The sequence below is a fragment of the Periplaneta americana genome, chromosome 5 (genome assembly GCF_040183065.1).
Source record: "Periplaneta americana isolate PAMFEO1 chromosome 5, P.americana_PAMFEO1_priV1, whole genome shotgun sequence".
Classification (NCBI taxonomy): Eukaryota; Metazoa; Arthropoda; class Insecta; order Blattodea; family Blattidae; genus Periplaneta; species Periplaneta americana.
Window position 1 is genome coordinate 96332894 of NC_091121.1, and position 144179 is coordinate 96477072.

Genomic DNA, 144179 nt, shown 5'->3' on the forward strand with positions numbered 1-144179 from the left:
TAGTTTTCACTGCAATCAGGACTACTGGCATTCACATTTGAGTTATCATCAGATGATATAGGTTTTGCTTCTTTTTATGAAATTAGATAATGAAGTTCCTCCCTGGCGCTTATCACTCATATTAGTAATTGTTTCGCAATACAGTCACTACACACAGAAAAGCACACTCAATTGTCTACTAATATTTTTAATTATTCCACAATATAGTCATTGGACACAGACACAATCAGTGTCACACTTATGACTGTCTGGCACAACTGTGGAGTGTTTAAATGAACAAATTTAACTGAAAGAGTAATTTTTCATTGTTGCTCATTCTTGTTATTGTTGATTGTTGTGTTAAAAGAAAATGTACATTTTTATCCGTGCAAAATTAAAATAAGAAGATTTTAAATTTATAGTTTTTTTTTTTCTGAGAAGGTAACTGACTCAGTTTCTGTATTACCCCATCCCCGGGGCAGCCCCTGAAAGAAACCCTAACAATGGTGTTAAATAACCTCTCACGCAAATAATGCAGTTGGAACACGTGGACCATTGACTCTATCATCCTGCGCCGCCAACGTCATCCTTAATCATTTCATTTTCCAACTTCAACAACAACAAATCAAACTTCCACGTTCTTTGCACATTTAGGTACATGCTAGGCCTACCTAGTTTTAGATTTTCTGTGGTAGAGAGATGTTGATACTAAGAAGCTCGTGGCAATAAAGCTAGACACCCACTAAAAGCAAAGCACGGCAGGAGTAGATGCGGGAGAAAATTTTATCTTCTGAAAAATATAATATTAACAAATGGAGGCACATCCATTATAATCAAAAGATGCCAAAGCATACCAAGTGCTTTTTTCAGAGAAGTCTTGGGACTTCTGGAGATGCGGGCCTTGCATTTTCTTGCAGCCTCCACCCTTTATCATAGTGGGTGGACGAGTTAAAGAGCAAGGAGTAGCAATATTTTATTAGGAACACTCAATACATCTTCAAGAGATAGTTCAGGTAGCTAGTCACGTGTTAATCCATAAATTATCAGTGTATTGTCTTCACAGAAGAATGTTTGCTGTTGAAGATTAGGGCTGTATATGAAAGAAAATGTATGTTGAGCTACTCGTATTTGAAAGTATCTATTAGTTATTTAGAGGATAAATATATAAGTGAAAAGAGAAAGACGAAGAGAAGAAACCAAAGGTGAAAAAAGTAAGAAAATTAACTAAAAATGAATATTAGAGATATTGAGAGCAAAATACCAAGTGCTGGTGAGATGGCAATGAAAAAGAGTGAGAATACTGACAACAGAATACTTAGTGCTGTGGAAGTAATGATGAAAGAAAGTCAGAAAAAGTAAGTACAAACAAGTCGAGAGTGAAAAAAGTGACAGAATAAGCACAGAGACTGTGACAAGGAGAGAAGAAAGTTAGTGGAGTGAGATGGATATGGAAACTAAGAACTAAAGTAGATAAGATATAATAGTAGGCAAGGAAGAAATGATAGTGGATAAGTGATGAAATATAAAGATGTACGAGGGAATAAAAATCAATAAAAATTGGTAAAAGCTTAGGATGGAAAATGTAATAAAAGTGGTTGCTAAGAGTAATAGGGACGATAGGAAAATTAGTATATTTATAGATACTGAATAGAAATGATATAAAGTAGTAGGCAAATTATAATAAAGTAGAAAGTATAAGTTAGAATAGCATTAGAACAAAGATTAGAGAGTAGAGCATAGATAAGGTTTAGAGGTTAGGTACGAGTATAGAATCTGAGATGATAGTAGGGGTCAAAGTTGAGAAACTAAGGGAAGAGGATATAAGAGTAATAGGAGAAATAAAAATGAAATGTTAAAATGATAGTAATGTAAATGTAAATGAATGTTGTGATGGCACCATATACAGAAACATGAGGGCCATCACTACATGTAGATAGATGTACCGGTAACAGCTGTTGACAAATATTCATATTCTATTAGTTACTTATTTATTTCAGAGTTTTGTTCCCAAGGGCAAGTCTTTGACTGTACACTCTGCATTCTCTAACCTTCCCTATTTTCCACTGTCCTCTTAATCTCCATATATGACCCATGTAATTCAATGTTGTCAATCATCTGATATCTTCTTCTGCCCAGAACTCTTCTTCCGTCCACCATTCCTTCCACTGCATTCTTCAGTATGCAGTTTCTTCTTAGCCAGTGATTTAGGCCCCAGTCAATTTCTTTCTCTCATCCTGATCAGTTTCAGTATTATTCTTTCTTCATCTACTCTTTCTATTTCTGTCCATTTCATACACTCCATGCTTCTCAATATCCACATTTCAAATGTTTCCAGTCGTTTCCCTTCACTTCGTCGTAATGTCCATGTTTCTGTCCCATACAATATCACAGAAAGCACTTCACTAGTTTCTTCCTTAGATCTTTTTCCAGAGCTCCGCAGAAGACGCTCCTTTTAATTACATATTTATTTTTAAAATAAACAATTTGTGAGTTATACAAATTCAAATTTCAAGCTCTATTAGTATAATGTCAGATAATCAGATTCAAGAGCTTACTAAACGTTTCTAGACACATTTTAAAATAATAATAATAATAATAAATAAATGTATTTATTTTAGTGGTGTTAAGGCCATCTGGCTTTCTCTTCCAGGCCACCAGAAATATGCATACTGGTAGGCCTACATACAGTGAAAAAACAAATTAACAACGTTCATTCAAACAAAACAAGAACATTTACAATGACACAAATTCATCTCCAAATTTCCAAAAATAAAAGGTGAGAATCTGTCTCAACCCAAAACGTCCCTGGATACCCAAGGAAGAATGCAGTTGTAATTTTTAGACTGTTTATGGGCCACAACTGCTCGGCCAAGCATCTCCACAGGATTGAAATATCTCCTTCACCACTTATGTGATCTTCAAGAGGAAATGGATCAAAATCATCTTCAACACTGCCCAGCCACTATCAACTTGGCGTCCTTGAGTGAATTAATAATTTCATTGTCAGAAATTCAGCATTAGCAAACAGCAACAAAATAACAGAAAACAAAAAAGCTAATGCAAAACATTAAACATTTTTAATTTGTATACTCTTAAACAAAGCTTAAGATCTATATTAATATTATTAATCTAAATAACTAAACGAGAAATGGCAATTAATAATGTAAACAAGAAATATAATAATAAATGATTAGACTAAGGCTGTAATCGAAACATTTAGCAATTTATTACTAATAAATTTCGTTAGATAAAAAGCGCATTTCTAACTTAATTTTGAATTTCGATAGCATCTGGCAATCCCTGATGTACTGATACTGTATATAAGGATGAATATAATGACGTTTTGTGATGAGGGATAGAAAGAAATGCTCGATTCTGATTCCGTACTGTTGTGAGAAAATGAAAATGTGCTGCTAGGTAAGCAGGAGTAAAGGTATGAAAGAGTTTAAATAGCAGTGTCAGTGAATGCGTGATTCTTCGTTTTTCAGGCGAATTCATGATAGAAACTCCAGGGATGGTGTTGCATGATCAAATTTGCGCGTGTTGCAGATGAATCTTATACACATATTATGAGCATGCTGCAATCTCTCAGCTACGTTATGGGTTACATTTGTCAGCAAGGAATCGCAATAATCAAAATGGGGCATCACAAGCGTCTGAAATAAGAATCTTTTTAGGGTAAATGGTAGAAATTTCCTCATGTAGTTTAGAGAATGGAGAAACGAGAATATTTTCTTACTTACTGTGTATGTTACCTGACTATTCGGATTTAGGTCATTGTCCATAAAGAAACCAAGATTCTTAATGGTTTCAGAATATTCTATTGATTTGATTGCTTTATGTGTGGTAGGTTATCGCAGTTAAGTGTTCCAAGCAGACGTTGATGTCCCATTACAATAGACTGAGATTTTTCTGGGTTTAACTTTAATCTAAACTTATGAGTCCACATGGAGATAGAGTTCAAATCGTCATTCATTCTATTTATTACGTCATTCATTTCGTAGGGGTGGAAGTGGATGTAAATCTGTAAGTCGTCAGCATACATGTGATATTTAAAGTACGAGTATTTCTTAAATTTCTTTCCGTCTCTCAAGAAGTCTAAAAAAGGTTATACCAAAAACAGCTGTCTTGGTGTTGATCTCATGAACCCACGTTCTAACCCTTCGTCTTTCCTCCTCTTTCTTTTGGATCCATAGCACTGATAGAAACATTTCATCCTTAGACTCACTGAACATGTTTATTTATTATACTCTAATTTTACAGAGAACCCTATTTTACCTGAGATAGGTATGTTAGGGTTATAAATACATAATAATAATAATAATAATAATAATAATAATAATAATAATAATAATAATAATAATCACCGTATATGATATTGATTAATGAAGTCTCCTATTGAATTAATCTTATGTTTCAATTATGAAATTAATACAATTTTACAAATCTATAAATTCAGCAAATCTCTACAAAGTTTTATAATTTATACACATGAATGAATGAAAGGCAATGAGATGAAATTAAATACTAAAATACAATCTTATATTTCAATTCACAAGTTTCATGAAATGTATTCTATATTATAACCTAAGCAAATAACTAATCCTAATATTCACTAGAATGTAGTTTAAATTTCTATGGGTTGAAATCTCGAAATCTCTGAAGACGTTAACATACACAGATTTCCGTTAAACAATGTTGTTACAAGCAATTTCTAAATTTTATACAACACATTTATCGTGAATCTATTTTAAATTATTATCCTAATTTATTTCTATCAACTGTTAATTTAAATATTTTTAGCAAAATATATAAAAACTATAGAAAGAAAATAGTAATAATTCAGTGGATAGGGTAAACTAGGGTCTGTTGGACAGTTGGTCCAACATGCCCGACTGTCCAACAGACCCTAGTTTACTCTATATACAAATTTTATCATGTGTTCAGATCACAACTTTTGTGAATGTAATTTACATATCTCATAAAATCTTGATAACAGCATTTATTTCGGAACACTTGTATTGGTGGGGAGTACTTGGTGTCGCACCTGTCTAATCGACAAACTAGTTCAAGACGTTGCAGTTCAAATTTGGGACGCTCGAATAACAAATGTTGGACTGTTTGCAGGGAGTCATCACATGCACAAATATTTCCACCTTCTGTTTCAATCTTGAACCTTTGGAAATAGCTACCAAACTTGCCATGTCCAGATAAGTACTGAGTAAGAACAAAGTTTGGTTGCATTAACTTAGAATTTACTCTATCGTAAATCATAGGGAAGTACAATTCCCTAGTTAAAGCTCCCTTTGTGCGGCGAACCCAGTAATCATTCCATTCATTAATTACACGTTCTTTTAAACGCTTCTTCACATAAGACATAGGGCATTTTGTGTACATATATTCCAGATCCGAAGCGGCAGCCTGTTTCGCCAACACATCAGCACGCTTGTTTCCAGTTGTTCCAGCGTGTCCACGAACCCATCATACACAGACATGCGTTGTATTCCTGATGTTATTTCTTATTTCAATTGTGAGGGGATCCAGGATATATTTATTGTCTACTGCATGGATTGCTGCCTAAGAGTCACCGTAGATGCGAGCACTGTGATCATGTTCTGCGCACCATTTCACCGCTTCCTTGATAGCGTAGAGTTCCGCCTGAAAAACTGTGTTGGTGGGAGATAGACGGATAAGTTCTGTATGCACTTCTATGCCCTCACAATAGATGACAAATGCACAGCCAACGCATTCGTTAATTCTTGATCCATCTGTGTAAATTTCATACGTATGCATATCGCTACAGTTGTGAGATTGATAGCAGTCGTGCTGTAGTCCCGGATGTCCTGTGGCCAGAAAATGTGATGTGTATTGTGGATCAAAGGATAATTCTTTAAATTTTGTCTTCCGATTCCGTTTTATGTCGCTTATTCCTGCTTTGTAGAGTCCGATCAAGTGAAGTGGCTCTATACCAGCAATGACTACCGCTGCATCTGTTGATATTGTGCGGTATACTCTGCAGATTCGTAGAGCATATTCTCTTTAGATCTTTAAGAGTCTATTCTGGGCATATTTCTTATGCAGAACTTCCTGGAATACTGATACACAATAAAGAATTAATGGTTCTACTGCTCCTCGGTATATTATTTTGAGAATGTCGGAATTAAGCTCCACGTGGGTCTGGTGGCAGTAGACAAACCTCGAAGAAGCATGCTTGCTTTTGTTGCCACATACTCGAGATGCGGTCTAAATGTCAGCTTTTTGTCAAAGATGACTCCTAGGTAGTTCATTGTGTCGACGAATGGAATATTTTCTCCTTCCATTAAGAGTGGAGGTGCGGGTGCTAACTTATGTCTTCTAGTGGTTAGCATTGCTTTACTCTTAGTTGGATTAAAATTCAGTTTGTTTTCTGCTCCCCATTTGGAGATTGTTTTTAAGGCAGTGTCTGCTGCGGTTATAAGACTGTTTATACATTTAGATTTGACAAGCAGTAGGGCATCGTCTGCAAATGCAATGATGTCACAGTTCTGAGGTAGTTGCAGCTGAAGTAATTCGTCATAAAGTATGACCCATAGACCTGGACTACAAACTGAGCCCTACAGACATCCTTTTGTCAACATTTTTGTGATTGTTGCATCAGATATGGTTAAGTGAGCTTTGCAGTCTTTCAAGAAATTCTGGACAAGTACCGGTATATATAGATTTTTGGGGCATCTTTTCTCCTTGAGTCGGTGTAGTATTTTAGGCCACTAAGCATGATTGAAAGTTCCTGACACATCTAGTGAAACCAGTAAGCCTATCATTTTATCCAATTCACAGTAAGAGATACTGCATATTCAGCCGACTTTGTGGTTTAAAGCCAAACTGTTTACTACTAAGACAATTCGTGTTATATAGATTATACCGTGGTGGGAATATAATGGTGAAGCAGTGCGCAGTCTCGCCCGTTCTCCTACTACGTGATGATGTCACGCGGGAAGCATTGGAGACTCTCTCGCAGCTTGCTAGCTTAGCTTAGCTCAGCTCAGCTCCGTAAGGTTTTGGAAGTGGGGTAGGTTAATTGATTATGAATACCAAGAAGCTGTATTAACTAATCCCTTCCCTACTAACGTCTTGTCAGGAACGTGATGCGCTCCCAAAGCATAGCCGTCTAGACATGACGTCTTTGTGACCCTGCGACTTTTATCGACAGTTTTCATTCAAGCTATTTAGAGGGTTGTTGTATGTTGTAAAACGATCTTTCGTGAAGAAGAGGAGTTATTTTCCTCTAAATATACGCGAAAGGTTTTCCAGAATTCTGTTTGAATAAAAGTGCATTGAAGTTCTGTCCTGCATTCCAAGTGGAATGAACAAAGTTTAAGAAAGGGAGTCAGAATCGAGGTCTTGTAAGAGTTATTGGTAGTAAAGTGACATGACAGAAAAAGTCTGTCTACGAAGCACAACATTCACATGGTCAACATAAAGGAAAAAAGGGTAACAATGAAGAGGAATAAACAGTGGTGAAACTGAAGGGCGTAATAGAGTACAAGAACGTTATGTTGTGGGTTGACTGTCAGGTCAGCGTCAGAATGAAGTCTTATATCCCTTCTCCATTATGGGAAAATACGTAAAAAAAACTACAGAAATGTTTCTTCAATATAATGTTTATGGTACTTCTCAGCTTTTCAATGTCTACGTAATTGCATGTAAGACCGTGAAGGGAAACAAACCCAGGAAGGAAAGGGTCTATACAAATCTTCGAATAGACCTGGAAGCAGGCATTTTATAGAGGGTTACCCTTGCCTCTGCAGTGTTAGTGAAAGGGGAGGGGATGCTGGAGTTACGACGACAATATTACAAGCAAACTGTTGGGCTTATTCCCCCCCCCGTCATATACCTACCACCCACAGAAAAAGAAGCCAGCGAGAACCTGCAAAGTTTGTAAATCTCACAAGAAAGAAGCGAAACAACGTGGGAGTGCAAACAATGTTTTGTACTGGAGTCTTTCGAAGCTTAACATACTGTTCAAATTGTTACCAAATTATGAGTACAATATCACAATTTGTAGTAAAAGACCCATGTTTATTGCAAACGACCTCCACCTGCCTTTAAATGCCACTTACCGCACACCACCAATTCACTGTCTGCGCATGGAGATTTAAATAGAGATTCCAGGCAATAAACCCGTCCTTTTAAATCTTACTGCATGAACTTAAAGGTAGCAACAAGCAAACTTTAGAAAAGAGTCAATAATGAACATTTGTTAAAGGCAGGTGTCGAATTAATTACGTTCATTCTGGTGTACTGCTTTCGTTAGAAATCTTAAGTTCATGGACTTAACTCGGTTTGATCCATTCAGGGTGATGGACAGAATACGTTCTGAATCAGACCTTCGATTTCAGGCTGGCTTTAAAGAGGCTAAAAATGTGAATTGCAACAAATGTCAAGTGTAGCATGATGAAGTGTCCCTAAAAGAAGGCAAATTCGGAAGAAACGCATTTTCGATAAAATGTGGACTTAATGCGTTTTGATTGCGAGCTCCTCAAATACGTTCAATAAAGTTTCATCGTCAACAGTTTTACATTACTTAAAAAAACACACACATCAGTTTTTCATTCCAGTGATTCTGCAGATTTCTTTTAGTAAAATGCTCCTGCTCACAATTTTAATATCTGAATACTTTTTACACAAATTAAGTCCACAATTTCCACATCTGACATTAATTTTCGTAATGTGAACGGATTTCTTGTTAGCAGCTAGTACTTGAAATAGACCTTGATTCACCCTCACCAACCACTTCTGTATTATCTTCCTCACTACCACTTTCTTTCTTCAACTCCGCCTGTAAATCAATTTCCAATAGCACTATAATATCACTTTCACCCAAAACATTAACCCTTTAGTACTCGCCTAGTAGAAAGTTACATAAACACTCGCGTCGGCTCAATTTGACCCATTGACACAAACTAAGGTGTGGACGTGGATTCATGGCAAAATTATGGGGTAAATAAAATGTTTAAACTGAAGTAAATGAATATGTTTATTCTGAACTATACATTATTTATATTGAACATAATAAAATACAATGAAATTTGTAAATCTCAACTTTAAAAAAGTGAAAATTATCTAAATACAATGAAATTTGTAAATCTCAACTAAAGAAAAGTGAAAACATGACTTTGAAATCTTATAACCATACTGTTTCTTTACGAGGTGTGATTGAAAAATTTTAAGGTTAGGTTCATAATAATGGTACCTAAAGACTACTGCAGTCCTCTTCTGGAGGAATACACAAACTCCTACTATTATCCTAGATTTGGAAACATTCTTGAAAAATATTGACTGGGTTTGTAATAAAAAATCACTGTACCTAAAGGCTACTGCAGTGAATGCCCTTCAAAGGGGTTCATTCTGAATTATTACATTGATTCCTAAGATGTCACCGCAAACCAATAAACACTGCTGGCTTCAGTCTTAAAACTTTTCAATCAGACATTGTAAAACAAAACAGTGCTTCATTTCTTGGCTTATTCTCCACATATTGTGCAAACAACTTTGCAGTGAATTTTGCATACATGTCCCAAACAAGCAGCACGTTGTGTTGAATGCTTATTATCATTTGTGCTAGGGCAGATATGATATCTCTTCCTTTTCTGAGATGCTGGTCCACTTCTTGTTTCTTGATTTTGTTGTTCTTTCGGTGGCACTTCAACGCCTCTCTCCGTTAGGAATATTTTTATTCTTGCCATGAGACTGCGTGATACATGAGGATTACTCATTCTCCTGACAACGTTTTCCATAAGAATTTCTTTAGCCAGGTTCTTCAGAAATATTCTTCTTTGTACCTTCTCTCTGGTATTCATCTTATAATAAACAACATATGAGTTGAGTGCTGAAACATTTATGAAATGGAAGGACACTCCAGCGGCCACCTTATTGTTCTATGTCCAACACAATAGTTGCTACACAATTGGTCGCATGAATCAACTTCAGCCTTGGTACAGTTATAAAACGTCCAATTTCTGGCTTTTTGGAGGAACCTGTGTCTTCATCTATGACATCGTCAAGCTCAGAAAGTTCCCCCACAGATTCACCATCGTCATTACATTAGTGCATTACTGAGAATCGTATTCAACTCCCTTGCAATTTCTTTGTCTGTTACTAGTAATTTCCTCGACTTCGACTTCTCTGCAATTTCTTCGTCTATTACTACTTTCTTTGACATTCTTTGAAAATATTAAAAAGAGCTGCATATACAGCTGAAATGAACGCGGAAAATGTGAAGAATATAATATAAAGCTTACATAAAATAATACTTACGCATACTTAAAGAAATCCCCTCAGTTATTCACAAAATCTTCCTGTCTTTTAGAAGAACGCACACACTCGCGTCAGGTCAAATCACATATAAACAGCTGTTGGGGCTAAATGATAAAGTCAACAATGACTACAGCCAGACCGTTTCAAAGATTTCAACAATAGAAGAAATTACACACCACCGGCACTCTTCATATTACCTTCCAGCAAAGAAAACAGAGGAAAGAAGAAACACTCGGGTCATATAGACCCGACGCGAGTACTTAAGGGTTACGGCTGCTATTATCCACAAAACAACTCATGTCTATGTTCTGTATCCCTGAATACAATTAGATTTGAATAAACACCAATAAAGAAAGAACAAATTTACCAACTCAAGTTTCTACACTGCAAGTAAATGGTAAAGTGGAGGATTGAAACAGTAAACGACTTTAACGGTATTACAAACAGTTACAACAATGGACAAAAATTACAGAATTCAAACTAGAAAATGTTTAAAAGTGTAGGTCATATGAAATGCCAAGGGTGGGTAAAATCTGTCCACTAACAAATACTTTAAATTATTAATCTGCTATATTTGAAATCTAAAACAGAACACATGTGTGTATACTTTATCATGTTAGAGACAAATAGAGTAAAGGTGAAAGCTGTCAGATTTCATTAATTCAAAAAAAATTTAGAAAATAAAAAGGGTGAGCAATTTTTTCCCAACCGTGATAATGCTAGGGTTAAGCGAGAAAATAATTATTTTATGCCCATTTATTGACGCCTTTTTTGCTCCTCTATTGACATTCGAGACAATTGAATCCTTCCATTTACTGAAGCCTTTTCTGTCTGGAAGTTATTAAAAGATACCACAGCTTTAACATTTTATGAGACATGTAATTAAGTCCTTTTAGCTTAGAAAGTTTTGAAGAACTATGAGAAAATTATTCCCTTCTGCGGAGCAACTCATATGTGAAAAATTTTAACAATATGATACACAGGAACATACCAGTTAATAGTTATTATAATTATATAATTGCTGTAATTACTCACGTTTCGTTATTTAGGTCTAATGCACTATCCTCTGATACATGTTCGTCTGAATTGGTTTTGGAAGTGGCCTCAACAGTACATGAACTATTGGCAATGATGTCATGAATTTCTTTTCTCCTTCTCCGTTTTTCACATCTGTCCAATCTCAGATGATCTGTTGATTTTCGTTTCAAGCAAGACTGCGCCAGAGCTTTTGTGGGTACAGCATCTACTTTCAGATTACGACTGTTTTTTGGTTCATAATTTAGGAGTTTCTGCTTTCGTAACTTGACTCCTCAAAATGAAGTGAACATATTCGAGCTGAAACAACATTAAGTCTTAAGATTTCTACCCCCTTTCTTTTCCCTCAAAGCAATCTATGGAATAAGTCAAACAATAAGTTTAACATTAAAATATATTTTGCAAATGAGTTGCGAAGCAAATAAAATTTAATAACATGCGAGAAAACTCATCGTGCTGTAAATTGACTTCATTCTCCCTTCTACAAGCATGCAACCATTGTCTTGCCAAGTCTTCATTCTTCGGAAACCTATAATATTTTACGTCAGTTCCTTTTGTTTTTCGATTGTAACTCAAACAACCAGTTACTGCACATCCAGGCATACTAATAGCATGTGTCACATTAATGGCATTACTGATACAAGAATAACATTCAATATAATATATATAAACAAAGAATTAACACCGTGCACGTACACACAACAGCTGTTTGTTTTGTTCCTCGAGCACTGCGGCGCGAATTAGAGCGCCGCTGCTGCTTCCCAAGTGACGACATGCGCAGTAGAAAACGAGTTTGAGTCAACCGTCTGCTACACCATTATATTCCCACCACGGATTATACATTATTCTGTCCATTAAAAGCTTCTCCAGGATTTTACCGAGAACTGGCAATAGGCTAATAGGCCTAAAATTGTTTGCACTTTGTTTGTACAGCTTGGTTTACGTATAACTTTAACTACTGCTGTCTTCCAACAGTCCGGAAAAGTTTCTAATTGTAGGCACTTGTTGTAAATGTTCACAAGGAGAGTCGGATTTGTATCATGCAAATGTTTCACTATGTTAGCAGAGATTGCATCCATTCCCAGTGCTTTCTTGTCGTTGAGTGCTAAGATAGTACGTTCCACTTCCTTCTCGTGAAATAATACATCATCTGCAGTATTTGGAGCAGCAGTGATATTTTGTCTTATGATATGTTGAGTGGGATTATCGACTGTGTCTGAAGGGAAGAAGATTTCTCCTAACGCAGTAGTGGTTTCAGCAGCACTTTTTGTATAGCCTTGATCGGTCTGTACGGTGTGAAGTGTTTTATTAAGATTTTCGGGATTTCTACATAGTTTATAAATATTAGACCAGAGATTTTGAGCTGTCTGTGTTGTACAAAAAGCTGTTTACTTTAGCTTCATATATGGCTTTTCTGTACTGAGCTTTAGTACTTTTGTACATGTCCTCGTATGATTGCCTTTAGAACTGACACTGTCTAAGGAAAGGGAGGGAGACGTCATTCAAAACTGTGTCTTACCGCGTCTTTCCACATCGACTGGGTGAACAGTTGAGCACTCTCAGTGTCGCAATTTGCAATACTGTACCGGTACCTTACTATTGGTACTTCTTGCCTCTAGCAGGTGTCCAACTTAATATATTTAGTTTATGTGCTTTTCCTTGACTCATCCAGTTATGTCGAAAAAGCAATCATTGAAGTAGGCCTATATGGTATATCGGTACTGGTAGTAGATCAACCATGATGCCAACTTTACTACAAATGTAAAGATTTTTATATTTTGTCTAGCCTGCACTAAATGTGTTTAGTTCAAAAATGTTCAAATAACAAGGCTTAATTGTTTATTTTCCTTATCCCCTTTCTATTTCATATGATTTCTCTAATTTATTGCAGATAAGATATTAGAAAAATTACCATTTGGAGCAGTACAAGAACATGGCATTCTCATATAGATATGCTAGATCTAGCATTTTCATATCTAGAAAAGTAAAAATAAACAGACAGTTTTTCAACCTTCTTCTAACGAAGATGATAAGAGTCAAAGAGAATTTTGTCAGGATCTTTATAATGATTTTAAAGCTGTTAATATTCCTTGGAGGAAGCTAGACAACGAAGTCCTGAGGGCATTCTAATAGAAATACATGAACAGAAAGATCTCTGTTTAGTCGATTGTGTATAAAAACTACCTGGACCTGACATATCATGTGGGACGTTTCATAACTGTTCTTTTAATTAATCTATAATTGTGAGATAATATTAAAGTGAATCTATACTTTTCAATTAATAAAAAATGTGTAACTGAAATGCATTTTCAGCTTTTGTCATGAATTTCGCACAAATTTCACTTTAAATACCAGTAAGCATGGTTAAGTTTGTGTTTTAGGTTATTCAGAAGATAAGAGAAGATACAGAAAACTTTTCATTCTGGACATCTGTGCATGAGATCACAGATAGCTGTGGGAGAATGCTGGCAAATATGGTGATCGAAAATCTTGACACTGATGAAGTTGGGACACCACATTTACGAGTAGTTTAAAGTCCTTTTATAAAGGCACTCTACCATTGCTCGAGGGACAGAATGAATAAGTACCGATAGGCAATTTAAGACACACATTCTGAATTTCTTAAAATTATCTTTGGTAACTGCAGTGCCTGCTGAATGAAAGAAAGCAATAATGTTCAGTCCCATTCTTAAAAAAGACAAATCTATATCTGAATATAGACCCATTTCACTTACTAGTAACATTGAATTGGTTATTTGAAAAAGGCCATATATCCAATTTTTCCGAAATTGGTTTTATTTTAGCTATAAATGTGTTCTTTGAACAGAGCTGCTCATTTGTTGTGAAAGAACCATTTCTCAAAGCTTTCTATATGCAGCAGAATGGGTATAAATTTGTTTGTTTGTAGTTTGAAAGAGCCATATCTCCGGATTTATGCCTTTTCGAAGTACATATGTAGGATTTTCCCGGAATGCAATGTTTTATTCCAATGTGTGTTGCTGTTTGTTGTATTTCTGAGCTCCCAAAGATTCAACGTTGAGTGTTTCAGAAGAGAGTAAGATTAATTTTTCAAGTAATAAAATAAAGAAAGGTGTCTGATCTTTATACATAAAAGTTCAGTTATGTGGGAGCTAAAATTGAAGGTGAAAGTTACATAAATTATGCTATAAATGCTGTTAATGCAATAAAAAGTGGACTACAATGCAATATCCCAACTACAAAGGAAATACACTTATTTTCTGATGGTTGTGGTGGCCAAAATCATAACCACAGTATACCAGTTTTGTAAATGTAATAAAATTAATCATTATTTTCCAGTGAGGCGACATTCATTTTTGTCCCGCGATTGGAGAATTGGTGATTCAAAGAGTCTTATTAGGAGACAAGACCAGATCTGTATACCTGAAGAATACTGTGACTTGATCTGTTCTTCTACATGAACAATTTAAAATCATAAACATATAGATTGAAGATGTGTTACACTACAATTCATGGTGGTCAAAATATAACAAAAATAATTCACTTTCTGTTCAATCATAAACAAAAATACAAAAATATATGAAAATATCATTCCAGATTTCAAAATATTTCCATTCCGAAAATTGTGTAAGTAAGCCTGATACTGTGAACCTCATAGATGAACTTGTAAAATGTGTGAAAATCTGTTTATAATGCTCCATTACTACCAGGTACATGTGTATATTATAGTGAAATTTTCATCAATATTAAAAAAATGGATGTCATAAAAGAACTGCTACAATACTATTCATCTTCATTTTGAGAATCAGCAATAGAGTTTTCTGCAGCTGTCCTCTCGACTAGAGGCTTTAGGAAACATAAGCTATTGTATGTGTGCATATGAATTTTTCTCTGATAAGTTTGTTTAATGTTCTGTGTAGCCTTGTACAACCATTACTGGTACTTTGCACAGAAATTTTATTCTTCTAAGTATATTAATATTAAGAAGATAAGAAGTAATTAGAATAATAGTAGGTGCCAAATCTAGGGAATCATGTAGAACTATTTTAAAAAACTAGAAATAATGCCTGTGGCTTGTCAGTACAATTTTTCATTAATAATCTTTCTCGTATGTAATCGTGAAAACTTTGTAACTAATTCAACAGTTCATAGCATAAATACGCGTCAAAAAAATTACTTTCATACTCCATCAGCAAGTCTATTGTGCTGTCAAAAAGGAGTACATTATATGGCAGTAAAAATTTTAAATAGCCTCGCTAGGGATATAAAAGGTGAAACTCACAACATAAGATTATTTAGGGCCAAATTAAAGAAGTACAGTACCTAATTTCTTACGCCTTCTATTCTGTAAGTGAATTCATAACATTCAACAATGCTTCATGAAATTGATACTAAAACTTTTTTATGTATTAGTAGACTATATTGTAAACCTCTTCTGTATATATTTCAACTAGACTGTGACTATAAATTATTAAGACTTTATAGTAGTATTAAGTTTTTTGACTTGTTCCATATTCTAGCTGTGAAGCAATGTACAAATACCATGAAATGTTAATAAATTTAATATAATACAAAGGTCAAAATGTTACATAACCAAAATTTCACTTCTATTACAGTTTACATTAAATGACATAACTTATTTATTTCGTAAATTTGTTCAGGTAAATGGAGTTCAGGTGTGACTATATAACATGTTAAGATTAATTTCAGGTTTTGGGGGTTATTCGCACTTTAGTAAGGAAAAGTACCAGTATTCTCCAAATTGAGTTAGGTAGAAACAATATACATCTTGATTACACAACTTTTAACACTATATCACTTCGGAAAACGTATTATTTGTCTTTCTTGTGTTAAATTTTATATTACCTTGTTAACATGTTTCATTCAGCCTGCTGTCGACCATCTTCAGAACTGGTTGTTGCTGGTCTTGGCGCCTTTTCTTTGTGTTTCCTGTGGGGGTGTGTTTGTGTAGCCAGCAACAACCAGTTCTGAAGATGGCCGATAGCAGGCTGAAACATGTTAACAAGGTAATATAAAATTTAACACAAGAAAGACAAATAATACATAGAAACAATAACTGCATATGCATTAATATTTAGTCTTAAGCTCGGTTCCCACATTGCTTGTTTCCTTGCTGGCCAGCAAGCTTGGTGCTATGATGGGTAGGCTAAGCCACTGGCTCCCATGTTTGTTGCCATTTTGGTTACCAGTACTTTCATATGCAGCTGGCTCTTTTCACTGTTCGAATTGGAAAATCATCTGCTGCTTCATCTGTTGCCAACACTCATGATGAGAAAGAAACTAAATCGTGAGTGGAAAACAACTAAAGTAGGTACTGTAGTACATTAACAATAGTAATGTAATAAAGTAATTACCGGTACACCAGAAGTGTAAAACAGCTGAAGTCCGATATTTAATTGCCATCTCTTAGAAACTAAAGAATACAGAAAGAAAAAGATCTAGTTGGAAAACAACGACTAATGTAATGTATGACTAATGTAATATTGAAATAATAGAGGTACCGGTAATATACCTAAAGGCATGTGCCCATTATGTAGACAAAGAGAAGATGACATTCATATTGTTCTTGAATGTCATCATACAAAAGAAATAGCCTACGGATGAAATTTATAAATGAAAAGTTCCTACGAATGAATAAGGAAATAGCTATAAGAAAACTTATGAATATAGCAATAATAACACAAAGTTACAAAAGCAATTAAGACTTAGGTCTATATCTATTTTTGGCTAAAAAAAATTAGAATGGAAAGAATAAATGAAATAGCTAGAATTGAATGGAAAAAAAGTAATAATTAGACAAATATGTTTTATACACTTGTTTTTGTGTTATAGATGTAGAATTATGCATGGAAGAAAGTATCAAGTGTTGCAGTATGGAGAAATTGGAGAAAAGCCAGCATCTCTTAATAATGAACAAATACCGGTACACTAAAACTAAATACCGAAGAAAATTGCTAAAATAAAAAATAAAAGGAAGGAATTATTGAATGAAATTAAAGTTACTGAGTTAACAAGTAAATTCAATTTTGGCAGGTATGCATTTTTTAGACTCATCTATAACAACATTTTTGACTTAGTTAGAAACTACTTAGCTAAATGTAATCTTCATCTTACTATGTTTGGTGACGTATACACGTCCGTTGATGTGACATATTAATGAATTTAAATACAATTATAGTCACAATCATGCCATGGTATGAAAGAAAAATTTCACAACCTCGAGCAGGAATCGAACCTGCGACTTCCTATTCCAAGCCTTTGGCGCGAGACGAACTCGATAGCTCAGTGGTAGAGTGCCTGACCGGAGAACAGGAAGTCGCAGGTTCGATTCCCGCTCGAGGTTGTCAAATTTTTCTTTCATACCATGGCATGATTGTGACTATAATAGTACCGGTATTTAAATTCATTACTTAGCTAAATTCTTCATTTCTAAATTTAATAGTTTTGAAGGTACGACAAAAAAATACTATGAAATAAAATTAAGAAATGAAGTCTTACCAATGAGAGAGAGAGCTTATACGAACTATACAAGTATTTCTGTACGGAAAGAGGAATGGAAGATACTAGAATAAGGGAAGATTTATATATGCTAGCAGCACATTGCAGATTAAAATGTGAAGTACAACTTACGCAAGTGAACAAATACTAATTGTAACAACATACTAAACTGTATTGAGTCTTGCACAAAACTAGACGCAAGTTCAAGATAAAACAAAAACATCTTATATTAAATATTTAAATTGTATAAATTGTATTAAAAAAATGGCATATCTATGTGTAAAATTATAAAGTGTGTATATAAGGTTTTAAATGATTATATGTATTTGCTTTTTTCTGTGAACTATAATATTATAATAAATATCATGTATCATGACTAATGTAATATCCTATCTGAGATCTTACATATTAAGAAACTTATGGTTATGTGAACAACTTGTAAGTAATTTGTAAATACTGTGCAAATAAATATTATTTTCACGGTGCTGAACATTCCTTTCTCTTCTATAATACAGTTCAACAATTTGTAAGAAAACGTAATAATCATACTAATTTCCATAGATATCTGAATTTGATGAAAAGTTTGAACTTCATTTTTAGGTAAGTATAGAAGTTTCATGTTATATTTTAGTAAACATAAATGCAGTGATAAATTTACTTAAGAATTTACTACCCCGTAGAAAGGTAATTAAACTATTTTTTTAATGTAACTGAATAGTAATTGAAGAGTGTGATCCCAAAACTTTCTCAGTCCAATTAACTATTTTTATGATTTATACATATATATATAATTATATGATTATGTTTGAGACCTCTAAGCTTGTTTTCTTCCAAAATAACGCCAGTCCCTGTCTAAAAGTTTGTGTTATTGTGCGTGTCACTTGAAAATTCGACCAGTGGATAAAAAAACTAGTCCAGTCCTTTCATAAAAATGGACTTAACGCGTTTTGGTACCACACTCTTCAATTCTACTTAATGTGATCGAAGATATTCCAGATGCAATTGAGTCTAATAAAGTGATCATACCATCTCTCCTTCACCTTAGCAAGGCTTTCAACTCTGTAAATTCTGACTGGTCAAAGACATTAATTACAGAACTAAGTATAGGTCATCAGGAGATAATAAATTCAGAATAAAAAATACCGATAAAAGTAATTAAATACAATGAACGTCCATGTCAAACTATACTTTCAACTGACACTACATCACATAAATCGGCACATAAAGTCCTAAAAATAGTTGCTGTGTTGGTTTAAGTGGCTATAGTTAATTCAATGTCATGAAATTCCTGTTTGTTGTCCTAACTCCTAGCTTAACATAGGCCTATACATCTACTTGGGTACTGAAAATCTCTCACCTTTCGTTCCATTGTACGTTATAATTTCCATGTGCCTCGACTTAATAGCAAGCAGTGTTGCTTCTTCTTGATTTTACGCTTCAAGTATGTATATATTATAATGGTCTAATAAATTTGGAGGAAACAATGCTTTAAAATAGAATGATGTGTAACATTCCTACATCGCTCTGCAATGTAGAGGTACACATGCATAGTACTTTCAAGAGCAGAAGTGGCAAGTTTTTAATAACCCACAGATCCCTTGTATCCATCTGATAGACGCTATAATATAATATAATTTGTTATTGTAAATGGTAAGGGAAGCGATTCTAAAACATCATTAGAAGGGAGACATGTATAATAAACAAAAGCTTTAACATAGAACCAAGAATATATAGCTCATTCATGCATAGTATTCTGCCCAAGGGCAGGTCTTTCACTGCAAACTCAGCATTCTCCAGTCTTTCTTATTTTCTGCCTTCCTCTTAGTCTCTGCCATATATATCTTAATGTCGTCTATCATCTGATATCTTCTTCTGCCCCAAACTCTTCTCCCGTTCACCATTCCTTCGAGTGCATCTTTCAGTAGGCAGTTTTTTTTTCAACCAGTGACCCAGCCATTTCCTTTTCCTCTTCCCGATCAGTTTCAGCATCATTCTTTCTTCACCCACTTTTTCCAACACAGGGCATAATAATTTTTGCAATGGAAATTACTTCTATAACAACTTGTTTTGTCCATTTTGAATCTTGCATACATTACTTTTAACACTTGAATATAAGTAATTGATTAACTAGTGGACTTACTCGTGTTAATTAATAATAAGAAAGACAAAACAAAAACTTAACAAACACAAAAACACGCAAAACACAACACAAACACAAGAACACAAGAAATACATCACACTAACATATGATAACAAAAGCACATATAAGATCGCATCTTCATTCAGAAAGCAGAAATACAACATAGCATACAGAACAGAAAACACACTACAAAGACATCTCAACACACAAAAAACACAAACAAATAAATACGACCACACAGGTGTATACAAACTCACATGTAATAGTTGCGACAAGTTCTACATTGGACAGACAGGCAGATCATTCCAAACACGCTACAAAGAACACATTAAAGCAATAACCAGAGGACACAATACATCTACATACGCCGATCACATAACCAATGCTAACCATACATACAATAACATAAATGCGGACATGGAAATCCTACACATACAACCCAAGAACCAAAAACTCAACACACTAGAACAATACGAAATATACTGTACAAACACACTAAAACACACCCCGATCAAATTCTCAACACACAGATCAATTTCAATACACACACGCTATTTGACTCCACTATTCAACACCTTTCAACAATCAAACGCATCCACATAACAGGCAGAGAAGTTCGAGATGACGCCGAGATCTAGTAGGCTCTGAAGATGGTGTGATGATGCACCGAAACAGCTGTAAGCCGCACAGACTTACATAATTAACACGAGTAAGTCCACTAGTTAATCAATAACTTGTTTTGATAAACGGCATTGTCTTAGGAATTAATTATTACTTAGCAAAGAAAAGGATGTATTACAACTTTCAGTTCATATACTTTCTGGAAATTTTAGATACAAAACTTCTGTGCCAAAGAGCTGTATTATTTTATTATAAAACTACAATAAGTTAGAACATTGGCAGGCAAAATGTGTGTTGCAACACAAAACAAACTCTGTGATCGACGTGAAGTCAGGCTACCCATTAAGCGAAAAACAAAACCAACCGTAGTTACCAGTGCATTTCTTGCTCTCCCCACATTGTCATTTTGTTGTCATGCAGACTGCATCAATTGCTCCTTACATTTTGCCCTCCTCTGAGTTAGAATATTCTCTTTACTGTAGGCCTATAATGTATTCAAGCTGTTCTATGATTCATCATCTGTCTAACGAATGTGAAGTATTACGACACTAAACAATTAAAATAATTGCTTTGACAATCTTTCAATATTTTACATTAGTCAAGATGTCAAGATATAATGAAATTAGGTGAGAGTCTACAAATGAAGATCTCGCCAGAAAAAGGATGTAACATCAGATTCTTCAAATATGTGACGTAGATGGAAAAAGTAATTTTAAAACATTTATTTATAAAAATAAAGTATTGCGTTAAATGGCTGAATAAACTTAGTAAATATAGGGCTAATGAAGTATGCCCCTGAAATTATTTTTCTTTCTCCTGAAATATAAATTACAGTTTTGCTTGTTACTTCCTTGTTCAGGGGAGGTCTTCAAATATGCGATGTCACCGCTGTGCTGTGCCTTGAAGAATCATGTCCTAAGCACACTTATGGAGTTCTTGTTGGAATACAGTAAAGGTCCATTAACAATGAATAGTAAACGCAAACACGACCTTGCGGTAGGTTATTTATTATAAAGTTTCATTCACAATGAAAGCGTTACATAACATTAACACGAGGAGTGGCTAGCCACGAACGAGGACACAAACGTCATAGTAGTTTAGTCACCATTCACAATGGAAACCTGACGTTACCATTAAGGCCGTGAAATACAGTATAGCCATACATAAACAGATGACTGCAAACAATCAATGACGTTACAGCAAACGAAAAGTTTGGAGTTGCAAGCTTCTGCGTTATGGTTCACTTCTAATGTTAACATTTATGAAATCATTGTGAATAGTTTACATTAAATAACCTGACCGCAAGAAGTGGCGTTTACTTTTCATTGTGAATCGACCTTGATACACTAAACGGTCAGAAGAAGAAACTCCAAAGAAATGCGATTACTGAAGTTATTATGAGCATACGAAGAGATAGGACAGTGGTCGGCATTAGAGTTCTGCATTTCATTAAGAACGGCCGACCGAGAGTCATTGATGTACGTTCAGTCGGTCGCTCACTCTGGCTGCTGCGTATCTTGACTTCGCTGAAAGCAAACCACCCCAAGCATCACGGTCGACTTTCAGTCAGAAGAGTATCATAAACTGAAAACTGTCTTCGATCGATGTGTTTGCACTATACGCTATGGAAATGTTAAACTACCTGATGCCCTATACCTAATTAGTGAACCTAGAAGGTGTACAGGCTAGCAGATTGAATAAAAAATTACAATAAAATATTTAAATGACAATAAATTAGATAAATCAATAAAATAAATACAATTTTAACAAACAATGTTATCTATAAGAATATAGATATAAAGTATAAGCAGCATTAAAAAAATACATTTAAAAAAATTGTTCGTGTTTATCCTCTAATAGAACGGAATAGTTAACTTACAATATTTTGTAACAGTATTGTATTCGTATTGTCACAGGACAAAGGTAATTACGTACATTAAAGAAACCAAGGAAGAAATTCTAGGTAAGATTGAACGAAAATTATTTAAAACCAAATGGCGAGTTTTCCATTGATTCTTTTAATTTTGGAATAACATCAGCACGAATTTTGTTTTTTTTTAAGTAGGTTATTTTATGACGCTTTATCAACATCTTAGGTTATTTAGCGTCTGAATGAGATGAAGGTGATCATGCCGGTGAAATGAGTCCGGGGTCTAGCACCCAAAGTTACCCAGCATTTGCTCATATTGGGTTGAGAGAAAACCCCGGAAAAAACCTCAACCTGGTAGGCTAACTTGTTCCGACCTCGAATTTTGTTTGTTCCATCCTTGATATTTCATGATATGGTCGTTGAATGTTGAATAGTAGAACCTGCACTCACCTTACCGTAAGTAGCTCCAACATCAATCATTGTATGCGATTACGCATCTCTTAACATACGTTATTGCAAAAATGTTAAGCAAAGTGAACATGTAGATTTGGTTTATTTTGATTAAATACTGTGACTGAAATAGATTATGTCTGCTGTTGAAGACGTTTAAGACGCACCACATAATCTCTGTTCTTTTCATGCAATCGCATATTTACTGAGCTACATTAAACATTTTCATTACCTAATAATATAATGAGTTCGACAAGATAGATGCTGAATAACTTTATTGATAATATAAAACATTTTTACATTTAAATAATTGTGTTATTTAAAAACTATGTTTCCTTGTTTAAATGTTTAAATACTTTCCGCTTTTTGTGCTATCTGAAATAAAAACAAATGATAACCTTCTTAGGTAGGCTGTTTTAAGTATCAGGCATTAAAAGGTGATTTAATTGTAGTGCAACAACCTCGAGCGCTCGCGAGTCGCGACCGACTGAGTAAAAGTTTCAACCGATCGGCTATAAATTCTCGATTGCATGCGCTCGTGCGCATCATTTCCTGGCTACTTTCTTCACAACTGAAGACTCAACGGCGAACACGGTTGGCCATTTCCAAGAGAATACAGAAGTCTAGTCGGCATTTTATAGAGGGACATCATTTTGTTTTTACTAACATTTCTGATATTAACCTGGCTATATCTTTGGATTAACGGTCGAGAATCGGAAACACTGTTACCCCCCTTCCATGACCAGAGTTTGATGACACTACTGTAAAACACAAACAAATCACTTTACTAGGTAGGAGGGAGCTATTACGATTTTGAATTTGATCATTTTCGTTAGAATTTTATTTAATCAAAATACAGTACAGTATTAACAATGTGTTTTTACTCATTAACTGAACTATCCAGGCGGACGTATTCATTATGCAATGTATAGTACCCTGTTCACAGCACATTAGCATGCAATATGGAGAGAGCATTTAAATTTTAAAATAATCAAAATTTGGATATTTTAAACAATTGTTAAAAATGATGGACGTTCATTTCGATACAGGCTTCAGTTATTTTGTGCATATTATCGAAAACGTTTTTAAGTATAGCTTCTGAAATATAATGTAGTTTTTCTTGAATATAATTCTTTAATTCTTATAGCCTATTGTTGTAGGATGTTTAGGAAACACAACTGTTTTGCAATAACCCCAAAAGAATAATACAAAGTACTCAAAATCAGTCGACATGGTGGGCCATAATCCTGCGCTTGTTGAAGTAATTCTGTACCTACTCTATAACAGAGTACCTTACGTACTGTAAATTTAATCTTCACTTCTGCTCGATCCGCACAGATAAATTTACTCAGACATGCTATCTACTGCCTGTCCAAGTGGTTATGTCGCAGGGTCGTAAAAGGGGGGGAAATCAAGTGGAAGTTACTTATTTAACGAGGAAATTTATTTAAATAATTTAAACATTTTATAATATTACATAAACGTCCAATTCCTAAAGCAAATGCGTTCAGAAAAGAGCTAAGACAGCCAGTCACTAGCCTCTACAGAGGGGCCAGCAGAAACGGTTGTGGGAAACCAGGAAGCGACGTAATCAAACGGACACAGTACCTTTGCAAAAATATAATTAAATAATGAATCCACTTTATTCACTGGAAAATACGACCATATTTCTGGAACGTACTATACTCACTCACTCAGTACTGTATTCTGAGACTGTAAGACGACTTTGAATGCATAGCCTACGCGGTATTGGTTCTGTGTGGAGGACGGGTGCAAGTTTATTAGTAGAAGGGGTGGGGAGGGAAGTACATTAAAAAATTCAGGTACAATAAAAATTGAAGTAAAAATAAAATGATGTCCCTGTACATTCAGCCGTTATACAGTGATCGCAGCAAACCTACTTAGCTCATTCACCTCGTATGTTTAACATTGCCGGTAGGGTTGAGACGTCACATTTTACGTACTCGTATTTGTACTAAATGTACTACATTGACCCCTACGTTGGCTAAGTAGTCAGATCTTCGGCATATCACGCAGCGGCCCGGGTTTGAGTCCCGGTCAGGTTTGGGATTTTTCATTGAAAAAAATTCAGTGACACTTGTTACGGACAAAGTAGCAGTTGGGCTTTTTTCTCGGTGTTCTCCCGTTTTTTCCTATATTAGGACCTACATAAATCCGTCACTATTTCTCCAGTTCGTCATCATTCCATAGCATTCCCCAATCGCAGACTCGCAACGCACGAAGGGGGCTGCCTGCTCGAAACCTGGGTACGCAACGAACCTTAGTGTAGTTAGCCGATATGGGTTTGGGAGTGCGCCTAGTTTGAGGATTAGAGCAATAGAGCGTAACAGATTGCAGTGTTATATAAGTCATATGCCCCCCCCCTCGCGTGAATTCCATTCCAATGCAGATGCAGTCTACTACATTTGCCGACCGCTGAGATAAGACATGTTAATAACGGTCAAACATCCAGATTCGGATCCACGGTCGTGGCTCCACACAGTAGCTACATTATATCATGGTATCGTTCATAAAAACAACAGTAAGTATTGGCCCAGATTCATATAATTACGCTATAATATGTCGGGCGCTTTCTCCTGCATTCTGCAGCCATCCATGCGACCCAGAAAGCGCAGCATAGGTATTGGCATTTCACAGATATAGCAGGAGCTGTTTAGTTTATTTCGACAGATATTGTGGCAATATTTCTAAAAAAGAAGACATAGTTGGTACTTACTAGGTTTTATTAGCTGCAACCAGATAATGATAGTTGTACACCGTGTTCCGCTTATAAGTATAATAAAAGAAATAGTTATAATTTCATAACAATGCATGCAAATGGGTTAAGATTGGTACCATTGTAAAGAGGAAATTGGGAAGTTTTAATCCATTGTTGTTACTTATTTTTAGAAGACTCACGCATGCGCAGATCATTAAATAAGAGAATTTGTATCGTATCTTTAGTCAGTCAGCATGTGGACGCCACAGCAGAAAGCCTTTTGTGTGCTGTCATAACTCGAGTCTGTTTCTCAGATGAGGCAACCTTCCACGTCAGTGGAAAAGTAAACCGACACAATTGTCGCATCTGGGGGTCGGAAAATCCAAGTGTCGTAATTGAACACCAACGGGATTCCCCTAAATGGAATGTTTGGTGTGGGATCATGCGTGACAGAATCATTGGTCCCTATTTCTTTGCTGAAAAGACAGTCACTGCAAACACGTACCTGGATATGTTGCAACTGTATGCTGTGCCACAACTCCCAGATGGAGCAATTTTCCAGCAAGATGGGGCTCCACCACACTTTGCCAACATGGTTCGCACATTCTTAGACGAACAATTCCCTGCAAGATGGATCGGAAGAGGATCACCGTACATCACATGGCCTGCCAGATCACCAGATCTAACACCACCTGATTTTTTCCTGTGGGGGTTTGTTAAGGACCAGGTCTACAGGACGCCAGTACGTGATTTGGCAGACTTACAAGAAAGAATTTATGCTGCTGTCAACAATGTTACACCACAGATGCTTCATAACACTTGGGTCGAGGTTGAATACCGGTTGGATATTTCCCGTGCCACCAATGGAAGCCATGTTGAGGTTTATGGAACATAAGGTAACAAAAATTCCCAGTTTTCATTCTTTGTAGCAGTTGGTTTCAACTATATACTTGTATTAATTCAGAAGTTATAGCTATTTCTTTTGTTATACTTATAAGCGGAACACTCTGTATTGTTGTAGAAAGACAAATATATATTCACATGATATATCCAGATACGATAATCTCCAGTTTAAACCCAACCTATAAAACACACAATTTTTACTGATTTTTGCAATTACTTGCATTTTAATGTACTTCAGTAGAGTAGTAGAAATGCCAACAGTTACATATGAAGACGTCCACACCTGTGGAGTAACGGTCAGCGCGTCTGGCTGCGAAACCAGGTGGCCCGGGTTCGAATCCCGGTCGGAGCAAGTTAGCTGGTTGAGGTTTTTTCCGGGGTTTTCCCTCAACCCAATACGAGCAAATGCTGGGTAACTTTCGGTGTTGGACCCCGGACTCATTTCACCGGCATTATCACCTTCATCTCATTCAGACGCTAAATAACCTAGATGTTGACACAGAGTCGTAAAATAACCCAATAACTTAACTCATATGAAGACAACTGAAGCACAAAAGTTGATGTTGCTAACCGTTTTTTTTAAGTTTATTTACCACTGACCAAAAAACTAAGTTAAATTAAACACATATATTTATATAACTAAAAACTGTGCCTGATAGCAAAATTGTGGTTTCAGATTTGAATTTCCCATATTAAATTCCTTTAGAAACATACTGTATTTTAACCTAAGAAAAGTAACCCTTGTAGAACAGTGTAATTGGAGGCAAAGGAGCGATCAAATTATAAACACGGTATGGTCTGTTACATTGATTTCGTGGTGTATAAAGCCCGTGACCGTCAACAACAAATCCCTTCGGGCTATTAGTGGAACGGCCGTATGGCAAGGTGTCAAAATTAAAATTTAGTAGCTCTGTCACGCATAAATTATGTCGCAACAGTTTGTAAATGATCTTACGTCTTTCATTTACGATGTTTCCTATTAGACAAATCGGACTTTAGATTGTCTGTTAAATGGAGAGACGATACAACTAGTTCAGCCCTGTGGTAGACGGACGTAAGAAATAAAGTCTATCCCAGATAACCTGATAGGGACTCCTTCCTTTTGCTACCAACAGAGGGGAGGACACTACGGTCTATTTCAAAAACATTACTACTCTGTAGTGTGTATCTTATACTGTAAGAAAAATCTCACTAAAATAGAAAAATAAGCATGTGAGAAGTATACATCATAATATGATTATATATTATGTTCCATGTACGGAAGTTGAATTAATGTAACCAAAATAAAAATGTGGCCTACAGATGAAAAATCAGCATTTAGAAAAAATTAAGTCAGAAAATAATACAGAAGGGATATTTATATTTAATAACTAGCCTGCATACCTTTTCAATCACTAATATTAATAGCTCATTTCGAAAGAAAAAATTATTAACTTTGGACCGAATCGCAGATTTCGTGAAATCCTCATATTTGTCCTCAAGTTTATTCGTTTTGCGAGTCTTTTTCGGGCTCTTTAGTTTATTTGCATTAAGCCTAGCTTCTCGTCTGATTCTACAAGTATAAACAGTTGCTGTCCCTCTCCAATCTGTTTTCTCGTTATTTCTGCCAGTTCTTCAAGAGTCATAGTAGGATATTCTTCCTTCAATGAATTAAACATACTTAAAATGCATATCTTCTTCCCACTTCTTAACGATATACCGGGCTTATGTTTTACAATCGAGTTTTCTGCCGTCACAAATCTTACTCGCTATGCTATATAGGCCTACTCTACTGTTTAAACTGCACTATCAACACTACAATTCGGTAATATATTTATATTACTCGTAGATCTATATACACTATATACGGTACACTATGTACAACGTACGCATTAATATATGCATATTATATATATATATATATATATATATATATATATATATATATATATATATATACACATTATTTTTTATTATTATATTACTTACGCAAACAGTTGGGAAAAATTTCTTCGCGAAACGTTCCACTGCAGAAACAAAATGTTTTCTTCAAGGATAGTTACCACAACTCCAGGGGAGCTACCGCATTCCTAAGTTTTCTCACACCCCGCAAAGTTTAAATAAAGAAAACATCATTAATTAAAATTAAGGCTATTATGTATTTATTTCACTTACGTAATTGAGAAAAAGACATCTAAACACTTTTATCTATATTATCTATACTTCTATTATGATGATTGCAGTTCAAAATTTGTACTTTTCAAAAGTAAGTGAATTATGGCGGAGCAAGAGGGTATAACGCGTTAAGAGGAATACCAAAGCTCGCGCTTGAGACACGAAAAGGCTACAAGGAGGGGGTGGAAATTGTTTTGTTTCCCTATCAGGTTACCAGAGATAGACTTTACACCCGGGTGGGATCGTACTGTTGTATGACTCCCGAGAACATCTGTCCCATGTATTTCCATAATTTCCGGAGTTACGACACCATCTCATAGTGAGGTCACTCATCCGACGTTTCTGCACTGTAATTCAGATTTCGGCTAAACACTGAACGCCCGAACGCAACTCCAGATCAGCAGGCAAACGCGCTACAGCCTGAGCTACGCCGGTGGCCTTTTTTTCATATTAAACAATAGTTACACTAAAATTCATCCAATGCCACATCTGTATTTTTCCTTGTTTCCGTACATCATTATAAACTACGTACTATACATGGATTAGCCATTTCGTCTGTTAGATTCTGACAAGATAACGCTTAATGATCATTCATAAAATAAATATGTAGGCTTATTTCGCCAAATACAAACGAAACAGAAATGAGAAAAGAGAGGAAATAAAATTTAAGATACGTGAATTTATACGTTCCTGTTAAGAGGCTTTGGTTGGTTAACTGAGCATGTGATCTCAAAATCCGCGGGTCATTTGTTTCACAGCGGTTGTCGCAGTACCACTAAAAATTCTTCAGAGTAAAGACGGAGGTGGGCGCTACAAGCAGGTCCATATTTACGCATTAGCCACATGAGTAAGGGCCCAGAGTAGCAAATTCGTAGGGGAGGCAAATTTTTTAGAAAAAAACTAGCCAAAAATAAATGTTCGATATTTCCCTATTTCGCAGATGCCTGCTTTAGATATCAGCATAATGTTAAATTCTTGTTATATGCCGCATTTTGTACAGTTTGACTACTAAACGTCTAAGATTTGCGTAAATTAGTTGGTGAGGATCGCAAACTTTTTTTGGACCCATGAGCGTCCTAAATATGGGAATGACTGCAAGCTTGAAATTTTTATTTCTATACATAATTCATTTTTTTCATGACCTGAAAATCTTTGCCTCTTTTCCATAACTTATTTTTAGTTGGTTTTTTAACGACGCTATATCAACTACTAGGTTATTTAGCGTCGATGGAATTTGTTATGACGAGATGTTATTTGGTGAGATGAGGCCGAGGATTGGTCACAGATTATCTGACGTTCGCCTTACGGTTAAGAAGACCTCGGAAAAGATCCAACCAGGTAATCAGCCCAAACGGAAATCGAATCTATGTTCGAACGCAGCACCAGATCAGAAGGCAAGTGCCTTAGCCGACTATGCTACGCCGATGGTTCTGTCCATAACTTCTAGCTTAAAATAAAAATATTTAGACAAAATGACAGCTTCCCATTTTTCCTTCTACAATAGATCTACATTACAACACCTTCTTTCAATTCTCTCATCTTTTACTTGTTTCTCTTGAACTTTTTACAATTACCTCTTCCATCTTGCAATTTCCTACGACACTTCTTTCCGTCCCTTCTTCTGTCCAGATCTTGTTTCGCTTTCTTCATCCCTTCAACAGTTATTGTTCCTTTTCCTCCTATCCAGAAATGGATTTCTTCCTTTCTTTCCTCCTGCATTTGATTATCTTCCTTCATTCCTCTAGCATCTTCTCTGCTGCAACCTTTCACCTTCCCCCCGCCCTCCTTATATATTTGCTTCCCTTACTTCTTAAATTTGTTCCCTTTTCTTCTCCTTCCATCCAGAACTTGATTCCTTTCCTTTCTCCCTTCTACACTTCAATATCTTCCTTCTTTCCTCCTACATTTGATCATCTTTCTTCTTCCCTCCTATGTTTGTCTTCTATATCTTCCCTCCTACAACTGTTCTCCTTCTTCCCCTCATACATCTGTTTCACTTCCTTCTTAAACTTGGTTCCTTTCCTTAAATTAATTCCATTCTTTCTTACTTTCTGCACTTGATTATTGTCTTCGTCCTTCTCCCCTTATATTTCTTTGCAATACATCTTTTTTTCCCCTTCATACATTTGCTTCCCTTCCTTCTTAAACGTGCTCCTTTCCCTTCTTCCAGCACTTATTTCATTTCCTTCCCTCTGGCCACAGTTTCCATTACTTTTTCCTTCTTATATATGTTTCGTAGCTTCCTTACTTTGTAAACTTGTTTCCCTTCCTTTTTCCATCCAGAACTTATATCCTCTCTTCTTCAATTTTGCACATGTTTTCTTCATTCCTCCTTCCTACACTAATAATTGTGTCCAATCTACCTTTCCTTTTAATATTATTTCTCTTCTTTCTTCCATCCAGTGTATGTATCGTTCCTTTCTTTCAATCTGTACAAGTTTTCCTTTCTTGTTAACACCTAACAATATATTCTTTCCTTCTTCCATGCAGCACTTGTTTTCTCTCCTCCATCATTTCTACATTTACGCTTCTTTCCAACACTTATTTCCCGCCCATCTTTTATTCAGCACTTCTATCCTTTCTTTCTTCCCTTCTGCACTTGCTTCCATTCCTTATATCCTCTTACACTTCTTTTCCCTTATAAACTTGACTCCCTTCTGACAACCAACAATTATTTCCTTTCTTTCTTCCATCTTACGCTTGTTTTTTTATTTAGTAGGTTATTTTACGACGCTTTATCAACATCTTAGGTTATTTAGCGTCTGAATGAGATGAAAGTGATAATCCCGGTGAAATGAGTCCGGGATCTAGCACCGAAAGTTACCCAGCATTTACTCATATTGGGTTGAGGGAAAACCTCGGAAAAAACCTCAACCAGTTAACTTGCCCCGACCGGGAATCGACCCCCGGGCTACCTTACACTTGTATTTCTTTCTTCTTCCATCAAATATCTTCTCTCTCCCTTCTATCCCCTTCACTTGTTTCACTTCCGTTTTCCATTCAACACGTGTTTCCAACAATTTGTTTTGTTATATTCCTCCCTCCTACACTTCTTTCCCTTCTTTCTAAATCCAAGACGTGTTTCCAATTCTTCCCCTATTCAACAATATTGTCTCCCTTCCTTCTTCCCTCCAACAATTATTTCCACTCTTTCTTCGATCCAATAAGTGATCTTTTTCCTTCTACCATCCATCATTAACTTATTTTCTTCCGCTTTTCTCTCCTACATTATTTTCCCTTTCTTTTTTAATCCACCATTGTTTCCTTTTCTCCTTTCAATCAAAAACAGTTTCTTTCTCTCCTATACTCCTCCACTTCTTCCCCTTCAGTCTACTATTCATCAATTCTTTACTTTCATCCCATACTTTTTTCCCTTCCTTCTAGCGAACATTTTTTTACCTTTCCTTCTTTCCTCCTACAATTGTTTGTTTCTTCTTACATCCATTTTTTCTCACCTTCTTTTCTCTTACGCTTGTTTCCCTTCCTTCTTCCATTCAACTGTTGTTTCCCTTCCTTCTTCTATTCAATTGTTGTTTTCCTTCCTTATTCCACCCTTCTTTCCTCCTACAATTGTTTCCCTTTCTTCTTACATCCATTTTTTTCCTCACCTTCTACTCTTTTACGCTTGTTTTCCTTCCTTCTTCCCTCCTACAATTGTTTTCCTTCCTTCTTACATCCATTTTTCCTTGCCTTCTCTTTCTTACGCTTGTTTTTTTTCCTTCTTCCAGCCAATTGTTGTTTTCCTTCCTTCTTCTGTCCAGAAATTGCTTTTCATCTTTCTTTCCTACTACGCTTATTTCCCTTCCTTCTGTCATCCAACATTTGTTTTGTTGTTTGTCTTCCTTCTTCACTCCCACACTTGTTTCCTTTCTTCCTTCCAACACGTGTTTTCCTTCCTTCTCTCTTAAAAAACTATGTCCTTTACATTTTCCCTCCTACATCTGTTTCCTTTTCTTCTTTCATCTAACATTTTTTGCTTTCCTTTCTCCGTCCAACAACTGTTTGCTTTCCTTCTTTTATTCAACTTAGGTTTCCCTTCTTTCTTTCATCCAATACTCGTCTCCTTCCTTCTTCCTCTTTCTTGCCATTGCTGTTCTTCCTTCTTTCCCACCTATCTCCTTCCTTTATTGTTTCTCTTTTTTCTTTAATCCAGGTCTTTTTTCCCTTCCCTCTTCTCTCCTTCAGTTCTTTTTCTCCCTTCTTCCTTTATACCCTTTCTTCCTTCCTTCCTCCTTCCTTCCAACATTAGTTTCTCTTTCTTTCCTTTCATATTTCTTGTAATTTTTTCGTTCCTTCCTTTCTTGCGTATTTGTTTTCGTTTCTTCCTTTCCCTCTAATGTCTGCAGTTCTTTCTTCCTTTGCCCTATATATTTATATGCCTTACTGTCTTTTCTGTTTTTGTATATCTTAATTCATTCCATATTTTCATCTCTTCTTTACTATTCTATATATGTTTACCTCTTCTTGCGCTTGTATTCTCTGTCTTCTTCCTTCTGTATTTTTATTGGCTCTTTCCTTCGTTCTATTTTTATATCATTTCTTTCATTTCATAATTTATTTCCATCCTTTCTTTGTTTTATGCCATTTTACCATTGATCACCTCTTCTTTTTATACTTTTCCCGCCATTCTTTCCTTCAAGCTTGTTACTTAGTTTTCCTTCCTGCTTCTTCTTTTACCCTTGTTACCCCCTTTTCCAATCTTTTACACTTGTTTCACAATTTTTATTCCTGCTTATACCCTGAGTTACAATTTAATCTAATGTAATAACTTATATTATTAGAAACGTAGGTTCGAATATACAGTATATTATTTATTGTTAGTGAAATAACATGTACAAAAATACAATTTTAATTCTTCCCTGAAGGAGTAAAAACTCGTGCTCAGAGAGTTATCTAAACACATACTTAACACAGACAAAGATAATTATTTGACACAAAGTGGGTCAAGAAAAAAAAACTATAGGAATAAATTAACTTTAAAAATATAATTTCAATTTTAACAATTTAAATCATACAAATACATATAGGCCTACATATTAAATCAATATATTTTCTTTGAAAATTAAATTCCTAACGCTATTTTTTAAATTTCTGGCACTAAAATGTTCCAAATTTGGGTATTTTTCAATTATTTTATTATATAACCTTGGACCAAAGCAGGTACCATGGCTAAGAGCTGTGCTTGTGAAACACTTTGGTTCCTCTAGTCGTATAAAATCGGGTCTTTTAGTTCCATACTTATGGTGATACAATTTGAATTTATTACGATTTTTATGTATGGAGTTTAATAAGGCAATATAATAAGTAAATAATAAAATATATCCCGTCTATATTCCTACATGGGCCTATTTTCGGTGTTGGACTCGATTTGTAAGCGGATGGACTATTCCTATTTTTAAATATTAGGACATCCGGCTTAGATAGGTCCTCCAAGTTTATGTGTTTGGCAATTTCCCTAATCTGTTGTTGTGACGTTGTTGATGGGAACATAGGCTGTGTCGTCCGCACTAATTGCCCCAATTAGTTTCCACACGAGATAAAGTAATGTAATGATACAGTTCGTGTCCTACTTCGCTGGAGGAAGCATCGGCAAGTATTCATCTCAAAAAATGTACATTGTTAATTTATATTGTCTCTCTGTTAACATATATTACAAATAATGGTTATGGCATGGCAGCGTAAGAATTTCCGTATTTTTGTAACTCATATAATTATGAATTTATAGTCTATACATACTTATGGTAAGTTACTTAGGTCTACTTCAAATCATAATCGCGTCATACACTTAGTATTAAAACTTTTAAGGCCGATCCATACTCGAAACATGAGATAGTGACAATGGCTCAAGTTGTTTTTTCTTCATTACCGGTCTTTTCCTTCTGCAGGTAGAGTACATGACTGATATTAATTTTGATCTTCAGTTAGTGAACGTGCTATTTCTAGATGTTTCCGTGTGCCAAAATGCTGTTTTCTTTTAGTGGTTTTCAATTGATAGTATTCTCGGTTTCAAATTCAGTAGCTCCGTATTTCGTTTCTAACAGGAAAGCTTATACAGGGTGATTCACGACTAATGACCCACTCATTAGAAATCATTACTACAGGCCATTTTGATTCTAAAATGTCTTATGAACATGGGTCCGATTGTGATTAGTTGTACACCGCTGTGTAGCAACGGTTAGCATGCCTGGCCGTGAAATAAGCGGGCCAGGATTAAAGTCCTGGTTGGGACAAGTTACCTGGTTGAGGTTTTTACCGGGGTTTTCCCTCAACCCATTAAGAGCAAATGCTGGGGGTAACTTCCGGCGCTGGACCCCGGACTAATTTTGCTGGAATTATCACCTATATCTCATTTAGAAGATAGATAACCACAGAAGTTGGTAAAGTGTCGTAAAATAACCAATTTAAAATTATCATTAGTTTAAAAATTATTTATAAAAATCCAAACGTCATACTGTGAATCAGGCTTTGGAGTTGCATCGTAAACTAAAACTAAAGTGCGAGTTGCGCTGTGACTTGAACTATAGGGGTGAAGGGGAAGATAGGTCTCATTATTATCAGCTCTGCGCTTCTCAGGGACAGCTGTGGCGAAGTACGGAACTCTACGCGCCATTCACATCCGTGCCTTGAAGTGGAAGGAGAGAGATTTGCAAATCTACTTCCAAACTGATGTTTATTTTGTGGTTAATACAGTATTTTTAATTAATATTTGTGTTGTTTTAAGTGAATAATTCTTAGTTCTGCTCAAAATCACTGTTACTTTCGTAGGATTCAATTCCTTAACGGTCGATGATAATTAGATCCATGTTCACATGACATTTTAGGTATGCTCAAAATGACCCAAAGAACTGATTCCTAAAGCGGGGCCATTATTATTATTATTATTATTATTATTATCATTATTATATTATTATTACGAGTATTATAATCATTAGCATCAACAATATTATAACTACACAACATCATAAAAATTTTTAAATGTCATATTAGGTGGCTAATTTTGGTGAATAAACGATATTATTTATCATCATTATTTATCATTATCATCATCACCATCTTCATCATCGTCATCATCATCATCATCATCATCATCTGTTCCGGTCTCATATTATCTTTCCATCTTTCCTTAGGTCTTCCAACATTGCTGTATCCTCTGGGTTGATAATCTAATATTAATTAGAATATCTTCCTTCATACATTCTGTCAATATGATTTGCCCAGTTACCTCTGTAACGTGTTAATTTATACTCAACTCCTTCAATATTTAGTTCATCTCCTGTGTTATCGTTTGGGATCTTGTATATTAATCTACATCCTTTCACGGCTTTTAGGAACCTCATTTCGGCTTCCTCAATTTTCACGTCTCTTCGATTAACTACCCATGATCCCTTCCATAGAGAAAAGTTAGTAAATCCATAACATTACAAAATTTCAGTTGGGTTTCTTTTCTACAAACGACAGTAAAAGAAATAATAATGGTTAAGAAATTATTGGAAAGAAGATCTCATATTATTAGAATATTTCGTGATCGGATAATGATGATTATGATGATGATGAAAGTGTGATGACATTACATTTAAAAAATAAGAATTTGCTTACTGTAAATAGGTTAACTTTTAACATTTCCTTTGAACTACAAATATATGCGCATGTGCGACAAATATTTGGAAGAACAAGGCAGACAATTTCAGCATCTCACTTCTTAATTTGCCTTACAATAATATCTTGATTTAATTGCTTATATTATGTAATAGGCATAGCTCAGTCGGCTAAGGTGCTTGCCTGACGATCCGGGTTCGATTCCCGAGGTTTTCCCCAATCGTAAGGCGAATGTCAGGCAATCTATAGCGAATTCTCGGCCTCCTCTCGCCAAATATCATCTCGCTGTCACCAATTCCTTCGACGCTAAATACTCCGCAGTTGTTAAATAATCAAGTAAAAAAGTAATACGCCTACTCGTATTTTCATTAATGGTGTGTTGTGTCGAATTGCCGACACTGCGCTGCGTGTCACCGATGACACATTTATTGCGTAATCGGAATCTGCAAGCGGCTTCGTCGATAGCGGTTACCCTACAATCCATTCACTCAGTATCAACTCAACGAAAAACGGGAAGTCGGATGTCCTTAAATTACATGTAAACAAATGGCTTCATTGGCCTCGAAACGAAAGTTAAACCTCTCCTTGAACTACCTAATTAAAAAAGAATGTCCTGTGGCGTGAATACTTGTGAAGATAAATATATAGGCCATGTTTAAGGACATTCATTATTCACAAAATGTATGCTGCAATGAAAACTGAGAGGTCGGATTACTGAGGGCCGGATTATCAAGAGTCTAATGTACTTACTGAATCGAATCGCGCTTTCGTGCCAGAGACCCGGGATCAAATTCACCATTTCTTTGACCAATTATCATCACTGTCATAATCATTCAGCAACAGAAAACACAGACAAGCAAAAGTGTAGATAGATGCCATCGTATTAATAATTTTATTGCCTATTTAACGATTCTATATCAACTGCGAGGTTAATTGACATCGAAGAAACTGGTGATAGCGTGATGCTATTTGGCGATAAAAGTCCGAGAATTTGCTGTGGTACTATCTGATATTTCTCTTGGAGTCGTTAAAACCTTTAAATAAAAACATACCTATGTCCACTGTTGTATAGTAACGGTTAGCACATCTGACAGCGAAACGAGCGGGCCCGGTTTCAGATCCAGGTTAGGACAAGTTACCTGGTTGGGGGTTTTTCCGGTGTTTTCCTTCAACTAATTGAAGCAGAATTGCTGGATAACTTCCGGCGCTGGACCTCTGACTCATTTCGCCAACATTAATTCACATATCACATCATCCGCACCATAGCCCGGATTAAGTTCACGGTGCGGCGTTCTGTTCTTGTATAGTACAAGCGTGCGGCCGTTCGGCTACCCAGTCATTCACAGAATAGGAGTGGTAAGCACAATAAGCATCAGGCTGCAATGTAAGGCATCGGGTCTCTCCTCCGTACAAGGGAATAAAAAACATACCCATACTTAATTTATTTTCTTATTAAATTGATTTTATCTAAGAAAATTCTTCTCCCCTCTTGTCTAACAAAGGCAATATACAGAGTGAAACTGAATAACTTTTTTCAAAATTTTGGGGGGATATAGAGGGTAGGTGAAGATTTTTTACCCAATAGCCCATGACCGGAAATGAGAACTGGAGTATTTACAGCACTGTGAGATGTTGCCTTTCCTGTTCTTGTGATGGAGAACTTTCTACGCATTCAGTAGGCTAAATAAAACATCAGAGTAGTTTGAATAACTATATTTCACATTTACAATAAAGTTCAAAGTGACAACCGCCAACTTCGTTACATAGCGTGTAACGACGAACCATGTTTTGTCTTACTCTCTGGAAGATTCCACCCTCCCCTCTTATGGATCCGAACGCTGTAAAGATGCGCTCATTTGGGTTTCAGGATGATATCAAGCTCCGCGACAAAAATTTAAACCAAGCTCCGCAACAAAAGAACCCCCTGTCAACCTTGCATCACAGTGCGCAACTATCTCCCCTCATCAGTTACCCCCACTCTTTCACATCAATACTCAGCAAATTCCCTTCACACTTCAGAGTAAACAAATTAGTAATGTCACTAATGTGTACTCTGTTCTAGGATTAGGACCAGCAGCATATATACCTTTATGTCGATCAATGCTGGCGGTTTAAAAATTGCTTACTGCTGATGTTGAAAACAATCACGACAAAATCCATCTTAGGCCTATGAAAATTTCCTTCCTTACTTTTTGTAATGGTATGAAGCACGCTGTAAGTACTGTAGTTTTGTTATGTGTTTATAATGGTAGAGCTGTTGTAATTCATGTAGATATTGTTTTCTCTTTCTATATTTAAAGTTAAAATTTTGTTTGGAAGTAGTATCGCTTTTCATTTTAACACAAACATCTACCTGTACAGCTCGAAGAGCTTGAATAAATACAACTATATTCGGATGTGGACTAAAACTGCTTCTTAATAATTATGTGCATGTCCACAAAGAGGGAGGAAATGCTACATTATGTCAATATAATTCTCAACTAAGTTATCTGAGGAAGATTCAGCTTCACGGGTTTGTACGGACATAAGATCATCAACAAAAGCATCTTGCACTTCTGAAGAGTCTAATAGTGCTAACCCGAATACCCATGTCAACCATCTACCACACTGAGAATTATTATTACGGTAATTGCAGAAAATGTTTTGCACTGTAATTAAATGTGTCATCCACTAAAATTGTTGATTTTTGTACTGAATACCTAAGAATAGTTACTGCATCTCCATTTCTGTTCTTCTTTGCTCTTGTAATAAGTAGGGGAGGTGAAAACAGTGGGGGTAGTTGTTGCTGTTGTGACAGCGAAGCATATTTGCGGAGCTTGAATGTATATTTGCGGAGTTTGAATTTATCTTTGCGGAGCTTGATAACACCGGCTCATTTACGGTTTCTACCGGTGTTGGATACACAATATTCTTCACGTACCCCTCACAGGAGAAAGCCAGGAGGGGTGAGAACATGGAACGCGCAGGCCAATGGACTGGGCATTCCCTTCCAATTACTCTCTGCCTGAAGATGCAGTGAGGTACGCGGATCAGGTGATCGAAGCGCGATGGAGTAGGCCTACTATCGTGCTGGTACAAGTCCGCATTTCACAAGAAGATCCGAGTAAGGAATGCGAATTTTTCCCCCACTCTTATAACCTATCCCCGACTCTGAACCGGCCGACCATTGACTGAGCCTTGTTTGTACCAGCCGGCCAATGACACCACTCCCATCCACCTGCTCCTTCAAGAACGCTGAGTTACTGGTTTACTCTCCCCTTACCCCGCAAGGACCGTACTCCCCTCACAGGGATCCTCTCGTGAAATGTGGACAGTACCATATACTAGAGCGCATTTTCAAGGGAACGTCCTCGAGAAGTTCAGGCAAAGCCTGCTGTAGATACAGTACTCCAATTCTCATTTCCTGTTATCAGGTGCTTGGTGAAAAATCTTCATATCAGCACATCACCCTCTACATCCCCTCAAATTTTGAAAAAGTCATTCAGTTACACCTTGGATAAATAAATAAATCATGAGTGCCGCAAATACAGGGACATCATTTTATTTTACTAACATTTTTAATATTAACCTGGCTATACCTTTCTATTAACGATTGAAACAGGAAACACCGTTTGCTACCCTTTCCACGACGGAGTTCGATGATACTGGCGTAAAATACAAATCACTTTACTAGGTATAGGAGGGAAGAAAAGTGGTTCATCCATTTATGTAAACTAGGAAATATCGCAATTTTGAGTTTGATAATTTTCATTAGGTTTTTGTTTAATCAAAATACAGTACTGTATTAACACTTAGTGTTTTACACACGAATTGAGCTATCCATTCGGAAGTATTAATTATGCAGTGTATATTGTACTGTTACAGCATATTAGCGTACTATATAGAGAATGAAGTTAAATTGAAAAATAATCATAATATGGATATTTAAACACATTTTAGAGAATGGTGGCCGTTCATTTCGATACAGGCTTCAGTTCTTTTGTGTATATTTTCGCACTATAGACTATTGTACCTAATTCCAATTACCAGTTTCGTCCTTCGTACGAGTAACTCATGTTGAAATAATTCTGTACCTACTCTATAAAAGAGTACCTTACGTACTGTAAATTCAATCTTCACTTCTGCCCGATCCGAAAAGATAAAATCACTCAGTAATGCTATCTACTGTCCGTTCAAGTGGTTTTGTCGCAGGGTTGTAGAAAGGGGGGGGGAAATCACGTGACAGTTAATTACTTAAGGAGGCCCTTTTATTTAAGTTATTTTAAACACTTGAATAATATTACGTAGACGTCCAATTCCTAACAGAAATTAATGTTTTCAGAAAAGAGCTAAGATAGCCCAGCTACTAGACTTTACAAAGGGCGAACAGAAGCAGGTGGGGGAAACCGGGATGCGATATAGGGAAACGGACGACAGTACCCGTACGAAAATATGATTCAATATTGAAAGCTCTTTCGTCACTGGAAATCGCGAACATATTTCTGAAACGTGCTATACTCAGTAACTCAGTACTGCTTACGTGCCCTCGGCTCTGTGTCGTGAACGGTTGGAAGTTTACTAGTAGAAGGGGTGGGAGTGAAGTACATTCCAAAACTCAGGTACAATAGAAATTGAAGTAAAAATAAAATGATGTCCCTGTACAAGCCGGAAATATGCGTGTTTTAATTCACTCGAAGAAAAAAAAAATACAAAAAAAAAAAAAGAAAGAAAGAAAAAGAAAGTCTGCGTTATGTGACTCATGCCACGTGAAAATGAAGTTGGAAAACATTGATTTGTCGTCTCAACTGAAAGTGTGCTATGGATAAGCCATTTTCCTTGTTATAGTCGATATTAGAAGAGAAAATTGCTATCACATTGTCCCACTTTATAATCCAGGAAATGATAATGTGACGACTTCCTGAAACTTATCTTTCATTATGTCGCTCTTACTAAAATAGATTTGATAAGGTGTTCCTCTAAACGGGTTAGGGTACGCACACGTTGACGCCTAGCTTAAAGATTAACAGTTTTTTACATTTCATTGTACTATGTGTTCTAGACCTTCCAGAATTTCGGTTGAGGTCAGGATTAATATAGATCGACGATGTATTTCAGGCGGTAACGCTTTTACCTACTAATCCGAGATTACTTTCGGGCATGTGTTCAAATTCAGCTTGGTCTGACTGCCTAGATGGTTAGCAAATTCTCGGACTTATATCGCCAAATAGCATCACGGAATCACCAATTTCTTCGACGCCAAATAAAATCGCAGTTGATTTAGAATCGTTAAATAGCCGATAAAATTATTAATATGATAGCATATAATATCTGCGCTTTTGTTTGTGTTTTCTGTTGTTGGATGTTTATGGCTGTGGTGATAATTGGTCGAAGAATTGGTGAATTTGATCCCGGGTCTCTGGCATGAAAGCTGATCGACTGCGAATTCCGGTTCAGTAAATACATTAAACTCTTGCTAATAAGGCCTCAGTAATCCGACCTCTCAATTATTCGTCTCCTCCTAGTGTATTTCCTATCACTTCTACTGTAGAGAAATTTGCACCGGTGTTGTGTATACGTCTTTAAACAACTCAGAAATTTGATGGAAAGCCTTTAACTTCTAGGCAAATAAAATAATGAGGGCATATTAGTCGGAGCTTATATTAATTGTTACGACAATTGATATTAATTAGTAATTGCTGTGGCATAGAAGAGCGGGAATTACTTGTCTTTGTGACTGTAATTACGTCTTTGTTTGTGACACCACGAGTTGAGACAGGCCATATGTAGAAATATTATTGCCAACTTAGCAGTAATGTACCTAGATTAGCTTTTATATCTCTATTTAGCTACTACTTTAACTATATTTTATATTATAAACATAGCTACTAAAATTAAATCGTGTAGCGTTGTTAGTATAGGAGTTTAACTGTATTCAAAATTATTATGATTGTTATTCCTTTTATCGACAGTTTTGGCAAAAAACAGTGCAACGTTCTAGTTTCGATTTAAAAGTGTAAGTGAAGTGGTTAGTGCAGCTTATAACGTTAAATTTACTAAATAAATATTTATACAGCATATTTTATGCACTGTCAGTAATCCTGCAATTTCGCTAATCTGACACTCCTCGTGTGCAAGGAATTGTTGGATTACTAAGTCTACTGTTAACTGTACGAATAGAATACGGCTTCCTCCATTCATGTGGCTTTTTATTGATCACCTTATCTTCAATCAACTATTACACTAACACCGATTAGCCGCTCAAGTTGAAAGCATTGCTTAATTAAAACATTAACAACAATTAAGTAATCATGCAATAAGTTGAAGGGCATGAGAACCATACGTATTACATCTTCCCACCATTTTTGTTAATGCGTGTGAATGTACTACTATAAAACAAAAATATAGGGCTACTTTTCCAGCGTCAATAAATTTCATCAGCCTACTATTATTATTATTATTATTATTATTATTATTATTATTATTATTATTATTATTATTATTTCCACTCATATCAGGCTATGTCAATATCCATATTAAACAATGTTAGGGAAAAAGAAACAGAGGAGGTGGGAATTCCTATTCCTAACAGTCTTACTGTTGAGTAATTGCTAAGAAATTAATGTCAGAATCTCATAAAAAGCAATTTATTTTATAAATATGTATGTAAATTTTAAATACAAACATAAATGGCACTGGAGAGGAAATTAAACGCAGAATAAATATGCGAAATACCCGTTATTATTCGACTGAGAAGCGTTTTATCATCCAGTTTGCTCTCGAAAAAGCTTAACGTTAGAATTTATAAAACAGTTACTGTATATTACCGGTTATATGGTTGTGAAACTTGGACTCTCACTTTAAGAGAGAAACATAAGTTGAGGGTGTTTGAGAATAAGATGCTTAGGAAAATATTTGGGGCTAAGAGGGATGAAGTTACAGGAGAATGGAGAAAGTTACACGAACTGCACGCATTGTGTTCTTCACCTAACATAATTAGGAACATTAAATCCTCAAGTTTGAGATGGGCAGGGCATGTATCACGTACGAGTGAATCCAGAAATGCATATAGAGGTTAGTTGGAAGACCTGAGAGGAAAAACCTTTGAGGAGGCCGAGACGTAGATGGTAGGATAATATTAAAATGGTTTTGAGGGAGGTGGGATATGATGGTAGGACTGGATTAATCTTGCTCAGGATAGGGACCGATGGCGGTTTTATGCGAGGGCGGCAATGAACTTCCGGGTTCCTTATAAGCCATTTGTAAGTAAGGAAGTATGTAAATTTTTAATTCAGATTTTCTTAAATTATGAAAAGTATAAGAAGATATTCCAATATATAAATAGCCTTTTGTAAGTTTTTGTGAAATTTATTACGAGAGCCCGGATTTCCATGCAAATGCAAAGTTTAAGAAGTGTAACAAGCTTACATAAAAATATAAGCTTGTTATACTTCTCAAACTTTGCAAATATTCGTTTATGACTTATCCGATCACTTTGCACGGATTTCATACTTCTGTAAGTTCATGGACGATGTTGCTTACGAAACTTTCTCAAATGTCTCAGCACCATTTGTACTTTGTGATTCCTTTGATAGAGGGTTAGCCCAAAGTATATGAGGAAATAGAGCTTCGTTATTTTCGTAGTCTTCTAGTAGGAAGCCCAGACAAATGTTTAATTGAGGATGACTGGGAGAAATACTATGTAGTTCTACGAAATCTACCATATCCGAAGGCAAATACCTAATTGTAAGACAAAATTAATATTCTAGAAATTTTACAATTTCCGGACTTTGATAGGTATATTCAAATCGAAGACCAAGATTAACTATTTTTTCATACCAGGACTGTCCTAGGTAGAAGCTGCAGCACCTAATTTGAATACCATAGAATATGTTAACAGCAGCATGAGTGGCCACTTCAGGGTCTAAAATCACAGTTTGAGGTTTAAAATTATAATTACACAAACGTCGGGTACCGTCCCCATATTTTAATATGTTAAAATTGTTTTCGATAAAAGAAAACAAAAATACACTGGTCAAAAAAAAGTTTTGCATAACAATGACTTATGGTCACATCCGGCAAACAATGTTGCATTTTCTTGTCTTCATATGATCCTTTAAACGCAGCTCATCCGTTCATTATTAAGTAGATACTAACCCCTGCGGTGGCTGAGTGGTCAGACCTGCGGCCTGTCACGCAGGCGGCCCGGGTTCGAGTCCCAGTCAGGTCTGGAATTTTTCATTGAAGGAGCTGTCCTAGGGACGAGGACGTGCGACTCGCGACAGGATCACCTTGGCTGTCTGCGCATGCGCGGAATGCGCGAACTTTGTTAATAAAAACCTAAACTAAACAAACCTAACTTTCGTATATGCAAGATGTGTAACCGGAGCACGAAGGAAACTTCTTGATTTGGTCTTCATACGATCTGGAATGTACACGCGAAAATAAATTCAGATAAGGATCACGCAGGCACTGCATGAGAGGTCCGCGCATGCGCCACAGCCAAACTGTTCCTGTTGCGAACCCCTCCTGGACGAAGGGTGTTGTCTGCTCGAAACCTGGGTACGCAGCGAATCTTAGTGTAGTCAGCCGGTGTGGGTTTGGGAATGCGCCTAGTTTGAGGATTAGCGCAATAGATTGTAACAGGTCGCAGTGCTGGACCATTGTACCCTCTCCCGTACAAGAGATACAGACAAGAAGAGATAGAGGCCAGTTGCGAGATTTTTGTTCTTACATAACGTCAATGTCAAGGCACACAATGTCCGAATACAGTAGTCACTTTAACGCAACAAGGTCATATGACAAGTCAAGGTACCTCATGTGCTATGCTGTAATCAGTGACGTTTCCCGTGTTTGGCCAAGTTCCAACAGACATATATGCTGTATGTGACTGGTGGACCAGGCAAAACAACCAGTGCACACTGCACATGACCAATAATCTGTATTTAGTACGCTCGGAGAAACCCTATTGTCACTGCAATCATCTTACGAAGGGAACTCCCAAGGGGTACAGGGACCAATGTGTCTATGCAAACTGTTCGGAATCGCATGCACGATATAGGGCTACGTTCTCGAAGACCACTGAGGGGGCCCCGCCTCGATCATCATCACAGAGCTTAGCATATGTGATGGGCAAGGATGTATGAAAACTGGACCCGGAAACAAGGGACAGAGGAAGTACGCATTGCATTGCATCCAGATGACAACAGAATTCATGTCTGGAAGGCAAATGGTCAGCGTTTGAATGTTGAACGCTACCAGCAAGGAGATAGAGCAGCACCCCTCTGGGGAGGAATCATGTTGGGTCGCCGCACACCAAACAAGCCTGATCAAACAGCAAAAATGGCCTAGACTACACTGGTGTAGTTATAATGCACTGGAAAAATAGTCGAAAATCGTCGGGCGAGTTGTTTACAGTTCTTCAGAGTTACGTCACTGCAGTTGATTATAGATTCAAAATACAGTCCGATCAAACATTACCGTACTATAAACTTCAGTTGCTCAAAAAGACTTTCGCTCAAAAGAAACATATTAAAATTTGGTGTCGCTCAAAAGGCGTTCTCGGTAACCAATTATAATCCAGTGACGAAGGGAGGCGGCAATGAACTCCCGGAATACGATGTTAAATTAATTAATCCAAATCGCGACAGCCCGTGAAGAGCCAGGGACGACCACCGGCTGCTGGCCTACGTCCACATGCAATAACAGAAGTGAACGATCATCCAACCAGACAGTAGGTATTGCATGGTAGCCGAATGATTCTCCAGCTGATATAGCTGGCATGCGATGTTAAAACTATACCTTATTCGACAACCAAAATAAATACGGTTATTTAAATGTAGACTATTATTATCCTGGTTAGTTTTAATGAGCTAATATTAAATAAACAGCCAAACGACTAGTTCTTAGCAAGTTGGCAAATTTTTCTCCTGGCCAATTCCAGTCGATTGCCCAGCTGTATCACTTCACCACTAATTTTATCTACTTGCCAACATTAGGCTAGTGACAAGTTTAGTTAGGTAACTGAACAATTTTATTCGTTTGATTAATAGTAGGTACGTACTAGTTCGAAATATTTCCTTATGGGTACAATGAGGTGAAATTTCAATTTTCTAAAAAAAAAAAAAATAAATAAGAGTAGAAGTCTGAAAGTTTGTATAGTTATTGTGCTCCTTATGAACAGTGTGTACAACAAATATCATTTAATTTTGTTCCAGGATTGTGATTATTAACATTTTTGTAAATTTAAATCATATTTTAAAAAATTGCTATTATTCCTATAAATGTCAATATTTTTGCTTGAAACTCCATTTTTATAACTTTTAAACACTCCAAAACAAAACTTAAAATTCAATATTTTGATTTCATTTAACCACCAAAAAGAATATATGTTATATTTTCAATTATATTTATTTGTCTATGTTGTCTTAATTAAAATCACTCACCGTATAAAAGAATTTTAAAAGGAAAATCAATCAGAAGAGAAATATTATAGCAACGAATGGAATCGAAAGTGAGATTTGCAGAGGCAAGTGATGCTATAATGCATCCGAGCAGGTCACTATCACTTTCTTCTGATTCACTTCCTATTAAACAAGTTATTACGAACCTATCATCTGACTGATTTGAGTAACCTCGGGCAGTTAAGGCATCGTCAATTGCCACACTGACATAGGGTGACGTTAATGTGCTGCGGAAGGGAGTCTGGCCGTACTTCTCCTGTCGTACACGGCGATATCTCTTTACCACAGAGTAAACACTCGCACCAAGTCTAACAGAACCGGTTGAGCGCAGTACGTTCTCACGTGTGTGAATATGAAAGTCAGTTGTGTCTATTTCATCAGCGGAGGTGCCACTCATTAAGAAATCAGGTGAGGTACGTAAAAGTAACACTGACTACCTAACATAGCTCTCGTTATAAAGAAAGCTTTCGTACCCAGAATCTCAGAAACTGAAGCTTTAATACAAATTTCGCTTTTACATTATAGTTATTTAAAAAAAACGAACTATTTATATTTTCTGTGCAATGTTTATCTTTTATTTCTATTTTTAATCTTATGGCGAACCCCCGATTGGGTCAGATGTATAAAATAAAAATAGTATCTACGAATTTTTAAGTTCTGTTCTCATGAATTTGTCTCCACTGTTTTTTTTTGTTGTTTTTTTTTTGTTTTTTTTTTTTTTTTTACTTTGTCATATGTATGTATATTTCCTTCCTCAAAATTCAAAACTGCCTCTTGACGAAGCTTAACTAACAAGTTTTATTTGATTTCTTATCTTTCTTTGATGCGTTTTGCCTCGTCCTTTCTTACAGACTTAAAATTCAACTCGGTGTAGGAAAGAATATACAGGCAATGACGTACGCAAGGAGGGGGTTACCAGGTTTGAACCCCTCTTGAACTTAAAAAAAAAATTACATATATTTCAATATGTTTGATAATTTCCATGTATTTTTCTGTTATGTGAAGCACCCTACCTATCATATACAAATAAATGTTGACAAAATAAATATATAATTATTATGTAAGTGTAATAATGACACTGCATTTTTTTATTGTACAAGATTTAAACGCAAGTTAAAAATTTGTTAAAAATTGAATAGCTGTGAAAAAATTACGTTTCAAAGATTTTATAAGGGTATTCATGAATATATTCTATTAGAACATAGAATAATATTAATAAATATACCGTAACATAATAATAATAATAATAATAATAATAATAATAATAATAACGATAATAATGATAATGACAATAACAATAATAATAATAATAATAATAATAATAATAATAATAATAATATTGATGTTACACAAAATTTAAAATGCCGATAGACCCTAATGTAAATAGTTTTTAAGCAATTTGGTAAAAATTCTGCGTACGCCACTGTATACAGAGCTTTCAATTTCAGAATTTCCTAATCTAAATAATAATTTATTTCAATTTAACTTAGTTTAATTTAATTTAATTTAAACAAAAAAACATGTCAATTTATAAATTGAGGAGGAAGTTTAAAACCAGAGTTAATTACATTTCAGGTTTACTCTCCCCCCACTCTCTTCGAAATTTAAAATGGCAACCCAACTATATTAACATACTTATATTTGAAAGTGTACTTTTTTGTTAGTTATTTAATTGTATCAATTATTAGGTTATTTAGCGCCGATGGAAATAATGTGTTTTGTTTTTTTTTTCATTTTATATTAATCTGTAAGTATGTGTGTGTTTTTTTTAGAAAGAGTGGTTGGATTTAATCATAGGTGAGGGGATGAAATCTACAAAGTAGGACTTGCTTTGTAAAGCATATACGGCCATAAGACCCATGCATTGGATTTAAGAGCAAATTCTGATAGTGTAGTGCATCTGTATGTGTATTATTGCTGAATAAATCCATCTATCTACTATTTACTAGTGATGAAAATTTCCTTTTAGTAGTATGAGTAGTTACAGGGTGAGTTGTCATTATCGTCAACAGGTTGTTTATTACTGGAAGTACTGTTATAATGTTATAAGCTTCAACAGCGTTTCGTTTTTTTTTTTTTTTCTGGGGGCCTCTGGGGGGAGGTTATACCAGAAAAACTCCCCTCGCAGCACCAGTGTAATTACTAATTTAATAATGATCCTTATACATCAAAAATCATATTCTGTAGGCATATCACATATACCAGGCATGTCAATTGATGCCCACAGGAGCAAGGGCGCGCTTTAGAGCCCAGGAGAGCCTGAGCGCTTTACAGCGGAAAGGAAAGAGACAGATGAAAGAGGTTGTATATGCCGCTTTGTCGAGCTATATTCAGGGATGGCCAGCACTGATTCAATAGATAAAGGGAAGAGAAATGATTAAAACTGTATCCATGTAAATTTTTAGATTTGCCTGAGAAGTATAAGTGCATTATAAGAATGTAAATTTTAATTTTAATGCTCATTTTTCACAAGTTTGATTTTTTTATTCAAAAGAAATATTTTCTCAACTTTTCGTACAGAAAAGTGAAATTTTCAGGTATAGGCCTATTTATTTAATAGCCTTAGGCTACAGAATGTTTTCGTAAATCTAATATGCCGTATATAGGCTACGTATTACTGAAGATAGTGTATTGAAAATTTTGAAAATATTCGCATGGAAATTGTTTGTAAGGAAATGAATTAACAAAGCAACTACTGTTACATCATAAGCAAAAGATACGTGCCCATGTGTTGTAAAAATGTCAGCTCTATAGCTTCAGCAGATTTCGAGAAAATAACTTAATATTCTGATGATAGTAAATTGCTCACAAATATCACCTTAAAAGCATAATGCGATAAGAATTTTGTTATGTAATATTAGTTACACTTAAAACAGATACAGTACCTAGGCAACTTTGCTTTGTACTGTAATATTGTTTTCATTAGTTTATTGATTACTTTTGTAAGGCTAAAGATACCATCAATATAAATTCCAACTTATCATGTCATACTCAGTCTCTTTCTTTGGAATATCACTTTCTTTATGAATGACGTGTTTCATCCACTTAATACAGTATAATATTATACTACCATGGAATTTAAGTGAATTTTCTTTATGAATGATGTGTTTCATCCACTTAATACAGTATAATATTATACTACTATGGAATTTAAGTGAATATTCCTTCTTAACTCTCTATTATGTTATTAAGATTTAAAACACAAGTGCAATATTAAGAAATCAGTGTTAGTACTTTTGTTTTACAGACAATATAGATAATATTAAACAGAAAGAAGCCATATAAAAATAACGACATAAAATTTCACGTTCCGTTTGAAGTTTGTGCACCACTGTTTTCTTAATCCAACAGGTTGCTTATTCATATAAACAACCCTTCCTCTTTCTATACTTAGCGCTTGCTGCCCGCGCACGTCGTCAAGGTCAGAAAAATGCGCTTGCTTTGACATCACTGACATATACTGTAATGTGGGATATTGTTATTTGTATTTATTTATTTAATCTAATGCTCAGGCATTTTGAAGCATCGTCATCAGTCTTCTAGCTTCCCAATACATCTGTCCTTTAGATCTGTTGTGGTGACTGAAATGATGTGCAGTCCCTGATGTGTTCCCAATTCATTGCCACGTTCATGTTTCACAGCATGCAGTTTGGAGATGGGATGCTGTTGAAGCGATGTGGATGTTCTGCCAAACAATCGTCCTTCGTAATTATGTGCAATGAGGCCACACTTTCACTTCCAGGAAGGCCTGCTATCTTATCCTTGTTGTTGATTAGGCTAGCCCAAGATTTACCTTGACTTAACTGTTGCAGTGTCGCATCTTTCAGTGTGGAAGTTGTATTTAATTATCATTTTCTCTGAATGGAAAGATAGGGATGTACCTAGTCTTCAGGCTTATCTGTGTGGCGTGTGCCCTTCTTCGTTAGGAAGCCGTCGTCCTCATTTCATCTAACTCTAATATGTCCACCGTTGTGGTTGAGGGGTTAGTGAGTCTAACTCCGAACCCAGTGATCCCGGGTGAGGTTTTTTCGGGGTTTTTCCCTCACTCCTATGGATGAATATCAGGTAACTTTATCAGGCGATTCGAACCCCACTCATCTTCGCCACTTCCTTTCCTCCCCCATCACCCTTTCCTCATCATCCCGTTTCTGGTTTTTCAGATCACTCTACCGGCGGTCTCCTGAAGCTGCTGATTCTCTCGACCGGCCTCCGTGGAATGTAGTTCAGCGATGTTGGATGGCTTCGGCAATGGCACCCGAGGCGGACCTACTCGGGGGAGGAGTTTCGCCTCGGACCGACAGGGGGGCCTTGGGGGAATTTGCCGAAGCATGACTGGTATATGGATTCTGTCGGCTGTAGGGACCGGTCGTTAAGGGAGTCATGTGGTTAGGGCGGTGCTCGTAGGGGATCTGTGGCTTGCAACTCATTCCATATCGAGGGTTAGCGCAATAGATCTCAATAGGTCGCAGTGCTGGGCCATCGTGCCCCCCCCCCTCAGTTAAATTCTATTCCATTCCAACATGTGATGGAATCCATTGGAGCATTATTTCTTTACCTGCTGTATTTAGTTGTAAGTAGTGTCCTAATTTGCAGCACTTTTGAAAACTTTAGATAGTTTGATGTAACTAGTCGCACAAGATAACTGCCTTCTGAAATGAATCTGGTCTGTAGCTTAACTGTGAAAGAGCAACCAAATGTAAATCATTTTTCTTATAAATACAGTGAAGGATAAAATTGAGTAGACTACATTAAGTACAGTTTACGTCGGAAATTCACTATTTGCTCATAAATGTGTTGTAGGACAAGGATGAAGTTGCCGAGTCTCCTTGTGTTGGTACTCGTCGCTTATGGATGCGCAGGCAACCCTCCATTTCGTCTGCCAAGAAATGTATTTCCCACCACCTACACCATAGAGATTATTACCAACCTCGGAACGAACGGGAACTTTACATTTGACGGACGAATATGGATACAGGTAAGAATTTGCTTATATAGACTGGTCGACTACACAATAGAATAAGAAGAAACAGATGAGCATTAAATGTTTATGTAAAGAAAAAAATACAAACAAACTTAGGGCCATAGAATCAAAACGTCCACCGCTGTGGAGTAACGGTTAGCATTTCTGACCGTGAAAGGCGAGGGCCTGGATTAAACTCCTGGTTGGGACAAGTTATCTGGTTGATGTTTTTTTCCGGGTTTTTCCTCAAAAAGCAAATACTGAGTAACTTTCAGCGATTGACCCCGGACTCATTTCGCTGGCATTATCAGCATCTCATTCAGACGCTAGATAACCACTGAAGTTGATATAGAGTCGTAAAATAACCAATAAAAATTTAAAAACAACCAAAACTTCGTATTGTAAAAATATCTAGTAGTATTGTCAATAATGATGTCCTTGTACTTCTAACCTGATTTCCAATTAGTGATTAGTATAGGGTGCGTCAAGCATACTAATATGAAGTAGGTATATCCACAATAATTATAAGACGCCATTTTAGTTTTCCGTTCTTGCTTTGGAGATATAAATTAGCCATTATTTGGGTACATGTGGTAGATAAACGAGTTACTCCTGTAATGCAATCGAATACCGTGACATAAACAAGAAGATACGTTATTAGATCAATAGTTCAGCTGCAGCTAAGCCAGTTCTGCCAGAGAGTCATAGAGTTATTTATACTGTGCAGCGTAATCCTTCCTCACTTCTCTCTTCCCCACAATATCCATAATGATATCGGAGACAAAATGACGAACGACTTATACAAGACTAGCGTATGTGAACAGAATTCCCGTCCGTAAAGGAAACACTTGTCTTTTAATTTTAATTGTATTTCCCAGTGTTCTTCTTCTGAAGTAAAGCTCCGGGACAGCGTTCCGGCACATTTTTGTTGCATTTTTCGTCATGAAATATAAATATAAATAAAATATAATATAAAATATAAATATAAATAAATTTGAAAAAAAAATATGTTAATAAATATGTATTTAACATTTTTCTTTAAACTCCGCTTAGGCAATGAAAATCTTAAATTTGGACGAAAAGGAGGTTAAAAATGACAAAATTCCCGTGTACTGGACAGTGATCATCTCTCCACTTGCTATAATAATGTATTCTATACAGAGTACAACCACCTTTTTCTCCAGAAGAAAATAACTGGTATTTCCTATTTACATATTTGGCAATAATAATATCAATAATAACAACAATAACATTAGTAAATAATAACCGTAGAATAATTAGTAATAGTAATAATAATAATAATAATAATAATAATAATAATAATAATAATAATAATAATAATAATAATAATAATAATAACGATGTAATAATAACAATAATAATAATAACAATAACAATAATAATAATAATAACAGAAAATGCTGTACACTTTCTACACATTTTGGCAACTTAAATTTCCTATCATTATTCACAGTTACTCTACCTCTGATTGAGGTTCTGGCTGATTATGACATTTAATATCAGGCAGTACATCTCACTTGACGATGTGTGTCAGAGGAGAAACAATATTGTTTGTATACGTCTTAAGTCTGATCAGTAGTAGCTAGTCGGTGATGTATGCAACGGATGGGGAAAGGAACTGGCCACCCTATCCCATTATCTCATGGCTTGGTTGCCTCATGAGTTGTGCCTCGTTGCTATCACTTGTGAGGTTCAGACCTGTCTTCGGACAATTCAATAAAAAAACTCGATTTTGTTAATAACTTCAAATACATTGAATAATATATTATTTTCATTGATTATTTATATATCATCTATTGTTTTCAAATCACTTATTTTTCGAATTTACTTTCATACTCTGGAAATTGTACGGTTTATAAAGCAATTTGGAACATCCTGCAGTCAAAAACGTTGTACCTGTCAGACATGTAATGTGAAACTAAGTTACACGATGATGATGATGATGATGATGATGATGATGATGATGATGATGATGATGATGATGCACGAATGGTATGTTGATGTCAAGAAAAACGAATTACTGTGAAAATCTGTTCTAAATACTACCTATCCTTAGGCGCAATGTAATTTTTGCACTTTCCATTATCGCTATCTCCAGATGAAAATTCCCTAATGATGCACCGAATTAAAAACAAAATACTAGTACATTTAGTTGAAAGTAGAAAAATTGCTGCAATGGTTGAAAATACTAGCTTTAACTTAACACGTGTTTGCGTCATATGTCTTCAGGTGCAGTGCAATACCTCCACCTCGAGCGTGAAGTTACATATGAAGGACCTCGAAATCTTCGAGGAGAACGTGAAAGTTCTGTCTAAGGATCACAAACTCATCAATGTGACGTCACACGAGTACGTTCCTGAGTACGATTTTTATGTGATGAATTTGGAGGAGCCCCTGGAGGCGGGGGAACAGTACGTCCTATTCATCCCTTACCGCGGTCAGCTCACCGAGGGGCTTGTTGGCTATTACCGCAGCCGCTATGAAGACCGAAGCACCGGGGAGACGAGGTGAGTTCATTGGTGTGGGACCCAGTAAGAACTATACTATAGGTCGATTCTGTAAAAGCGTGCAAATACTACACAGGAAATAGTGGATGATCTATTGAACATTGTGAGATAGAGAACTTGTGGTCTCCTAAGTCAGATTAAGTAGGTATGGACTTAAACGCGTAAGATTATAATCGCTATAACTTACATTCACATGTATTATTCAGATTTTCAACCCTAGAATGCATACCGGGGTAACGCGTCACCCCACAAAAACCTGAATTTTGTTGCCATATATTTTGATGGCTTTGAACAGCTCTCAACTTACAGGTATTCATTCACTTCTTAGAGTAGTTTCCACTCCTCAGTAGGTTATGAGTTTCAATGTAGTACACACGTTTCACGAGCTTCGTGGGGTAGTTAGTAACCCCAGGAATAAAGGCACGTTTGTAAGTAGGCACTTTTCAACAATATGGCCTCCACGATCTCCAAATTTCATTCTGGCCGACTTTTTATTGCAGGATTGCCTTGAAGACAGAGTTTTCGTGGCACATCCAACAACCCTACATAGCAATTTAAAGATGCTATCTTGCAAGAAATTATCACTATTCCAAGTTATTTTATGCTGTGTAAGACGTTGCAGAAAGACTGAAGTTCATTGAACCAAAAACGGCGGACGTATTCCTAATGTTTTGTGAAATACAAACTACATTGTTCGTCCAACACAATGATGTTTCTTTCTTATACCGAAAATATTATAATATCCACAGCGCTTTAAAGTTTGAAGTAACATGTGAGTGACTTTATGCATTAAGTGAATAACATCTTCAGTATATCAATGAACAATTATTAATAATTTTAAATTAATTAATTACCTTTCCTGGCCATAAAGACTATTAAGACATCAAATGGTTATACTGTCATATAATGGAAAGGAAAGACAGTGTTCCAAGTACTTGGAGAAAATCTGTATCACAACAGAACATTGGCGCATGTTCCCTTATGTATCTAGTTTCCAGTATCACAGTTTCAAAAACCACAGGAAATATTCTTAGACAATACTACAAAATGGATGCAGGAAAAATGTGGTGCTTTAATTTTTTCCGAGATGAATTTATTCTGCAAGGACTGTGCAGATTCATTTATTACATAGTCTCCCTCATTTCTCCACACCTGAACACTAAGGTGTTAGCATCATTTGCCATTTGCAGAAATTTGGCACGTTTATCTCCTTCCTGAACAGGCTCACCATAGACATTCTGTGAAACTGATCCAGTGGGAAGCAGTTTTCATATATCTCTTGCATCGATCACAAGGATGACTGTGATAGAACTGTGGTACTGGAAACTAGAATACCGGGAACATTGTCCTCTTGTACTCTCACTATTTGAACCAGAATCTCCTGCACTATATTTGTGTTCTTAAACAAATGCTAACACTACCTTAATTCAAAGTATGCCTTTATCTTCGCAGGTGGTTGGCAGTGACGCAATTCGAGTCGACGGACGCCAGGAGAGCTTTACCCTGCTTCGACGAACCTTCATTCAAGGCAAAATTCAAAGTGAGTCTGGGAAGACCCAAGCATCTGTCTAGCTGCAGCAACATGCCGCTAATCAAAACTGAAGAAATGTGAGTAATTATAATTTCAAACTGATATCATGCTTATGTCACAGTAAATTCAGTATCTTAAAATCAATTTAAATCAGTCCTGGGCAAAGAGGGGAAGTCAAAGGGAAGGGAGAAACTCCGCCCACGTCCTTTTCACTTACACCGTCTAGAAACAAACACACAGCAAGGCATTGTGCATCAGAGGTGGATTTTAAGCGACAAGCGAGAGCCGAGAGCTTATAAAAGCTATGATGCCTATCTTATACAATCCGCCACTGAGCAATGTTTACCTTCCTGTCTGTTCGTATGAGATCAAAAAATTACTGTCTCAGCCGGGGAAGATGGATCGAGGAGTTAAGGGTTGGTCGATTGAGGTATTAGTGCCCAGGCATGGTTTAAAGAAAACAGAAAAGTAGTATATGCACTCGTATTGTCTGTCACAGGAATATGATTACCAAACGTCCGTATTTTGAAGGTCTATTCTGCCGTCCGTATTTCTTTTTGAACATTTGTTAAATATCCGTATTTTTATGAAAAAGTCAATAATATTACATTTCAAAACAAAATTCTGAACTGGGAATAAAACTTCAGTTTTTAGTTCATATATTTTATTCAGAGAATGAACTCGCTTCAATGGTATAATAGGGCTCAAAATATTAGCGTCACTAGTCAATATTCTCTTTGGAATACAAGCCACAAATAAATCGTGGCCATGCTTTGTTCATGAAATCGGTCGATCGTCGTGCATAAACAGTAGATGTTCCGCGTCACCATCAGTAACACGAGGTTGAGTTCAGTTTTTTTTCTTTCCCCACCTGAAAATCAGCATCAGTAAAATTGTAAACCTGGGAAATTATTCTTCCGAGTATAGTAAAGGTCATTGTTTCAGTGTCGGAAAATATATGGTGAGTGAAGTAGTATTTAAAAAAATAAAACCATTAAAAACAATTTAACATTTTATAAATGAATCACAGCTCTTAGGCCCAACAATATCATAGCAAATTGAATTTTGAGTGATTAACTCTATTAACATTTTTTTTAAGGTTAGAGCCACCATTTTAAGGGTTAACTTCTTTGCTCTCTTCAGAGAAGGCATGCCGAATTGGGAGTGGGATCGCTTCGCGCAGTCGGAGATCATGTCCACGTACTTGGTGGCATTCATGGTGTCTGACTTTAAGTACAGGATATCAGAACCCATTCCAGGAACTAACGTCACGTTCCGCATCTGGGCGCGTCCCGACGCCTTGCAACAGACGGAATTCGCAGGTAAGTGTGACCATGCCTCTCCTAACACTTAACACATTTTCTCATCTGTGTCTTGTTTCTTTCGTCCGTCCCTTTCTGAGAGATTATTCGCTTGTATCAATATTCCATTTCTCTTATATACTGAACCAAAGGATACTGAGATCTCTTCTTTGTTATAAATATGTTGATGTTGTTTTCTAATGCCAGGCGTTTGACAAAGTCATTTGACCTCTTGCACTCCAATATAATTTGCATTACCTATAGCACAATTAACGTTTCTTTCAACTTCTGACAGTTCGCTAGTGTCGTGAGTTACGGGTTGTTGTCATGGCAACCAAAGTTAACCTTGGAAGTAGCCAATCACCATCTGACGCCCCCTGCTTTCTTCGCCCTAGCTTATGGCAATGCTGCCACATTATAGAACATATCGCTGACTGATTGACCGGCTCATAGTAGTAGCATGAAGTTGACAACGTTGCCATGACAGCAGACTCGTAAGTCACGCGGCCAGCGTGCTGTCAGAAGTCGATAATTTTATGTTTTATTTAACGACGCTCGCAACTGTAGAGGTTATATCAGCGTCGCCGGATGTGCCGGAATTTTTTCCCGCAGGAGTTCTTTGACATGCCAGTAAATCTACTGACATGAGCCTGTCGCATTTAAGCACACTTAAATGCCATCGACCTGTCCCGGGATCGAACCCGCAACCTTGGGCATAGAAGATCAGCGCTATACCAACTCGCCAACCAGGTCGACTCAGAAGTCGAAAGAAACGTTAATTCTACTATAAAAATGTATAAGAAAATTGTGTTGGTGTAGCTACATTCAAGGGATGCCCGAAGAAAGATTAAAACACAAATATGATAGGGATAGCACAAGAAAAAACAAGAAGAGGATATCAGAAAAAAGAAGCTGGCAAAATGGGATAAATGAAGCAATGAATGTGAAACAAAATATGAAGATTGGCAGGATCGAGAAAAATGTTGTTTGGCAAACAAAGACGATAGTCGTAACTCGAATATATCTATTATTATATAAAAGACAAATCTCAATTGGACGTAGTTGTGCAAATTGGATGCAGCCCACACATAGTAGGAACTTAGAATTTTAAGTTCAAAGTTTTACTTTTGTTTCAAAATTAATTTAACAAAATTTTGAAGCATATTTTCTGTGGGTATACCTACATAAGGAGACTGTTTTGTGTAATGAATAATGATCCTTCTCTAGCTTCCTGGTAACATTATCCCTTGGTTTCCTTTTGCATAACTGCATTCAATTTTGGATTGGTGGTAAAAATACGTCAAGGACACGGTATCACGTGAGTCCAAGAGTCAACTAAACCACATGATTAGAATTTTTCAAGATGGCGAGTAGTTACATGTGTTGTGAGAAGTTTATGATTAAGTACAACGAAGCAGCCACAGAGAAATGCATTACTCCATGGGGAGAGAGGACCGGTGCTTTGGTGATGACAGCATTCAAAGTGATCAACATTCTGAAACTTATCGTTTTCAAGATCTGAAAATGAATCATACTGATTTGGTTGAACTTTATTAAATATAGATGTGTCTAATAATACGAGTTGTAATGTTAATTTTTGTTGATATGTACTCAATTCAGTTTTTTATTTTGGAGACTTGGTTAAAATTTTTGTTCTTACTTTTGTAATTTTAATGCTTTGGTATTGTCAAATATTTCTTTTCTATACATAAGAAGAAATTCAAATATGAATTATGTAATAACACAGAATTAATTATAACTGTCCTTTATGACAAATTAAATTGATACAAACATTGTAAGTAGAAGTAACAGAGGTAAGAGGGTTGTTTATACCCAAGAGACGTAAATGTATCCTTCCTATTAAAAAGACTACAGTTTCCAATAATTCCAGCAGAGTTTTTACAAGAAACATAGTTTAAAATCAAGTATTTTCTGCTTTAGATGAATGAAATATTGTTCCCATATTTTTATCAAGAATTTGTTGGTTTCTTTATAGTCAATTAAATATGTTCTAGATTTACGAGGGCTATTCATAAAGTATTAATTGTCCATTTTATTGCAACAAAAATGACAATGTTGTTACATGATTTGTTTACAACAGTTTAAAACTACAAACTTTGATTTAGTTTTCTACATAGCTTCCAGCTAAATAGGCACACTTATAATAGCGTTTAAGGAGATTTTAAAAACTGCAGTCATATATGTCTCCCGCCTGTGACTGAAGACAACCCACGACGCTGGACTACAACTCTTCATCATCATCATCATCATCATCATCATCATCATCATCATCATCATCAAAGGGCTGCAATGCAAACCATTTTTTCGAATATATGAAAAGATGGCAATTACTATGCGCCAAATCAGGGCTGTAGGGAGGATGATCGAACACTTTACAGTTGAAACTTTGCAGTTCGGGCACAGTACGGTGCGCAGTATACGAGCAGGCGTTGTGCAAGAAAACCACCTCAGAGTGTAACATAATGGATTTCAGCCGCTTTACAGTTTTCTCCACAAAAAAATCGTGTCACCGAGCGTATCTCATAGTTGGCGAGATTCTCAATTGGAGCATACATTTTGAACACGCGTAGCACTGCGAGTAACAGCCGCTTATCATCCCTGTATCACTGCTCGAAGCGAACTGAATTATGCAACATTCACTACAAAGACGGGGTCGCTATGCGGATTACTGCGCGATCTATGTGAAAACGGGAGTCACTTTATGAATAGCCGTCGTATATCCGAGATTCCGTCGATACTTAATGGGCTACTTACTACTCGTAGTAGACCTACTGTATATTTATAAAAAAAAAAGAATAAAAGATTATTTTTTCGAAGATGGGTAACCTAATTGATATACTCTCTACCAAACTTTCTGGCGCCACCTTGGTTTAGTGGTTAGCTTACTTGATTATGAACAGATCCCGTGTTCGATTCCAAGATATACCCAATAAATGTTTCAATTGTGTAAGTGTCTCAAACGTGATCCACCCAATCTTGTGATTGAAAAAATTTGGGACCCACGATATGTGACGAACATAGGTTAAGAAAATCCTATTAACACCTACGGAGACTCATAACCAGGGAACGGATTTATATGGACTAAAAATATATGAAATATGTAAATATATATGTAGTTATTTTTACCAAAATATGGAATTAAATATGGATTTTTACCAAAATATGGAATTAAATATGGACTTAAAATTATAAAAAAATGACTATGTACGTTAAATATTGGTACATTTTAATCAAACTAAACAAAAAATATAATGGACGTACCTTATCTTCCAATGTAGTTTCAACAAAACACAATTTTTATTGTCTGTTACCATAACAATAGGTTACAAACATTTCTTTCAAGTGCTGAAAAGTGAATCTTCTTCTATTGTCTCTGAGGATAGATTTATACTGACTAAAAGAGCGTTCGACGTCACAAGAAGTAACTGGTACATAATTCAATTTCACAATGTCTGCTGGGGATAAGTCCAAGTTAATCTTCACTGTTGATTCACCACTCATCACAGCAACAACCTTTTGTAGTTCTTCATATCCAGGGTTTTTTGAAAGTACAGTGTCCACCTTAGCTCTTACTGCATCTGCAACTTTACCTCTACCACGATTCAGTTGTTCCACAGTACTATTTATAATTTCAAAACTTTCAGATAGTGAAAGGTGCCTATTTTGGAGACTTTTGAGCGTTTTTATGATGCATGAAAATGTATGCTGAATGTGAGCTAAGTCATTCTTCACACTTATGTCACAGGTAACTGTTTTCGCAGTATCAATTGAGACTGCATCTTCAGAGTCCAATGCAAGGAGAACATTGTTAATAGAGTCTATATGTTCGGCATAATATTCAACTGCTTCTAGCCATGTACCCCATCTAGTTAAAATTGGCTTTGGTGGCAATGGAATTTCAGGGTACATTTCTTTCAACACGTTAACTCTACTGGGAGCTTTGAGAAATACTTTTTTCACTGATGAAATCAACAAATCTACTTTAGGGAAATTGTCTCTGACCACTTCTGCCACACGATGAAATGCATGCGCCACACAAGTAAAATGAGTCAATTTAGGATATACAACAGATAATGCTTGTCCAGCTTTGACCATATAAGGGGCAGCATCGCTAATAAAGAATAACACATTATCGTACATAATACCCTTTGGCCACAGGATACCCATAGCTTCGTTGAACAGTTTAACTATAGTTTTGTTATTGCACTTTTCTAGAACATCACAATGTAAAAGAATTCGTTCAGAATATTGTTCACTTAACAAACCGATAACTACATTACCAACAAGTCTACCTTCTTTGTCGGGAGTCTCATCAATGGAAACCCAAATTGAACTATCTTTAATTTCATCTCTTATCTTCTGTATTGTCTCATCGTAGATGGATGGAGCATACGTCTTCCTAAGTGTTGACTCATCCGGGATTGTATGTTGAGTATATTTTTCAAGGAATTCCCTGAAGACCTTATTCTTTAGTTTGTAGAGAGGAATATCAGCAGAGATGAGAGAACGGCACAGGTCGATGTTAAACTCAGATCTTACATTCGATGTTGTTGGTTGTGTTAAAAACAATTGTCTCTGCTTGGAATTTAGTTGTTTGTTGGCCTGATGTTTACTAGTTGTAATGTGTTGTTGCACCAGGAACTTTTGTGTAGATGATACTGCACACTGACACATATTACAAAATAATATTTTATTGTCAGTTGATAAACCATCTTCTTTAAATTCTGAAATGTAACTTGTTAGTTTTGATTTTAAATTGACTGAATGACGTACTTTTGGCATATTTACCGTCTTTATAGTATGATTTACAAAACTGAACCTATGTGTACTCTGACTGGCATTTAACTGTTGAGCTGCACAACTGAAGTCTGTTAAAAATTTTAAATTAAATTAATACAGTTTTGTAACTTACTTTCCCATTGTTGATAGGACTGCTAATTTTCAAATAACTCTGATGTTAAAGGGATTACTGAACATGTGTTTAAATCTCTATTGTTGAAATGTATTTTTAAAAGTTAATGGAATTTTGTTTTGTTTTATTGTTAAACCTAATATAATATGGACTGTTTTATATGAAATATGGAAAATATATGGAAATTAACGAAAATATGTACTAAACTCTAAAATATGGAAAAATATGGAAAATAAAAGTAGGATTTTTCAACCCTACACATTGTGAAACATAAAGATAATGCAAAATATAAATTATATTAGCTTTATAAGTAAATATGTATTTACATATAAATCCTTTCCCTGCTCATAACGTTAACCTTACAGCGTCTCTATCCCAAATGATAATTATATTGTTGACTACTAGACGGCAGGTGCTCGGCTCGGCTTTGTGACTGTAAAACCATTAATTTATTTTCTTATGGTTTGAGATCAGATTTATTTTTAGATTCTATCTGGTTTTCACTTTCGGAAAAAATGACTTACGGGTCACAAATACAACAGTAACCTACAAGAGACTTCGTATGTGTATCCGTGATTTTATACTGAAATATTTAGGATTTTACATTTGTATAACAAAAATGATCGCTTTACTCAGTTAAGAAATTCTGCAGAAATAATGAAATAGACAGGACATACAGCAGCATCCAGAGAAAGTCTGTCTGTAATTATATCAAGACAGGTGTTCTTGAGAACTCCGGTTATCCCTGCAATTATGCAACTTTTTCTTCGTAATTGATTATAATGTCTACCAACTTCATAGCATCTATAACTTTTTCTTGGCATTGCAGGTCAAGTAGGACCACAAGTCTTGCACTTTTACGAGCAATTCTTCGATGTGAAGTATCCGCTACCCAAACAAGACATGGTGGCCATTCCCGACTTCAGCTCGGGGGCCATGGAAAACTGGGGACTAATCACTTACAGGTAGGATGGGTGTCATTTCAAAGAAATTAATTTCGAAGAGCTTCAAAATATTAATTCCCATGTCCATTTTAGCTTAAATGTTCTTTTTTGCATTATATGAGACCTTAATTACGTGCAATACTTATTACTCTCTATTTTTTTTAATTAGTTCGGTATATGATACGGATACTCATAAAATGTTAAGAAGTTAAATGCCATGTTTATTATAAGTCAAACCTTTGTCGAGATATAAAATGGAATAGAAGAGAATATAGAATAGAAAATATAATATAGAATGTAGGATAGAAAATAGAATACAGAATAGAATATAGAGAATATAGTACTCGTACAGGATAGAATATAGAGAATATAATACTCGTATAGTATAGAATATGGAGAATATAATACAAGATAGAATAGATAATATAATGCAAGATAGAACAGGGAATATAATACAGGATAGAACAGAGAATATAATACAGGATAGAAAAAGAGAATATAATACAGGACAAAAAAGAGAATATAATACAGGATAGAAAAAGAGAATATAATACAGAATAGAACAGGGAATATAATACAGGACAAAACAGAGAATATAATACAGGATAAAACAGGGAATATAATACAGGACAAAACAGAGAAAATAATACAGGATAGAAAAAGAGAATATAATACAGGATAGAACAGGGAATATAATACAGGACAAAACAGAGATTATAATACAGGATAGAAAAAGAGAATATAATACAGAATAAAACAGGGAATATAATACAGGACAAAACCGAGAATATAATACAGAATAGAACAGGGAATATAATACAGGATAGAACAGAGAATATAATATAGGATAGAACAGGGAATATAATAAGGACAAAACAGAGAATATAATACAGGATAGAAAAAGAGAATATAATACAGAATAGAACAGGGAATATAATACAGGATAGAAAAAGAGAATATAATACAGAATAGAACAGGTAATATAATACAGGATAGAACAGAGAATATAATATAGGATAGAACAGGGAATATAATACAGGATAGAACAGGGAATATAATACAGAATAGAACATGGAATATAATACAGGATAGAACAGAGAATATAATATAGGATAGAACAGGGAATATAATACAGGACAAAACAGAGAATATAATACAGGATAGAAAAAGAGAATATAATACAGATTAGAACAGGGAATATAATACAGGATAGAAAAAGAGAATATAATACAGAATAGAACAGGTAATATAATATAGGATAGAACAGAGAATATAATATAGGATAGAACAGGGAATATAATACAGGATGAACAGGGAATATAATACAGAATAGAACAGGGAATATAATACAGGATAGAACAGAGAATATAATACAGGATAGAACAGAGAATATAATACAGGATAGAACAGGGAATATAAACAGATAATATAATACAGGATAGAAAAAGAGAATATAATACAGAATAGAACAGGGAATATAATACAGGACAAAACAGAGAATATAATACAGGATAAAGCAGGGAATATAATACAGAACAAAACAGAGAATATAATACAGGATAGAAAAAGAGAATATAATACAGGATAGAACAGGGAATATAATACAGGACAAAACAGAGAATATAATACAGGATAGAAAAAGAGAATATAATACAGGATAGAACAGGGAATATAATACAGGACAAAACAGAGAATATAATACAGGATAGAAAAAGAGAATATAATACAGAATAGAACAGGGAATATAATACAGGATAGAACAGAAAATATAATATAGGATAGAACAGGGAATATAATACAGGATAGAACAGAGAATAATACAGAATAGAATATAGTACTCGTACAGGATAGAACATAGAGAATACACGTATTGGATAGAATATAGAGAATATAAAACTCGTACAGGACAGAATATGAAGAATATAATAAAGATAGAATAGAGAATATAATACAGGATAGAACAGAGAATATAATACAGGATAAAAATAGAATATAGAATAGAATAGAGGTACGTATAACTGAGGTGGATTAGGCAAGTCATGGACACTTTATCCTCTAAAGATTTATTGTATTTAATATCAAGAAGAGGAGGTCAATTAAGCAGCTCAGAAACATTTCACAAGCTGACTCACTATCATTTTCTGGGGCTTAAAAGGTAATTTAAGTGCGTGTATTTGTACGTAATATTAAACAGTCTGCACCTTCCGAGGTTCCTTGTCTCACGGTAAGGACAGACCAAAGTTTTTCTGTGATATTAAGCGCCTTAGAAGGATGTTCAGACATGCTTTACCTTCACACTTTCTTCATCCCGCAGTACAATAAATGCTTCTAGTCTATGAAGAATATTTTCTCTGCCAAATGGTTGGCTCTCATTGTACACTATAACCTTATCACAAAGTATTCAGTACAATGTCATCTCATTTCATTTGAATTATCAACAAGATGTCTACTTTCGATAACTGTGAAGTATCCAATGTTTGGAACCACTTATTGTTTCCATCGTCAGGGACATATCTTCTTCTCTAGGCGAAATTTGCACAATTGAGGGGTTTGAGGGAAAAGCCAGGCAGCTCCATTTTTTTATATATTTATGCACAGAGGAAGAAAAAAATACACTCTCTCGTGTGGTCCAAGAATCAGGTACTTCCAAGAATTACATTGACAGTTATAATGCATTTTGGACCTGTCTCTTTCTGTACATGCTTGTTGCTTGGCGGAAAGTTTTTCTTCATTATCTCGGAAAGTACTGAATTAGAACTGCCTGGTTTTTCCCCCAAACTCCTCAATTCTGAATGGCACGTACCTATTGAGTACTGTAATACGTTGGATAGACTACTTTGCATTTCAGCACAAATAAGACGCCCAAAAACTATATCAAAACGCAGTTATGCCAACCTAACTAAAATATGTTCATATTCCCAGAGAAACAGCTCTGCTATATGCACCCAACGTGACGTCGGACGCCAGCAAGCAGTCCATCGCCACCGTGATCTCCCACGAATTGGCTCACCAGTGGTTCGGAAACTTGGTAACCATGAAATGGTGGACAGATCTTTGGCTCAACGAGGGATTCGCAACTTACGTTTCAGCCCTAGGTGTTAACAAGGTACTTTGCTATGCAAATGATACCGACACACTAGCTATTTACATTGAAGCCCAGATGATCGATGTTTATTGATATTGAGATTTTCATAAAATTTCTACGAGGACAATAAAAGCATATAAAATTAAACAATTGTATGAAGTGCTATGACTAAGATATTCCTGCGCGGCCTCTTAAGCAGATTTAGCATGCAATGATCCTGAACAAAATTCTGCACCAGTGAGCAGACCTTGCACCTCGCAGCTATAGAAACCACTCACTATCTCTCGTGTATTTCGGATTTGTGCGAAGCGGGCCTCGCACCTCGCATGCGTCGGTTCAGAAAAACCAAGGCTTTACGAAGTGGTATTGCTCAAGGAAATTTTTTGGCGTATTTTTCTACAAATGTATAAAAATGACGGTTTTTACTTTTTGAAATAAAATATTAATTAATCAAATTATGTTACACAAGCCTTTGTAAAACAGCGACCAAATAGCAACAACTAAATTTAAGAGGAAGAAGGTCTGTTTGGAGTTATCTTTAGAAATACTTCTCCATTTTTACTGTGTGTTTCAATATTTCACTGTTTCTGCTTTTTTATCTGCTCTGATACCGGTATCAGAATGGTGTGACTGTTATTTACCTCAATCGAACTGAAGTATTCACTACAAACTCGACTATTAGCAAATTAACCTCCAAAGACTTAGGAAATCTTTCTTTCAGAATAGTTACTACCTTATTCCCAGACATGAAATCCTGAATAAATTGTATGAGGATTCGTTTATCAAGTAATAACGCAATTAATTTTGTTACAGAGGTCGACAGCTTCAATCAGGCTAAAGGCTGGTTCACAATAAACCGGGTTCGGAAACGACTATGAGAACGAGAACGGTAATAATGTTAAAATAAATATATTTAAATGTGAGCATTCACAATAGTTAAATGTGAATGCTCACACTTGAATACATTTATTTTAACAATATTTCCGTTCTCGTTCTCCTTGTCGTTTCCGTTTCCGGTTTATTGTGAACCAGCCTTAAGAATCGGTTAGCGTTAACTTAAACGAACACTACTTGATTACGAAGATACACTCATACTTCACTATAATAAACTGTGTATTAACCTTTCAGCGTACTGTCGCGTTATATTCTGCCACTAGCGTCCTGCATTGTAGGTCCAAATTTGTCGAAGTTCTATATTCGCCTATGTTCGCAGAAGGAGGCCTGTCATGTTTGTTTCACCTTGTTATTAAAGTATTCGCTGTTCTCCACTCCCACCTCTACATGTTTTAACCGCTTAAGAATTTTAGCACAGATCTTGGGATGAATCTTTCATGTGATATAAGGCGAAATTTATAATATGTCTCTCTCTATCCATCTCTCTATATATCTCCATATCTATATATACCTCTACCTACCTACCTCTCTAGGCTATATCTCTATCTCTCTATCTATCTCTATATCTCTCTCTATATCTATCTGTATCTATATCTATATCTATCTACCTACCTATCTCTCTATCTCTATCCACCTCTTTATCTCTCATGTTCGAACATTGCAGGACACTACTATACACAGCTAATCTGTTTCCAGTGGGTTGGTGACCAAACGCTGGACTCTACTGATCACATATGCTACACTGCTACACAAAATATTCCAAGCTTATTAAGCTTATGTAGTTTTGAAATGAAGCTATATAAAAACTAAAACGTTTTTTTTAAGGGCACTGTATGAGCGAAAATGCATTTAAAAATACAGTTGCATAGGAACATCGAAGTGAGTATAATGTTCTCTCTTCAGGTTCATCCAGAATGGAACTCGCTAGACGCAGAACACGTCGAGTCAGTGTTGACTGTGTTTACATTCGACGCCCTTCAGTCATCGCATCCTGTTTCTATCACCATCGAAAATCCCAACCACATAGGACAGATTTTCGACTCGATCTCCTACAAAAAGGGTGAGCTCACATAAACAGTGTGTATGAATCCTGTCTTCTACTTCATATTGTAGAGGTAGGGGCTAATTTGTTCGTGCCAATTGAAGGGCTCCCTACAAAAAAGGGTGGCTCCACTTTTTGGTGAAATTAATGTTTTGCTTGTTTCATACGTTAAAAAATATGCCCGATCTTTTAGTGCAAGAAAGGTGTAACTTTTCCTTCTGCAAGGGAATTTTACAATGTTATATTTGTTTGGATCAGATTTCTGCACTTTAAAGGACAAAACTAAAATTCTTTCTATCATTTATTATCATAATACACTGTTCTCTTAAAGTGACCGAGCATATTGGGGATTCAATCAATGGCTTTTCCAAAACACGGTATGAAATATTTCATATAAAACAAATTTTACCTCGAAAAAAAAATAGAAAAAACGAACAAAATTATATTAAACTTTTTTGTTTGAAATATCTCAAAGAATAACTTTCTGGAAGTAGTGACATTACTATATGTGTGTATACTGTATACTATATATATGCTGTCTTGTGTTGTAGTTTATAATATTGACACAGTGATTATGTGTTCAGTGCAAAAATGGCTAATTATATCAAATTGTATTGAAAAAAGGGATAGCCCCATTTTGTTCTCTCCATACAGCTCTCGGATGGCAGGTGCAATAATTGTTGTCTGAAGCATCTCGAGATATATAGCACCTGTAACAGTGCCTTGAATAAAGAACGGCCCAATCAAACCCGGAGGCCAAACCACACCACCATTAAGTCCCGGTAAATTGACAGCTTTGTCCTGATGGGTATGCGGATTTTCGGGAGTCCAGTACACACAATTGTGGCGGTTTACAGTACCATTCAGTTTGAATTGTGTCTCGTCATACCAGACAATGTTCCCTGTAAACTCCGCAGGTTTTCAAACCACTCACAGTATACTCAATTCGTCGATCAGGATCGTCCTCATTCATTGCATGTAGCAGTCTTCGAATGTACACCTTCCACTTTGCAGTCTTCAAAATTCGCTGTATAGTACTTGATCGACAGACTCCGGTTTCACGTGCATACTATTTCACAGACTTCTGTGGTGAACGTATAAATTATTACTGCTGCGAAGGTAACTGCAGTTGTTCCTGTTACAGGTCGCCCGGAACGTCCTTTGTGCACATCTTTAACGGTACCACTGGCTCCGAATTTGTGCCGAATAAGCGAAATTGTTAGACGTGTCGGCAGTATTGTTTGGAACTCGTTCCGCCATTGTCGCCGTACCTCGTTAATGTTTTCTAACTTAAAATACTACTTCAAAATCGCCTTCCGTTGTTCGAACAACAACCTTGCATCCGACATTTTGTTTTCACACTACACTGCGCGCTCATCATGTCACTGTCAACTAACAACATTAAGCTACAATTTCCCCGAAAATGAGAATTTTATCTCAATTTGTTCCAAAATTATTGATGAACAAACAGTGTATACATCTTTTTTGGGATACTCTGTAAACAATGCTTCAAAATTAATTTTCCACATAAGTCGCATATTTCAATAATTTGATGTTACATCTTTTTTTCCGGACAGGTCTTCAATTTCATGATAATTCTAGCAAGATGCACAGAATGAATGCCATTCACTTTATTAATTAATTAATTTATTTATTTATTTACTTATTTATTTATTTATTTATTTATTTATTTATTTATTTATTTATTTATTTATTTATTTATTTATTTATTTATTCATTTATTCATTTATTCATTCATTCATTCATTCATTTATTTATTTATTTATTTATTTATTTATTTATTTATTTACTACAGGCAGTTATCTACTGCGGATGATGAGCCTCTTCCTTGGCCAAGAAGTGTTCCGGATGGGAGTAAGCAACTATCTCAAAGCTCATCGCTTCTCTAACGCAGAGCAAGATGATCTATGGCAGAGCCTCACAGAAGAGGCTCATAGAGTAGGAGTGCTTCCCAGGGATATGAATGTGAAGATGATAATGGACACCTGGACGCTGCAGACAGGATACCCCGTCATCACAGTTACTAGGGATTACGAAGAGGGCACCGCCATAATCAACCAAGTCAGTATGAAACACCTTGCTTCAAACTTTTATGCCGACTCGAATTATACCAAAAAGAGAAACGAATTTATTATTTTCGTTCATTGCTGAACATGCAGAAATCTATAATTTGTTGCAATTTGTAATACCTTGAAATGAATTTAGATGTTACTATTCTCAACTCACCTCTTGAGCTCTGCGAATCGAGGTGCAGAGCGTGGCAGGTAAGTAGACCTTTACAGCGTATGAATGGCGTTAAAGTATACATCGAGTCTAGAAATGTCGTATATTTCTTCAAAATTTTGGTAAATAATATTTCTACCTCCTCTGGAAGCTCATTTATTCTAGTTTCCAAAAATACGAGTACCTATATAACTTGTACCAATTATCTCAATAATTTCACAATTATTTGGGCATTTATAATATAAGCGCACTATACTTTCTATACCTTACGTCATCTTCAGTGTCTGTTTTCTTCTATTTCACATTTTATGACATTAATTATCCTTCCTACGGACAAAAGTAGACTTCCAATTTTGCAAAATACTTCATTGAGGTACCAAATTAAAGTTTAAACATGTGGCTATGTTGTAAACTAAAATTATTATTTTCAATCGATTATAATTATCTTATTCCATATATATATATATATATATATATATATATATATATATATATATATATATATATATAATTGAATCGCACTTTTTAGAAAGGAACTAAGTAAAAATGTTCTATTTTTTAGCAGAGCAAAAGAACTTACTTTCATGAATAAATACCAGTGTGCCAGTGCCGTAATATAAACATCAACTCGATGTTAAAGATACAGTGAAAGATTTGTTTAAGTTCTTTTCTTTGTTTATCTTTGCGTCTTGGAAGTATTAATCATTTCATCAGAAGAAATAAAAATGACAAATTTTGACTTAGTTCCTTTCTAAAAAGTGCGATTCAATTATTATATATATATATATATATATATATATATATATATATATATATATATATATAGTGCTTAACATAACGTGGCATATCTTTTGAATGGTTCAAGATAAATAATTTTAGTTTATAACATTCACCATATGTAGGGGATAATTTGGCGAAAAAAGTTTTACCCTAGACCAATTTCTAATGAAGTTAGGTCAGTCCAAAATTGTATTGATTTAAAAAAAATTCTTTGGGCCCCAAATTTGATTTTCAAGTTTCAATTAATTAATTGCTTAGATTACTCCAACGAATCATGTCAGCAAAGTTTGAAACATGTGGATTTTTATCCTAAGAGTCGATGTATACCTTAGTGAATATGTAACTTTACCAAAGAACAATGAGTGTATCATAAGTTAAGTTCAAACAAAGCGCCATGTGTGTACAGTTCTAAATACAGTATATAATACTCAACCCATTCACCTCAGTGCACACAAAAAAGTAATTATTATTAGGCCTACTATATTATTATTACCATTACCATTATTAATATTATATTATTATTGTCATTATATTTTTATTACTGCAGCAATAACATTTCTCAAACTTATCTTTTAGATGAAATACTCTATATTATTACGAGATGATTTTAATATATCATAATTACTAGGTATAATATAATGGTGAAGATAAAATTATGCTAGGACGGAGACTACGTGTGGACGATTGAAGACAAGATGACGATGTAGGAGATGGAGATGAAGAGGAGAGACATGGAAAAGAAGAAGAAAACGACGAGCTGGAGATGCTGAAGACGGAGATACAGAAAGCATATAATTATGAGACTGATGTAGAAGTCAGACACGAGATGTATGAGACGGAGATGAGACAGGGATGAAAATACGCGATAAAACATCATGATAATGATGATGATGATTATGATTATGATGATGACAAAATCATAATTATGATATTCGAAATGCTCCCATTTGCAAGTCGAGAATATGGCACCGCAAGGTTTGAAAAAAGTGGATCTGTTAAGATTTGTATTTTAGTAGGTTATTTTATGACGCTTTATCAACATCTTAGGTTATTTAGCGTCTGAATGAGATGAAGGTGATAATGCCGGTGATATGAGTCCCAGGTTCAACACCGAAAGTTACCCAGCATTTGCTCATGTTGGGTTGAGGGAAAACTCCGGAAAAAACCTCAACCAGGTAACTTGCCCCGACCGGGAAAGGAAACCCGGGCCGCCTGATTTCGCGGCCAGGTGTGGATATCTGTTAAGAGGTCATAAGCCTGTTTTGAAAACCGAAGCTGCTGACAGCAATTCAAAAGAAAAGTCTAGAAGACTGTTCGCCGAGATAGCTATCCCATACACAATTTGTCAACGTTACCGCATGCAAAGTGTTCAGGCATTACGCAATGTGATCTTCAGAAAAGGACCTCATTATTTGTTTTTGATACTATAGCTCCAATAGGAAGCTAGATGGTACATCACCTCATTGAGTAAAAGAAGTTCGTGAATAATATTCGACATCAACTGGTGAGACAGTGGTGGTCAATTATCGCGTCCAAATTCTCCAGAACTGATATTCAACAAAGTAGGCCTAATAGGCCTAATTGATTGGGTGCCATGGCATAATGGAGTGATAGACAATGAGAGAGCAGATACCCTTGCAAGGAAAGGATCTGCAGAAACATTTACTGGACCTGAACCAGTACTTGGTATTTGTATCTCCACAATTCAAATCCATTGATGAATGTAATTAATATTAGAGGAGAAAAATTCGCTCCGGCGCCGGGAATGGAACCCGGGTCCTTGGTTCTACGTACCAAGCGCTATAACCATTGAGCTACGCCGAAGTTCAATCCACAGCATCGAATCGAATCCTCCTACTCCAGTGTTTTTCCCTTTGTGGCCTGACTAAGTTCGACATGTATGTTGACATTTTTATATTAAGTCAATTGTCATTATACAAGGAGCGCACTCAGTTGAATGACTTGGTGGCCGGGATTCCACAGTAATATGCACTGTTACTCGAAGAACCTACGTAAAGATTTTTTTTGTCCTACAGAATAAGTCTGTTACGGTAACAAGTAATATTAGCGAATTTTTCTCCTCTAATATTAATTGTTACCGTAACAGACGTAGTCTGTAGGACCAAAAAAAGAATTAATCTTTACGTAGATTGATGAATGGATTAAAAATAATTACCATTAGCACTGGATACATGAAAAAGGAAATCGCCACAGTAAAACAATGATGAAGAAATTCACTTTACTACTTACTGTGGAGCTCTAATAAGAATAAGTAGACCCCAACTGAGAACTGCAGACTGAATTCTCACGGGTCATTGTGGTCTAAGGAAACATCTATACTCGATGGGAATCCTCAAGGAAAACTCACTCTGGCAATTAACACCAAATACTATCTCTAAAAAAATCTAATTTAATCTCTCCAGACCTGATACAATGTGATTTCTTTCTTTGAGATTTCGTAAAGAATGATTTCTATGCACAGCAGTCCTAGTATATTGATCTTAAAACAATGATTATCTTATCTTTTGAAGAAGAAAAAATAAAAAGAACTACCTCTGAGATAGGTACTGTATCACATGGGAGAAATAAGCCTCACGATATAAACTGTGTTGTGTACACAATGGTGACACGTTGAGGTCTAATGTGGACGAAACTTTCATCCTGCTAAAAAAATATTTACACATTTTTGTACCAATAGGCCTACATTTATCATTAATGCAGTACAGAGTTGTCAATACTAATTACTCATGAATAAATAGCAAGAGTTCTCATTAGAGATGAACAACGAGCGAGAATGCAAGACTAACAGCGTCCGCAAAGCTGAAAACCGCACGACAGTATTGCCTGTCGTGACTTCGGGAGTGATCAACTCTCGAACGTCAAGCAGCCTTGAATCGTCACAGTTGTTTATACCAGACTGAACTTTTATCTGTTTTGTCAACTGTTATATATGTATAAACAATCAAGTAGCCTATTTGAAACATCATTTCTACCTTTCAATGTAGTAATCCGTTCCCCAATCTTTATTTAATTACTAGGCCCTTATTAAAAGACTACGAAATTCTTTTTCATATGTTTGAGATCAAGTATATAATCTCAAGTAAAACAAAACGTTTTATTTAACGCTATGTTTTACGTTTCTTAGAAATTCAAATTTATTTTAGATTTTCTTTTTATTCATATAATGATATAACCATAGGTAATATCTGATAGTAGAACCAGAACATTTTGATAACTGTGATACCGTTTTATTTAGTCTTTTTGTATCAATTAAACATCTCTAATGTTAATTATTTCAATTATGTATGTTATTCAAAGTTACGAAATCTTTCCACGTTGACCAAATGCTATTTCGAGAACGATGAGCGAGACTCGAAGCACAAGAGTTACGAGAAGAGACTCGAAAGACAAGTGTAACGAACACAGCGTTGATATTTTATGTCTTCTGAAACACATCATCCTGTATACTTGGGAACTGCCATCGTAATTATAAACAATATTATATACATTTGATAAATTATAGGGTCAGTCTATCATAATAAAAATACAATACTTCCGTATAAAAAAATGTTAATCTAAATTTTCTCGCGGACGCCCTGACTGTTTAAGTTTAGAGTGTTGTGAAATTCTGCGTTACAGAGACGATTCCTCTCACACACGGATGCAGAGGAGAAACAAAAGTCGTGCTGGATCGCGCCACTCAGTTACACCTCGCAGAGTGAGGCCGACTTCAACACTACGGTCCCCAAGGCTTGGACATCCTGCGACCACGACACCAAGATCACAGACATGCCGGGCAAGGATCAGTGGCTCATTCTGAACATTAAAATTACAGGTACGTGCTAGAAAGTCTCAAACGCCAGATTATAAACAAAATAGAATATTAAGTCGTGTTAGCTCTGTTAGCTGAGCGGTGACTTACGACAACTGCGGACCCGAGTTCAAAACTCGGTGTTGGCGTAGTTGTAATTTTATCGTAGTGGGCAAAGCCAAAGCTCAAGGGCCGTATTCATAGGCATTCTTAGCGCGGGCTTCCGGTGGATGATCAGCGAACTAACGTTTTTCGTATTCATAAACCATCGTTAGCGATATATGATATGATATGATATGATATGATATGATATATGATATGATATGATATGATATGATATGATATGATATGATATGATATGATATGATATGAATCCTGTACAAGTAATCAGTCGATAGCCGGGGTTAGTTTAGCACGCTCGTAGCGCAGGCTAGCGAAATGTCTACGTATAGCACCTTAAGGGTTTTTCCTACGGTTGAACCTATTTTTCCTCGTTATTTCATGAGCATCCTTCAGAATTACCCTTTCATTAACATCTGTCTCGAAAAATAGGACACCACTTATGATTGCGTGACATCGAATGCATTGTGCTCAATGGCGAATGTTCCTCGTGCCATCTCCAAATGGAAGTTATGGTCGACTTCAGAAGACTCATAGATCTGGACAAGAGATACCGGAGCCTTTTAATGAGGACAAGACGAGTCATGTAGACCTACAGTGAGTCCTAGTCAATGTTCCCGGTGTTTGTCGCCAATCAGCGGCAGGTCCTCTCCTCTACTGCCTTTGCTTCAACCGCAAACTCACTGCGCTTCTCCGTATTAAAACTTACGTACTATATTACCCATATATTAATATTATCCGTATATTTGGCCGTATGATTATTAGCAGGAGCTTATGGCTTGCTTGTTCCCCAGATCTAACATCATGTGACTTATTTATGGCGAACAATGAAAAATAATTTAGTCCTCATACGCTGGAGGAACAAAGAAAACATTTGAACAGAAATTCGTTTTATTAGTGCAGATAAATTGACGTGTGTGAATGATAATTTCTTAAGACGATGTAAATTATGTATCACTAAAGATTAGCAACACTTCCAGCAGCTACTGTGAGGAGAGTGATTACCGAATGTCATATTAATAACATAGTAGGCCTACGTAAGTTTTAATCCGACGAATCGCTGAGAGTTCGCAATGCAAGCAGCGGCAGTAGCAGGGGGACTTGCAGCTGGTCGGCCGACAGAAACAACGGGAACGTTCTCTGAGACTCACTGTAGATCTGTGATGTATAGCAGACGACCACTACAGATATGGTATACTGATTTGATAGCTGCAGAAGATATATTATAAGATATACTTATTTTGTGTGTAATCGAGAAACGAAAGTTCATCTTATTTTGCAGTATAGTAAATAATTTTATTAGTATAGCATGTATGAGGAAGTATTGTATGTTTCATCTTCGTGGCAATGACTTTCTATTTTATACTTCTGATGAAAAAACAAGAGTTATTTTACCTGACACTAAAAGGATACATACGAGGTAACACCGTATCCCCAAATAAGGAATCACAAAACATCTCACTGGCAAACACCCATTTCTTGACAGATTTGAACTGTAAACTATGGCTTTCACGCATCACTGAAGCTGCTCCTTCGCTGTTGTGTACACCACAGTTGGCATTTCAAAAATTATTGTATTGTATTGTATTTATTAACATTCCATGGTATTCATACATTGCTTCACAGCTAGAATATCGAACAAGTCAAAAAACTTAATACTATTATAAAGTCTTAATTTATAGTCACAATCTAGATGAAATATATACAGACGAGGTTTACAATATAGTCTACTAGTGCAACACAAAGTTTTAGTATCAATTTCATGAAGCGTTATTGAATGTCGTGAATTCACCTACAGAATACAAGGCGTGAGAAATTAGGTACTTCTTTAATTTGGCTCTAAATAATCTTATGTTTTGAGTTTCATTTTTTTATATCGATAGGGAGGCTATTAAAAATGTTTACTGCCATATATAACGCACTCCTTTTTGATAGCACGATAGACTTGCCGATGGAGTATGAAAGTCATTTTTGACGTGTATTTATGCTATGAACTGTTGAATTAATTACAAAATTTTCACGATTACATACGAGGAAGTTTATTAATGAAAAAATATGCTGACAAGCCATGGGCATTATTTGTAGTTTTTTTTTAAATAGTCCTACACGATTCCTTAGATTTGGCACCTACTATTATTCTAATTACTCTTTTTTGTAATAGGAATATACTATCTGTGGAATTTCCCCAGAATATTATTCCAAAACTCATTATCAAGTGGAAGTATTCAAAGTATATTGTTTTTAAGGTATTGGTATTTACTATCTTTTGCATAGATTAATAGCAAAACATGCTGAATTTAGTTTGGGGGTAATTTCTTTAATATGATTTTTCCAATTTAACACATTATCGATTTTTAAGCCAAGAAATTCATTTAAATTAAGGAACATCCACACAATTTAAATAGAGAGAATTTCTACTACTGCACTACAACTACAAAAATTAAAGACTAAACTCACTTAACTTGACAGTTGTTTGAAATTGCTTCAAATTTACATAAATGTTTATGCGCAGGTCTGTATCGAGTCCACTATGACGACCAGAACTGGGCCCTAATCAGTGACGCGCTTAACAGCGATCAGTTCTCCAGCATTGGTCTGCTTAACAGGTGAAGAAACCTCAGCATTGAACTCATTACTTTGTACATTAATTTGCTACACGTAACAAACGTTGTGAACACGTAACAGTCAAGATCTTGTTTTTAAAAACCAAAATCTGATCCATTACAATTTCTCAATCTACGCCTATTACAGATGTGAAATTGTAGCGCACACAATATCTTCATACACAAGGACACTTAATTGTAACTTACTGTGACTTTGTTACATATTCTGGATGCGTGAATGCATTGGGGTAAGTGGGTAAAGGTGTAGATGAGTGGATGAACAGTTGGGTGGAATAGTAACTGGGCATTGGGGTAGGGCCTATAAGAGACAGTGGGCTAGGCGACGGAAGAGTGAGTTGGCAGGGGATGGAAGAAATAATGGACAGGAGAGTGGAAGAGTGGGTGGGCATGTGAGTAAAAGTGTGGCTATGCAGGGGAGCGAAAGAGTGGATGAAAAGGCATTAATAACTAGAGTCCTGTGTTTGGTTATTTAAAGCTTCGAGCAACCCGCAATAGTGTAGGTATGTACGGAGTATAGCTTTGCGTACACACTTTGGTCTGTTGTTCAGCGAACATGCCAAAACAAAACAAAGCTAGACGTTGGAAATGAGTGCTCAAATAGAAGAATTTGGTAGCGAACACTTCATTAGTAAAGAAGAAAATGTATTTTATTAGAAAGAAAGAGAAATTTTTCAACACATAAATGTTTACAGTCGCTCGTTGTAATGTGTAGAAATTCGCAAAGCAAGTAGTCAGTGTAAATAATTTTGTTTTACTGTGATTTATTGCATTATTTCAATTTTTACCATATTATATGTAATTGTCCCGCGCCGTGGCGTCGTGGTCTAAGGCATCCTGCCTAGGACTCGCGTTACGGAATGCGCGCTGGTTCGAATCCTCATGGGGGAAAAAATTTTCTCATGAAATTTCGGCCAGTGTATGGGATCGGTGTCCACCCAGCATCGTGATGCACTTGGGGAACTACGATAGATAGCGAAATCCGGTTGCGAAAGCCAGCTAAAACGGCTGGGGGGAATCATCGTGCTAACCACACGATACCTCATTCTGGTTGGATAATCGTCTACCTCTGCTTCAGCATGTGGCCGTGAGGCCAGCAGCCGGCTGGTCGGTCTGGGCCTTTACGGGCTGTAGCGCCACGGATTATTATTATTATTATTACTATTATTATTATTATTATTATTATTATTAATTATATATTTACTTATTTATAGGCTGTGTCCAGCTAAAACGTTCACGTGTAAAACAAGTAGGCCTATTCATAATATTTCTGTAATCTGGCATTACAGACAGTAATACTGTACGTGGAGACAAAAACAACTTATAAAACTTCTAAATGAACAAAAGTTGAAACATCAGGGTCGAAATATATGTTATACATTTCAATATTAACTCATTTTAATTGTAAATATTCAAATTTCGATCCTTTCAATAAATTATTATATTACTTCTGAACTCATTTTCACATTGATAAAATATACCTATTTATTTTAAAAAGTACAATTTAAATATTCAAACATGGCAAGAATTTAATTTGTTTTCATGTTGTCACATGTACCTACATAATTACTGTATAATAATTTTAATTATATTTTTTGAGCAACTTCTGCTTTTCATGCAGTTTCTTATCTCAAAATTTCCTACTTTATGTTTTGTGATATGTTAAAATATTCGAGGTTTCAACGAAAAACATATATTTAACATCAACCATATTTAGAAGGGAACATTCTCTACCTATGAACTGAGACTTCAATAAAAATTCTCACAATTGCTAAGTTTGAGTCAATAAATAATCTGGTAATAGTCACCCACCTAGCTTTTCCCTCATTAAAGAAATATAACGTGTTTAATTACACGTCTTATACGTCGCTCTTACACGCAACTAACACTGCTACTGTGCTGACTGCTCACCTGCCTAGCAACACAGCGCCACTCGAAAATCTATTACTCGCTACAAACAGTATCGAAATAATCACTACGATTTTAAGAAACGTTGTTTGTTATATACACACACATATCAAGCCCGTATAAAATAGCATAATTTTATTATCTACTCATACCTGAATCATTATCCTCTGTGATACTGTGGCTCTGTTATGAAATGGTTAGGGGAGAGGGTTCTTTCGCAGTACAAACATGTCACAACAGCTGGTTTCTCACATTCAGGTGTTTCACAAATACTATTTCCAGTACGCAGAATTGTTTTGAGAACATTGCTGAAATCATTTATGTCCTTTTCTGCCACATATCCACATTTCTGCCAAGCATATACCAGCATGTCTCGGAGTTCGGGCGAGCAGAACTGATGATACAGAATAGAATGCATTTTTAAAATAAAGATTCTATCACAGTCTACTATATACAGTCACGAAGCTTGAGTTTTGAGGGTGCTAGAAACAATAGACTGTGCCGGTACTATTTTGCATTGCCTGTAATGAGGCGATATTAGCGATCCTAGTGGTGACCAACTAGCTAATGTTTGCATATTTACTACGTATTGAGCTTCGCGACTGTATATACTAGACTGTGATTCTATCATGTAAATTTCTTGCCGATTCCTGAGCAGTTTGGACCTGAAATAATATTTTACTCTACGAATCACAAGCTTATTCTGTCTAAAAAATATATACATCTCATGGCTGTATAAACCGCGTTGTTTTGGGTGAGATAATTTCCATTTTTATAGTTTGTCCATGCAGTAAAGCGAATTATTTCTTCATTTGTAAATATATCTGTTTGTCCACTTTAGGAATCTAAAAGTAGTAAAGTGTCTTTCTGTTCAACAGGAATGAAAACTTTCTTCAGCCAAGCTTTTACATAGAGTTTAGACAGTTTACCTGATAAGCTAGCACTTACTACAATATTAAAAGGGGTTTCCCTCTCTATCAATTGCTTTACTCTAGGACCAAATTCGCCCTTCATCTTCCTACAGTTCACTGTATTTTGAATCGACTAGATTCTGTAGAACGTATATTACATTAACTGGATTAATAGGTCTCATTTTTAGAAACTAAAATAGTGAAATAAAAGCAAATACTCTCAAATACGAATTAGGACTGCGCACAAACATAATAATTCTTATAGACGCTTCCAAACTAAATTTTGTTATTCTTCAAAACTTCTATACTATACAACCACATATTTTCATAACACCACTTCCACACGATTCATCAGAACACACTAACATACAACTCACAGTACCGTAACTGAAACCCCCTTTCAAATACACAGGGTTAGAGACATGATTGGTCAAGAGCGTGGTCGCAAACCGGTTCATACAGTACAAACGAATTCATAGCATAGTTATATATAATAAAAGTAATATAATACAGTTATATGAACACTTTTTAATGATTGAATAAAATTAATAAAATCGGTTAAAAACCATACATGTTTCGACTGAATTCATAGCATGTTGAGTTGCGTATTCTGGTTGCGTGTAAGAGCAGCATATGAGACGTGTAATTAAACACATATTTCTTTAATGAGGAAAAGCTAGGTGAGTGACTAGTACCAGATTATTTATTAACTCAAACTTAGCAATTGTGAGAATTTTTATCGAAATCGCAGTTCATAGGTAGAGAATGTTCCTTTGTTAGCAGATAACTCTACAATGATTATACTGATATCACATCTTCTGATCACTCAAAGAGGCGAAGGTAAAAAGTTCTTGCGGTCTGGCGAAGAAATGCAAGAGACATGCATCTTTCATTGTCCAAAATATTCTGCCTAGGGAAAGCCGGGCAGTGATTAAGAGCTGGAGACAACAAACAATTTTATTATCAATTTAACACTTTTTATCTTACGATGAAAGAGTAATGGAACGGAAATATCATATGTACTTCGGTACATTGAAATAATATACTTTTTATCTTGTTACAACTCATCCTTGTAAAATAAACTAACATTCATTCCGCACCAGGGTGCAGCTGGTGGATGACGCACTGGCCCTGGCGTGGACAGGAGAAATACAGTACCTAACAGCCTTGAACATCCTGAACTATCTTCAACAAGAGATAGAATATCTTCCGTGGAAGGCAGCTTTCAGTAATATCAATGTCCTGAACAGACTCATGAGGAGGACAATTGGTTATGGATCATTCAGGGTACGTTCTTAATATACAGGGTGATTCAAAAGCCACCATACACAGCAGATACTGTACTATGGAGCTTGTGTACGCCAGTGGCTGAATTTTGAGGTCCTCAATCCCTGATTTGGCCACCGTGGACCCGTGGAATGGCTGCCATGCTCCCCAGATCTGACACAGATGTGGGATCACTTGAAGGCGATTATTCATCAGGAGAAGATTAAGGGCTTTGACCACTTACGATGTCGCATTATTGATGCATGTGCTCAGATCCCTGTCCAGACTGCGCGCAGTACACGCTGAGTGGATCAAATGCACTGACATGTGCTTTCACAACAGAGGTCATATTGAACATATTTTGTAACCACATCCCTAACAAAACTGCTATCTATGGAGACTTTTGAATCACTCTATAATAAATTGTTATTAAATAATAAATTGAGGGGTTTGCCGGAAAAAGGGCGTATACGTCAATATGGTGAATTGAGATACAAGCAATCTAAGATTTTAAAACGCACCTGAATAAAATGTTATACAGATAGTGAACAAAATTATACATTAAATTAAAAATCTTAGCGAGTATAAATGTTTTGTAGCATTTAGGCAATTTATATTATTAAATTTCCTTATATTTGTACCATATAAAACTTCGGTCTATACGCCCTTTATCCATATAATGATTTGCTTAGGGGATTTAATGTAGATTTCAGATTTAAATTTCACACGGAATTGAAACAAAGATACATTTTATGACATTTATTATCTACTTCTAAAGTAATTTACATTATTTCAGATATACTGAGTAGACATTAAGTATGCTAAGCAAAATCTCTGAATATAACAGAAAAAGAAAAATCTCCATTTTTTGTGAACATAAATAAATAAAATTTATTCTTTGTATAATCCTAATAACAATAAGCCCAAAAATCTGAATATTGTAACAAATATCTTTATAGAACATAAAATATTTCCGTCTGAATCTACGAGTTTCATAAGTTTGTTTACTCTTAAAGCAAGGACAATAATGAACATAAAAAGCAGTCAAAGGAAACAACTGGACTGACTAAATTGAACTATATAGCCTATACTTGCTTAGTCTCTACCAAGAGAAAACACACAGTACCAGTATGCGGTAACGCGCAGCACTAACTCTACTTGTAGACTGACTGACTAAATCGCGCACTCACGCACGCACGCAGCCCTGTCCTGCAGGTATGTTCAGTACAATCATAACAAAATTTCGCTACTATAATTAGCGAATTATTCACTACATTTTAAACCGTTTTCCCGAAGAAGGGCGTAGAGGTCTATCCGCCTTTCTTCCGGCAAACCCCTCAATTATTACAATTAACTCAATTGATATATTTCATTCTCTATTCAGTGCAATTTCGAATAACCGAGCGATGTAAGGGCATGTTATACTAAAGAGAAGAAACGAACCGGTTGACTATAGACCTACTGAGATTCACCGAGTATCCAGGTTTCGAGCAGGCAATAAGAGTATACAGAGTGATTCAAAAGGTGAGGTCAACCGGTGAGGAGGTGATTCAGGAAGACATTTTCAGAGTAGGAAAGTCCTTTGCCAGTTTTATTTATTTGCAACCGTTTCAGAGTTACAATAGGTCAAACAGTTAATTTACATCTCATAATACTTACAAAGAATACTAATTTACCGCCAGTTATTTTGAGCTAGGTTTGTTTATAAAGCATGATTTCTACCATTGATGGAATGACAATGAAACACCCCGTGAAATGTGATTGGCCACCACGATCCCCTGACTTAACGCCTCTGAACTTCCTTCTATGGGGTTTCATGAAAGAAAAGATGAACGCTACGGAGATTACAGACAGAGATCACCTGATCCAGCGAATTAATGCAGCTGCAACAGACATCAGACTACGAAACGGGCTGTTAGATCTTGTGCACAGCGCAGTAAGAGAACGTGCCCAAGCATGTTTGCGTGCAAACGGAGAATATTTTGAGCAGCTGCTCCAATGAAGTACTGTAAATTAGTAATTATTATAAGTAAGTCACTTCAGTTGTAAGTAAATTTTTGGCCTTATGTAACTCTGAAACGGTTGCAAATAAATAAAATTGCCAAAGGACTTTCCTGCTCTAAATGTCGCCCTGAATCATCTCCTAACCGGTTGACCTTACCTTTTGAATCGCCCTGCATATGTAGACCCTACTACGAATATTATAATGATGTTCAACTATATGTATGCAAATATTATTTACTTTTTATGTAACTACCATCAGACATACTACCGGTGGCATAAAATAATTCATCACTGTGTAACGAAATATAAGTCACTAAGAATAATCAATTACTATAAATATTTTCGGTATTTGGAATTGTCTTATTTAACGACGCTTTTCAAAATTTGGTTATGTACCGTCAAAATTCAACTTTTGGCGAGAAATGACCATCAATTTTGTCGAGAGACATCTATTCTACCTGAAGAATTCTTTTACATGCCGAAAATCACATATTTCCACCACAAGGTGTTCAATATTTTTTTTTCTTTTCCTTCAAGATAAGATGGCAAAGCTAATATCAATTCCATTCATTTTGTTTCTCTTTAGAAAAAAAAAATAAAACTTCATCTGTTTTATATCTCCTAAAAATTTGCGGCATATATACAACTAAAATAATGAATTAAAAAGTATTTGTAAAAATCATTTTTTTCTAGTTGAGCAGGATATTAATATCCTAACAATTTTAAACTAGTAATTCCCAAATAGTAACTAATCCTGATATAAACTCACGAAACAATGAAGTGTATACGAAACTTACTCGTACATTTTTTTTTTACTTCAACAAGTCTGACCTATCCTAAGAATATGAGACAAAATAATACACACCTAAATAATTATCTGCTACTTTCTAAATATTTACAACAAACTATATATATATATATATATATATATATATATATATATATATATATTACTTATAAATATCTAAATATTACAATAAAGGCACTAAAAGAATTCCCAATTTCTAGTGGAAGAAATATTTATTCTCCTATCAATTATTTTAAATCAATCATTTTTCAAAATAATTAACAAAATCTATTAAACACTTGGTTCATTTACGAGATTTTTTAATTCTTTTCATTTCAATAAATTTGTCAATATTTGGAATAACAGATCTCGTCATGTTCAATCCCAAAGTGTTGTCATACTGCAGTCAAATGTATGAATCCATTTCTGACCACGTGACACAACACCACGCTCTCAGCTGCCACTCACTGTGTCTATACCGCTCACTTCTGTTGTCCGGCACTGCTACAGAATGATAATGAAATTGAGATAGTACGGAATAGTATTCATGCTTAACATGAAGAAACAGATGTTAATAAACAAGGAGCACCAAACTCTTCATAATCAGCTGACGCTGACAGATAGGCCATCCTGCCTCGGCACCTGAAAGAGACAGGTCCCATCAGCACACGTTAGCCCAATATAGGCCTACTGACGCACAGAACGATCTACTGACCAATAAACTTGCAAGCAAACACAGGCAAGCAGAACGCAAAAGCAACTTTTTTTCAGTAACGAAATTGTTCAAATATACAGGGAGAACCGTAAGTAATATTAATTTATGGGAGTTATTCCTCGAGATATTTCAAACAAAAAAGTTTAATATATTATTTCTCGTTTTTGCTCTCTTTCAGAGGCAAAAATTATTTTATGTGAAACATTTCATAGCGTGTTTTGGGAAAACCATTGATTTAATTACCAATATGCTCAATCAGTTTAAAAGAGAGCAGTTTATTATGATAATAAATGATTAAAAGAATTTTAGTTTTGCCCTTATATACACAGAAATTTTATCCGAACAAAATTTAACATTTTAAAATTCCTTTTCAGAATGAAAAGTTACATTTGTTCGGATCAAATTTTTGCACATTTAAAGCACAAAACTAAAATCCTTTCAATAATTTTTCATCATAATGCATTGCTTTCTTAATTTGACGGAGCATATTGGGAATTCAATCAATGGATTTTCCAAACACGCTATGAAATGTTTTATATAAAACAATTTTTATCTCAGAAAGGAAAAAAAATGTCCAAAGTTGTATTAAACTTTTTTGTTCGAACTATCTCAAAGAATAACCCCATGAAATTAAGACACTGCTTACGGTTCACTCTTTATATAGCTCCAGGAGTTGCCTCCTTTTTGCAACGAAACTATTGGAAGCTCAGCAACAATTCTATTGTAATTTACTACCAAATGCTCGGAATCACACCGTTCTTGCACTAAAAGGTCGCACATAGCCTATTTTTTAATTTATGAAACAAGCAAAACATTTCACCAAAAAGTGGAGCCACCTCCTTTTTGCAGGAACCTTTCAATTGCTTTGGTCTTCAGATATATTTAGGTGAATTGGCTGCTATCAGTTTTGTACTATGCATATACAAATTTGTATTACTGCTTCCCTCACATAAAATTGCACGCATTCCACTGTGAAATACATTGCAAAAGTAGGGCCAATTACTTACTCAGCGCCCAGTGGAGAATGTTGGAACATTGCACATAATGAATAGATGCACCGCATGCGTAGCCTAGGCCTTGGAAACTGTAAGCAGTGTTGAAGCATCAAAACAGTGCAGCAAGTGAAAGACAAGTTAATCATTGTTTTATAGCTATATCAAGATAAATGCTATTTCTTAACCATCCACACTGGCTAGTTCAGCAATATTATCTTAGTTGTGTTGTCATGGTTACAGGACTATGTCAGAAAACTGCTAGCTCCTCTCTACAAGAATATTGACGACATTTCCAACTTACCAAAAACAATGGATTTGCAAAAAGTAAGGCACCACAATCTGATTGTGACTTGGGCGTGCCGGCTACAAATGGGAGAATGCTTAGAGCAGGCCCGCACTCTCTTCAAGACCTGGATGGAGACCAAGGACCCAGACACTGAAAATCCGTAAGTATGCATATGTAGGTAGTTTTCATTTTAAAGACCTGAAAAAAAAATTATTCGATAATGAATTTTTAGATATTTAATTTATCGATTTCAATATTCCTATGGTCATAGGAAGCATAGGCCTATCATGTTTATAAAGAGAAATTTTGACACTGTTCTTCCATTTCCATGAATGACATATTTTCAATAGTTGTCTGTTACTGCATTATTGGGTTTGCCGATTCTTGCATTGAAGTAACCAAGGCTATTTTATATTATTTCATATATCGCTAAGTCGAGTTCATTATAAAATTATAATGTTGTATATTCTTTATGCCATGCAAATATATACTTATGTTATAACTTGTTTTGAAGAGTGTAATTATACAACCATTACGGAAAGGAAAAATTAAAATAATAATTGTAATTTATATCCACTTAAAACTATACAAATTATTTAGTCGTGTACAGAGATAGACGTTCATGGGCTATCACAATGTTGCTTTCATTTAACCTGGAAAAAAAACAAAGGAATAACGTATGAGCTAGATATAATCCTGCAAGAAGCTGTGGACAGAAGAATGAATGATGGTTGAGCAGAGAATATTTGCTAATGAGAATCGAAGAAATCTTGAACATACTGTAGGTTACAAAACCTATTACGGTCATGGCGGTGGCTGCGACAATGATGATGGTAATGTTTTTAATGATAACGATGGTGGGACGGTGGTTATAGTGATGTTAGTGGTTGTGGTAATGTTTGCGCTTGTGATGGAGGTGGTAATATTAGCTATGGTAGGGCGGTGGTTGTAGCGATAGTAGTGGTTGTAGTTTTGGTGTCACTTGTGATGGTGACAGTGATGGTTGTGGTGGCTTGAAGAACCCTTCTGGAATTATGTACAAAACTGACCGTAAAGTGAAAGTAACCCTTTATCATAAAAGTGGTCCTTCTAGTCAGTTTTCTCTTCTAGTATCACAAAGAAATTGCTAATTTCTTAGATAATCCTATAATATGATAATAGGGGAAAATAAATATACTGTAAGTTCACAGGGCTAACGGCTTCGAAGCTGGGTACCTGGTTCTAATGAAGTGCATAGGGGGCATGAGATAGTTACTCTGCCTGGCATAATAAAATTCACTTCAATTAAATTCCCCAATGTAAAAAACAAAGTTTTCTTGGCTTTTTAGTTTTATTATTTTTGGCAGGAACTAAGTTCTGACTAGGTGTACATTCTAAAACTTCAGTAGTAGGCCTACATATGTTATCAATTACTTTTCCAGAACCTCAAGCTTTTTTCTTATTTCATTTAAGTTATTTTTCATTTGTTCTATTTCGCGAATGGCCAGGATTACATTAGTTATAAAAAGCAATTCGAATATTATGTGTAAGCCCTAAAATTATTATACATCTTGAATACACAACTTTTAACACTATATCACTTCGGAATATTTATGATAGGAACTTTCTTGTGTTAAATATTATTCACGTACCTTGTTAACATGTTTCGACCTATTTTCGGTCATCTTCGGAACTGGTCGTTGTTGGTCTTGGTGCCTCTTGTTTCCTATGTGGGTGCGTTCGTAGTGTGGAGTCAAAGAGTGTGTGTGTTTTGAAGTTTAGTTGTGTGTTGAGAATATCGTTGGGGTGTGTTTTCGTGTGCCTGTATATTACATATTGTTCTAGTGTGTTGTGTTTCTGGCTTTTTGGTTGGATGTGCAGTATTTCCATGTCTGTGTTGATGTCTTTGTAGGTGTGGTTGGCATTTGTGATGTGTTCTGCATATTTGGAGGTGTTCTGTAATTTTGTTATGGCTGTGATGTGTTCTTTGTAACGTGTTTGAAATGATCTGTCTGTCTGTTCTATGTAGAATTGTTGCAGGTGTTACATTTGAGTTTGTATACGCCTGTGTGGTTGTATTTGCTTGTTTGTGTTGTTTGTGTGTTGAGATGTTTTTGTAGAGTGTTATTTGTTCTATATGCGATGTTGTAGTTCAATTTCTTGAATGAGGTTGCAATTTTATGTGTGTTTTTGTTTTCGTATGTTAGTGTGATGTATTTTTTGTGTTCTTGTGTTCTTGTGTTTGTGTTGTATTCTTCTGTTTTTTGTGGTTTTGTTTTGTCTTACGTATTATGTTCTCTATTATGTTGGGGTTGTATCCGTTTTCTTGTGCTATGTATTTGATTGTGTTTAGTTCTTCGTTGTAATCTTGTTGGTTCATTGGTATGTTGAGTAGTCTGTGTACCATTTTTCGGAATGCAGCTTGTTTGTGTTGGTGTTGTTTGACCACACCCCAACGATATTCTCAACACACAACTAAACTTCAAAACACACACACTCTTTGAGTCTACACTACGAACGCACCCACATAGGAAACAAGAGGCACCAAGACCAACAACGACCAGTTCCGAAGATGACCGAAAATAGGTCGAAACATGTTAACAAGGTACGTGAATAATATTTAACACAAGAAAGTTCCTATCATAAATATTCCGAACTAAAATTATTGTCTGTAAAAGTTTTCGGTATAATTCTGTATGTGATTATTTCTTTTGCAGAAAAAATTACTTTGTATCTAGAATACTGGAAAAGTGTAATTCAATTAAAATCTCTCGGTCCGTATTTTGCCTAGTTATTAAATACAACACTTGTTTCTGTTCTTACAGTATACCTCGTGACCTGAGATCGCTGGTGTACTGTACAGCTTTAAAATATGGCGGCGAGAATGAATGGAAATTTGCCTGGCAGCGGTATCTCAATTCCAACGTGGGCACAGAGAAAATTATTCTGTTGTCCCAACTCGGCTGTACTAGGGAACCATGGCTCCTGAGACGGTGCGTTCATATATTTTATATATATTAATGCTAACATATTATTTGGTAGTTTACAATGACATGAAAATATCAAAAATATCACTGATGTTTACATTTACCATTTAAGAAACACAATATTCAATACTAATAAACCTTGTTTAAAATATGGGAGGTTCATGAAGAGGTTCTTGCATTTCGGCCGCAGTTTCCAACGGGCGCGCGGACATCATAACCATCGATAGGGTTAAGGATAAGACCATGGCATTGGATCCAACCATTCGCTTTGAGAGAAATCTTTTATAAGCGGATGAGATCAATAAATAAAAGCAACACATTTATGAACCAAGCCTACCTTTTCCTCTTTTCTAAATATAATATACCTATTAACCAGTGCGTCGTCAGAAGTATGTTATTTGGAGCGAGAGGTTTCCTTCCACAGTCTACCTACCAACTATTATTGAAATTTAAATTCAAAATCTTCCAAATACGAAATATCCTATTACAAATTCTTAGAGAATCTACATATTATCCAATAGCATTTATATTTTCAAGAAAGATAATTTTGTCGATATGACATTTTGGCATTAAGCGATTCCCAAATTCAAAAGTTAGTTTTTTCAATTAACTAATATATATATATATATATATATATATATATATATATATACATATATATATATATATATATATATATATATATAACTGTTCTATATTCAGGATCCTTGTGGCTGATTATTTAACAAATCTTTCTCTTTGAAAAACTTGAAGCTCGTGTTTTCGGACACAACCATGGGTTGTAAATGCTTCTCGATCGATATAATAAGCCATCAGTGTATCATAGCTCAGACGGAAGGTACGTTTGCCTGATGATCCGGAGCTGTGCTTGGTCTGATTGCCTGCTTGGGTTCTGACGTGTAATGTCTATAATCGACCTACATTAACATAAAAAGTGAAATAATTTTGTGCAACGAAAATTAGTCTTCGGTTTCCATGGAAATGCTTACGTCATATCCGATAAACAGAACAATGTGAATGTGTCCATTATTATGTGCAAGGGGATTCCGGATACATACTATCCGTCCCTTGTAAATTGACCGGTGTTGATTCCGCGAACTAGCAGAGTGCGTCATCTTCTACGAATGCTTTGATCACACATGCTCTGCAATCGCCTACAATCCCTTGTATACAGTAACAGTGGCGACATCAGTGCCCAGCAGTCCTGTAAAATTGAGTGCGCAGTACATAACTACTCGGAAGAATTTATTATAATCTATGGGATGTTATAAGTTGCAATATATTTTAAGAAATTGCACTTTGACATGGTCGCGAAACAGTCGCGTGCACAATACACACGTAACTATAAAAAAATTAATACAAGCGATAATTAATTACTCACATGCAAATGGATAAATAACTATAATATTCACGGGATATTCTCATGTGTTTATACAGAGTGAACCGTAAGTAATCATTAAGTTCAGGGAATTATTCTTTGAGATTTTTCAAACAAAAAAGTTTAATACAATTTGTCGTTTTTGCTTCCTTTGCGAGACAAAATTGTTTTATATGAAACATTTCATAGTCATTGATTGAATTCCCAATGCGTTCAGTAAATTTAAGAGAGCAGTATATTATGATAATAAATTATTGTAAGAATTTTAGTTTCCCCCCCCCTTTAAATATGCTGAAATTTAATCCGAACAAATGTAACATTTTAAAATTTCTTTTCAGAACGATATATTACATTTGTTCGGATCAAATTTCTGCACATTTAAAGGGAAAAACTGAAATTCATTCTATCGTCTGTTATCATAATACACAGCTCTCTTAAACTGACAGCATATTGGAAATTAAATCAATGTTTTTCCCAAAACACGATATGAAATGTTTCATATATAACAATTTCATCTCGAAAAGGAATAAAAACGAGCAAAATTGTATTAAACGTTTTTGCTTGAAATATCTTACAGAATAACCCCCTGAAATTAATTATATTACTTTCGGTTCACTCTGTAAACGTACAATATAGCGGTTAATTATTAGTTATTATTTGTCTGTGGCTCAGAAACTGGTCTTCACTTGGTCTCTTAGTAGTACATTCCAATTTTATACATGAATTATTATTATTATTATTATTATTATTATTATTATTATTATTATTATTATTATTATCATTATTATCATCATTATGATTATTATTGGAGGATTCACTGTTATTCATACCTTATTTCATTCCGTGCATCAGACACGCTTAAATCTTACCGCAAATTGTATATACTCGTACTTATCCCAAGTCCATTACCTTACTCTTAATTATAGTACAGATGTCACACGATATCTCATGGAATTCCTCAAACCCTCTGTCACTTTTTTCTAAGTTATCCAAACGATAAGAAAAATATCAGATAATCTCATGGCGAATCCTCGGTCTCATCTCGCTGTTATCAATTTTATATCATCGACGCTAAATAAACAATTGAAAATAAATCGAGATAATGCCAAGTTTCATTTGCGCTTCTTAAGAGCACAATAAGTTACCACGTCTTCTTTGCCGTATATGTAAGACACGTGTACTTTATGCACGACGAAAAGTCCTTATATCGCTTCCATTGCATCAGATACAATAATTTCTGTGAACAATATCGTTTGTTATAGATTGTGCGTGGTGTCACACACTTCCGTGGCCATCGAAAACAATGATTTATAAAACGTAGCATTTACAAGGTAAATGTAAGTAGATCTTCCAGCGCCCAATTTTTACACAAATGAAATTTTCTTCCTCCACTTCTATTTTCCCACTCACCATCCACCTACCCTCTCCTTTCTAACACGTCAATAACATCCTATAACCATATTTTCTTATATCTTCCTCTTCTTTTCTTTCCTGTCCTCTTTAATAACCTATTTCCGTCCACCCTCTTCACATGTCCAAATCATTGCAATTGTTCAGTTTCCACATCAGTTCTAATTCTACCTAAAAAAATCCATATCTGTTCGCTGCAAATTTTTATTTTAATTTTACATTATTATTCCATGTTCTGCACCATAAATTATTAAACTTTTTACCACTGATTTATAAAATACGGATTTTGGCGTCTTTAATATTTGTTTATCCCGCAAAACTCGCTGAAATATTGCTACTGCAGATCAATCATTATTAATAGCCTATGTTTTGCTATTTCAGAAGCATTGTTTACTTTTTTTGTAATTTCAACTTCCAAATATTTAAAGTAATCACAAATGTGAATGCACCCTTTTGCATCTTCTACTTATAGTTTTGACCCGCTCTCATCAATTGGTATATATCGACTTTTATTGACATTTTATTTGTAATCGTCAATAAATTTTTGTATTCTACATTAATTTTCTTGTCATATACTGTATTCCATATCTTCATAGTCTTCAGCCAGCAGTATCTGATCATTGGCGAATTTTAATTTATATTTTATGTTGCTATTATTAACCGGATGTTACATTCCTTTTTCCAAGTTCTCAAAGTTTTCTGAGCATAAATTTTATAGAATGAAACCCCTGTCAATAAGCAAGAAGTCATGTGAGAACGTGCAGAAAGAATGCTCTTAGACCCGTATTTAAGCCTGGGCCACATGGATGGCAAAATTTTGTGAAAAGAAAAAAATTCAGCTGAAAATAAATGTTGAGTATTTTTCTACTTGGCAGATGCCTGCTTTAGATGTTAAATTGTTGTTACATGCTACTTATTTTTATAGTTTGACTGCTAAATTTCTAAAATTTGCATAACCTAATTAGTGGGGCGGCGCAAAATTTATTTTGAGCCCATGGACGTATAATTATCTGAATACGGGGCTGATAGTACTGATATTTATGTACTTATGTATTACACAATGTATTGTTATATTTCCATGACAATGTATTACACAACGTATTGTTATCATATTTCCATGACAGTGTATCACATAACGTACTTTCAGTTTATACACAACTTGAATCAAAATTGTTCACTACTCTGCATACACTAAAGAAATCCCAGTTGTGATCTACTGCAGCCATTGACAAATTTTTAATTACGATGACATTAACGGACGCAAGCCGCAATACACGTGAGGTAATATCAATTGAGGAGTACAGAGCACTCCTTTCAGATCCCAATGGCGTATTCTCAACACGAGCATCTGACATAGACTACACAATAATAACTTATAAGTGAACGAATTATATTTTATTTCACCGTAATTTTTACTGTGCCACAACAAGGTAGGAAAATACGTCACAATTTGCCACTCTTAATACAATTCGTAAATTTTCGTCTGTTACTCACGATCTGTGTTTAGATTTTACAAGTTTTCATTCAGAAAGCAACTGTTTGGAAATATACTGAATGTAGAGCCAAACATAGCAGCTACAGCATGTAGGATAGCGGCAGGCGACCTAAGATAGGCCTATACATATTTTTCTGTAGACAGTATTTTAATAAATCTAAGCCAGTCTGATGTGTTATACAATGGAAACATTTGTCCTCACTTATTTCCAGCTCTCTTAAATAACACGTCAGTCCATCTAGGAAACATTTTTAAACATTCATATTTCGAGTCCCTCTGTTGCTACAAATACAAGTTGCTTTATATTCAGATTCTTTTCTTCTATACATTTTCTTCATGCTTGGAATAACTCTTCTCCTGTTAAGTGGAATAACATCGAGCAAATATTCTTATAAGGAGAGATCCTTCATAACTCCGCGGATGAAAATTACCAATTATAATGTATCAATGACTGTGTTTTCACTTAAAGCGAGAAAAAGACAACAAATTGGTGCATCTTTGATTTTATTTCTCGTTCGGCTAGTTAATTATCCTTCGCATTGTCCGCGGAGATAATTTCATACTATTAAAAACATCAGATTATTCGGAATAAATAATGTTAAAAATGTTATTCATACATGTTTTAATTAACTCTCCTTCAATATAGTACGGAATGGTTTTTTAGATTTCCAAAGTAATAACATAATTTGCATTTAGTTCTCTTTCGCTCATATTTTAGTTTCGGAACTATTATTTGAATTTGGTTTTTTAATGTAATTGCTTCGACCCGTCCAGTCCTACTAAAAGAAAATTATTTTATCCTTATTTTCTACTGTATACATTTCCGTTTACAATAAATTAGATTGGATATTACCTATGATTTCGTGATATAATCATTATGGCATGGTCGTAATGTCGCTCGATGTTTGATTTATAATTATCTACTAGAATTCCAGAACACATGAGGTTTCTACATTGCCACTATGTGCACAACAAATACTGTTCCTTCCATTCTTCCTTAAATACACGTTTTCGAACAGACGTTATAGGTTTTCAGAAAGGAGCAGTCTAAATCTAAGCAGATAAACCCCCACTGATAGATGCGTGTGTACTGGAGTTGTAGGTGAGTTGGATGGAAGGGAGAGGGTGAAGCAAAGACAGTTTACTGCGCTGCCCCTGCGACGTCACTATTTCTAGTGATCACGATTATAATTTTGTCAATGCCTGACCTACTGTAGGCCTATATAGGAAGAACTTGCGTTATATTCCAATAAGCTGAAGTTGGTGTGTATTACAACTTGCAAGCTAACTTTAAGTATCTTTTATGAAGAAAATAAATGAGCGTGAAGTCTCTACGTGCCGCAGAGGTGGAACTCAAACTGTAAATTTATAATAATCTCTTGAAATGTTTGTGCAATTCGAGACAAAATATGGCTAAATTTAAGTTTTATACTTGATACTCTGCAGAATTTAAAAATGAAACAGTTATATTGTTGTTTAGTCAACTGTCCGAAGATAGGTTTGAACCTTATAAATGACACCAATAAGGCATCACTCATGAGGCAACTAAGTCCGAAGATAATGCGATAGGGTGGCCAGCTCTTCCCCCATTGCATACATCGCTAATCAGACTTCAACTGCTTACAAACAATTGTTCTTCCTCTGACACATATCATCAAGTGAGAATGTGGAGAGAACATTTTGTAGCATTTCCGGGGTGACTTTGGCACAAGCTTCAATGATACGGTTCTTTAAATGTTCCATATTCTAAATTTGCTCTTCATATACTAAGCTCTTTATGTAACCCAAAAGAAAAAATCAAGAGGTGTTAAATCTGGAGACCTGGCTGGCCATTCTACTGGTCCACGCCGACCAATCCAATGTCCAGGGAACTGTTCGTCCAGTCTGCTGCAATCTTTCTGTGGCTAAACCCACCAGAATAAAGAATGATATAAATTCTTCCCTCTTTCGATAATGCCATCACGAAAATCAAGAAATTTGTTGTAGGAAAGCTTCAAATAATCACAACAATGCATTAAAACTGTCACAAAACAGTAAAACAGGAAAAGTTAATTACCAAAATTGCATAAAAATGCCTTTTCCAAAGCCTCCTTAGTACTGTACCATGTTACAAAATATCTGTAGATGCAGTAACTAATGCTTGTGTCATTGTGACAGTTATCTTTAAATAACTTGAAAACGATTAGAGATCTCAAAACGGATTGCGCCATTGATTTTTTCAGAAAATTTCACATGATTTTGATTACATACATGACCCCCTTTCCATTTAAAATTTCAAAGTTGCATCCAAAAATGACAGCTTTTGAGATAGCTGAGAGCTAGAATCGAATGTGTTACTGGTAGAGCATTTGGTCTTACAAATACTGGTAACACCTATAGTAATTGAAAATCAAGCATATGAAAGATATTTATATGGTTCCAGACTTTTGATTCACTCTGCATTTCTATTATTTGTTTTTATTGTACTAATGTGCTCGTCTATAATTGGCCAACGGCTTTTGACCAGCACACAAATATCAATAAATAAATAGATTTTAGTGTATTACATGTTAAAAGTTTTGGATGTAATTTAGCTACAAAATTATACAAAAAAACACCAAAATTAACGCTATGCTTTAGACGAGCCAGATGTGAAACATTTGATAAACTGTTTTACGAAGTCTCTTACAAGAGATAAGGCCACTTTATTATTATTATTATTATTATTATTATTATTATTATTATTATTATTATTATTATTGTTGTTGTTGTTGTTATTATTACTATAGAAACATATTATATTAATAATTAGTATCATCGCTACCAGAATTAAATGTGTAATTGTTTATTCTGTCTTCAGATATTTGGAATGGATTCTAAACGAAGAGAGCGGCATCAGAAGACAGGACAGCTGGATCGTGTTCAAGAGTATTGCTGGAAATGAAGTGGGCTTCCAATTGGCGAAAGAATTCTTCATACAACGCATCACACATCTCCATAAGTAGTAAGTACTGGACCTTTGGATTGTTTAGAATAATATTCAAATAAATGCTAGTTGGCATGACATTGGTATGCTATGTAAAAGCCTTTATTACTTCCTCCGTATACGAGGATAAAATATAGTGAAGCTGATAAAAGTCGGTTTCGAGATTTTCACAGTAAAACACTTTTTCAACATCCTTAATACAGCAATTCCAGCATGCTATCCATTCATCTGCCTATACAGAACAATAAAATAACTAATATTACTATACCTATTTTCATGCGACTTTGTTCATGGAGGTTGCTATTTTTGAGCCGCCCAGAACAATACGAGCCATTCGCTCTTAACCCTCCTGTTACCAAGGTTTATTACAATTCTGTGGTGTTTGGGTCAAGGGAGATAAGTCATAAAAATGAGTTCGGAGATAAATGAAAATTAAACTTGAAACCCTTGTTACAAATAATTTTCTACACAAATAAAACACATCAACTGCTAGTATTCTTTGATTTTTGCACACCCACTTTTATAATTTAACTTCTATGTTCATCTGGGGAATAAAATTCCATCTGCACAAAAAAATGACATACCCCTTTACCCGAACACCACAGAATTTACTAATATAATTACCCCATCAAAATCATATACCAATCTTTCTAAAGAATTTGGAATATTTAACAATTTATGTATTACCGACTATAGATCTCCAGAAAATGTAAAAATGTCAAATAATCGTTATATTTTTTTAAATTACAGAGCAGTTCAAAAGTCCCGTTCCATATTGTTGAAAACGTAATTATACCAAAATCAAAAAAAAAAAACTTTAGATATATTACTACTGACACTATAAAATAACATACCGGTATACAGTAAATTTAAACTTGCCTCATTTCCACTTCAAGACAAACTTCTCAAAGCTATATAGTTTTGACATAATGGACAACACAGTTATAAACTATGAATGTCACAGTACTATAACATACAGGGTTATTCACGAGAATATACCGTCACTTAAGGAGCTTATTTCCGAACACATTCTGAGCAAAAAATCTCGTATAAACATTTGTCCTAATCTCAATATTTTCAGAGCTACACTAATTTGAAGTTTGTAAAATGCCATTATTCTTGAGTTTTAAGGGTAAAAAATATTACAAATAAAGAATGAACTATTCAGGAGTATCATTTCTTTAATTAGCTAGTATTTTGTAGCTAAAAATGTGTTGTGAATTCCATAGTTATTCGTACAATTTTTTTTCCGATTTTTAACAACAAAATTACATTTTCTTACGCATTTATCACAACAATTGTTACAAATCACGCCGCTCTTGTAAATTCTTCAAGACTGTACATTAGGATGCATAATTAAACTACAAAGTCGTATGATTTGTAACAATTTTTGTGATAAGTGCGTGGGAATGATGTCATTTTAGTTAAAAATTTAAAAACAAAATCTGTACAAAGCAATTAATAACACATTTTTAGCTTAAGAACACTAGCCAATTAAATAAATGATACTTCTGAATAGTTCATTCTCTATTTGTAATAATTTTTTACCCTTAAAACTAAAAAAGAAAGGTATGTTACTAACAACTTCAAATTAGTGTAAATCTGAAAATATTGAGATCAGGGCAAATGTTTATATGACATTTTTGCTCAGAATGTCTTCGGAAAAAAGCTCGTAAGTGACGGTAAATCCTCGTGAATCACCCTGTATGTTATAAATCATTTCAATTATTTATTGAAATTTAAATATTGCAATGCAATCTATACAACCGTTAACACCTTCAAAAGATTTGTTTATAGTAAAATAAAATTATATAAATCTATTTAAAAAACTAAAAATAAATAAATAAAAATGTAAACTCAATAAAACAAAATTTAGTTCTTTATTTAAATTCGAACATTCGAACACCACCTATACTACAATGGTCATCTCGAAAAAAAGAGTCCACTAATAATTATTTCTAACAAAATCGCTTTTAGAATAACCATAACACACAGGAATAAAAGAAAATTTGGAAACTAAAGATCATGATAATATAAATAGCAATATGAATAATGGCATAAATAACGCGAAAGAAAACAATCTGGAATCAGACAAATTCACAAATGAAGAAAATTAAGCTACAGATTGCATTTAATATTCTGGAATTTTTACGACACAAACTACCAGGGGGGGGGGGGGATAACAAGATCATCCCACATGAATATAGCGAATTATTTCTTAAAGTAGATTAATTATTATTTCAAAATGATAGTAGATATATAACAGATAAATACAAGGAATTATAAAATAAATATGAACAAAAATGGCAACAATACTCTAAGATCATTACCCCTCTTGGTAGCAGGTGGGTTAAGCAACATTGCCTAGTTGTAATGTTAAGACTCAGTCGCTGTTATTTATAGTATGAGGAAAAATACTGCATTCAAAGCACTATAGTTTTCCATTCTACTTTGCATGTAACATGAAGATTTCTAGCGAAAATAAATTAGAACTTTATTTTTAACTGTTAGATAATGACACTGAGGTAGTTCTCAATTTTGCTTCAGTAAGTTTTATAAAATTCGCTTTCTCTAATATTCATTTCTTGTTTTCCATTTAGTTATGGTCCTAAAGCAAGTCAGGTGTCTCGTTACATCACAGTGCTGGCCAACCAGATGTATCGGGAAGACGAACTTAAGGAGGTAGGTACCATATTCTGCAGACGACCACAAAATACTGGCACTAAGAACTATTGCAATTACTAGTAGGCCTATACAGAATTAAGAACATCAAATTTTCATAATTGCACGTCAAAGCCCGCATACTTTAATTTACAATATAGCTCACAACTCATTTCATTGTGTCTTCTCGAAAGTTTTCTCCTAAACTGTGCTTCAACCAATTCATACCCATCTAATCGTAGCCATTGAGGCACAATCGAAATCGGTGGAGGTGGCGACAAACTGTGGTCTTACCTACTCCAAGACTTGCTGACAATCCACTGCTACTGGAGGGTGGCTACTCTTGTAGTTTGGTGGATATTCTCTAAAATAGGTGATCTGACTGAGCGAGGTTTATTTTCAAGACTTACTGTAGATCTCCATAATTGAATCGTTTAAATCAGTTTGATGCTGTCATACTATTTTTATCAGTCTTTCACCTTCCACTTTATCAGTCTTTCACCTTCCGTGCGATACAATACTCACGTATTTGAGGTCTCTATTATCGAAGATGAACATCCATCATGAACATAATTTTACAGAAAAGTTAGTTTTCCGTCTCAACAGAATTTCATTAAAAACTCAGAGTAAGCAAATTTTAAAACAAAGCTCAAGCTCTAAAAATCAGAATTAAACGCTGTACTCCCATATACATTTTTTTTTGTGAAGATTTATGTTAAAAATTCCAACGTCCATTCTTATGTACATTTAATCTTATATCCATATTTTATGACTGTAGCTAAAGATCAAGTATGTTTTTTCATACAAGCTTTCTTAGTATCATATCCTCTTATGCTAACAACGTCATATCAGCAAATCTTACGTACTTTATTCTTCTTCCTCTTATTATCAATCGTCCATATTTTGAAAACATTTCTTCACTAAATCCTCCAAATAGATGTTGAACAAGGTAGATGAAAAGTATGTATCCTTATCGTACTCCTTTTCCTATTACACTTCCCTCTGACATTTCTTCTCCTCTTCCGACTTTGACTCGTTTCATGTAAGATTGCTTAATAGCCTCCTTTCTTTTAGTTTCGCTGCAAAAGGCACGGTGCGCTCTGGCGGCTCATGCAGGTGGTCGTGATATCTACTCCATGATTTGAATTTCAGAATGACGCTGGTACAATAATTATAGCAATTTTAGATAGACTGTACCCATACACATACATAACAAAGTTATATTATTTCCTAGCTTTGTAAATTAGTTTAGTACTGGAAACACAGCCTGAATACACCTTTTCAAGAGACAACAAACATAGCTGCGACACTTATTTATTATTATACTATTTGTTAATATTTCTTATTATATTATGTCTTATTTGAAACATAGAACGCGAGAATTTACAAGTCTTTACACATTAAAGAGTGTTCCTCTGTTCTCAGAAATGTAATAGTCTATATTCGCAAACAGACACAAATTCAAGGAAGTATTTTTCACATTTCACGGCAGATGAAATAAACTTACTTCTAAGCTCTTTTTGTACATGGAGAGCTTTCACACGTCTTTCTTGTATTAAACTCTGACTCAAGTACGTACAGTATACATGGAAGCAAAGAGTATATTTGGAAATTCTGACTTAGGCAACATTACGAACAGTTCGATTCCTGATTTCGCTGGAATCTGAGTGGCGTGCTGTTCTGTAGATTTATCAATTCAAACTATAAACTTTCAGGATCTTCTATCGGCTGTGAGCCAAAAGAATTTCAGAAAAATCTCGATTCCTTGTCAATTGTCACTGTTTCTCCAAACTTACCAGTGAATTCTCCTGTAGGTCTTGAAGTAGGGTATTATGTTTGATAAGAAGATTTTCTTATCATTCTTCAAGATAGTTTATAGTCAAAGTGAAGTTGTCTATGTTCTACATGATACTGCCACATTTCAAATTTATCCATAAATGCTCTTAGCTAGTCGATCATCTGTCGTGCAATTCTGTAACTCGCACGCACAACCTGCTAACGATATTTGATATGTCTCACCTTGTTGATATCCTATTTTTACCTTTAGCTATTCTAAAGCAGATGTAGACAGTATTTCTTTACTAAAACCTTCACTGTGTTTATTTGTAACATAAAATGTCATGCGTAAGGAAGTTAATAGAACATAATACAAGCTTTACCTTCTTTCTTAATAAAAAATCTGGGGATTATATTGTTTTTCACTTAAAACGAGCCGCCACTTACTGCAGACGCGAGCGAACTTGTATACAGACACTACAGTACAGAGTCCGTTCTACCTGCACTGAGGTTGTGTTCACACTTCGAGAGCACGAGTTGCCCACCCATGTTCTAGGTCCACAAATACACACACTTCTTTATTTTTCTCTAGTTACCTCGCCACATCGAAATATAAATATTTTAAATAGCTTAACTTACTGATAATACTTTTAAAGACGAAACATCTACTAACAATAGATGTTTCCATAAAGAACAATATGTGGAAGCCATGACAGTTTTAAAGTCACTTGATCACTTAAGGAAAGCTGTTTGTATGGCCCGCAAGTGCCTACCTTTGACGTAAACTCACTATTCACTTAACCCATATTGGAAAGTACGTATTTTAAATATGAACGTAAACTCTTTACGTCCATTTTTAATGTAAATAAAATCACTATTGCATTCAGAGCAAGAGCAAGATGAAGTTACAATCTCAATTTTGACTCAATGTACAGTGGCCGTAGGTCTATTTGGACTTCAATTTCTCATTCCTTCAGCTGCTGAGTTTACAACCATGCTTTTTTTTTCTTTTCAAAAGAAACTCAGGAGGACTTGAATTTCGTGTTGTACATTTTTAACGAGGAACTGAAAATAATACGTGCTATACCGCAAATAGATATGCAGATAAATGCTTAATAATATTACCAACAACAGACATAAACAAATCGTGTCTGTCGTCTAGTAACTCTAAAGACAAAATGATTAGAACATTTATACGAAAATACTTTGGAGACACCCTAGTAATTATTTTTTACTGATACGTTAAAGTCTCGCCTAATACATAGCGTTCGTACACACAATGTAGATCGATCGGGCGTCGCGCGACCGACACGAAGACCATGCAATACACGGCAAACCGTCTCCCGCACGCCCGGCATCCAGTTCAGTCTCTGTCGGACTAGTTACGTTGACATTCTTGGCGTATTATTCTTCCGATTGTGTTAGTGAAGTATTTAGATTTAGGAGTGGTTGTGTTGACATTAGATTGCGTGATATTCTTCTGATTGTGTTAGTGAAGTGTTTAGATTAGCTTGCTCACATTACACCACAAAAATTTACATTATAGCAAAGTATTTCTATGGTAGAGACTTACCTTAAAAGAGTGATTTCGAAAAGGTAAAAGGATGATTTGCAAGAAAATTTCTTAATTTTGCCGTTCCACATAGCAACACCATACGCAACTTCGTTAAAAGTAATTAGAGAAACGGGTTTAGTATTGAATATTAGCAGCAAAAGACCACTAAGAGTGTACGTACTGAAGATAAATTGGGTGAAAAGGGGGAAAAATTGGAACACACACCACAGAAATCTCTCCGTCTTATCGCGCAAGAAACTTCTGTCTCTAAAATTACAACACATGAAGCCACTAAAATTCTTAAATCCTTACGAGATGTCATATGTGTTGCAACAAAAGGACATCATTTCCAACACCTCTTATAATCAAGATAAGTTTAGTAATAATAGAACTGTTTGAGCGTGCGGGAAGCGGTTTGCCGCGTGTTGCATGTTGCATGGCCTTCGTGCCGGTCGCCCGCCGCCTAATTGACCTACATTATGTAAGCGAATGTTCTGTACTTTCACTTCTATATTAACCTTATAAATGTATTAATGTTTACTGTTACAATCTCTTTCAGTTCATGGACTTCATGAATACCAACGAGAAGTATCTGAAGCTCTCGGCTTTTACGGTGAAGCAGGCGTTGGAGTCCGTTCGCATCAACATTCAGTGGCATAAGAAGCATTACGAGACTTTTGTCACCACACTGATGAACTATGCCACTCAATAATTCCAATTCTGTTCGAAACCTACATTTGTCATTATCTTTGTTTCAACCTTCAGACAGAATACTCGCAGAGTGTTTTCATTCTTGAAAATTCTTACCGATACTGGTAGCTCATGAATATGCATTACATGACATTACTATACTGTAATATTTCAAGTTATTAATGTACACGCAGGGAACACAGTTGCTTCTTTATAATTGAGAAAAGAAAATGCATTCTACGAGTAATAACTAAATTTCGAGTTCCCGAAAAATTGTAAACGAATGTAAATAACTTTATAATAATTTATGAATACGACTTAGGTTTATATAACAAAAAATAAAATAATGTCGATGTCGATACAGGTATATTAGGTAAGAAAGATACTAACTTTGAAACAAAAGAAATGTTCTTTTCACAAAAATCAATCTAATTTATTTGTAAAAATTCTGTCGCTTAGAACTTCCTTGACCAATTAAAATTCTAAATTTCAACATGTTTATAGTCAGCGTTTAATTCTTGTAATTCTTTTATGTTAAGACAGGCATGTCAAGCACGGGAATTTCTAGCTTCTAATCAAGGTGTAACAGTAAAGTAGAATCTCTTAAGCGCATGCCTGCATGCGATTCTGTAAGCGGAAGGTATCTAGAGTCATTGTCAGAATATACAATATTCCCACGCTTGACATTCCTGCATTACGATATCGCTTAATTTTCGTAAAGTTTAGCAAACTATGACGTCACAGTATGGCCGCAATGACATCACAACATGGCGGCAATGGCGTCACAACATGACCGGTGTCAAACAATATTCAATAGTTGAGCAGTTTGGAATTTTTCCATTACCAATTGTCAAAATTATAACATAACGTTTCGAAGAGTGGATCTTTCTTCGTCTTCAGGTGAAGACCTACTGTTTGTAACGATCCTCACAGTAGGTTTTCACCTGAAGACGAAGAAACGTTGTGTTATAATTTTGACAATTAGCAATGGAAAAAGTCCAAACTGCTCAACCATTGAACAATTCACTGTTGTTCTCCCCCCCTCCTTCATCCAGATCAAGTAAACCAATATGACAAGTAAACAAAACTATCATGAAAAGAACAACTACCGGTACACACAATTTCAGGATAATCCACTGTAAAAAAAAGTACCCATCCACTCTTATTTACAATAGGATATCATCAACACAATTTAAAAATTGCCTATTGTAAAAAAAATAACCCAACGCTCTTTTAGAATAGGATATCAACATAATTTCAAGAAAGAACCTATCCGTTCTTACTTACAATCGGTTCATTAGCTGGAGATCGCGAGCGCGTGCATGCCTCCGGAAAATAAATTGTTGCAAACGTATGTATGCAGATCCCACATTTTTAAATGCAGTAGTTTACAGATAATACATCAGAGAACAAGTCTTATAAGCTTTTGCTTTGAAAAAGAAATGATTAAAAAACTAGGCCAAATTTTAAATTTATTTGTGATAGGCCTAAAGTAATAAAAAGTATTTTACTTAGTTTTTCAAATGCGCCAAACCCCAAATCTCAACTAGCCTATATGTAGACACAGGGTTCCAAGTGAGCTTATGTAACAGTGCGCGCATAATTTGCGTAATTTCAAATAGTCATAACTACACAAATAATTAATAATTGTGGAAATAAAACAATACGTGTCTCCTTATTTAATGTCTGGAATTCATGAAAAAATCGACCATTTACGGAAGATCGTGTTTTGCTGTTGGGCGATTTGCTGTGGAATGACTCAATAGAATATCATAAACAATTTCACTATATTATATTGTAAAGAAAACATTCGCTCTTATTTACAATAGGATATCAACACAATTTCATGATATCCCATTTTAAAAGAGAACTCATGAGCTCTAACTTACAATCAGATATCAACACAACACCTAAAAAAATGCGTATATGCAAGGCAGACCAAAACCAGGAAGAAACGAATGCTGACCTGTTTGTAACCCTAGGTATTACCACAGTCTAGTATATACAGTCACGAAGCTCAATACGTAGTAAATATGCATCCATAGATAGCTGCTAACCACTAGAATCGCTATTATCGCCGCATCACAGACAATGCGAAATAGTACCTGCACAGTCTATTGTTCCTAGTACCCTCATAAACTCTAGCTTCGTGTCTCTATATACTAGAATGTGGTATTACGAAAACCCGCTTTCTAACTAACAAGAAGCGTATATGTCAGACATACCAAAACCACAGTCTAATAGATAGTCTAATAGATGTATTAGACTGTGCCAAAACCCTGAACAAACCAAACCCAACCTGTCACCTTATGAAATTAGTTTTATGTCCGTCTACCTATCTACCAAAAAAAAACGCGTAAGTTTATATAGGCCTATGATTCCGATTCCACTGCCACTGCTTCACGTCAGAACATCACAATAACACCTGATTTCTTACTACCCGTGCACAAACACGAATTGCACTAGGAAGTAATGTTACATGCTCTTCCATGTTACCGAATATGTTCATTTTCTTTTTCTATTCCGGGGTTCCCAAAACGTTATTGCCAACTTATTACATGCTTACGTGACAACAGTAATTATGTTGAGACTATTGAGAGGATTGGAGAGACCATATCTCTAAGAAGTTTGGGATTAAACGAAGGAAGGATCTTTGTCCACGTCATTTTTCAATAGCCACAAGTAATACTTTATTTCTTAACATATCACTATAATGTTGTTTATGAAAATCAAGTTGTTGCCTAGACATGGAGACATAGACAGCACTGTTTATAGAAATCTGTGCTGCGCCAATGGACTGTACTGCACTTGTAACGCAGAAGTGCTACACGCAGAAACTACTGTGAATTCATAAGTGAAATATAATACTGCAGAAATGTATACGCCTATATATTCCAAATGTCGTATATTGTAACAAATGTTATGCTCGACCATGCCGAAATGTAGTAATTATACACCTGGTAGCAGTCCTTTAATGCATGTCATTAAAGTACACTTATTCATTAAAGTTCAGGTTTTCGATTATTCTCGGATATGCAATCGAAAGACAACAGGGAAACGTCACGGAGGCTGGAAATCCAATACTGTCGCAGAAGGTTATGTTCTGTTACTATAATAATTAGCGTTAATTGTAAATAATATTCAAATAAATTCAATTTGTCATCTCGTTTTTCAATTCTAAATCAATTTCCAGGTTATATCAAAATTATTTCATGTTATTTTCTGGATTATATCAAGGTCAATGGCATTATTGTTCCAAGGAAAAAATCAATACTTTCGCGTCTGCGCACATCTCACAATTTACGAGCTATCTACAAGGTCACTTCCGCTCTTCAGTTAGATACGAATAAAATGAATAAGCTTACTTCTGAATAATTTCAAGTTAGAAATATGGTCGAGCATAAAAAAATAGTATGAAACTTGCCTATAATTGTAATTAAGACGCTCGTATGAAAATTATGAAACTCGCTTCATAAACAAACATACTCGCATCTTAATTAGGCTACTATCATTATAGGCTCTTTGCATAATGTACTATTAAAACGTCCCCCTCTTTTTGACAGATTTTTTTCTTATTTGCCGATAGGTTTGTACATTTTCGTACTATCCATGGGTTGGATCGTACGACTGCATATGATACCAAATTATCGTACATGTACGATCCAGATCGTACGGTTGGCAACACTGTTAACGTACCAACCATCGTTATGACACGGAGTACTTTTTGGCAAACACACACAACCAATCATTTACTACGTTTCATGCAGTATTCAAATAGATTTGAATACGCTTACCGTGTTAATTACGACCCCCGCCCCGATCCGTGTTTTCATGCAATTTTCATATTCAAAACTATTTGAATACGGAAGCTGAATTTCGAAGGTAATTATGCTGGTTAACATATCACAAATATGTTTGCATATTGATTAACCTTTAGGCCTTGCTTATGAACAATTTTACGTTTTCTAAATGGTACCCATGAGAACTTAATATTCTGGCTGTTAATGTAGAATGGTAATAATGATTTTTTTTGGGAAAATACAAAATATTATATGATACAACACGCCTTTCCTTTGATTGTTCATGCTCTTGGAGTATTGAAATCGTTTTGAATATGATACTCGTTTTCATGCAACTCAATCCATATTGAATATGATCCGAGCCCACTTTTTGGGTTTATCAACCTTGAGACTCAAATCGTTTCGAATTCCCATTTTCATTAAGCATATTCAAATCGATTTGTTATAACATCCGTTCGGTGAAACTTCGATATCTCCCCACATTACACACGGGAGAGAAAACGCACTTAAATCGGTTAAATCTTTTCAAATTCCTCAACTTCACGTCACTTAAGCCCGGTTCCCACGGTGCTTGTTTCTGTGATGGATTCCAAGCTGGGAGAGCTGATGGCTGCTCTGCGTGCTTGTTGGAAATAATGTGCTCTGGTGGCTGCTTTGGTGAATAGCTTGCTGGATTTCGAGATTGGATTGTTTGCTATTTTTCGTGTTGGCTTGCAGGCTGGAACAAAAGATGATATAGTATCACCACAGTCTACTATATACAGTCGCGAAGCTTGAGGTGTTTTTTTGCAAATCTCGTGATAAAGCGCTCCAAGCGGTTAGCAACTAGAAACAATAGACTGTCCATGGTCGACTTTGGACTGTGTCGTATTTCTATCGAGTGCTAGCTCGTTGCGTATTTCACATTGATGCTTGTGAACTGTTCGTTATTGGTTGTAATGAAAATGTTAATGGCTAAAATATAATAATTGGAATAATAATATGGGACAAGGAGGAGACGTTTGTAGTGCTATAAATTGTGGCAACAGTAAGAGAAAGAGGCCAGAGTTATCCTTTGTCCGATTTCCGAAAGATTCAGAAAGGTTCCTGGGTTTCCACAAGAATGCTGCGCAGAAACAAAACTCTTAATTTTGAAGTTCTTTATTACTGTTAGAATACATTATATCCTTAAATTTCACAATGAAATGTTTCAGTCTAACCGAAAGGACATTAGATACCGGTTAAAGTTCTGTCACTTAGGCTGCTAAATTTCCAGAGAAATAAAGGTTAGGTCTACTTTTTTTTTCAGAGGATATATTTTTAATTGTAGCTATTAATTTTGTTATTATTTTTATGTGTTATTTTACTAAAGACATAGAAAAATTAAGTTTGTTTTAATGAAATTTATTGATCACGTTTTATTTTCAATTCTGGTGGGATTATTATTGCTTAGGCCTACTTTTTTCAAAGGATATGTTTTTAATTATAGCTGTTAATTTTGTTGTTATTTTTATTTGTTGCTTTATTAGAGACGTAGAAAAAGTCTGTTACAATAAAATTTATTGATCACGTTTTATTTCCAATTCTGGTGTGATTATTATTGCTTAACCTCATCCCACTTTGTTAACTACGTAAGCCTACACTACAAGTACCAGTACGCGTAAGTTACTCCATTAATTCATATTTCCATTATTATTGTTTTCATAGTTAATTATCGCTATAATCTTGACTGAGTGAAGCTATTATAGTAAATTTCAGTTCGTTTTGCAAAAACAAAAATTATATTACTTATTTCTTGCAGGTATCTTCGAGTTTATGGTGGAATTTAATATACTTCATTAAAATAATAAATTAACTTTATGCATTTAATATTTCAATAATGGAAGGAAGATGTTAATTTTTCCAAAAGAACACGACAACGAAAGTGTAACATATTTTGTCGTCTGCTAGGAGAGAGTTTTGCAATGATGAGGCGATAGTAGCGATCCTAGTGGTGGGCAACTACCCATGTTTGCATTTTTACTACATATTGAGCTTCGCGACTGTATATAGTAGACTGTGGTATCACCGCTGAAACCATGTCGCCATTTTTATTGTTTTCCAACTAAATCTGTTTTTTTTATATTCTTTAGTTTCTAAGAAACAGCAATTAAATATCGGACTTTATCCGTTTTACACTTCTGGTTTAATTACCTTATTACGACATTTATTATTGTTAATGTAGGACTTCAGTTGTTTTCCATTCATGGTTTAGTTTCTTTTTTATCATGAGTGTTGGCAACAGATGAAACGGCAGATGATTTTCCAGTTTGAACTATAAAAAAGAGCCAGCATAGTAGCAAACACGGGAGCCATCGGCGTACCAATCAGAACACCAAGCTTGCTGGCCAGCAAAGAACGAGCAACGAAACAAGCACCGTGGGAACTGGGCTTTAGATATCTTCTCAACTAACCCACTAACTTTGTCACGTACATCTGCCTCATGTTACTTAGCGATCCCTCATTTAACCCATCTAACCCATAACGAAACGTAAATCAGACGTCAGTCCCGTGTACGGTGTGATGAGATATCGAAGATTGGCCCATCCATTCTTCAATCTAGCCAACATAAATTCTCATAAATTCAGTACCGATATCCTGTATTCTTGTAGTAAAAACAGACCCGAATTCTCGACTTCAAAAACGTCAATACCCATTGAACATCGACAAAACTGAATTATTATACCTAATAATAAATCTCTCTATTCTGAAAAGAAAGAGTTCTGCAGAAACGAAGTTATCAGTAAAATAATCGGTATGTCTTCTATACAGATACTCGCAGCTATAAGGTACAGTATTTTGATTAACTGATGTTTCGTCCACGCTTTTCTTTGTCCAATGTGTTATATGCCCAGAGCCTACTAACACCAAGTAAATTTTATATCCATAGATTTTTGTCCACTACTATTTCGTACGCGATGATAATTATATGTCCACATACAGTAGTTCTTTGCCCACTAATATTTCGTCCATATTCATTAAGCTGCATTATTTGTTCGAAATGTGTACATACTGTATTCTGAACAATACAGGTGTCCCATAAGTCTGAAAACATAGGCGAATTACTGAAAAATTTTTTTCTTTGTCCACAGGACAACTTAGTGATGTCTTTAAGTAAAGAGGATCGTATTCAACTGATCCTGCTTGTTGGCGACGTAGTCACAGGGAAGTTGCCCATGAATTTAATGCTTTGCACCCAGAATGAGCGCCAATTATACATAGTTGTGTGGGAAAAAAATCATTAAAAATTCATTGAGTCGGGATCCATCGGTGGTCCAATAAGCGGTTTGTCTGCGATGGATCCCGTCTCAATGAATTTTTTAATGATTTTCCCACACAACTGTGCGTAATTGGCGCTCATTCTAGATGCAAAGCATTAAATTCATGGGCAACTTCCCTGTGACTACGCCGCCAACAAGCAGGTTCAGTTGAATACGTTCCTCTTTATTTAAAGACGTCACTCAGTTGTCCTGTGGACAAAGAAAAAACCATTTTCAGTAATTCGCCTAGCTTTCCAGACTTTTGAGATATTCTGTAGTTTTAAGCCGTACAAATCACATTAACGACATTAAAAACGCATTACTGGATTTAATATTGCATAGTGTAAAACGTTCCTATGCAGACTAGTTCCAGTTAGTCATATATTTACCGTAAAACAATCTATTATTATTGCCGCAAATAATAATTGAAATAAAATAAACTTACCTTTAAAGCCGGCAACGTTACATATTTTCCTCTGATGTTGACTTGAAGTGGGGTATGTTGAGAGCAGTTATCCATTCTTTTAACATAGGTATTCAAGTAGAGATAGTTCACTGCACTTAAATTTTTTCTACAGTTCGTGGGCTATCCAATTACTGTTTTGTCATTAATCTTTTAAAATTAACTGTGTTAAAGATCGAATGTGTCTCACTGTGCACAGATTTCAATACTCCTGCAAGTTCATGGATGGATGGATGTGGCTGCTAAGCTCTTTTTTCAAATATCTATGAAATGACTAAGCACCGTTTGCAGTTTGTGATTCACCTGATGTAGAGGAAATGTAGTTTCATTACTTAAGTAGTTTGCTAGTAGGTAGCTCAGAAAAACGTTTAACTGTAAACGACTGGGGGAGATTCTAATTCTACGAAGCCATCCCGTACTATATCCGGAGGCAAATACCCAAGACCAAACTAATATTTCAGAAGTTTTCCAATTTCCGAATTTTGATTGATAAAACAAGATCTATGCTTTTCTATACCGGAACTATTTTACGACCTAGGTGGTAGCTGTAACATTTCATTTGGATACCAGAAAATAATATGTTCGTAACAGCAGCATGAGCCGCCACTTCAAAGTCTAATATCATAGTTTGAGGTTTAAAATATTATAATTACACAAATGGCTGATATCGCCCCACATACTTTCGTGTGTTAAAATTATTTTCGATAAAAACAAACCAAAACGTTTGAACATAACCTACATCGGAATACGTGTGTATCGTATGAAGTTAATGAAAGTGCTTAGGAGACAAAATGTTCCATCTGCTAATATAGTGGATTGCACAGGAACTTTAGATTGGTTTCACTAGTGAAAAATACAATATTTTTGTGGAGATCTACGAAACAAAATCTCTCCTTTCTATTGGCATAATGCTTAACAACTATGCACATTGTGCGCTTCTTCTTATTATAATGCTTAACCCATTTAACTGATATGAAGCCTCACTTGCTGAACGAGCAGGAGTAGTAATTGTTTACGACGCTGTCTGTATAGCGAGCGATAAGCGAAAATTACAAGTATTAATGCCAATTTTCTGTATTACATCACTGACAGAGTATAATTTTATTCGGCTGGAAAGTCAGTTCTCCGCACGCCTTACGTTTACAGGTATTTCGAGTAATGTTGAGTTTCAATTCCCCTGTCTCTTTTGTTTTCATGATCTTGATCGCCTCTGAATTGCACTATTTCACTCACTTTCGAATTCGTTTGACCACACAATGTTTTTCAATACACGTCCACAATATATTACCTGTGCTTAATTTTCTATACCGGTATTTGAAATTGTCAAAAACAACGCCACGATTTGTTACCGTTTTAACGAATTCCATAAGCACAAACAACCGCACTTAAATACAGCTCTGAACCAACAACACGATTGCACGTGATCGCACTATCCATCCATAGGATAGACAGCACATTTCAAATGGCAATTCAGAATTTAATCGCACCAGCAACCTCTAGGAACAAGGCTATGAATGGCATCACGAAAAAAGTGATCTCTATTATTCATTAATTAAAATGAATTTATTGCAATAACTAATAAGAATATAAAGTAACAAAGCTAATGTTAAGATGTTGATGACTTCTACAAGTAATATTAAAAAAGTACTCTTGAAAATGAAATACTTCTCATTGAATAAATGATAGGAACAACTCGATAGAGAGGAGTTTATAAAATGTCGTTGATTATATAGGCGTCTTCTTAACATCCCCTATTTGTAATGAGTAATGACTAAAATAAGTTATTTACATATTTTCTAATATGTATAAAGTACGGTAGAGGAGGCAAAACCTGTCCTATGACATCAGGTGACGTGGCTATATCAATGAGTACAGCGGGGAGGGGAAAATAGGTTTTAGTCAGATTAAGCCGCGTTTCCACTATTGCAACTGCGCAGGAATAATGAGAGGCTAACAACAGTTTCCACTTAAAACGTCGTTTCCACTTTTGCAACTGCACAGGAATAACGAGAGGCAAACAACAGTTGCCAGTTACGCAGATATGCGCAAGACGAGATGCAGGAATAAACTGTGTGCGCCCAATCCTTGGACAAGTATGCGCAAGTCTCCCGCTCTGGGACCGGAAGACATTGGCAACTATCTACTTTTTCACCAGCTGATTTTCAGGTCTTCCGTAGGAGCTGCTGTTTTCATTCCAAACGTTTGTATAGGTTCGGTGCATTCGACTAGTTGTCGAGTATTTTTTCATAGGTTATGTCTATATGTGAGAGTGTGATGAACTGGTCTAATGGGGAAAGTTTAGAGTTTATTGAAGAATACAGGAATTATCCTTGTCTTTGGGGAGCCTCAGAACCGAATTATAAGGATTTACAAAAGCAATCAACTAGAAAATTGAAAGTTTCAAATGCCACTTTCATAGGCTTCACGTAGAAGCGAAGAAAACCGAATTAATTAATTTATACATCTTGATCACACAACTTTTAACACTATATCACTTGAAATATAAATTATACAGGGACATCACTTTATTTTTACTAACATTTTTAACATTAACCTGGCTATACTCTGAAACACTGTTACCCCCCTTCCATTACAGGAGTTTGGAGTTGCTAGTGCAATATGTAAACAAATCATTTTACTAGCTATAGGAGGAGAGAAAAGTAGTGTATCCATTTATGTTACAGGGAAATATAGGCCTAGTATTACAATTTTCAGTTTGGTCATTACTTTACAGTATTTTATCAAAAAAACAGTAGAATAGTAACAATTTTTTTCACAAACTCAAGTCTTCAGGCAGTTATATACATTATGTAATGCCTACTTCATGCAGCATATTACTAACCTAATTTATTCCTGATAATTTTGTAAGCACTTCCGTAAGAAACCCCAATTTCTACAGATAACTTCTTGACCGACTTATTACGACCTCGCTGCATCCTTCCTCTAGCATCTTCTACAGCATCTTCTGTCACCTTTGTTGGCCATCTTACACTTTTCTTCCTTTCTGTATACTCTGTTGCTCTAAATTTATCTGCCAGATTAATGAATTTCTACGAAAATATTCCGTAATGATATAATCAGGAAATTGTGAAGAAAAAAAAAACTGTTGTTCACATTCGGTTACATTGTAATTCCAGTTTCCATCATCGTCCTTCATACCTACAGACAGTAAAACAGAACTCTTGTTTAAATAATGCTGTTAAGTACCGTACTATATTATAGGGTACCGTACTTTCGGCAACTCTAATCTTCACTTGTGCTCAGTCCACACAGATAAATTCAGTTATGCTACACACCATACTTGTGTGAAAATAAACTTCAATAATATAAGCTTTTTCTTCTATAGAAAATGCAACATATTTCTGAAACACACTGCACTCTGTACTGTTTATTTCACTGCTAGCAACAGCGGCCGTAAGTTTGTGTGACTGACGTTAGCAAGGACATTAGTGAAAGGGGTGGGAGTCAAGTACATTTAGAAACGCAGGTACAATAAAAATTGAAGTAAAAATAAAATGATGTCCCTGTATATATGCCTCCACGTGTTAAATAACTAAGTTACCTTGTTGACTAGTTTCAGCCTGTGAGTTATCCTCAGAACTAGGAGGTCTTTGCGCTTTCTGAATGCGTTTCCTGTGAGGGTGTGTTTGTGTAATGTAATGTGGAGAGTCAAAAGTTGTGTGTGTTCTGAAATTGAGTTATGCGTTGAGGATTTGATGCGGGTGTGTTTTTGTGTGTCTGTATATTTCGTATTGTTCTAGTGTGTTTAGTTTCTGTCTGGTTTTCCGGTTGGAGATGTAGAATTTCCATGTCTGTGTTTATGTTGCTGTAGGTGTGGTTAGCGTTTGTGATGTATTCTGCGTATGTGGAAGTGTTTTATTTAATTATGGCTGTGATGTGTTCTTTGTAACGTGTTTGAAATGATCTGCCTGTCTGTCTGTATACACCTGTCTCATTGTTAATTTATTTACGGTACTTATTTACGTATTTATTTATTTAGTTATTCACTTAATTATTTATTCACGGATTTATTTTTTCATATATATATATATATATATATATATATATATATATTCCCTTATGTGTTTATTTGATCACTTATTTATTTATTCATTTATTCAATCACTTAATTATTCACTTATTTATTTATTCATGCATTTATTCACTTATTCATTCGCTTGTTTATTTAGTCATATATTTATTTATTTGTTTATGTATTTATTTATTTATCCACTTACTCAGTTATTCACTCACTTATTCATTCACTTATATATCCATTCATTCATTCATTTTTAATTTCACTTGAAGTAAGTACAGAGATAGGTTTGGAAGTAAATCTCGAAAAGACAATGTATAAGATTATGTCTCGTGACCAGAATATTCTACGAAATAGAAATATAAAAATTGAAAATGTATCCTTCGAAAAGGTGAAAAAATTCAAATATCTTGGAGCAAGAGTAACAAATATAAATGGCACTCAAGAGGAAATTAAATGCAGAATAAATATGAGAAATGTCCGAAATTATTCGGTTGAGAAGCTTTTGTCATCCAGTCTGCTTTCAAAAAAACTGAAAGTTAGAATTTAAAAAAACAGTTATGTTACCGGTTGTTCTGTATGGTTGTGAAACTTGGACTCTAACTTTGAGAGAGGAACAGAGATTAAGGGTGTTTGAGAATAAGTTGTCTTATGAAAATATTTGGAGCTAAGAAGGATGACGTTACAGGAGAATGGAGAAAGTTACACAACACAGAACTGCACGCATTTTATTCTTCACCTGATATAATTAGGAACATTAAATTCAGATGTTTGAGATGGACAGGGCATGTAGCACATATGGGCGAATCTAGAAATGCATATAGAGGGAAAAAGACTTTCGGGGAGTCCGATACGTAGATGGGAGGATAATATTAAAATGGATTTGAGGGAGGTGGGATATGATAGAGACTGGATTAATCTTGCACAGGATAGAGATCGATGGCGGGCTTATGTGAGGACGGTAATGAACCTCCAGGTTTCTTGAAAGCCATTTGCAAGTAAGTAATAGTTTATTTGCCCTCCTGTCCCTACCGTTACGTATTATACTCTGTCCCGATAATCCACTTAATCATAAATAATTTTAACCAGGTAATTATTGGGCTCCTTCTGAAAAAAAGGAGCTTGATTGCAGAAAAAAGACTTTTATTCTATTGTCTTATTTATTTTTGTGTATCGTTATGTTTCACAATAAATTAATTTAGTAACATAATAATAATTAAAAAATCTTACTTTTACTTGAGTTTAAAGAGTCTACATGATCGCCGGGAAAATTTAAGTCTACATGATCGCCGGGAAAATTTCTTTTATAGCGTGAAATAGTAGGACCTGACAGTTTGAAAGTTAGTCTTAAATTTGGAACGGTCACCAGTGGCTGAAAACCTTACACACATGGCCAGTGTGGTAATTGCTGAAACTGTTTCACGAAAAAAAATTCTTCCTGGTCCAATCAATTGTAATTTAATTTCAAAATCTGATCTTGACATCCGCATAATTTAAAAAAAAAGTGATATTTCGGTCAGCTCACTTCCTCAATCATGATTCTAGTTTCATCCCTTCCTTTGTGATATTTGCTTATCCAAAATGAATATGTGTGCAAATAGAAATGAGGTGTGCGCAAGAAAATCTGCAGTTTTAACTGGCAACTGTTGTTTGCCTCTCATTATTCCTGCGCAGTTGCAATAGTGGAAACGTGGCTTAACTTCCATGCCTGTAGATCATCATCATCATCATCATCATCATCATCATCATCATCACTCCAAGGATTAGGCAATTGCCCATTCCAACTTCATAATTCATCAGTCCAACGTTTTCTAGGTCTCCCGACGTCACATCTTCCTCTTGCTTGATAATTTCTTGCTAACAATGGATATCTCTCCATACTCATTTCATTCATGTGTTCAATCCACTTTTGTCTATAATTCGTGACTTTATCCAATAAAGGCTGTACTTTTAATTCTTCTCTTATATCCTCATTTCTAATTCTATCAAGTTTTGTACACCCTTTAACTTGTCTGAGGAACCTCATCTCCGCCGTTTGTGTTCTATCTTTCTGTTTTTTCGTTGGAGCCCAAGTTTCACATCCATACAATATTGTGGGAACTGCCATAACTTTATACATTTTTACTTTAGTTTCTTTTCTAACTTTATTTTTTAACGTTCTCTGTATTGTTCCACATACCGTCTGAAATTTATTTATTTTAGAATCAATATCTCTTTCCATATTGTAACTAATATCACAGCCCAAATATTTGAAACTAGACACCTGTTCTATACTTTGATTTTCTAAAATAATTTTGGATCTCACTGGATATTTTCCTCTAAATGCCATTGTCTTTGTTTTTTTTACTGATATCTTTAGATCATATAATTTGCATATTTTATTTAATTCATGTAAAGATTCCTGTAAGTCATCTTCATTTTTCTGTATTATGATTAAATCATCTGCAAACAAAAGATATATACTTTATTATCTACTCTTATTCCTGGATTCACTAAAACTTTCCATTTATTTAAAATGTCGTATATATATATATATACGACATATAAAATAAAGTGGGCGATAAACTGCACCCTTGTCGTAACCCAGTGTTTGTTTTAATTGTCTCTGTTCTTCTAAATCCGGTGTATATAATTATATTTGTATCTTCATATAATTTCTTTATTGTTTCAACAAGGCACAGTGGGTATCCTTTCATTAGTAATATTTCCCATAATTTTTGTCTATTAACTCGATCGAAGGCCTTATCCAAATCTATAAATCCTATATGAGTTTCTAAGTTCTTTTCTCTTATCTTCTCTATGAGTTGTTTCAGCGTAAATACATTGTCTATACACGACCTGCCCTTTCTAAATCCACTTTGATTTTCATTTATTATTACTTCTGTTATATTTCTCATTCTATTATTTATTATTTTCGTATATATCTTATAACCAGTATTCATTAAGCTAATCCCTCTATAGTTTTCACAATTCCCCTGGTGTCCTCTTTTAAATATATTCTTTACAATTGCTGTTTTCCAGGTATTTGGAATCTCATAGTTCTGCAAACATCTATTAATTAAGTGCAGTATTCGTAATTTACACAATATTCCACTATATTTTATTAACTCCATATTCATGTTATCTAATCCCGTTGCTTTCCTGTTCTTAGCAGTTTTCAGAGCCATTTCTAATTCATTTATATCTATTACATCAATATTTTCCACTTTTATTTCTCCCTCGTTGTTCTCTTTTCCTTTAATTTCCTCCTTTTTCCAAAGTCTTTCATAATGTTGTATCCATTCTTGCTCTGGGATTATGTTCAATCTAGTAGTATCTTTCTCTGTTTGATTTAGATATTTCATTAATTTATAACCTATTTCTTGTCTTCCATACATGTCATGTTCTACTGTACTTATAAATTTATCCCATGACTCCTCATGGGCTTTTCTTATAATGCTTTTAGCAATTCTTCTTTTCATTTTATATTCTTCGTAAGATTCTTCTGTTTTCTGTCGTAAATATGTATTATAAGCTTTTTGTTTTTCATCCACTGCATTTTGTATATCCGCATTCCAAATTTTCAAGCCCTTCCTATTCCTTATTCTATTTTTCCTTCCTAATATTTCGTTTGCTGTTTTATGTATTATCTTGCATATGTTTTCCCATTCGGTATTTATATCTTCCGACGTCACTATCTCTGATATATATTTATTCATTCTGCTTTCATAATATTGCCTGATACTTTGGTCTTGTAATAGATATACTTTATATACTTCTTGGTTTCTTTTATTCTTAATGTTCCTTTTCCGCCATTTTGCTATTACGTTTATTTTACTTATCAGGAGGTAGTGATCAGAGTATATATCACTTCCTCTATGTACTTTCACATCTGTCACCAAAGCTCCAAGCTTATTGTTTACAATTAAATAATCAATTATTGATCTTGAATTATTTCCACTTCGTGTATATTTATGTATGTCCTTTTTTCGGAAATAGGTATTCATCACTTTTTATTGATTAAAGATTGAAAACTGTCTCAATTCCTGTCCATTATCATTTATTGTAGTTTCTCCATTATTTCCTATTACATTAGGTATAGGGACATTGCCTACTCTGGCATTTAAGTCTCCACTTATTATTAGATGATGGTCTTTTGTGTATTTATCAACTAATGATTGTAATGTTTTATAGAATTTTTTTGTTTCTTCTTTCTTGCCTTCCTCTGGGGCATACACAGCAATTATCATCATATATCCTCTTTCAATTTTGAACCGGGCTATCAGGATTCTTTCATTTATAAACATATAGCTATTCAGTTTATTCTTCCATTTTTCATCTATTAAAATTGCTACTCCACACTGTGCTCTTGTTTACTGTTCTACTCCACTATACAACATAGTATAGTGTTTTAAGTCCTTTGTTCCTTTTAATTTCATTTTTGTTTCTGTTATTGTTGCTATATTTATTTCTTTTCTTTTTAGTTCTCTAATTCTTCTTTTGTATTTAGTCCTCTTACGTTCCAATTTCCTAATCTGAGTGTACTCTTTATTCCTGTAGATTTGTATATTAACCATTATGAAACAAACTCTCTTTCTGATAACTCAATTCCTACGCACAATTCACATGCCAAATCTGAAATCTCGCCTTCTGACCTATAACAGAAGTAAATCTAAATACTGTAACTAAGCATTGCTTCAAATATAAACGCTTACATATTAATATAGTTTATAATCCCGCGCCGTGGTCTAAGGCATCCTGCCTGGGACTCGCGTTACGGAATGCGCGCTGGTTTGAATCATGGGGGAAGAAATTTTCTCATGACATTTCGGTCAGTGTATGGGACCGGTGCCCACTCAGCATCACGATGCACTTGTGGAGCTACAATAGGTAGCGAAAATCCGGTTTCGCAAACCAGCTAAAATGGCTGGAGGAATCATCGTGCTAACCACACGATACCTCCATTCTGGTTGGCTGATCGTCCACCTCTGCTTCGGCATGTGGACGTGAGACCAGCAGCCGGCTGGTCGGTCTAGGACCTTCATGGGCTGTAGCACCACGGATTAGTTTATATGTAGTGTATTTCAATAACCGAATAAATGAAATAGATTCACTTTGTTATTTATATACGTTATAAAATCCGTGAATAACATAGTTTAGTTATACAGTGCGATCAGTTATGCTCTCCCTGCGACGCGAGGTTTTTCCTAGGAGCGAACTCCCACTCGTTTGCTGCGCACTGGAGGGAATAGCAAGCCTGCTTGCTTACTTATTGACCTTGCAGTCGTAGCGCAGCTATTGCCGGGTGTGTGCTGTTCGTTTCTTAATTCCACAGTATACATAACGTGCATTATGTCTGTGAGTTTACAACGGCACAGCGTGTTTTATTTACGATTCATGTGTTAACTTAGTCAGCTCATGAAGTTCGAAGATGGTTTCAAGAAAGATTCCCAGATGTAGACGCTTCAGATCGTAAAACAGTCCATAATCTTTATAATAAATTTCAGGAAACTGAAAGTGTCCAGCCTAAGAAACCAAAAAAGCAGCGTAGGGTTCTTACCAAAGAAAGATTACATGACATTCGTAATCATTTAGAAAATTTTCCTAGAAAATATCTCATACACCACACCATACAAGAATTCAAAGATAATATTCGTCAGGAAATTGTCCGGAGTTCTCAAAATAAACTACAGCAAGTGATGAATTATTTCCTAAAGGGATGCCAAAAATGTGTGGAGAATGAAGACAGGCAGTTTCAACACCTCATTTGATAATTTGGTAATGAGCCTCTTAAATTTGTTTGAATAATGCTGTATGCTTGGTTTGTTTTATTGTTTTACCCTCCCGCCAATCACCAAGGCCTGACTAACTGGCTAACAGGTGGCGTAAATTTGTTTGTGTATTGTTTATGTTTGGTTGTTTTATTGCTTACTCTCTCGCTAATCACCGAGACCCGCTAACTGGCTAACCGGGTAACAAGCAGCACACTCACCCATAGGCAAAACAGTTTGCACTGCCATAATCCACTAGCGCATGTAGTAATAGGGAGAAAATAGATAGGTTTTACTCTTAGGGTATAAAGTAAGAAGACCCAGAGAATGTATGATATTACATGTTAAAAGTGGGTGCGTCATTAATCATAAGATAGGTAGAGCATCAACTTTCCAAGCCAGAGAATAGATTTTAAATCCTGGAAAGTCCATGTGAAACTTATGGTGCACAAAGATGGTAATGAGACAGATTCTTTGGGCTACTCCCATTCCCTCTGCCACCGCTGCATAATTTCTGCATCAGCATCATCATATCGATGCAAAGCAAATGTATTTTCCAAATAATACACTCTAGGCAATGTCTACGACGACAAAGTGATTCACAGCCTTGACATGTGGTCTTGAGGACAGGGCACAGTGGGAGGGATGGGCAATCTAGCTGAAAAAAATTAAAAGAATCAAGTCTTAATATTTTGACAATTTCAGACATCAGAGCTGTTAAGCAATACTTATAGTGTCTCACAGCATGTTTGATACTCCGGAAAGGTCTTATTTATGTTTCGTCTAGCTCCAGAAATTAAGTATATCAAAAACAGGGCTGTGTTGGATCTTGTCCAGTCGCTGATAGAGCAAAATACTATGTGGTTGTAAATTGTTTGTTTGCGAGTGGAAGGTGGACTTGTAAAATGGAAACTGAAGCTGGAGGTGTGTACTATCTTTTGCATGTATAAGTAATGAAAAATATAACGTGATAAAACCTTTTATTTACGTCACATTTATAGGCATTCATTTTGATGAAATTTTGAACTTAATGAATGTTTGTCTAAACTAAAGAGCACAGTAATTTTTAGAACATCATATTAAGGATATATTGAAAATTTAGGAAGTCAGTTCCTGCTACTAGGTGCTAATGGAGTATACATTTAATTTTTATAGTGTCCCTGAAGAGCCGCTCTCTGATGCGACTTGAACTCTTTGAAGTGTTAAGTATTAACCTCGAGACCAATTACTCATTGTTATATTTTGTTACTAAGAAAATTAATTCGAAGAATTGTTGTTAAGGTGGAAGAAATCTCTGCACAACTGTAGGAAATTTCGTTTGACTGGAAAAAATGTAAGAGGTATAAAGATATTTTTGTAAAAAAGTATGGCAAGTAGCTACATGAGAATATTAATTTTTCATCTAAAGTTTCTGTATTAACAAGTAGAATACCGACATCTACAGTAAGGAGGCTCAGTAAATTCTCAGAATCGAGCGAAAAAGTAGGCGAAATGTGAAAAATTTAGTTTCCTCACACACTGAAGAAGAGTTTGTTTCTACAGTACAGTGTTGCTTAAGATCTTTGGTGAAGGCGTGATGCTGCTCGAATGGTCAAAGCAGTGGCTGTTACAGCTTCCCAAAGGGCAACGAAAGTAAAGAAAGCATACCAGTCATTTATTCCCATAAACTCCTTTATCCAAACTTCGTACACAAAACAAGTATGCTAGCTGTAACAAATTCACAAAATTTTACGAAAATCTGCTAGATAAGAGAGAAATTATATTATTAAAGTATTTTTGTATACATTCACCCTTATAAAGGTGTAGTTTCCCTTATGTAAACGTAATTAGCTTTAGTGCACAAAACAAGTATGCTACCTGTAATTAATATACAAAGTTTTATGAACATCTGTTAGATAGGAGAGAAGTTTTTATTTTTTGTAGAGATTCACTCCTATAAAGGGGTAGTTCTCTTATCCAAATACATCGGCCTGAGTAGCGCAGTCGGTATAGCACTGGCCTTCTGTGCTCGAGGTTGCAGGTTCGATCCCAGCTCAGGTCGAGGGCATGTAAGTGTGCTTAAATGCGACAGGCTCATGTCAGTAGATTTACTGGCATGTAAAAGAACTCCTGGGGTACGAAATTCCGGCACACCGGTGATGCTGATATAACCTCGGCAGTTGCGAGAATCATTAAGTAAACCGTAATTTAAAATTTTATCCAAACATAATCAGACTTTGTACACAAAGTGTGGTCATCCTCAGAGCAGTGGAGCAGAGTGCTCTGAGGATGACCACAATACAGCGGTCGAAATGTCAGCCACTAACACCAAGACAACGCGGTATAAGCCCGGAAGTTTCTCCACAGACCATGTACACCTGTCATGGAAGCCTACACCAACACGTAAGTATGGTAGGTACTTGCAACTAATATAGGTATTATATTTTGTGAAAATCTGTTACATAGGAAAGAAGATATTATTTCTGTATGAATTCCCCTATAAAGGGGTAGTTTTCCTTAACCAAACGTAACGTGACGTATGGTACTTGTAACTAATATACTCTATTTGGTGAAAATCTGTTGCTTAAGAGAGAAGATATTATTTTTGTATGGATTCACTTTTTTTTAATTGGTTATTTTAACTTCTCTGGTTATATAGCATCTGAATGAGATGAAGGTGATAATACCAGCGAAATGAGTCCAGGGTCCAGTGTCAAAAGTTACCCAGCATTCACTCCTATAAAGGGGTAATTTTCCTTATCCAAACGCAACCAGACTTCGTACACAAAACAAGTATGGTACTTGTAACTATATTTTGTTAGATAGAAGAGACATTATTACTTTTGTATACATTTACCCCTATAAAGAGATAGTTTTCTCCATTCAAACGTATTTAGACTTCGTATACAAAACAAATATGCCACCTGTAAATAAGATATCAAGATTTGTGAACATCTGTTAGATAGGAGGGAAGTTATTAATTTATTCCAGCTAGATTGCCCTTCTGTCCCACTGTGCAGGGGATACATGGGGTTAATGATGTTTATATTACTGTAGATGCTACTAGGGAAAAAAATCTTTAAACTTTCAGATTATCAGAATATTTAGCATCAATACACACAATCTCACATTTCAACTTTACCGTATCTAGAGGTAATCCTATCTTCATTATCTAACATCACCATTCAAACCAAAACATTAATTTAAATAACGCTGTACATTCTGAGTTTATTTGTATCCTGCACATAAAATATAGTGATAAAACATAGCCACCACACAGAGGCACTTTGTAATCGATGTTACTTGCCTCTGAATGCAATAACTAAAACAACATTACACTGATAGTGATAAAAACTCAAGTCTTAGTTTATGAGTGATATATTCACAAAAATAATTGTAATGATAATTCTTTATATTATTAAAAAAATAATAATCATCATAGAAGGAGCTGAGAAGTCAAGTTGGCTTACAGCACCTTAATGATATTGGAAATAATCCAAACAAAATAATCACATAAAATGTACAGGTACCTGTCACTGTGTAGATATAAGCCCATGACGTAAGAGGCAAGGATAAATCAAAGAATTATGCAGTCGTGAAGAGATAATTATAGTTATTACTGCTAGTTTCAGTAAACATCTCTTTATTTCAGAAGACCATCATTTTGTTCAGGTTTAGTAAAAGTCTACACTGAAATGAATGTGGTCTTTTCATTACTTTCAATAATGTGATAGTACTAACATAACATCAGAATAAGAATCACATTTTAGGGCCAACAAATATTATTATATCTTTCACTGTAAGGACTAATGTCCTGGAATATGAAATTACAGATGTTTTATTATATCTCTGCCGGTCAGTGAATGTTAAATTTCAAGTGGCTTATCTTAGTCGTGGGCATCAGCATATTAAAAAGCATTACAACATCTGCTCTCTCTTTTCCCCCTCATCACAAAAAATGACGTTGCACAGAGGCAGAGATAAAATAAAAGATCTATACTTTATGAAAGTCAGGAAGTGAGTACTGCAAAGAATGAAGTACTTATTATAAGTGCCTACGCAAGCAACTTAAAATGAACTTCGTAAGAACATTGCAGCAATAATAATAATAAGTTTAAATAAGGACAATTTTGAATACCAAATGTAACTTTATAATTATTTGAGTATGGGACTATAAACATGAAAACAACAATCAAAATTCATTCTTATCCTTCATGAATCATAGAGGTTTCACTGTACTGTTTCGTAAGACTGAACATTTATAATTGTCTGACTACATCACTTTTTCATTAGAATGATTGTTTGCTATGTAGAGATGGTAGAGTGACTGTATCTCTTTAAGGATTGTACACTTTCCCTTTTTTCTTAGCATATCTGCAAATAGTGGAAGCCACTTGATGACAGAGCTCTGCTTTCCTAAGACCACGGTTATCAGAAGAAAAATAAAGATGGTAAACATGCAAATTCTAAATGAGGCAGTAGAGCAAGTGGACAGCTTCAGATACTTGAGGTGTACTATAAGTAATAACATGAGCTGCTGTCAGGAAGTCAAAAGGATAGCAATGGCAAAAGAAGCTTTTAAAAGAAAAAGGAGCATCTTCTGCGGACCTCTGGAAAAAGAACTAAGGAAGAGACTAGTGAAGTGTGTGGAGCTGTAGCATTGTATGGAGCAGAAACATGGACATTACGACAAAGTGAAGAGAAGCAAATAGAAGCACTTGAAATGTGGATATGGAGAAGGATGGAGAATGTGAAATGGACAGATAGAATAAGGAACGAAGCTATGTTGGAAAGAGTGGTGAAGAAAGAATGATGCTGAAACTGAACAGGAAGAGAAAAGGGAATTGGTTGAGTCACTGGCTGGGAAGGAACTGCCTACTGAAGAATGCACTGGAAAACATTGTGAACAGGGAAGAGTTCAGGGCAGAAGAAGATATCAGATGATAGACGACGTTAAGATATATGGATCATATGCGGAAACAAAGAGGAAGGCAGAAAAATAAGAAAGATTAGAGAATGCTGGGTTTGCAGTGAAAGATCGCCCTTGGGCAGAAAACTTTCAAGAATACATATACATAGTATGCGGGACCCACATTACCAGCAGCCCTGATCACATATAACAGGTTGATCAGCCTAATGGACTTTCAAGACAAACACTTTTATCAATTTCATTATGCTGCCATCTAGTGACTGCAAAAGAAGTCACGTTATAACCCTTACGGAATTGCATGGAGCAACTGCACTTCTATCTAGCGGTCATTACCAAGAAATATATTTTCGACTGTGGAGGCTCTGGTGGTGGTTCTCATTTTATGTTGCCATTTCACACCATAGAGATGACCAATCTCATATATGTGGCCAGAGACAGCAGATAGGAGACACCAAAACAAAGAGAGATCTCTATATGAACATGGGTCCTAGTGTACCTCATTTCCGTGTTATCATTAGGTGCTTGTACTACTGGATGTTGGCAAGTGGTGGGGAGGCTAGGTTTCCTGTAAGGCGGAGGCACTCAAGTAGGCAATGTTTGGATTTCGACTGCTGCCTGTGCATATCCAGCCACACCATACTCTGTATCACTTGAGCTGTTGACTGGGTACAGTGTGTGGGTCATTCCAGATTGTACGCTGAACAAGAGCAGTTGTTACAATGTTGTGCGCCAGGCGTGACAAGGTGGATTATTCAAACAAAAGAATAACATATGCATCTGATGGACTTGCTGAATGTAACATTTCCTAATGCCTGCGCATTCCTCAGACTTAAATCCAGTCGATTTTTATTTGTGGAGCCATTTGAAGAACTTGTTTATTCAGAACCCATTTCCAACATTGACATATTTCTTCAGCAGACACAAAATGGCTGCCAACAAATCCAACAGACACCTAGTACATTTGAAAGACCGTGGGATTCTACAAGATGATGACTGCATGCTAGTATTCAAACTGTGGGTGGTCATTTTAAGCATCTCCTGTAAGGATGAAAATCTCTACCATTACTGCAACAGAACTGGAAGAACTCGAAAACGTGGTACATATAATGTTTTCTCTTTGTTTTGGTGTCTCCTATCTGCTGCTGTTCCTATACGATACTCTCTGTATATAGTTGAACACAAAATACCTTACTTTTCTCAATCCCATGTCTATATACGCTAGCAGAGAATGAGTTAGCGATGTCCTCTATTATTGCTTTCTAACACAAAATTTGTGAAGGGCTAACAATCCATCACCGTAAAAAACAGCTTGTTACGAAACCTTACAATAAGCCTCGGAATGGGACTGATTCTCTGGGACGACCACAGCAAAGCATTTGTTAGTTGGGACGCAAGAATGAAAAAGACCTTTGGGGAGGCCGAGACGTAGATGAGAGGATAATATAAAAATGGATTTCAGGGAGGTGGGTTATGATGATAGAGACTGGATTAATCTTGCACAGGATAGGGACCGATGGCGGTCTTATGTGCGGGTTCCTTAAAAGCCATTTGTAAGTAAGTAGGACAAAATTTGCATGTTTCTTATTTAATATTGTAATATTATTATCAGGGGTCGGGGTTTTTCGAAAATGCATATATAAGCATATACAAATGCATATTTTGAGCGATAGTGCATAGTCTCAAGATAACTGCATATTTCAGCATACATTTGAACATAAAATAATTTTCAGTATTCATGAAGAGACATTATTATTATTTATTGTTATTTAACCACGCTGTACCAACTATTCAATTAAGAACAACCCTGTTTGTGTTCGACATCTCTCATCACCATAAAGACACCATTATATTCCTGTGCACTTCTCCAGCTTCTTGAGTAATGGGACATTACTTATGGTTACCATCTATAAGAGCAAGCAGGTGGTTGATTGATTTAAGAAGAAAATACTTACTTACTTACTTTTGAGGGTTTCTCCACTATTTAGCAGTTACCCTGTATTCCCATTCGCCAATCTTCCCGGTCAAGCCATTCATCTCCTTCCAGAGACCTGTCACTCATCAATCTATGGATCTGTCCTCTCCAGGTTGTTCTTGGCCTACCCCGCTTCCTTCTACCATGAGATGACCATTCCAAAAGAGTTTTAGGCCACCTACTTTCCTCCATTCTTCTGACATATCCATACCATTGAAGAGTTCGTCTCTCAATTCTGTCCATCACTGTCTCCTCCATATCCATCATCCGTCTCACTTCTTCATTTCTCCTTCTTTCTAATCTGGAAACTCTGGCACTACGTCGTATTCCGTCCATTTCCACTGCCAAAATCTTAGATTTTTTACTTTCTACCAACGTCCACCCCTCTGCGCCATATGTCATTATACTTTCCACAACCGCCGTCAAAATCCTCTTCTTGGTGTCATTCAATATCGTCCTGCTCCACAGTACTCCATTCAGCATCCTTATGGCTTTTCTTGCTTGCACCAATCTACTATCTATTTCGGAGTTACAACTCCCTAAATCATCAATATATGACCCCAAATATTTAAATTTTTGAAGAAAATACAATACCTAAATTTTCTTCCATTTCACTGCTCAGTAAACAGTAGCCTCACAAAGTTCGTGTACTGAGGTGTGTTTCATTCTTGTGTGTCCATTAACATATACCAATGCTTTTACTAATAGTTTCTGAGTAGGATTTCACTGTTCTCTGTCTCATCAGTTATTAACACTGTTACTGAAAATGTATAAATAAAAGAGCCGCAGAAGATTTTTCATTAAAGCAATGAATTTCAGGAGAAAGCAACCATTCAACTGATGGTCCTGTGATGTTTTGTCAAGTACGACTGAATTAAATGAACTATGACAAGAATTTCAACTTGAATATCATTAGAAGACAATCACACACATTAGATCGAAAGAAGAACACACCACTGCAACTAATTCTTACACACATAAAATCCAAATCTGAATTCAATACATTTTTCGCCGATCTTCATAAGGCTTTAATATGCAGCATTATTCCGTGGACTAAATTAAACAATTCAGCTCTCCTATCATTTCTGGAAAAATGTGTAAGTTAAAAGATCCCAGATGAATCAACATTAAAAAAAATTACCTACCTTCACTGTACAAATTCTATCCTGAATTAAATCCATTGTGACATATAACATGTTGAAAGATGTATTTTAAATCACATATTTATCATTATTAGACAATGAGTGATTCTATAACTTATATCCATATAAAACTTAAAAGAACTACATAATATAATTATTTTTGTGGCAGTTATTTCAGAATACTGACAATACTGTAGGTACTATTTTTAATCACTAAGTGAAATGAATTTAAATTAAATTGAAATATTTGTCTAAGAATTATGCATACTAGTCAAAACAGTAATGATTTTAAATAAGATAACTCTGGAAAATGAGGACGATATTCTATGTGCAATCATCTCAAATATATTTTCAATCTAAAAGGTCACAGTTGTATAGATATTGGGTTACTAATGGGCAAGTTGAAGGGAGATTGAATGTAATTCTAATATGTACACTTGAATGAATTATATATTTATCAAATGAATAAATGCCTAAAGGCAATATTCAATGAATTGTGAATTTTGAAACAAAATATTAAAAGATAAAAATTAAGAATTGCAAATCTAATTAATTACCTTGTATTTTGTTTAAGAATTAAAAACCACAATGTCAGGGAGAGGCAATAAGAAATAAATTGTCAGTCTATATAAAAGAAAATTAATTAAATTGAGTGAAAAACGTATTAACTACATTATTCCTTACTTAAATGAGAAAGCAAAGTCAAAACATACTGAAATTTCAAATCACGAGAATGTTACATTATTGCTTCTATTACAGAATGTCAGTAACTCTAGTCACATCATAGAAGAACAGTCCTCAAGATTTTTTACATGGTTGTTATGTAACAGTAATTTCTAATTCTTATTGAAATGCTCCACATAAGATCTGACAACTGATGAGGCAAATGTCAGAAGAATTCTTAAGTTGTATTAAATCGATTTTAATTATTTTCTTGAAATTTTATATATAATCAAGGTGGGCGAGAATGGAAAATAATTGTTATTGGCAAGTAGTTTAAGAATAAGAAAAATACAGCTAACACAAGACACTCATAATCACAATCTCTTCACGACTGCATCTAAGCCTCTACTCAGACACACTATGGCAGTCAATGTTCTCACTGGAATGAAGTCTCTTCACAAATTCCACCTCAACTGTTCTGTAAGTATCTGCACACCCAATATTTTACACACTCACACACAAAGTCATTCCGAGTATTCATGGTATATCCACAACCATATTGTATTTTCATATTCCGTTGATAAATTTTCATATTTTTATTATCCCAGTAATCTCTAAGACCATAATAATGCCTGTATTTTATCAACAAACTGCACTAAGGTACATTAATTCCTAATTTTATTATTTACTCATATATAACAACTGGTTAAATGTTGAAACAAAGTATAACATCTTTAAAACCAAAATATGATTACGTGAGTCATGTAATAAGCTTCTTTGTAATCATGGCTACCAAAAACCATTAAAATGGTACTCAAGATAATACAAAATAAATGTAATGTGAAAGTAGAGTAAGCTCTGCCATGGTAAGCAACTTTACAGGTACAAATAGTCCTGATGTTGGTTAAGGGCTTACTCTCTCCTTGCTGTGTTTTTATTACCACATTGTTTACTCTGAAAACTGCAATAAAACATTCTCAGAAATAAAACCAGGCTGACAGTGAAGTATTTTTCTAGTCCTTCAGTAGAAATATGTAATGTATACATGAAAAGATAAGCAATAGAAACTAATTCAATTACAATGCCTCTGCCTATTTTATGTTATTCAACTGAAACACGTTAAAAAGAAAAAAAATCTACTATTCGTTAATTTTCTCAGATTTAGCAGAAACAAACTACGATATCATCTGGTATGTTGATGATGTTATATACTAATTGGACATATGTCACAAGTGTCTTTGCCTCTTCTGCCTCAGTCACTTGCTGCTACCAGTAACATGTTACGTTGGCTGAAAATGACATTTTTTGAGTGATCATCATCATCATCATCATCATCATCATCATCATCATAAACTGGGTTTATGATCAGCTAATTGCACCACAAGATTATGATAATTGTGAGTATATGCCAGGAAATTTATACTATAAAATGGTAACTGGAGTTTGGTTGATAATATGGGCCAAAAAAAATTACATGGCAATAGGAAATATATTACATGAAGATATTATTTTGGAAGATGGAATGGGTTCCATTAAACATAGTGAGGAATACATATATTTAGGTTTTAAAATTACAAGTGATGGAAAAGCGGTGGAGGAAATTAATCAAAGAATAAAATTGAGAAGATTAGCAATAATTACTTAAACGGTATCCTCTGGGACAAATGCATTATTAGAGAAACTAAATTTACCATATTTGGGACAACAGTCAGAAGTTATAATTACAGATTTATTAGATATTTGGAACTTGAAGTCACGAAAATTATAGGCAACAGAGATGGAATTTTGGCGGATATCAGAAATTATATCAATAAGAGATAAAATTAGAAATACAAAGTTAGACAATAAATTATATTAATCAAAAACAACTTGAATAGTAAAGAGAATGTCAGAAGAAAGGTTATTCAGGAAAACTTTGGAATGGATAACATGGGAAAATGAAAAGGGAAGACCATGCCTTATGGGAATATATGACATTCAATAAAGAATGAAGGAGAAGGAGATAGAAGGACAATAGAATTAAAATAATGAATTCTTGGTTACTGAAAGATGTTTGATACATTGTAAAACTGGATATGGATATGTATATATTATTATTATTATTATTATTATTATTATTATTATTGTTGTAGTAGTAGTAGTAGTAGTAGTAGTAGTAGTAGTAGTAGTAGTAGTAGTAGTAGTAGTAGTAACAACAGCAGTACCACTAGTAGTACTGTGTGGCCAAGGGACAAGCCATATCAGAAGCAGGTCGCTGCTGTAGATTGTTATCAGTTTGTGGTTAAATTACAGACTTACCAACTTTCACACATAATATGTAAGTCACCCACAATTACCTCACGATCTGCTCCCCCATACTAAAATGATAATCTCCGGTACTTAAGAGATAATCGCATAACTATCATGTTTAATGTTACCGGTATGTTTTCATCCCATTGTAGTAAACAAAAGCATACATTTTACTGTTCCCGGATGATAGACTGCATGATGTAACTTCCTTTTAATGTCGAAATATATTAATCTTTTAAAGGGATGAGAATTTTTACAAATTGATGACAAAGATAATTGCTAAAACTGAACAAAATAATACAGCAATAGACTAACTGACAATTTGAAAAAAAATTGAGATATTTGCACAAATCTGTTGATGGCTGGATTATTTAACTCGGAAAAAAAATCAAGAATGTAATATCTGCATTTTGCTGCTATTTATAAGCAAAATTCATTTATTGCATAAAATTAATTAATTTATTTTGCTTTGCAATATTAAATCAACTGCTGGTCTGTTATTAAAAATAGGTTAGCCTTTTTTAGTATTATTTGTGCTATTTTTGTGATAGTATGAATGTTACAACACTTCTTGCATAAAATGTTTAATAAAAACCAGATTTATTTCTATGGTCAGTATTTCGAAAACAAGTTTTTGGCACTTGGTCGCTTATTGCATAACTCCAATTACTACAGTATACCGTACAATTAGGGGGAAAGGAACTGGCCACCGTACCCCATTATCTCCTGGCGGCTTAGTTGCCTCATAAGTGGTGCCATATTGGTATCACTTGTGAGATTCAGACTTGTCTTCAGACAGTTAACTAAACAACAACCGTACAATTAAGTATTTTATAAAGTGAATTTTCGAATTACTTCATACTTATTTCGGACATCTTTAGACACAAAACTTGCTTTCATATTTTCATGAACATAACAATTCAGAAATAAGGAAAAACTGAAAGAATGTTAATGAAAAATACAATACTCTGTTCCTTGCATAGGAATATAACGAGTAGATGATGATGATGATGATGATGATGATATTGATTTTGTTTCATGTTGGGACTACACTGAAAATACATGATAAAATTACTGTTTTAAATTGAGAATAAAAGAGACATATTGAAAATTTGACTCCAATTTAAATAAGATACATAATGAATTTACCGCTTTCAAACTATGAAACATATGAAATAATTTAATGCATCATTGGATCCATGGCATTTGTGAATTAGTAGTTTATCTTCAAATATGTTACCAAAATAATATAGCTGGTCCCAAAAATAAAAAGAAACCCCTGCACATGAAATAATACTAATCTCTTAGAAATAAATCCACATACAAAACTGTATAAACACAAGAATTTTAGATTATACAAATGCACATAACTTCGTGTTACTATCTGTTAACCACCACTACAAATAAATATATAATGTAGGAATATATCTAAACATACTTTCTTTTCATATAATTCACTGCATATTTTCTGCATTAGTTTAATAAAAATATTTCATAATGGGTAGAAATATTGCTTCATTTCAAAAATAATCTTCAGTGTTGGTCTGGTTATTTTTATGAGAAGCCATATGGAATGTGCCCTGTAGAAATAATACAAAAAATAAAGCTGAACCCTATATCCAAATGCCACTTATTACTATTTTGATGAATTTCCATTTTTTAAGGAGGGGAGAAGAGAGGGATGTTACTCTTCAGTTCTAACATATCATTCTGGATAACCTCTGAACTATCACAATGTGATCAAGTTTATCACCTAGGAGTTAAAAATATATAATAATTATCATTATCACCAAATAAATTAGAGTTCACTACTTCACAAAAAGGCTTTTCATAAAGTTTGCGCCACTCCACTAAAAACCATTACACTGGGTACCAATATCACAACATGGCTTAGTATGAAGATCCACTTGCATTAAACAGGAATTCTCCCAAGTAACTAAGTATAAAACTAATTTCCTTGAAATTATAAGTTTACTTATGTGTACAGAACAGGTTCAGCAAATATGCCAAAAGAAATGACTTCCTACGAAAGAATGAAAAAACAAAAATATAATCTAAAATAACATCTCAACATTGCAACTGCGAGTTTTCTAGTATGTAATGATTAATACATACGTTTTTATTTAATCATTTCCTATCACGGCTATGCCCAGTCTTAATTTTAATTCTAACAAGTCTGTACATTATTGTAAGAATATACAAACATGTTTATTGATATCTTCTCACACGTCACAGGCTACATACTCAATCTCATTCTGCAATTGTACCACATTTGTCATGAATTATTATTTATTATGTTCATATTTTCACTGAAATTGATTGTTCTTCACGAATTCCTGGCAAGCCTATACATCCATATGAAGAATGCAGAGTTCCTAAGCAGACCAGTCCCACTCCACTCCAACCTCTACCTAACAAAATCTGTTGGCGAGTGGAGAGCTGTTGTACACTGGCATACAGACAAGTCTGTGCATGTTTCCTTATGTAGACTGTTCTCACTCCAGCCTTTACCGCTTAGCTTCCTCAGGCTAGGCACTTCATATTATGGTCATTGAGCCAATGGAACATTACTACTTGGGACCAATCTGCATAGGAACTCTCTAAACCTCCATTCAAACAGGATGAAAGAACATATTTTACAACTTCAAAATGTTTTGTAACTCAACAAATTTAAAAAAAACACGAAACATGAGAACGAAAGTCATATCAAGCAAGATATAATCCATATACATTTTTTCATTCATTTCAATACGATTTGCAAACTTCTGAAGATGTGAAAATTCACACAGTACACATACTACAAGTATAAGAAGGCATTTTCGTGTTTAAAAAACTGTATGATTTTAAAAGTTATGTTCAGACAACCATCACACTAACTTCGTACAATTCCAAACCAAAAAATATATATTATGGTCTGTCATATTTTCTGACAGCAACAATTTTTAAAATAAAACACAAAGCTAAATTATAAATAAGTCTCTTTCTCCGTTTAAATTAAAAGAATATTACTTGTCAATGTACAAGTTTTAAAACTAAATAAAAATCTAATGAAGATTAGTGACGACTTAGTATGTCTAATCAAGTACTTTACAAGTACGTCTGATAAAGTAAATTCTGAAAACAAAAACATTATACTTATCCTATACGTAATTTTAAAATATTTATCATAACTCTATATTGAACATTTGTATTGACTAATGCCCTAACTTTCATCTGGGATTATGTATAAATTATTAATTAAACATTTTTTGAAAGACTGCACTTCAAAACTAATGTACAGGTTGATGCACGAGAAGTCTACAGGATGAACTGTAAGTAATATCATTAATTTCAGGGGATTATTCTTTGAGATATTTCAAACAAAAAAGTTTGATACAATTTTTATCGTTTTTACTTCCATTTCGAGATAAAAATTGTTTTACATGAAACATTTCATAGCATGTTTTGGGAAAGTCATTGATTTAATTCCAAATATGCTCAGTCAATTTAAGAGAGCAGTGTATTATGATAATAAATTATTGTTAACTGAACTGCATTTGTGTTTACTTGTTTTTAAGTTATTGTGAATACACTGGTTGAAAGTTGGAAGGTAAGAAGAAAAATGGGTTAAGTAATCCCAAAAGCAACCATTGGAAAACAATAACTTTTGTTGAAAGTTGTTTTTTTTCTCTCATTTAAAAAGTGGGGTGCACAGCTTATTTGAATGTGCGGGGTATTTGAGAAAAACATAGTTATTCATCAATTTAGTTACTGACTAACTTTATTATTTATTTATTCATTGGAGTTAAATCCACCAGGTCTTCTCTCCTACACAATCAGAAATATAATACAAGTACAAGAAAGAATGTATATATAAATGCAAATTAATCTAAAGTAATAATGTGTGACAAAAAGAAAATAACATAAAAATGTAGCATTTATGATTTTCAAATTTAGCATTTTGTAGGCTATTGACAGAAGATAGGAAACCAAGGATTGTAAGTTATGAAATAATAAATTTAAAAAATTTTGGGATGAAATCAAACTATAATTTACATTCATGATCAAGGTTACATTCAGTTCAGACACTGAAATTTAATATTGCACATGTTTAGATCATGATTTCTTTCATCCTTGATTTTTTATCTATGAACTACAATCAAATTATATGTACTGAAAAATCTTTCAGGAACACTATTTGTTGAAACCCATATATACTTCAGGGCTGCAGAGGTAAAGGAAAAGAACTTCACTTTCAGTGCCATATAAACATTTTAACACAGTCAATGCTTTTGTTATTCCTGATGTCACACAACTGCATATGGAAAGATTCAATTCCTCTACAAATTCATCTAGTGTAACACTATTTTTTTTCCCTTGCAATTGCTGGTTAAAGAGCTTCCCCATTTTCTTGTTCATGACTAGGTGTGCTAGATACTTTTGCATGCAAGAAGACAAACTGTAACACAATCTCAGGCACAGTGTTTTCATTAACACATTTATCCAGCATATCATTTGTGACAGAAACCATCTATTGGCACCAATTTTCAAATCCGCTTGTAATATTAAAAAGTCATTCCATAATTTATGTATATATGGATAGAACGATCTCTCTAGCATAGAAATCAATTTACAAATTTTTACTGAAATATTTGACACAAATTTGATTTGAAGTTCAGCAAAGCAAATGTGTTCCTATCTCTACACACATCAGCACTATTTAATGACTGCTATTCAGAGAATTCTCGTCAATGCAAGAATTAAAAGTTACATTTTTTTTTTTTGGCAGAAAACCATAAATTTATTAAAATGAAAAACAAAAAACTATATAGCATTTTCAGACACTTTTCGCATTTTGTCGCAAATTCATCTCATGACTTTACAAATTGCAATTTTTATTTGTGGAGTCAACCAGAAAAAAAAGTACCAAAAATCCAGCTTCATCACATTAGAAGAATTAAAAATTGACCTCTGATCATCAACTTCATTGTGTCAAAGAAAACTTCTCAAGGCGTCAGGAATGTCAGCAGGTAAATAGAAAACATCTATGAGTAGTTTATGTCATGAAGGTATATTACATTTTAGTCAAGTACCCACAATTAATACTTTTAATGAAGGTAATATTAAAGTTTATTTTTATGTTAACAAAACGTCTTGAAAACGTAATGTAACTGAGCAGGACTAATGGTAAAATGCAGACTGGGTAGTACCTGGCAACAGAAAAAAACACCACTCAGTACCAACCTTTGCTACAGCAGAATTCAATTACAGTACACCTCGTTAATCTGAAATCGAATAAACTGAATACTCGGTTAAATCAAACAAACTGTTCGGTCCCAGCTGAATTAGTAGATAAAAATCAATTTAATTATGGTCGAAAAAACAGTTGTACGCATCTTGCCTCGCTTACACTTGTTTCATAAACATACTCACGTCTTACTTACTACCATTATCGGCTTGTTGCATAATATAAACCGAATTTTGGATAAATCATACTACAAATTGAAATTTGGTCCTTTCATATATTTCATAAGTTATTCCTTGGCTAAACCGAACATATTGTATAGTGTACAGGAGCATTTTGTCTTTGGGGCTTTCAGGGCTTAGCCGTATTAATATTTATTTAATGTACATAATATATATTTCAATTATCGTATTATAATTATAATGTGCTAATACAATATAAATAAAGTCTCATTCATTTTAGACTTTACTGGACTGGCGATGCAAGATCCTCTACACCAAAATTCTGGATGTGGTCTCTTCAGAGAGTACCATCATTTTGAGGAAAGTAGTCCATCAAACAGCAATTATTGCTTTTTTAATAATAAGAAAATGATGTTCCTATTTCGTTTTCTACTGTATGTATTCATTAGGGTTATTCTTTGTTGCAAATTCCATAGTTTGAAATATCTTAATTCTGACTGAAACTTCAGTCTGTTGCTGTACTTTTAAAATGTTCTGTAGCCTACAATATACATTGTAGCATCATGTTGCACTTATTCAGGAAGTACTGTCATTGAATTGTATTGTTGAAATCATGATCAGAAGAATATTTACTGTAGGCAGTATGAATTCTAGGAAAGTGTATATTAAAAAAATGGCAGATATTGTACAGTAAAATCCCTCATAACCAGTACCCAATCAACTGGCAATACCACAACAATAGCACTTTTGGCTTGGCCAAAAAAAAAAAAAAAGTTTAAGTCTGCCACATTACCAGTCTGGGCCATCAGTTTTGCCACATTAGGAAGTTCGTACGAACTTTCGTTTTCAGTGAATATTGGAACTAAAATTAATGTATTGTTTGTTTTGTGTGATGTGTTTTAATAAAGAAAACCACACAGTTTTTATGTTTATTCAGTTATGAGCAAGTAGTAGAGAAATAAGCTTCACATGGCTGCAGTTTCAACATTTTGCACCATGAAATACGATTTTTTTTTTTTTTGTATAATAGATATTTATTCAATTATCCGGCAAAATCTCGTATCCGGAACTAGCCTAGTCCCTTTAGTGCCGGTTAAGAGGGATTCTACTGTATAAGTATTTATTTATTGATAGAGTATGGTGTTTGTGTTTATGAAAGCAGCCTCAAGTGATGGCTACCCAAAGTGACAGAAATCAATTCAATAGGCTTATTTTGCCATTTTTTAAAATAGGGACCTTTTTACCAAAACCTCGTTTAGTCGAACTTCATTAAACCGAACTGACTCTTTTTCACTCCCTTGGAATTCGGATTAACGAGGATCTACTGCTGGAAAGAGTGGGTGAAGAAAGAATCATGCTGAAACTGATCAGGAAGAGGAAAAGGAATTGGTTGGGTAACTGACTGAGAAGAAACTGCCTACTGAAGGATGCACTGGAAAGAATGATGAACAAGAGAAGAGTTCGGGACAGAAGAAGATATCAGATCATACACAACATTGAGACATATGGATCATATGAGACAAAGAGGAGGGCAGAAAATAGGAAAGACTGCAGAAAGCTGGGTTTGCAGTGAAAGACCTTCCCTTGGTCAGAACACTGAATGAACTATATAATTAAGACACAAAGAGACAGTGAATGAGTGATGTGACATTACTGAATGATATCCAAGATCTACGCACATTATATGCTGAGTTATTGCACTATATATGCGATGATACTTTATAAACAACTTTCTGTCCATATCAGGACTTCAATCTGCTATATCCTATTTACTTTATATTTGTCAATTGTAACTTTCATTTTGAAAGTGAGCAATATTTCAATAAAAATAATTTTATTTGTAGTTTAGGCTCCGTATCATAACAAAACACAGATGTTCAATTTAGATGTCCATAATAGAGGAAGACATTAAATACAAACGTAATATTCACAATGTTTTATTAAATGGTTGGAGCATACTATGAAACAGTATAATATGATAGCTGCCTGATCACAGTTAAATGCTAACAGCTAAAATAATCATCTACATCTCAATCATTACATAACGAAAATCTCTCGATTACATACAGTACTAAAAGCATAACTTTTAATCTTAAAAAGTAATTTTTGCACTTTTTTAAACATTATACATGGTGTGGTACAGAAAATGAAATGAATTCATATGTGGCCCATGTTTTGTACATCACTACGCATTCAAAATACTTCATCTTATGATATTTGAAATATTGAGTATTCAGATTTTCATTTGACCAATTTGTCCAACTTGTATCTGATAGTATTATTTCATCAAAGATTAAAAATTTAGTAATCTGAAGTGATATTAGAATGAATAAATAATTCAGATCAAAATATGAACAGAAAAGTTTCTGGAAGAATTTCTAATAACATTTTCCAGTATGATTCTAAAATAGTTTCATATTATATTCTAGATTGACAAGAATGTAATATAAGGTATCTGTACAGTACACAGTTTCTTTTAAAATATTAATTCTTCATAAATTAAAATATCAGTGGTCAAGAAGTCTTCACAGTTACAATTCAAAATTATTCAGAATAAGGTAATACTTTTAAATTATAGTGAAATTTCTTTCTAGATTTTTCTATACAGCATGCCTAAAATCCCTACATAAAAGACATAATCTACAGTAAAACCTCTGTTAACAAAACCTCTGTCAATCAAAAACCAGTTTAACCGAAACGTGTAAGTTGTGTAACTGAATTTTTAAACAGAAATTTGAGTTATACTATGCATTGTATTTACAGGACACAAAATTTACATACAATGTAAAGTACACTCATACTTATTTTTAAATGCATTACGTCATGGGCAAAATATATGGGCAAAGTAAAAGCAGTTCCGAAGATAAGTAACTGTCACTAAGCAGAACAGAGAAATGCATGTGAGAGCAACAACACGTCCTATTGTTCACACAAGCCAGCTAAACTCAACCCTAACACTAAGCAGGTGTGACATTGCTGTCAGAAAAAGATGCGAACAAAAAAGTCAAAAGAAAATTTCGGACTTTTTCTTAAAGAAATAATGAAGAAACACTATTTAGATTTGGTAATATTGTATGTACTGAATGCATTGTATCAACCTTAAAAAAATACATCTGATGTTTTCATGTACACAACTTACAAGTCAATTTCTAACCTTTCAACTCTAATTATTATCATAAGTGTTCTTTTTTTCGAAATAGAGTCAATCTCCTTCATTTTAGTTAACAGAAGTTTCACTGTGTTATAATGAGAATAATTCATGACGTCTGAATTTAAATTAAAAAAAAAAAAAAACAGTTTTTACATTAGAGAGACAGAACTAACGGCCTCTATTCATCCTCAATGTATGAGCATACAATAAATCACATCCAGGGCTGCTAAGGGTCTTCAGTTAAATAAAAAAAAAAATTTATGTTAATAGAAATTACACAAAAAGCGGAATTCCTTCATAACATGCAACAATATATTCTTACGAAAAAAAAAAAAAAAAACACTATTGCACCATTCAAATACTTTGCTGTTTATGAAAAGCCTTAGTTTGTTCCCGATCATTCCTCTCCAGTCCAACAATTTGTGCCCATTATCTTATTTGTAGAACAAGTAGCTTGAGTTGGAATGAAATGCGGAGGTTTAATATATTGCAGGGGAGGGGGAACACTGTATGAATTATTCACAATTCACACGATTTGGTTCAGTGTTTCAGTATTAGTTTAGGTATTTTTCAGTCCGGGATTTTGCAACATATTAAATCCCTTACGAGTTCAACGTCCAATTATTATGCAATTTGTTAAACCAATAACTTTCATATTGCTGTTAATTAAATATTATACAAAAAAATTATTTCGCAACTTTTACTTATTGCAGAGTCATTTACATTACATCTATTCCCATCCCTTTACATAACTTACAGGTCATTTTCATTCAATACACACTGGAAAATTTTCATTATAAGTATCATGTAATTTAACACCAGTATTTCTGTCTTTGCTCTCAAAACAATTCGTATTGATATTTTAATTCATGTGAATACAAAATTTATGAGTGAATGAATTTTATGAACATTCAAGTGACTTTTGATAATGCAAAAACATAGTCACATTTACAGTATACACTAAACCAATTAGAAAAGTCTGGTATTTAAGTTACTCTGATTCTGATAAGGGTCCTATGCAGAAATGAGAAAACATTTACTTTAAATGTATAATCCAACTTGCTTTCTTTGTTATTCCTACACACAAATTTTGTATGGACCCTCGGGTTCCTGATTGCAAACCTTACACCGTATTTCAATTTTCAAGCAGGTACATAATAAAAAAAAAAAAAAAATCGAAAAAAAAAAAAAGTAGGAAAACCTTCAAATTGGACATCTCAGATCATTTAATTCTTGAAAACAACATCTACCTAAGGTTTCCAAATTCAAATATCCCTTCTTCTCCTTTTATGATAAAATATAAAGTTCATCATTAGCCTATTATACAAGTTACAACATTATCAATCAAAGAATGTATCATTTCTGATGCCTGACATAAAGGCTTCTAATTTTTACCCTCTTTATAATAGCATTTACAATCTGTAAGTGCAATCTAACTAATAAAATGCTATCAAAGACAACTTATTCATAGATCATTCCAATTTCGACACAATGTGTGTTAATGGAATGTTATTTACAATATATTGTATTTTCGTGTGTATAGGCCGTACATATTTTACTAAATTATTGGTTCAAATATTGAAGTGCGGCCTCTACTCAAGATAATAAAACATTGTTACTTTCACTTCCACTCTTACCTCATATAATGAAGAATGGGTACCTACTATCACACAGTCTGCAACTCCTAACTCTTCCACTCAGTCCCATTACATAGGTGATAAGAGCTCGGGGAATTTATATCGTTCTCAAATTTCTCAATGTGTGTATCTTCATTTCAGCTCCTCTGCAAGAGCGTAAGATATTTTTTTTCGAATTTTATTCTCAAAATTTGAGTTCAACTTATACATGTGTGCAGTCAATACATGTGAAAATAGAATAGTGACTTTTACAGTAGATCTCACGATTATAGTTGAGTTATAGGAACACATGTTTTCTATGACATAATAATATAACATGCCATACACTCCCCATATCTGTAACTTAAAGACGAATTCTTCACATTAATTTAAGTCTTTCAGTTTAGAAGGTTCTTACACAGTCTGGCAAGTAACTTGTTAGGATAATTTTTTGTTGTTACAAATGAATACAGAAAACTTTCCAAATTAGTCAAATCATGCATTGTTACAATGGTTTCATCCAAGAAAATGGTCACCTGAATGAAAACATCAGAGATAATAGGCATGATGCAAATATATTATACCTATTTTGCAACAGTATCGTGAATCTCTCACTAAATCTAAATCCATTTATATAAATTTTAATTCTTTTCCAGAGTGTGATTTGTAGGGGGTAGGGGAAGGTGTGAGGGGGAGGAATTCTCCCTTCACTCTGCCAAAAGCACTATCTCATCTCTGCTCACACACTTCTTCTTATGCAAGCCAAAAATGGTCACTTCTTTCCTTTTACATAGTCTTAGGAATGATTTTGTAAATATGTTTACTTTTAGATATGATGATATTATTATTATTATTATTATTATTATTATTATTATTATTATTAACGTCTTATTCAATAGCACATTTGTTGTTTGGCTCTTTACACATCTGTAGTAAGTTTCAGCAGAATACTGATGGATCAGTATTATGCATTTTGGGCGAAATTTTAAATACACTCAGTGACAAAAAAAAACAAAAAGTGTCACTTTAATTAATATGTTGCAACAATGTCAGTAATATTTCAGAAAAGTGGTATGTTGCAACAATGTCTCTTGACACAACAATCAATGTATTTCAGTGATGCTGACTTTAAATTTTTCCAAACTAAAACAAAAGGGAGAGAAAAATGCTTCATGTCCACTTTCTGTGCAAAAGGAGCTGATGCTGCCATTAGTGGCTTCACATGAACACTATCCCCCATGCCAAAAGCACAAAACGGATAAATGATTCGAGTTATATGAAAAGCCACTCAGAAAGTTGGCTGTCAAAGTGAAAAGAATGCTGCATGTCCATGTAATATGGGGGATTATCTGAACACCATAGACATGTGACATAAAGCATCTTTCGGTTCTGTCTTCAAATTAATGTTAAAGTGTCATGAAATTGAAGTGGCTCGCTTTTTTTGTTATTGAGTACATTCACTATTTCATACACGACAACAAACACGATTTTTATAGAAACTGAATATACAGTGCAATCAGTTATGCTTTCCCCTGCAGCTCGGGGTTTTTCCTATGAGCAAGCCCCCCACTCGTTTACCGCGCACTGGAGGGAGTAGCAAGCCTGCTTGCTTACTTGTAGACCTTGCTGAATGTCGCAGCGCAGCTGTTCCCAGGTGTGTGTTGTATAGTTCGTTTCTTAATTCGACAGTATACATAAAGTGTATTATATCTCGTGAGTTTACAATGGCACAAGATATTTTTATTTATGATTCATATGTGTTAATTTGGCGGCTCGAAGACTGTTTCAAGAAAGATTCCTGGGTGTAGACACTCCAGATCGTAAAACAGTCCATAATCTTTATCATAAATTTCAGGAAACTGGAAGTGTCTAGCCTAAGAAACCAAAAAAGCAGTGTAGGGTTCTCACCAAAAAAAGATTACATGACATTTGTAATCATTTAGAAAATTCTCCTGAAAAATCTCTTCGTCGTCTTGCACAACAAGTGGGACTTTGATATGGGTCTGTGCAAAAAGGCTACTAAATTACTGCACTTCAAGCCGTATAAAATAACTGTGGCACATGCTCTTCAGCCAGGTGACCCTGTAAGTTAAAAGTTATGTTTTATTTAATGACGCTTGCAACTACAGAGGTTATATCAGCGTCGCCGGATGTGCCGGAATTTTGTCCCGCAGGAGTTCTTTTATATGCCTGTAAATATACTGACATGAGCCTGTCGCATTTAAGCACACTTAAATGCCATCGACCTAGCCCGGGCTCGAACCCACAAATCTTGATGACCCTGTATGTAGGCATAAATTTTGTGAGTGGGTTCTAGAAAATGTCATGAATAATTTCTTAAGGAGATGCGAAAAATGTGTGGAGAATGAAGGCTCATTTGATAATTTGGTAAGTAATGAGTCTCTTAAATTTGTTTGTGTATTGTTGTTTTGTTTTATTGTT

General features: G+C 35.0%; 1 protein-coding gene across 4 annotated transcripts; it reads left to right on the forward strand.

Annotated features, from left to right (window-relative positions):
• Positions 1-34150: 34150 nt before the first annotated feature.
• LOC138700016 (aminopeptidase N-like) lies at positions 34151-103761 on the forward strand. 4 transcript variants are annotated; one of them, XM_069826301.1, is made up of 17 exons: positions 34151-34254; positions 51501-51675; positions 53911-54188; positions 55641-55796; positions 56863-57041; positions 62783-62918; positions 65820-66003; positions 67780-67936; positions 69735-70000; positions 74582-74777; positions 77386-77479; positions 81417-81600; positions 86321-86526; positions 89171-89338; positions 96455-96598; positions 99181-99262; positions 103132-103419. In XM_069826301.1, exons 2-17 carry the CDS (start codon positions 51508-51510, stop codon positions 103282-103284), a joined length of 2751 nt encoding a protein of 916 aa, XP_069682402.1. In that variant the 5' UTR covers positions 34151-34254; positions 51501-51507; the 3' UTR covers positions 103285-103419. The 4 variants fall into 4 exon arrangements, with proteins under 4 accessions (XP_069682402.1, XP_069682398.1, XP_069682399.1 ...); XM_069826297.1 differs by having other exon boundaries at positions 34235-34276; XM_069826298.1 differs by lacking the exon at positions 34151-34254 and adding an exon at positions 46792-47113 and having other exon boundaries at positions 103132-103761.
• The last annotated feature ends 40418 nt before the right edge of the window (positions 103762-144179 follow it).

Coding starts and splice junctions, on each gene's coding strand:
- LOC138700016 (XM_069826297.1), top strand. Junction 57,042..62,782: donor GCAACAGACGGAATTCGCAG/GTAAGTGTGACC, acceptor TTGGCATTGCAG/GTCAAGTAGGACCACAAGTC. Junction 67,937..69,734: donor CTCGATCTCCTACAAAAAGG/GTGAGCTCACAT, acceptor TATTTACTACAG/GCAGTTATCTACTGCGGATG.